Source organism: Papio anubis, chromosome 3, assembly GCF_008728515.1.
Source record: "Papio anubis isolate 15944 chromosome 3, Panubis1.0, whole genome shotgun sequence".
NCBI lineage: Eukaryota > Metazoa > Chordata > Mammalia > Primates > Cercopithecidae > Papio > Papio anubis.
The window spans coordinates 64,822,405-64,966,583 of NC_044978.1; the positions used below are offsets into that span (position 1 = coordinate 64,822,405).

Genomic DNA, 144,179 nt, shown 5'->3' on the forward strand with positions numbered 1-144,179 from the left:
CCTATTTTATTAAGAAAATTGTGTTAAAAGGAAGAAAAGAACCTCTCAATACTTTATAAAAACATAAAGCAATAACCCAGATGTACCTTCTTGTTCAAGTTCACCATGTGGCAAAAATGGCAAAATATGCTTGGTAAGCAACTGGAGTTTTCAGTTTTGTGAGTATTTATCATTTTACAGCTCCCTTTAATGTGGCAGATGCATTTCGTTAAAACCAGTGGATTAGAAAATAAAACAATGAAAATTACTCTTGACGGGGAAGGCTCTGGATAAGAACATTTTATAAAAGCCTGGTTTGCTTTCAGCTACAACCACGTTTTAGAAATAAAAAGTTTGTGGCTAAATACATGTGACCTTTTATTGTCTTTGACTTCTGTGGAAGTTTTCTGCCTTGCCTTGTCTTTTTTTTTTTTTTTTTTTTTTTTTTTTTAGATGGAGTCTCTGTCTCCCTCCCAGGCTGGAGTACAGTGGCAGGATCTTGACTCACTGCAACCTCCACCTCCTGGGTTGAAGGAATTCTCGTGCCTCAGCCTCCTTAGTAGCTGGGATTACAGGCACCCACCACCACGCCTGGCTAATTTTTTGTATTTTTAGTAGAGATGGGGTTTCACTGTGTTAGCTAGGAAGGTCTCGATCTTCTGACCTTGTGATTCGCCCACCTTGACCTGCCAAAGTGCTGGGATTACAGGCTCAGAGCAATTAATCTAGTGATATGTCCAAGAGGTCTCTGCCCTGAGGAATCCAGTGCTGACCTATTATGCATCACTGTCTCCTGTACAGTCTAGCAGGATGGAAACTTTGTGCACTGGAACTTAAAAACTAGTAATCAGAAATTCAGTATTAAATATCACCAAAGACAGCCAAAGGCATTGGCTCATTGTTCCTGCCAAACCTATTATTCCCTGAATAATATTAATTATGAAAAATGATAGAACAAATTTCTATAAGTCATGTCTTTGTGAAATAAATGAATTTCTTTTTATAATATACATTCACATGAATAGGTTCTTCAAAATAGGTACTTTATTGTGATTTCTTTCAAAACCAGTTTATTTGAACATGTTTTTAAAACCACAGTAAGGACCTTGTTGGAATCACCATATAAAATTATAGTTATAGATGAGTTCCACTACTGGTATCTCTTACTCCGCAGATTTTGAAGATACCCTTGATGATTATTAAAACTTCTTGTTCCTTAGCAGAGAGAAGCTGACACACATACAAGTAAAGTAAGAATTGACAGGCTTTTACGGATAAGTAGAGAGGGACTGTTCTGACATCCATGCCTTGTAAGTTTAGAATTCTAAATTATTTCACCAGAAAAACTAAACTATCGTACCTTTTCTATGGCAGTATATTAGACCATTTTTACACTGCTGTAAATACCCAGGACCAAGTAATTTATAAATAAAAGAGGTTTAGTTGACTCACGGTTCCCCATGGCTTGGAAAGCCTCAGGAAACTCACAATTATAGTGGAAGGTGAAGGGGAAGCAAGGCACATCTTACATGGTGGCAGGAGAGAGAGAGAGAGAGAGCACAAAGGGGAAATTGCCATGCTTTTAAACCATCAGATCTCATGAGAACTCATTTACTATCACAAGAACAGCATGGGGCAAACTGCCCTCAATTCGAGATGAGATTTGGGTGGGGAAACAGAGCCAAACCATATCAGACAGGAACCCTCAACTTTGATTTGATTGGTGTTTGAATTAATCTCAAGTAGAACCCAAGAAAAATGTCAGATGATAGGAGTGGCTCAACCTACATGTGCTGAGTATATTGGTAAACCTAAGGTCTCCCCACCCTATGCCTTCTCCATACCTACTATTATCTAGGAGGACTTTAAAAGAGTTTCAGTGTATCTTAGCCTCCTATTTCTGACAGGCTGGAATGTGCTGGAGAGAGAAATGTTGAAGTTACATGACTGAAAGTTTATAAATAATGTAGTAAAGTTCTAGAAAAGATTGTGGAAGTACTGACTTTAGACCACTTCCATTGTATAGTGGGATGAAGATAAACCCTGGCACATTGGTATGTGAATTTGTAGAGGAAGTGGTGGTATAGGGAAGAGTACAAAGAGAGTTGAGTGATGTCTATCTAATGGCTTTTAGTTTTTCTGTGAAGCATAAAACTAGCTCATTAATTTATAAGGAAGGAGCATGAAGTAATAAATTAATAAAAGTGAAAAATATTTTAAGCAAAAAATAGTTTTGGGCATAATTTTGAAGTGTCATGAATAATAGTATAAAAACTTTGAATTTCTATCACTGAGAGTGAGTCATTTTACCTCATTTTAGACTGGAATAGCAACTGTTAAATTTGCAATTAAAAAGTCATTGATAATCTTAATGAGAGCCATTTCAGTAAGGGAGAAAGTCAAATTGAAATAAATGGAGCAATAATAGAGTAGAAGAAATGGGAATACAGAGATGGATTCAAAAGTATGGCTCTAAACGAAGCAAATTCTTTGACCCAGAAATTCTACTCCTGGGAATATATCCTAAAATGTTTAAAGATTTGGCATGTTTTTCATCATGTTCCCTCTTCAAGTTCTGACACATGCAGTATATTCACAAGAATATTCAAATGAAAACTAATTGTATTAATCCACACAAGCATAATATGATAACCAAATTGTGATTGTTTAGGAAAGCCTTAAGAGGAGAACATAACTTGACCTCAGATTGAACTGGGGCCCCCTATCCTTACCCTAATGTGTGTTTTAGGGTGTACATGTTTAGCAGACCATTGGGAAAGTGAGTAGGGTAGAAGTGGTAGCAAGTGTAAGAGAGCATGCAAAAGTGAGAACCAACAAGACACATACCCACGCACACACGGCGGAGGGGGGAGAGAGGGTAAGGGGGGGAGGAGAGACAGGGGGAGAGAGAGAGAGAGAGAGAGAGAGAGAGCGCACCTTGATCTCTAAAACAGAAACTTTTCTGGATGGGCAGAAAGAAAGAATATTGAGCTGGCCTCTAGAATGCCAGGCCTACTCAAGGAGTCATAGAAGTGCCAGTGTACCCAGTGTGCCTGAGTACTGCAAACTCCAGAAAGACAAAAATTATACCTGGTTTTGTTCACCATTGTCACACTAGCACAATACCCGACCTAATGCATATTCACTGAGCATATTAATTAAAGAATACAGATGTCCAAAAAACTATTTCAAGATGTCATATTTTGACCAAGGAGATATGAAATACAGGAAGGACTGATAATCGATGAACACATGTGCATATACTTGAAGCAATTATTTTCAGTTTGCCTTCTTTATGGACATGCCAGCACCAATTGTGATTAGTCAATGTCCGTATTTTATAGGTAGTTTAATTGTTTGAATTTTTCCCCTGGGTTAGGGCTTAAATGAGAAGGTAGTTTAGGGAAAAACATTACTTTTTTATCAAAAATATCTTATTTTTATCAATATGGATTATCAAATTTGTTAGACAAAGGTTTCCATAGTAATGTTTAGTGGTTTTGAATGCTATTGTCACTCTTTCCAAATCTTCTGAAAACATTGTTTTTATACTTGATGGTGAGTATTACATGAAAATAATTTTGAAACATTTTAGAAAATCTAGTTTCATTGTTAAAAATACTGTATATATTCAAGATATGTGTTATTCTAGCCAATTTATCTCTTTTACTACATTTTGTGTTACAGTCTTCTTCAAATGATACTTTGATATGTTCTCTATAACTCATAGAGGAAGGAACAGAAGCTCATGTAATACCTTCATTTAGTCAAGACATTTATTGAGCACCTACTATGTGCTGTACTCCTAGGTATAGTGGATAAAATGATGGCAAATGGCAACATGTTTTCAAGAGTCCAACACAGAATTACGTTAATCACTTAATTAAGGTGGGGTGCGGAGGCTCATGCCTGTAAACCCAGAACTTTGGGAGGCCAAGGTGGGTGGATCACCTGAGGTCAGGAAATCGAGACCATCCTGGCTAACACGGTGAAACCCCATCTGTATTAAAAATACAAAAAATTAGCCAGGTGTGGTGGCACATGCCTGTAATTCTAGCTACCAGGGAGGCTGAGGCAGGAGAATCACTTCAACCCTGAAGGCTGAGGTTGCAGTGAGCCAAGATCACCATTGCACTCCAGCCTGGGTGACAGAGTGAGACTTCATCTAAAAAAATATATATATATATATATATATATATAAATATATAATTAAATTACTGATTCTATAATTACATACTAGAGGAAAGGAACATGTTCTAAACTTCTACCTCAGAGAAGTTTGACCAAACAACTGAGATATGAGGGATGAGCAGGAGTGCAGGAGAAAGTCATCCATGCAAAGAAAAGAAGTTTTGAATAGGTCCTTTGACAGAAGGGAACATGGTGCACCATGAACAACTCCTTTGTAGATGGCATTAATGGAACCTCAGGGGTTACTCTTTGGCTACTTACATGGCCTATGGCTATAGCCCTGCAAGTATTGCTCAAGGAATGACAGTAGTGCAAGGGGAGGATGGAATGACAGACAGGAGCTAGCCTATGCTGGGAATGTAAAGCATTCTAAGTATTATTGCCCATTTCAGATTTTTAAATGGAAAAGTTACACAGATTTGGGAAAATCTCTCTAACTAGGCGCAGAGAATAGAGTGGAAGAAGTACAAGGTGAAATAAGGGAGAGCAGGTAAGCAGTTAGAGTAGTTGTCCAGTTGAGAGAAGATGGTGACAATGAAAGTAGAGATAGCCTCATGGACTGACAAAGATAGTATCACTCTTAAACTTTATTTATTCCTACGTCCAAGCTAATGTATACTCCTCTCTACACAATCACTACCAGGTTATTATATACATATCCTCTTGAGCACCTTCCAATGTTGATATAAACAAAAATCATATATAGGCTAGTTTAACTAAGCAATAAAACACCTAGCCTGGACTCAGAAATTTGGTTTTAAATCTACTACCACCTTGCATGGCTATGGGAAAGTCTCTTAATCAATCCATGTCTCAGTTTTCTCTTTTGTAAAATACTTAAAATAGTATCTACTTTAGAGAGTTATGAGAATTGAATAGAATAATGTACTTTTAGGATCTATAATAATATTTAGCAGTAAAAGCCCAATAATTAGATTTCCATGTTAATAAATGATGAAATTTGATTTGTAAAGCTACAAAACAAACATCTGAATCAATTGAGCATATTATTTTATGATCATTTCAGGATAAAGTGAATATTTTATAGTGTACTATAGTGCAGCCTTTCTTTTCACATATTAAGATCCAAGGTACTTTTTTTCATTAAAAATTCTATTGTTCATTTTATATTGTAGTGATCGTGACATAAAATTTTGGTGTAGGATAAATACTGGGATACCAAATAACCTGTCTTAACTCTGGATAATTAATACTTTAACATATCTCTAAAAGTTAATTTATATTAATTATATTTAAAACTCTGACATCTATGAAATAGAATGTAAAATGAAGTTCAATTCACCTATAATAGAGAAATAAAGCTGATAACTTGAGAATAGTAAGATTTATGGAGCTTTTTAATCCTCTAAAATTACTTTATTGTTTCTCATCTATAAGGTGAGAGCCACAGACAGAATATTGCCCAATTTTATGCCAACTGTTTGGTATAAAATATATTCACTTTTTATTGAAGTATAATATTTCTTATTACTGTGATATATTTTTTGCCAAAGACATAAGAATCTGTGTATCATCCCAAGCAGAGACAATTCTTCATCCTTTCTCTTTAACATAATATAGGTTTTAAGGGCATTAGGATGACCAAAGTAGTGATAATAATAATTTCTGAAAAAGCCAGTTCAATTATCCTCATCATTGAAAAATGCCATAAACATGTTTTACATTGTCACATTTCTAAAATACAGAATGTTGTATGTGTTTTCAAATTTTGTGAAATAGTAAATTTAAGCATAATCTAGCATTCTATTTATAGTGTTGGTTACTCATTTTACTTTTTAATACTAAAGAAAATAAAAATTCTGGCCATGTTATTGCTGCCTCAAGTCCTAAGTTTTATTTACGGCCATTCATTTGCAATGAACAAAGATAATTCTTAATGTCTCTTTTACTCCTTAAAAGATTGATAATTACTGACAATAAAACATAGAATGATTTAAGGTTTAAGAAATATAGGAATTCCCTTTCCTATAATTTATATTTATTTATTTATTAATTTATTAATTGTTTCAAAAGAATTTACCATGTGCCTTTTAAATGATGGTGGAATGCACTCCACCAAATTCTGAGGGTAAAGTGTTTAAAGAAAATAAGCCTTGTACCTACACAGAATGCTTTCCAAAGTATGAAAGTATAATGTGCACAAGTAATTTATTACGCACATAGTGCATATGGGAAAAAGATCAAGAGATAACTTGGACTGGTAGTTAGGTGACACATCACAAAAGGCCATATACAAGATATTAGCTCTAACACAGATTAAAGGCAGTCAATGAGAAAAAAAATTTAACAAAGAAGAATGATGTTCATACTTTTCTGTATTCAAAAGATCATTTTTGCAGTAGCATGGAAGGTAGATTGCTCTGCAATAGTGTAGAAGATGGTGGAAACTGGAGCAGGAGTACCAGAAAAGAGAGATAATGAAAATCCTAACTAAACAGTGATGATGAAAAAGTGAAGTAAGGAGAGATATAAAATATATTTAGTAGGAAAAAATATAGTTTATTATCAAGAGAAAAAGAAAAAATGATGTGTGTAGTGAATCCTAGGTTTTTGACTTGGGCAACCAAGTAGATAATGTAGCCAAACAGTAAGAGGGAACCAGGAGGAGGAACAGATTTGTGTGGGATGGAAAGATATGTTCATTTGAATTAAAATGAAAATATCATGTTGTGGCTATATTAAATGAGGTTGCTTTTTATAAAAGTAGTTCTGTGGTTCCCTGTGTTAGTCATAGTACATTTATTTATTCAACAAGAGTTCCTGAGTAATAGCAATGCCAAAGCAGAGTAATGGATAGGGGGGGGATAATACAATAATGAATATGTATGGTCCCTGCTTTTAAAAAGTTTGAGTATGAGAGTGGAAATAAGCTCCACAAATAATCAGTATTTATCATTAGAGATGTCCAAACCAATTTCTATGAGAATTCAGGTAAGAAAGAATTTATTTGGTGACAAGTTTAAGGAAATACACGTTTTTTTTTAAATGGGATTTAAATTATACCTGAAAGATAGAAAGAAGAAACAGAATTTTGATAGGTTAAAAAAATGTGGGAAGGACATGCTAAAAGAGGGAAGAGAACGGGCACATACAGGGAAGGCGAACCACATAGAAACATCTAGTGGTTACCTAGTTTGACCAAAGTGGAAATTATATTTAGAGTAATGATGAGTATTAGTATTGGAAACCAAACTTGATCTTGAAAGAGGTCAGAGAATCAGGATTCGGCTTGGTAGCAGTGAGAATCTACTGAGAGTTTCTGAGAAGGGGGGATGAATGACCTATCAGAGCTGTTCTTACTAATATTAATTTTGAAGCTGATTTACAAAGAGACCATTTAAGGGACTCCAGCTAGTATAGGAAAGAGGAAAGAGGAAGACCAATTTATGGGTCTTGTTAGATTGTTAGAATTGACAGAAATGAAATTTAAAAAGACACAATGGTGTCAAATCAATATTACTGAATGTATCCTAGTGACATTAACTAAAATTAGGAGGACAGAAAGTATTTTTGTTGAAAATAGTGAGATAAGCCATGGATGAATTTCACTGGTCACCCAAGTGGTGTTGTACAACAACCTTTTGCAAACAAGAAACAAAAGTCAAAAAAGAGTTTAGGCCTAAATTTATATGTTTGTAGGATTATGAAAATCAGAAAAAAAATTATATCCATTGTGGGAATAATGATTCAGTCTTTATGATATATATTCTGAATCATCTATTTATAATGTTTTCCCTATTTCAGGTGACTAAACTCTTTAGGTACAGAGATTCTTTGTTTCCCAAGCACCTAAAATATAATGTTTGATCAGGCTCTTTTGGTTTCAAGGAACAAAGTCATTTAAACAAGCTCAAGTAGCAGAGATTTAACATAAGGCTCAGTGAGAGAGATGAGACATACAGAAATAGATGAGTAAGATCCAGAGTAGAATCAGGACATGTGGGGATTGGAACTAGATTCAAGGCAGCACTAGGAACATCAGAAGTAAAAATTCATGATTCTTCAACGAACATGGTCCCACTAGTTTCATTCCTGTGCCTCCTTTTTGGAGTCTTTATTTTTTTGTTTCTCTTACAAACTGATTTTACAATTTTCTTCTTTTTTATTACCTTAGCTATCCTGCTTATTGATAATTTCTGTGTTCTCATAACTTCTTCTTTAGCATAAGCCATCACGATCCTGGAATTTATGGTATCTGCATCCTTTCATTTCTAGCTCCTTCTGTTACCTGCCTAATTTTCTCTGTGGATACTAATATCTACTCCATAGTGTACAATGTTATTGATCCAAGTCATCTCAGTTTTTGCAGAACTTTTCAGGCCTATTCACCCTATAGACTGCCTGATCAATCAATAAATCCTCTGACTTGAGTCAGCTGCCCACTCTTTGTCCAGTTAAAAGAAGCCATCTAAGCAGGAGGTCTTATAATAGAAAATATACCACTTAGTGTTAAAGTAAAATAGTTCCTCATTATTGTATTTTAAATATTTAAAAAATATATAGCCAGCTGTTTCTTGTTAGTATAATATCTTCTATGATCATGTTGAACTTATAAAGTTAAATTGAATGCAACAGGTGTAACATATTTGGCTTGATGTTAACTTGCAAATCACAGAACAGAGTCTAAAATGTAGAGATTGACTTCACTTTATGGCATGTTCTATAAATATTCTTCAGTTATTTTATCAGTATTGTTTTCGTTTTCCAATTCCAGTATACATACTTCAAGTCAGGGAGTGTGTTTTTAATTCATGTTGTATTCTCTCACAAAGTTTAATAATATTGAGGTAGACAATTACAGGTATGTTGTTGGATACTGGTTGATTTCAGGTTTTATAAATTCATATTTCTCAATTTAAAGTTTAAGAGATTTAATATTTATGTGGATATATATGGGTACAAGTAGGCGCACACATGCAAGCACACATATTATTAAATACCTGTCAATTATAACTAATATCTTTTGCCCCTAAATCTACATAAATGACAAAGGAATTGTTTTAGGGCAATTTTATAATCAAGCACCTATATATAATTGCTCTTTCTTATCTTATACTGTTTGGCATTTGAATTTTTAAATATACCCTATAAAAATATTAAGGTATACATAATGGAATTAGAACAAGATCCTTTGGACCTTTCTGTTGACTCATTCTTATTGCATGAAATGATCTAAATATGTTTATCATTATCTGTTTTATTTTTCATTTAGCTAATGTTAGTTTACATCTAAACTCTCAAAGGCTAATAGTGCACTCATAAAAAGAGCCTGACTCACTGTTTACTTTTAATATGTATATATGGATACTGAAGATTAGAATCCAATTTCTGTGTCATTTAAACATATAATTACTTTTTCCTACTTTTCTTTGTATTACCAATACAGTCAAAAAAGAATAAATAAATTAATTTTAAATGAGAAAAAGTTTATATTTTTAAATCATTACAGTGACTACTCAGAAATAGCTTTTTTATTCATAAAGAATCACAAGGATGTTGTATCAAAGAAACAATGATCAAAGGTGGTAAGTATTTATTATTCAACATGTACTTGGGCACCTTTGTGAACAAGTAGCATGCAGTCATTGGTAATACCAAAACAAGTAAGACCAATTTACTGCCTTTCAAATGTTTACAATCTATGTGAAGAAGATGGAACTGCCAGCAAATAAAGTAAATAAAGTGTTATAAGACCCACATTGGAAGTTCAACATGTAAAAAAAATTAGTCTTCAACTCAATGTACATGAAACATGATTTTGCTTTTTCTGTAATTCAAAGTATTTCTATTTTGGCTCCCCTTTTGCTGAATATTAGAAACTTAATCTCAGAATTTCAGTCAATTTAGGATAATCTCAGAAAAAAATTTGGGTTTCCTCAGTCAATGCCCGGTTTGCTTGGCCAACTCAGAGTCTATCTTCCCAGTGATTCTTGAAATTAGATCTATGTTCCAAGGGATTCCTCTGTGCTCAAACATAGTTAAGAAACAGCAGGAAATGGAAAGAGGATGAACTGATTAATGGTTGTCATCATATAGTCATACTGGTTTCTGCTAAAAATGTCCATATTCTCATTGGTTCTCTGGTTATTAGTCCATGTAAGTTGCTGCTTTTCCTTCCTTAGTCCTACTTAAACCATAATCTAGACGACTAGATCTCAGGTATGTGTGAGATCTTCCAAAGCATATAACAAACACTTGATTTTCACTCATACCATACTGGGTACAAGAGAACACTGGAGCCTGTCTCAGATACCTCTGCTCAGCCACTGCATTTTTTATCATGTGTTACATGGCAATAGAAAACACAGTTAAAAACATTCTGGTCCCAAAATGAGGAAAATGGAAGCAGTTTTAAATCCAGCTGGGAAAACTCCATTAGGTTTCAAGGCCTGGGAACATCCTCTGTAGCTTTCCACTGTATCCTCTGGATCTTGGCTTTGAGACATCCTTTCTTTTTCATAAAAGGTAGCATGTGTTTGTTGATGAGTAGTTTTAATAGTCCCTGCTTCCTGCCTGGATAAATTCAGGGTTAAGAGAGTCTCCTTCTTCTTCATATTGTCTCTGTCCCTTTCACTCTCAGCTGTCAGTTCTTCTCATGAATTATTCCCAATTACCTTGTAGGCTTTTTGTGTATTTCACAGTTCATTCCATTAGACAAAAATAATCCACAGATTTTTCTGAAATAATTCCTTCTCTATTTTTGGCTTCTGCTGACATGGCTGAGGGACGATGTCAATAAGCTTCCTCGAGGCTCTCTGGTTTGATTGAGAAGAGTTACGATAAATATCTTTAATCTCTTGTATTTAACACTCTGCTTTTTTGTTTTTTCTGAGGTTGCAGCAAAAAGTTGTACAGTCACATCCTGAGTTTCTCTCTGTGGTATACATTCAGAAGTAATCTCTTAATTTTTGCACATTTTGCCATCCATATAGGCTGAGAATTTCCCAAATCATCAAGTATGGTTCCTTTTAATTGAACAGTACTTTCCTCAGTTTATCTGCCTTCTCACATTTTACTATAAGCAGAAAAAAGAACCCAGGCTTCACCTTCAACACTTTGCTTAGAAATCTCCTCAACCCAATATCCAAGTTCATTATTTACAAGGTCTGCTTTCTACATTTAGCAATTTTTTTCTAAGCTTTCTGCTACCATACAGCAAGGATCTCCCTTCCTCCAGTTTCCAATAATATATTCCTCATTTCCTTCTGAACACCGACTAGCAGGATTTTTTAAAAATTTTTTTATAGATTCAAGGGGTTACACCTGCAGTTTTTGTTACATGGATATATTGTGTAGTGGTGGCACTGGGCTTCTAGTGTACCCATCGCTGGAATAGTGAACATTATACTTAGTAGGTAATTTTTCAGACCTCATCCGTCTCTGATGCTTTTCCCTTTTGGAATCTCCAGTGTCTATTATTTCCTTCTCTCTGTTCATGCATAACCATTATTTAGCTCCCACTTATAAGTGACAACATGCTGCACTTGATTTTCTGTTTCTGAGTTATTTCAGCTGGTTAAATCAAAGTTTTAAGATCTGGGGTCCTACCACATAGAAGGGCACCATTCCTTTAACATTAACATAGAATTTGTGTTTGTGTGTTTTTTGCTTTTTCTGGTGAAGATTTTATATTGTTTATTACATTATTAAGGGTTTCCATTTGTGGTACTTTACAAGTATGATCATAATGTTTTGTACTTTATCCCATAAAGAGGTGAAATCTATTCCCTCACCTCTTAAATCTAGGCTGTCCTTGTGAGTTTCTCTAGCAGAAGTAACACTGAGTTCCAGAATCTAGGTCTCAAGAGGATGTATGCATCCTTCCTAAACTCTCAGGGAACTCTGAAAGCATCGTGTTGAGAAGAAGCCACAGGTAGAAAGTGCAATCAGTCACTCCATTCTTTCAGTCATTCTAGTTGATGACCCAAACATGTGAGTGATACCAGTTGGCTGCACCTGCATAAAGCCCAGGTGAGATTAGCAGAAGAAACACCCAGTCAACCTACAGACATGTGAGAAATTATAAATCAGTGTTGTTTCAAGCCGCTAAGCTTTAGGTTATAGTATACGATGTTGCAATAGATATAAAAAATCGATTACCCCATAAAAAGCTGACTTGGGGCAAAAAGCAAATTCTCCTCCAAAAACTTTCCCTTTTACTGCTGGGTCTTTTTGACAAAAGTGTTAAGGAGGAGACATTTTTTAATCAACACTTTAATGACATTTTTCTTCCACTCCATGAGTCAAAAGGAGATAATATTCATCCTCCGAAAAATTGTTTTACAATAATGTTATAATTAAAATGTTTTAAATTCATTTATATTATACAAAAATGATATATAGACTTGGTTTTCCTTCGAAGAAGTCAAAATTTCCAGGATCATTTTATCAGTACACAAGCTTACAGGCTTGACTCCATCAATGGAATTTCTTGACCATTGTGTCAGGTCATTCTTGTGTTGCTTTAAAGGAATACCTGAGACTGAGTAACTTATAAAGAAAAGAGGTTTAACTGACTCATGGTTATGCAAGTTGTATAAGTATGGGGCTGGCACCTGCTCAGCTTCTAGAGAGACCTCAAGGAATTGTTATAGCAGGGAGCAAAGCAGGAGCAGGAAGGTCACATGACAAGAGCAAGAGGAAGAGAGAGGGTTGGGGGAGGTGCCATATACTTTTAAACAACCACATCTCATGAGAACTCACTCACTGTAGCAAAAATAGCACAAGCAAGCCAGGAGGCACAAACAAGTCATGAGGAATTCACCCCCATGACCTCCCAACAGGCCCCACCTCCAATACTGGGTATTATATGAGATTTGGGTGGGATAAATATCCCAAATATATCAACCATCTTAATATAAATATATAGAATCTCCAATTTACACTTTTAAATGTTATCATAAGGGAGGATTCTTTCTCTGAGAAATTAATCTGTTTATGTTCACCATGTCCTGACTCAAAAATAATTATGATGTATCTATATCATCTACTCTCCATCTTTTTTTATTTACCCTGTATCATATCCTTAGTATAATAATGATGAAAGAAATAATTAATATTTAGGCTGGGTGTGGTGGCTCACGCCTGTAATCCCAGCATTTTGGGAGGCTGAGGTGGGCAGATCACCTGACATTAGGAATTTGAGAGCGGCCTGGCCAACATAGTGAAACCCCCTCTCTACTAAAAATACAGAAAAAATTAGCCAGGCATGATGGTGTGTGCCCGTAATCCCAGCTACTCAGCAGGCTGAGGCGGAAGAATTGCTTGAACCAAGGAGGTGGAAGTTGCAGTGAGCCAAGATCACACGACTGCACTCCAGTCTGGGTGACAGAGTGAGACTCCATCTCAAAATAATAATAATAATAATTAATACTTAATAGTATTTAATCAAAATGAGGTCCACACCTTAAAATCAAATTTGTTATTTCTTTCCAAAAGGTTGTTTTATATTTCACCATGACATTTGAAAATTCCTACTATCAGCATGTTCACAATCTTAGTCTATCAAGTCTGTCACTTCATTCTCATTTATTTATAGACACAAAGAAAAATTTGAATAATTCCAGACCTATTATATTTTACTAATTCTCTAAAGCATATTTATTTAAATATTGCTGGATTGGATTACACTGTATTTTAATCCCATTAACTATAACTAGGAGAAATTGGAACATTCACATATAAACATTATGTCTTTCACAGGGATTCTTACCGCACTATTTATTCCCACTCAGAATAAATGCATATAAGACTAATTCAAATGTGGTCTAATTTAAGTACAAGGTGATGTTTTCAATTCAGTTGTCACTTATGACTTGCAGATGAACGGCTTTCCTTTTTGATCCATAATCTATTCAAACTGTCATGGGACATTAAAATGCTTAGCTAAACTTTCCACACACATATTCATTGAAATAAATTTTAAAAAATCTTTCAGTTATCAAATCACTACCTCTTTTTCTATTTGATTTTCCTTTTCATTGTTAATTTATTTGTTGATTTGTTATCAGTGTAATAGAAATATCATTTTAATAAAATTTTAAATAAAGTTTCCTCCTTAAAGCTTAGTATGTTACAATGAACAAAAGAGAACTACTTGATAAATATTAAGTTGAAGGCAAACAATCTGTTTGCAATGAAATGAAAGAAATCACTTTCTCATACGGGTATTTTCCCCAGGATCTAAAATAAACCTTGATATTTTCTTCTAAATTCTTATCCTTTCTATCATTTTCTCAATAGGTAACACTATTCCTGGCTTTATCTGATTTCTTGCCAGTATGTAGCGATAATGAATCATTTCAATAATGATATGCATACCCCTAAGTAATGTTTCCTTAGCCTTCTGGTATTCTTTTTTTGACAATCCCCAGCCCCAATTTGCCTTCATTGTTTGCACTGTGTTCCAGAGATGCTGAGAATATTACAGAAAGCCTCAAAGTTATGCAGGCACTTCTAATTTCTTCCTAATATAATTTATCTAATTCTTTCTAATATTAATAGAATTCTGATTTTTTTTTTTAGAGCAGCAATGTGTCTAGCTAATATAATCTACTTCCCTACCTACCTTGTGTAGTTCTGGTAAATTAAACGTAAGTACAAATGTGCTGACAATTATTGAAAAAGTTTATTTTCCTGATATAGGTGCCAGTTACCACTTATTCACTACTACTTCCCTCATCTTCTGTTTCTAACGGATAAAAGGAGATGGAGGTAGAATGACAGTTTGAGACCTTGTGGGGTGACCAACCCTCCTGGTAAAATCAGGGACTGTGGAGTTTTCCTAGACATGTGACTTTTCATTTTAAAATAGAGAAAACCCCAGGCAACATGGAAGAAGTTGGTTATCTTACCAAAGGGTGAAGTGAAAATGAGGATGAAAGTTACTCAAGAGGGTAGAAGAGAAAGAAAGGCAGTTCCTGATGGCATCGTACAGCTACCATATAAGCTATGGGCTTTTTATTAGAGAAGAGAAATAAATTTTTGTGTATCAACTCATGAAATTTGGCTTTTTTACAAATACTCAAACATGCTCTTTAACTGCATTCACAACCTTGATGTACTCTAGTCCATGTGAACCACATCACAGTCCATTTGAATGGTGTCACCTGAAGTTGTGCAGCACACAGCCTGTGCAGCTAGCTGTATGTGGTGGCTCTGACCAAGATTACACTGTCATAAACCATAAAATCTTTAATGCTCAAATGATGGTTCCACCTTACAGACAAGCTGTTTCTCAGATGTATTCTCTCTCTCAAACAACTCCAGACCATATACCCTTTTCTTTCTTCCATGAGGTCTCTTAGAAAAAAAGATTCCCTCTCTCTTTTAAAGTGTATGTCTCTAAGTGTGAGGTTGATTTCTTTGCTTCCCACATCCTTGGGGTCTTAATCCACCTGATTTGGCTGCAAATGATTTACTCTTCTTATTAGCTTTTTGAGATTGTAACAATAAATTTGGTGGGACTCTCACATCAAATTATGATCTCTGAGTTATATTAAACCAGTTTATCTCCATGTTTAAATACTGTAGCACTAAACATGGACTCTTTAGCAAAATATTAATGCATTTGTTCACCTGAATTATTTACATTTTAGCTGGGTACAATTTTCTTAATAATATCCAAATATAGAATATAAATATATAGACAATAATGAGCAAATATAGAATCCTCCATGAAAAAAAAAAGAAATTAAACAAAAGCTTTTCCTTAAGGTAAATGTTGGAAAAACAATGATTTTCCTCCTTTTTAAATTTTGAATCAGTTACAAACTCTAGGTATTCAGAACTTACATAGCATTACTGAGACAATGTGCTTCCGATTTAGATTGCTTTACCCTCCCCTCCCTTCCTCCCTTCCCCCCTTCCCCAGCAATGGAAATTCCATTTTTTTTTTTCTTTTTTTTTTGAGACGGAGTCTCGCTCTGTCACCCAGGCTGGAGTGCAGTGGCACGACCTCCACTCACTGCAAGCTCTGCCTTCTGGGTTCACCCCATTCTCCTACCTCAGCCTCCCGAGTAGCTGGGACAACAGGCGCCCGCCACCATGCCCGGCTAATTTTTTTTGTATTTTTAGTAGAGACAGGGTTTCACCGTGTTAGCCAGGATAGTCTCGATCTCCTTACCTTGTGATCAGCCCGCCTCGGCCTCTCAAAGTGCTGGGATTACAGACGTGAGCCACTGCGCCTGGCCACCATTCCATTTTTATATAAAACTTTGCAGGTGAATTGAGAGGGGAGCTTCTGACTCTGGTAATATGAAGCATTATGCCGGAGCCAGATGCTTTTGCATGTTTGGAAGTAACAAGTGGCTGTCTAATAGGCTAGAATCAGAGGCTTCCTTGTTGATGAAAGGTTTCTAATGAGATAAGGAGTATGTAATAGAGAGAAAAGACATTTGGAAATAAGCATGCATTCTCATTCAGTCTATGTGACTTCAAAAATTCATTTAACCTTTATCTCATTTCTCTAATTATTTTGCAAATGGATAATATATGTATCAAATAAAACCAGGATGGTATAAACAAGGGCATATTGTTTCATTTCTCCAGAGCTATATCATTTGCAGAAGTTGGCTAGATGTTGGCTGGGGCTACAGTCATCAGAAAAGTTCCCCCTATCACCCTGCCCACTGGGATGCTGGGCTGGGCCTCTCCATCTCTCCATGTGATCTCAGGGCCTCTCCTCGTGGCTTCCTTGTGAGGCCCCTCTGCATGGCCTCTTCAGCAGGGTAGCCAAGTTTCTTTAATGGTGGTTCCTACAAGTGAGCATGCCAAAGTAGGATGCAGAAGCTACCAGTCCTCTTCAAAATTAGACTTGGAACTGGCACACTGTTACTTCTGCCACATTCCAATGGTTAATGCAAGACCAGATACAAAATGAAGTGACAGCTTAAGGACATGAATTCCAGGAGGCATGGCTCACTGGGGATACCTTTGGAGTCTGGCTACCACAGTGAGTTGGAAAAAAGGCATAAAATCATGGCTTCCTTTTTCAACAGTGTGGAAATCCACACATTTACATAGAAAATAACTGTAGGTTGGTATTTTCAGTATGTTTGTAAAACAGCAATAATCTCTGACAGGGCCCTGTGTTTCATAGTTAAAACACTTGGGGCCTGGTGCACTGGCTCATGCCTATAATCTCAGCACTTTGGGAGACTGAGGAGGTGGATCCCTTGAGTCCAGGAGTTCAAGACCAGCCTGGGCAACATGGCAAAACACAGTTTCTACTAAAAATATGAAGATCAGCAAGCATGGTGGCACATGCCTATAGTCCCAGCTACTCTGGAGGCTGAGGTGGGAGGTAGCAGTAAATCAAGATTGCCCCACTAGACTCCAGCCTGGGTGACAGAGCAAGAGCCTGTCTCAAAACAAAATAAAAACCACTGGGCATACAGTGTTCCTCAATCAATTTAGTCTAGATTTGTGAATCCAGTTACATTTTTCTGACAGAATAATTTTCAAAAACAGAAGGGGTTTAATCAGTATTAAATGAAAATAAAAATTTAACATTCCAAAGGAATGATCATATATTAAGCTGACTGGAGAGCACTAATAAGAAATATAGGCACCTAGGTAAGATTGACTAGTCAGGATATTATGAATTACCTCTTGGTGGCCATTTACCACCTAACTTAGAAAAAAAACAAAGCAAAACTTTCTGAGAAGTAACCACCAAGACTTAGGCTTCTTGGATCAGCTGTGGTACATGCTGTCCCTGCCCACATCATCAGTACAGTTCCCTGAAAATGTATGTAGATGCTGTCCCTGCCCACATCATCAGTACAGTTCCCTGGAAATGTATGTAGGACGGGAAGTGATATTTACAAGAGCCTCTGTGGCCTTAGAAAAATGTCTTATAAGATGTGTTACTCCCACAGACTCTTTGTTTAATTTATTTTTATGCTTTCTAGTACATAATATTAAACTTCCAAACTAATACAATCTACCTTCCCGAGGTTACCAATGCCAAGGCATGCAAGTTTATCAAGTAATAAGAGACCTGGACAAACAAAAAATAATATGTGTTTCTACAAAACAGAGAGTCTCAGGACAGTAAGTGAAATAGTATCTCTCTTTTACTTGGGAATCTGTCAAATGAATAAATTATTTGCAGCAAAGCAAGTGATTAATTTATCTAATGATTCACCAAAATCTAGTCAAAGGACGCACAGTGGACATAATTGAAAGTTTACCTTCACCTATGACATTGAATTATTTTCAAATTAATGTAATTACATGTAATTATTGCTATTATTGCACGTGACCATATGACTGACACAGGCCTCAGGGATATAACTTACTACTAAGCCACTTTCAGCTGTTCTTGGATATTTAAAATATAGTTCAAAGAACACGTCATGCAGGGTATTTATTGGGATCTGAGATTTGATAAAAGGGTGAGATTTGAAGAAAAGGTGACTTTGTGGTTGGCATAAGGAGGTCATTTAAACTACATATGGACCCATAGAAGAAAAGGTAGGAAAAAGCAGTTCTGAGAATCCAACAGAGGAGCATGTTAGAGAACCCTAATTTGCTTCTTTAAATTTCTTGCTGCACATTTGGGGTGAATGAGAATATGAATTTCAGATCCATGCTGTCATGTGTACTGTTGGTGTAATTTTGGGGTCTACTAAGAGTTTTTGCTTTATCTAGGTACATTGAAAAAAGTGAAGGGTAAAGGTGAATCGTTGTAACTAGTCACCTAGTAACCACAGCCAATGAGTCTTTATTTCTCTTCACTGGTAATTCTGCAAAATAAATCTTATTTGGGGATTTGTTTAATTCTTTGAAGGAAAGACCTATATCTTACACGTTTTATGAGCAACATCTATTTTCAGGCTTGTTTTCAAGGACAGGAATGAACACAGCTGGCAACAATTACTTTTAAAATGTAAGGCTTAAATAAGCATTCTTTTAAAAGAGTATTTAAGAGGGTAGCCACAGTTGGACGTTCCTATCATTATGCCTCCCATGTCAATCAAAGTTTTTCTATAGTCTAGGTCTCCATCAAGTCCAATGAACATAACTAACAAAATGTGAATTTATGTAAACATAACACTGTTATTAATAGTAGCATTACAATAATCTGGTATGGTTTGGTGGACCTTGTTTAATTTTCAGCTTCTGCCATGGTCTCGTTAAATAGTATATGAGATGAAATAAACAGAGTTCTTTAAATTTGTGGGGAAATCTGAAAGGCTGCCAGTAATAACTCTTTTCCAGATTCAAAGTAACTATCCGTTGAAGGACAGTGTGCAGTGTGCTAGCTGAAAAAATAAAATATAGCTTGATATGGGTGGTTGATACATAAACATACACATACACACACACACACACACACACATACACATACACATTCATATAATATATACCAAATCCTGGGCTTGGTAGTAATCAGAGAAAGTCTTAAGGCTGCTGATCCTGCCAGACACGTGGTATAGCAGTTCAGTGTGCCCGGGCTTGCTGCAGCTGCCTTCCACATGCAAGAAGCCACCAGAATGCCACTTTTGAGAATCAGTAGTAAATGGAGAAAATTACATGTGAGGTATATCCGAAATATGTGAAGTGGAGACTGACTTATCCTGTAGTAGAGTGTATAGCAAGTAGGCTGAACGCTTTTTATACAATGCACAGAGTTCTTTAAATTTTAAATTTCAATATGTGGCATAACTTGAAAGACTGCCAAGGATAAAACATCACTTTGTAAATAAACCTGAGTGACTTACACAAGTTAATTTAGAGGACTAAAATGAGTCCTCTAAATTTTCATAGCCTTTCATGTAAAATCATTGGAACTCTAAGATCACAGTATTCAACTTTTGCAGCTTTTAGGTATTGTTATAATTATTACAGAGCTTGCAAATATAAAGAAACTGAAATTTACCTCTACCAAACAAGGAACTGAATGTACTGTATGATGAGAACACAGACATTATAAAAGACTTAATTTTTGAAATTTATAATTGTGATTTGGAAAATCTCAACTTGTGGAATCTTTGGACGGAGCTGTTGCTTTTAACTGGATGAAACTATATTTTGTATCTAAATGGATTAAAATTGAGATGACATAATTTTGTAGTATTTAAACTTGATTGAAACCATCAAAATAAACATACATTTTCAAGACTTATATGATGAGCTTTGTTTTGTAAAAACACTTGTAGCACAATATAACTAAGTGAGCTTTAAAAAAAGACAACAGCTAGGAAAAGATTTGGACTGAAAAATTTGTACATTTCAGTACAGAAAAATTAGAATGAGAATAGATTTTATTTAGCAGTGTGTTTTGAGCTTAATATGTATCTCACCACTTAATTTTCCATTTAAAACATTATAGTCTTCAGAGAAGCATTCGTTAAAGCTGTCAGTAATTTCAAATTCATGTGAAACTGTGATTTCAGGAAATTTTATGAACAAATTAAAAATAAGAAAGGCCACATTGAACAAAATTGCATTCTTTGGAAAAATGTGAGTATATGGTATTGGAGAAAATACAACTAAGAAACTGATTAAAGTATGTAAATATGTACCAAGAGTAAGTATTCTGCTTATGACACGTTTAACATTTAGGCAATTGATAAAAAGAAGTTTCGGCCGGGCGCGGTGGCTCAAGCCTGTAATCCCATCACTTTGAGAGGCCGAGACGGGCGGATCACGAGGTCAGGAGATCGAGACCATCCTGGCTAACACAGTGAAACCCCGTCTCTACTAAAAAAAATACAAAAAACTAGCCGGGCGAGGTGGCGCGCGCCTTTAGTCCCAGCTACTCGGTAGGCTGAGGCAGGAGAATGGCGTAAACCCGGGAGGCGGAGCTTGCCGTGAGCCGAGATCCGGCCACTGCACTCCAGCCTGGGCCACAGAGCGAGACTCCGTCTCCAAAAAAAAATAATAAATAAATAAATTTTAAAAAGCTTCATAAAATTATATATGTGTGTGTGTATATGTCACTGTTAAGGGTTTTCTATTAAAGAAAGCAAAAAGCAATAATAAAATGTGAAATAAATTTTAAAGCAAAAAACATAAAATTCTAACTAAATAGGTCTGAAGACTAATTACAGCTTAGTTACAGCTGATGTTATTTAAAACAGCATTCCATGACAGTGCTTAGTTATCATAAATGAGGCCCACTAAACAAAAAGTTTCGGTAACTTCTCTACTGGGCAGAAATTATTTTAAATATCACGTTAGCAAACGGCTTAATAGAAACGATAACATGATGTACATATTTCTCATTTAAATTTTCCTCTAAATATAAAATTTTACAACCATGAAACTGAAGGAGTCAACCTATTCAATGACAATAAAGCTGCGTGGCAAACAAGCTAAGTGGGAATTAAAACCGCTTAAGTAAAAATAAGTCAAAATTGTAGCTTTTTAAAAATCAATTTTCATCTCCCTAATTCTGGAGAATTTATATTCTGCCTCTTCTGCTTGTGGTTTAGGAAAGAAGCCCCAAATTCAGGGTACATGTATTAAAATTAAATATTAAGATCAGTAAACCTCAATTGGCACGAATAAACAATATGAAAGAGTAAGCACAAATACGATCTATTTGTTTACCCATTTTTCTAAATGTGATAGCTATACTATGAAATTCCTAAAACCAGATGGGAGACTGGCTTAATATTTTGGCAAATAAACACATTCAAGTTAATGAGGAATGGGAGATAGAGCACTCTGGATTTTAGCATAAAAAATTAGAATAGAAAGATGCTACATTTCCTATTCCATCAGTTGACGGTATACTTATTTTCCTGGCAGGAATTTGGAATCTAAGCAACTCAGGTCCAGTGAGTGCAAACAACTGACATGCTTAGTCCAACAGGCCCCTGTGAGCAGGCCCTCTAGGGCATTTCCTGACGCCACAGAACCATGGACCTTTCCCCCTTTAGTGGACGCTGCGGGTGATCAGGTGGCCCTGAGGAGCAGGGGCCTGAGACCCAGTCAAGCCTGCTGTCAACCTCCCTCTGATGGAGGCCACGTCCTTTTCATGAGGCTGTTAGGAACGCCATCCTAAACCCCCACTATTTCTATTTTTGCAACATTCTTCCCAGTCCTTTCCTTCCTTCCCTTCGTCCCAGCCAAAGTAAAAACATCCCTGGAATTTAATGGACTGAAAGGAGACCGGACGACTGAGGGGTAGAACGGGGCCTGAAGTGGCTTTGGAAGCAAGGGGGTTAAGGGAAAGACCAGAGGGTTGAGCAGGGAGAGGCAAGAGGGTTGAGCAGAGAGAGGGAAGAGGCAATCTCCCCCTACACAACTGCCCCTCCCAGGAGCAGATACGGCCCCAACAGCCGGAGAGTCCCTCCGGCCTGGAAGACAAAGGAAGGATCAGGGCCCAGTGGTGACGGGGAGGGTGGGGGCAACGACTCGCGTGAGCTCGGGGACGTGAGAACGCAGCCCCCGCCCCGTTCTCCGCCTCCCCTGAGAAAGGCGGGGCCCCCACGCCGCCCCGAGAGGTCTCCCCGCCGCGCAGGCAGCGGGTCCCTGGCGGCCGCACACGCCCAGGCACGGGCTGCAGAGGGAGGGAGCGGTGGGGGGAGGGGAAGGGTGCGGGGGCGGAGCCGGCGAGCAAAGAAAGGCCGAGCGACGGGGCGGGGGCGGGGGCGGAGGCTTGGGCGGGGCCTGGGCCGGTCGGGCGGGGCCGCGGAGCGGGGCGGGGCGGAGCCGGCAGGCCGGGGGCTGCCTGAGACAGTCACTGCCCTGACGGCGGCGGCGGCGGCGGTTGGCCGGTGGGGGCTGGGACGAGCACGACCGATTCCGCTGGGAAAGCTGGAACTGGCAGCCGCTGGGAGCCAAGAGGAGGATCCGGAGCTGGGAGCGTGCCCCGGGCTCGGCGGAGGAGGCGGCTGCAGTTGGAGTCCCGGGAGCGCTGCTGGCTGCGACTTCTCAGCGAAGCAAGTGTCTGAGACAGAGTCCGCAGCAGCGGCGGCGGCGGCGGCCACGGCGGCGGCTGGGGCCGAGGTAACCGGGGGGCGGCGGCGGCGGTGGAAGCGAGGCCCCTCCCTCGGGTTGGAAGCTGGGAGGCTGAGGCCGGGGTTGAACCTGACCCAACCGCCCACCCTGTCCAGCCTCGAGACCCAGATTTGCCCCCTTCCCTCGCTCCGCCGTCGGCCGGGTGGGAGCGGGAGCGGGAGTGGGGCATGGGGCGGGAGTGCAGAGGCGGAAGCCGACCGGGAGGCGACCCCTCGTCTGGGATTAGCAAGGACCTTGGTCACCCCCTCCCCCTTCAAAAGACACACCCCAGTCTCGGTGCGGGGCGGGGTGCAGAGGCGCTCCCAGCCTCTGGAAGGGCAGACCTCGGTGTGGAGGCTGCACCTTCGCTCGTGGCCTTTCCGAGGTGGCCCCCCTGTGGCTCTTCTGGGCGGTTCAAACCCAAGGTAGTGCCTGGCGCTGGGAATCCCGGAGTTCCTTTTGTCTGTCAGATGAAACTGGAGGCCGGATCTGTGGGCAGACACCCACTAGCACCGAAGCACTCTACTCTTTATCCTTTTTCTGTCTTGGAAGGAATTTCTCCCTAGCAGCGTTTTATCCGGCCAGAGTGGTAGATTTTATCTCTGACCTCCATCCTTGGCCTCTAGAGGAAGGAAGGATTCACATTTTACTTGTGTTTGATTTATCATTCGTATAGGAACAATCATCCTCCATCGTTTTTTGTTTTCTTTTCTTTCTTTTTTTTTTTTTAAAGCCGTTTCCCATCCAGCTGCAACCCTGGTAATCCTCCCCTAGATTTTTGCAAACTATCAACAAAGAAGTGTGGCTGGAGGAGTAGACAGTCCTTGACTGACTGGACTGTGTAAGTTAACAGAGCTTCCTTAGCTGGCGCTGTTCTACCAGTCTACTGTGAATGAGCGTTTTGGCTGGAGTTAAGGGTGTTACTGTATGTGCATAAAGTATCTCCCCCCCTCCCTTGCTATAGTGAAGTTGCAAAAATCTTGGGTAACTTGATTAAAATGTGGCTGTTTGGGAAGCATAACAACAAGGAAGAAAAATGCAGAAAGGAGAATGTGATTATTTCAGGGGTTTTTGTCCAACTTTTTGAAAGTGCCAAAGGTGAAGCAGTGGATTTTTGAGATTACGTTAACTGGTACACTGCAACATTTATTGACCTTAATACGTTTTTAACATATGATATTTTGCACTGAGGTATTTTTGTTTGTTTTATTTTAGTTGCTTGTGGAAATTGTTGATTACCCGGACATCTTAAAACCAAGAAACCTGTGAACAGGTTCATTAAGAATCTGCTGTCTTGAAAAATGCATTTTATGAATGCTTTGAATTAAGAAAGTGTTAACAGTGGTCTGTCATTTCTGCCACATAAGAAACTATAATCTGAAACAGTTCCCTGGCAGTTGCCCAGATGCCTGAAACTGGCAAGATCTAATACTCTGAGTGATCATCCTTCAACGAGAAATACAGAGCTACTTACATACTGTACCTCATACCGTGTAAATGTAATCTCTCTGATGCCATTTAATGCAATGGACCTCTTTTCTGAATCTAATTGTCAGATGCAGAATTAACACTTGGAATCTGGAGAAGTATTTTGTACAAATCGAAAGATTGGGTTTTTTCTTTAGTTTTCCAGATGTATTGTCTCATCTCTGTTCTTGAAACATCCACAATCACATAAACTCCAGTTGTAACCATGGAGTTATGTGATTCATTAAGATATAGGAAAAGTGATGCTGAGCTGTGGAATCAGGCATTTCTCCCTCAGTTCAACTAATGCATAGACTGCTGATCAAGAATAAGGAACCAAATAAAGTCATGCACGTTCTGTTGACAGATGAACTCTGTGGCTGTTGAATTTTACTGTAACTAGTTACTCTGTCATTCCAAGTCAACTTAGTATGCACGTTATGTCATAATGGATGGAAAGACCTGTGTTGATGTTTCCAGACTCTAGCAAATGAAGATAAAAAACCTATTATGACTAATCCTTGGGAAGAGAAAGTCTGCAAAATGGCTCAAACCAGTTTACTGCAAGGGAAGCAGTTTTACTGTAGGGAGTGGGTTTTCCACAAGCTTCAGCATTGCCTCCAGGAAAAAAGTAACTGCTGCAATAGTACTGTCAATGCACCATCACTTGTAATGAATTCTGGGAATAATGCTAGTGGTGTCTCTGGAAAGGGAGCTGCCTGGGGTGTATTGTTGGTAGGAGGGCCTGGCAGTGGCAAGACGGCCCTATGTACTGAACTCTTATGGCCAAGTTCACCTACAAGTTTGCAGAGAGGTTTACATCGCCAAGCTTTGGCCTTTCATTTCTGCAAAGCCCAGGACTCTGATACTTTGTGTGTTGGAGGGTTTATTAGAGGTCTAGTAGCCCAGATCTGCCGCAGTGGACTACTCCAAGGATATGAGGACAAGCTAAGGGATCCAGCAGTCCAAAGCCTTTTACAACCTGGGGAGTGCGAGAGAAACCCAGCCGAAGCATTTAAAAGGTAACAATAAAACTGTCATGGTGTTCAGATGTCTATGCTGAAATTAAATTAATTTTTAGTTGTAGTTTTTTTTGTTTTTTTTTTTTAACTTTGTGGGTTACTTTTACTAGTGCTGTACATTTGGCCTTAATCTGAAGTTATGAATATACCTGTTTACTTTGAATATCAAAGAAAGTAAAATCTGGGTTTTGGTATTGCACAGCATATGGATTAAAAGTGTATCTGAATTTTGCTTAATAACAGAATGTTATTTATATTGCCTATAAATGGTAAGGGAAATTTCTTCTTGTGGTAGAGAAGCACATTTAGCTGTCTGAAAATAGGTTACCTTTTCAGAGGGTGAACTGAACTTAGAGTAGTTATCAGTATAGCATCTAGTACCTTTTTTTTTTTTTTTTCCCTTATAGTAGTAGTATTTCTTTAAATAAGAAAGGGTTTCTTTAAAGGAGATTATTGGCCACTGAGAATCTGAAGAAAATTTGCTGATGAGTTTTGGGATTTATTCTCCTATTAAATAATTGAAAAGCTGAGTGATATTTTGAAATATGTGAATTTATAAAATAGGGAAAATTTGGGATCATCTTACTACTTTTACTTTTAGTGAGTGGTACAAAGAAAGTGGTTTTTTCCTAACTTCAGCTAAGCTTTTTTTCCATAGTAAATGGATTGGTCCAGGAAGTGAGCAAGTTGCTTTCCAGAGTGGTTTCAGATTCAAATCTATTCAAGAAAACATAATTCCTTGAAAACATTTTTTTGTTGTTGTTGTTGTTTTTTTTTTTTTTTTTTTTTGCTTATCATGCCTCTGCTCATTGTAAAAGTAGCAGGCAAATTGTTAGTTTGTGCCTCACTTCGGCTTGAATTACCCATTTTGCCATAAGCTTTTTCTCTACAATAACATTCTTAGTGGGCAAAAGTTTGTTCTCCAGATTCTGGTATACTGTGCACTGGAGGTTTGTGTGTGTGTGTGGGGGGGGCTCACTTCTGCGTGAGTGTGTTTCTAGGAGAGATTTGAATCACTAAAAAGAGTGATGTTTGTTTTTATGATATCCTCAAATCTAATGGGGTGAAATCTATAAGTTTTGGAAGTAATATTGAAAATATTTAATAGTAATTACAGTAAACAGTATGTGTCGGTCATTATTCTAAGTGCTTTACAAATATTAGATCATTTAATCCTCATAATAATCCTGTGAGGTAGTTACTATTCCCATTTTATAGACAAGGAAACTGAGGTACAGAGAGGCTAAGTAAATTGTTCAAGGTTACAGACTAGTAAATGGCAGGGCTGAGATTTTAAATATGTGTGTGTGTGTGTATGTATGTATGTATGTGTGTTAGTAATCTTAGAAATTCTTTGGAGGACTTGATGGGAAGAGGAGGGGTTTAGAAGGTTATGTGTGGCAAAGCTGGAGAACAGGAGTTGTGTCACAGTGTGGTTTGAGTGTGGGTTTTCGGATTACTCATATAGTGATAGAGGGAGTGGTATTCTAGAATGAGAGTTAGGGATGCTACAGAATTCAAATATGGGAGGGATTTATTAAAGTCAGCCAAAGGGATGTATCTTTGAGAGAGATGATATTCTTGTAGACTCTTTAATGTGTAAATTTAGTCCAATAAAACTCAAGGCAAATCTATTTATTATCTTTTGTTGTTAGCCATCAAAGTCAGCATTAAAACTGATAAACGTAAGCAAATAACAGGAAAATATTTATTTTTCGCTTTTGACAAAAACTAAATCCAAAACCAGTTTTTGTATTATTACTTTTAACCTTTAAATTTCTACTAATATTGATGATTTCATATACAGACTTTTCCCAATTTATGATAGTTCAACTTAAGATTCTTTGACTTTAGGATGGTGAGAAAGCAATATGTATTTGGTAGAAACCTTAGAGTACCCATACAACTGTTCTGTTTTTTACTTTCAATTTAGTATTCAATAAATTACATGATATATTCAGCGCTTCATTATAAAATAAACTGTGTTAGATTATTTTGCTCAAGTGTAGACTAATGTAAGTATTCTGAGCATGCTTAAGGTAGGGTTGGCTAAGCTATGATGTTTGGTAGGTTGAGAGTTATTACATGCATTTTTGACTCAAGATATTTTCATCATACAATGGGTTTATCAGGGTGTAATCCCATCATAGGTTAAGGAGCATCTGTATTCATGTGTGGAACTATTTAATAGTTATAGAAAGTTGATAATGAAAAATCTGTTATTCACAGATTCACAAAGCTGGGGAAATTGCAGAGAAGTTATTTACTTGATGCTTTTTAAATCCACTTTTCTTCAGTTTACTTCCTAGCTTTCTTTTAATTTTTTTTTATGCCTAATGATAGTAGATGGAATACATAATACATGAAATTGTATGGCTAAATGGTAATTTGTTAATCACTAGTTCATGATAATTAAGGAAGAGTGAAAAGAACTTCATCTTAGTGAAGCATTGCCGCTTTCTTCCCTTTTGACATGGTATAGTATATTCTATAGTTTCTTAGATTTAGTTGTCACAAAATTTCTTCTGGCATTCATCAATTTGTACGACAAATAATGAGAGTGTTATGTGTTTTAAGCATATTTCATCTGCGTTATTTATTAAGAACCTTCTGTGTGTTAGATAGAATTCAGCTGGAGATAAATCAGGCAATAGAACAAACAGAATTCTGCCTTCATGGAACTCAAATTCTAACATTAATATTTATCTTATTCATATAAAGAGAAATAACCATCAGAGTAAATACTTGTTATAGGGTTCATGAAACATATGAACATTTAAACATTAGTAGAATTTGGTGATCTGCTAAAGGGAATGATGTGAAGACACGTTGATATCTTTTTTCATTTTTATTTTTCGTATCTGGCTAACGTACAATACTATTGTTAATTTGTTTACAATATTTTATTTCCTCATTGCTGAAACTAAGTTGATGTTTATATTTTTACTTATTACTTATTTTGAGAACCAAAGGCTGATTTCTTTAATTCTGCCTCCCCCTTTAGGCCTTTAGTGCAAAACTTTGTATATTTTGCATTGACGGTGTCTTTTCTAGAGTTAGTGTTAGAGGTGGACTCCTAGTAGCCCTATAATTGTAAAACATTCCAATTATTTTTGACAAAAAGCTCAAGCATCTAAGTTAGTGAGGAGTGGAGGGTAGTAGCATTAGGTTTTGTGACTGGTTTAGAAGATAGCTATTTTGTTCAACCAGAAACACCTTTCTGGACTTTGAACAGAAAAGTCATTTTGGAGATTTGAAAGGATGTGGTGCAGGGAAATACAAATTTTTGTTCTTAGTGTATGTCATTACCTCACTTTTATTTCTTGTTAACAGTCTGCAGGACCAGATACGTGATGTCAGTTTTACTGTGTTGGGTAAAAATATTTTGTTCTGTGTAATGTTAACAGGAAAAATTAAACGTCTTCAGGGATACCATGGGTTCAGTGTAAATGGAGTAAAATTTCTATAAAGAATTAAAGATGAGTAGCTCTGTTTTGAGAGTTTAATAGAAAACTTGTGCTAATGGTGAAAGGCAGTATGCCTTGTTAGAAAAAGAATTCAAACTAGGAGACCAAATACTGACATTTGTTTTGTGTGTCAAATGGGAATCTTTGAATGTTTGAATATTCTTTCTAATCTTACCTCCTCCGGGAGCATTTATGAATCTTCACTTATATCTGTTTAGGTTTGTAGCTTGTGTTGCAGTTTTTTTGTTTTTGTTTTTGAGACAGAATCTCACTCTGTCGCCCAGGCTGAAGTGCAGTGGTGCGATTTTGGCTCACTGCAAGCTCCGCCTCTCGAGTTCATGCCATTCTCCTGACTCAACCTCCCGAGTAGCTGGAACTATAGGTGCCCACCACCATGCCCGGCCAATTTTTTGTGTTTTTAGTTGAGATGGGATTTATTTCACCGTGTTAGCCAGGATCTCGATCTCCTGACCTCGTGATTCTCCTGCCTCGACCTCCCAGAGTGCTGGGATTACAGGCGTGAGCCACTGCGCCTGGCCGTGTTGTAGTTATTTATGCATATATCTTTTGTTATCTTCCCTATTAGACATATACTTCTTCATGACATTATTCATGACTGATGAATTTTTTATATTTCCCAAGGTGCTTTGTATATAGCACTTTGCATATAATAATTGTTACATGACTGTCTTTTGAATGAGTGCATAATGCTACTTGCTTATCTAGAATATGTGTGAACCTAATTGAAAGAAGGCTGAAGCTCTTAAATAAGAAAGGAAATTGAAATGCTACATGATTTAGGTCAGTTTTAAATGCAGACCAGACTGGTATAGTGATTATTAATTTATTAACCCACTGTCTGTTCTTTAGCATATATTAATATGTCATTAGTCCAGATAGTTTTAAGTGGCCAGATAGCTATCTCCTGTCTCAACTGGCTCCAAGTATTTTTGGCACACTCAACAAAGGGGCCAAGAACAGAAGGGGGCTGGAATGTGCGCCTCCTTCTTACCCTCACTTGTATGTTTTTAAGGCAAAATATATTACATTCATAATCAATCTTGTATAACTAGTGCTATTTAAGATAACTGTCATTATCTATTCTTAAGTATTGTCAAATTAAAAGATCCTTCTAAAGTGCCATTACTATTCAAATTTTAAATAAAATAAGTTAATCAATATAATTTCATTATCAAAACTTTACATGTTTGTCTTTTAATCTAAAGATCATCACGTTTCACTGAATGGTCTATTGTTTCCAACTTTTAACTATATCCTTTCTACTTCAAGATACAAACTTCCTTTTATTCAAATCTTCTCACTTTTCCTTCTGAAAATCTTTTCTTTTTACTCTAGTTTGTCTGTTCCTTTTATATTTCAATCTAAGTGCTGCTTCCTTTGGTTCCTGGTACTCTTTATCATTTGCTGAACCAGTCCTCAACCTCTAATCACTTCTGCTCTAATGGCATAACATATTGCTCCTGTTTGCATACTTAGAACTTTGAAGTCAGCCACATTCTTCGTTCTGTTCTGCAATCTAATTTATTGTTTGATAACTCAGATTCCTTTTAGACCAGAGAGAGTGAAGTGGTGCTCTACAAGTTGAGTATTTTGTTTTGTTTTGTTTTGTTTTGCTTTTTTTTAATGCAGCAAATTTCGTATACATATCCAGATTTTTGCTTTTTCTTAAAAAAAAAAAACCTGGAAATTTGGACAATACTGGGTTCTCATTCCTTTGAGGCAGTAATCTTACAGACTTAAGTCAACTGCTGTCTTTTATGAGCTCTGCATGCTCTAATTTGGTTCAGTCTCCACCATGCTATATTATTCTATACCAGGACCAGTTCATGTATTTACATGTGCCAGCCTGGCTCCTATAGTCATTTTCAAAGACAAATATGTTTTCTATTCCTCCAAAAAAAATGCTATATTTTTTATCACTTCCAGAATTTGCTCTCATACTGTCTAGAGTTTGTATCTGTAAGTGCTGCTTCCTCTTCCCTATCAGTTTCCCTTCCTCTTCCCCATCAGTTTCTTCCTAGCTTACTGAAATCTAACTTTCATCTCTACACATTTACAAAAAGATGTTTATGCATGATTGCCTGTGAACTTATTGCTCAATTTGCCTTTGTCCTTTAAATGATGTGTTTTAGGTATTGTTTTCATTATTTGCACTTTTTTCTTTCAGAATCTCCCACTCACTCAATTCTTTGGTGGACCTTCCTCTGCATTCTCGCCCCACAAGCTTAGATCTTCTCTCTTTACACATATGCCTTCAGTTATTTTATTTACTTACATGGCTACCAATGCATAGATAAAGCTGTTGATGCAGATTTGATTGCTAATAAGATAGCAATCAAAATTGCTTATCATTCTGATCAATATGTATCCTTTCACTTGGTAGTACCTCACTAACCTATGTTTAAACTAGCTTCTCTTGAAGCATTTCTATTCATTGATGATTTATTTATTTCTTATCAAGTATTCAATGTCAACTGTGTGTTAGATATGTACTAAGCGTTAGGGCTAAAGTGTTGAGCCAAGCAGAACACTAAGTTAAGTGAGGTAAAATATATTGAACAAATAGTCACAAGAATACATGTTATGAACACACCTTTGATAAGTACTAAGAAGGAAGAAACAGGATAAGAGAGCATATAATAGGAAGCTTGATTATTATCTAGAAATACGGGAAAACTGACGCCTTACCTAAGTTCTATAATTATTCTTATTTCCTAGGCAGTTTTCTACTAAACAATGTGATCTTAGGATCATCAGTATTAGCATCACCTGGGAGGTTGTTAGCAATGCAGACTCTCAGGTCTAGGGAATCAGAATCTGCCTTTTAATGAGATCCCTAAGTGAATCCTGTGTGCATTAGAGTGCTTTGAGAAGCACTGTCCTAGGCTGGATTCTGGAGTTTTCTTTGACTGTCTTCTGTCATAATATTCTACTCTAAAATATTTAATCTTTTTCTTGGGATAGTCCTTGAATTCATTTATCCTAATCTACAATTTTTATTCACCCATTCCGGTTGATCTACTTACTTCATTCATTTTTCTCACAGTTGCCTAATTAGCCATACTAAAACAGTGTTTTCTTTAGGATATTTTTCCGAGCCTGTGATAACCCACGTATCAAATTCACATTTCTCTGGTTAGCTTTGGAAACTTTTAATGATTTGGTTATGCCTCATCTAACGTGTATTTCTATAACCTCAACAGAGCACATTATGCTCTTTCATTCTTTCAAGAATTATTTTTAAGTCTATGAGACGTATTAAAGCATCTAGGGAGCATGGACAAGTGAGAACATTCTTATTTTTCTTAGCATTTAGTAAAACCTTTATATGAACAGTAGAGATATGAAGCTTTTGTTTGATATATGTTGAGAATTTGATTTTTTTGCAGTTTGCTTTTAGGTCTCTACTTTGTTTTTAGCAATTTTGCCTTTTTCAATTTTGTGAAGTAAAATAGTTTGATTTTTATGAAATAAGGTAACTAAATATTTATTTTTTGTTTTTAAAAGTCTCTTTGGCTGGGTGTGGTTGCTCACACATGTGGGAGACTGAGGTGGAAGGATCGCTTGAACCTAGGAGTTCGAGACCAGCCTGGCAACACAGTGAGACCCCATCTCTATAAACAAACAAATGAACAAATCACTTTGAAGTGTATTCCAATTGGTTGCCTGTCTTTACCCTCTAGTTGTTTTAGTAGTGTCTTTGACCGTATAATTTTCATTGTTTTAAATTTCAAACCCATATCTATTATGTTAACCTAATCTCAGAAATATTTCTAATGCCTATTTCTTTCTACTATACACGTGTTTAGCTAAGTGTAGTCTTTAATGATGAAGTAGAATTTGAAAATGTTTATGTAATTGCTTACTAGAGCTAAGTATTAAGAAGAATTACATATTCCTCATGGTTATCTTGAAGAATAATTTGGAACTTTCCAGAAACTAGTAGCCTTTTACAGTTCTCTCATTTGTCTCTATTTTTGTCTCTATTCTTTGTACCTCCATCTACTAGCGGTCTTTGCCATAAGAGATTGCAGGTCCTTTCACTAGAGGAAAAGTGTACTTCTTGGTGGGGCGCGGTGGCTCACGCCTATAATCCCAGCACTTTGGGAGGCCAAGGTGGGCAGATCGCCTGAGGTCGGGAGTTCGAGACCAGCCTGACCAACATGGAGAAACCCCGTCTCTACTAACAGTACAAAATTAGCTGGGCATGGTGGTGCATGCCTGTCATCCCACCTACTCGGGAGGCTGAAGCAGGAGAATCACTTAAACCGGGAAGCGGAGGTTGCAGTGAGCTGAAATCACACCACTGCACTCCAGCATGGGCAATAAGAGCAACACTCCGTCTCAAAAAACAAACAAAAAAAAAGGTGTATTTCTCTATCTTTTCCTTCTGGCTCAGCCGTTAAGGTTTGCTTTGGCCAGTGGATTAACAGACATGACCCAAACAGAAGCTTAAAGTTGAGCTTGTCTTCTCGTGCTTCTGCCACCACAGTGAGAAGGACAAGATCGTTCTAGGCTGCTGATCCAAGGAACAGGAGAGAGCTTTGGAGCAGATGAGACCCAACCTGCAACTTGTCTCCAACCCTAGAGTAAATCACGAAGAGCAGAGATGCAGCAGAAAGCTAAAATGATTGTTACTTTAAGCCACAGAGTTTTGGGGTGTTTATGATATACCACTATTGTGAAAATAGCTAACGATACAAAAATTAAATATTTAAAATGGGAAGTCATTAATTTTTATCATAAATATAGGAGTCACCATTGATTCCTCGATTTCATTCATCATCTACATTCAATCCACTAAATACTTTGGTTCTGTCTCCAAGATAAAACAAATACCTCCACTTCTCTCTATCTCCAACACTACTACTCCCATTTTCTGTTGCCTGGTGTATTACTGCACTAAACTCCTAACTGCTCATCTTGTTATTATTGTTGTTTCTCTTATTTTCACAAAGCAAAGTTATCAGATCTTGTTACTTCCCTGCTTAAAACCTGACACTGGCTTCTTAGTATGTTTAGAATAAATCCTAAGCTGTATGTACATGGTCTACCCTTGCCTAGCCTTTGACTTTAACCTGTACTGCTTTATTCTTGCACATTGCTCTTCATTGACATTGCCCTTATTATGTTCTGAAATAGGCCATGTTCCAGCCAGCACATTTTTATATGGCTATTTGCCCTATTGTCATTTAGGTACCATCTTTAACATTGTCTCCTCAGAGAGCTTTCCTTAATCACTGAGTCTTTAGAAGTCCCCTAGCCGGTCATTGTCTTAAATCACATCACCCCATTTAGCTGTCTTTGTTCTTAATTTTCAGTATCTGTCATGATCTGGAACTCTTTTGTGCATTTGTTTCTTTTGACTTTCTGCCCATCTATTGGCATCAACAGAGTTTTTGCTTTTCTTGTCCTCTTTGTATCCAGGGCTTATAATACAGTTGGAACTTAGTAATTATTTCTTGAATTAATGAATAACTTTATATTTTAATTTAAAACATTATAATTTTGTTCACACTGATAATTGTTACTGCTTTAGCCATGTTCAGTTTTTAAGTAGTCCATGGTTGTTTTTTGTGGAACAATTTATACATGTAGATTATATAGTTATAGATGAAAAGGATTTATTTTAAACCCTATTTTGGTTATTGTATTTGTATCTTTTGAAATTTATGTTGAAATTAATTTTTATCAAGTGGAAAATCTTTTGAATAGCATTAGATTTATGTTATTTGATGAGAGTCGTATGAGGTCACCTTTTGCCTCTCTTCCATAAATCCATAGTTTCGTCTGTGGAACAGCTGTCATTCTTTCTGAGACTATCACTTAAAATTAATATTTATTTGGAAAGGAGAAAAAACTTGAATTCAATCTCAATTGATATGTTGGTTCAGTTGCTGCTTAGAGGGACACAGATCACAAACAATGAAAGTCACAGGAATTGAAAGGGAAAAATTAATGGCCCCAGAGGAGAAGAAATCCTTATAAGCAATTTGTTGGGGAAATGATAGATTGTTTTCATCCCCTAAAGCATTTCAGTGATACAGGAAAGTAAACAGGAAAGCAAACATACATACCTACTCTTTTTTTTTTTCTTTTTTTTTTTTTTTTTTTTGTCATATCTGCTTCTAATCTGAGTTTTCTGTCTTGTTTTAAAGAACAAATAATCCACACTTAAAGTCCCTGGGTATCCTTTCTAATTCAGATCTACTCTACTCACACACACCCCATAGATGACCTTTCTTATGAATTTACTTTTTATAAAATCTATGTAGTTTGACCATAAGGGGAGATATATAGGTATACACACATACTTGTTACAAACTCTAGTTTTGTACATTTTTTATTCTATAGCAACAGTTTTCAAACTTCTTTAATACATTTACAGACAATTTTCCTTTACAATAACACAAAACAAGTCAAATGCTTGGTGATTAATCACAGATGTGTTCAGTCTGTACACTGGAAACGAAAACATTAAGAAAACCGAAGAAAAGTAAATGGAGGAGTATATCATTTTTATGGATTAGAGGATTGAATATTGTAAACAGGCTAATTCCCACAAAATAACCTATAGATTCAATACAATCCTAACAAAAATCCCAGTTGGACTGTTTGGACATTCAGTCTCTTACAATACCTTACATGATATAGTCCCTGGAAGCTCCACCATACCTTCAGAAGAAAATGAGAGTGAAACAAGCAAATATGATATTAATATTTCTTTGAAAATAATTTTGACCTCACAGACCCCTTGGAAAGTTCTCAGAGTCTTCTAGGGTCCCCATACCACACTCTGAGAAACCCTTTCCATTCCCTTGCTCGCCTACTTCACCATTTCTCACTTCTGTCTTCTCAACCTCTATTTCCCTGCCCACCTCCCAACCCTTACTCTTAGCTGTCAACTTATCTTCCTATATAATAAAAAGTAAATAAAATAAAATAGCATATATATACATATAATAAAGTAAATAAAAGTAAATAGCATATATACACACACATATATATATTTAGAAGAGAGCATCTACACATTTACTGGAACATCTACTGTACTAACCCTCCTGCATTTATATCTACATAGTCTGCCTTACATTAATTATGGTTGTAGAGTATGGATCTACACTCTAACTATGGTTAAACCATCCATGCTCCTTTTCCATTCACTTATTTACCAGATCCCATCCCATCTCACTTACTCAATGACATATTTAAGCACTTCACCTTTTCCCATCATTATTCAAATATCCTGTACTAGTAGCCTTTTTAAAACACTCCCCCAACCTATATCATTGTTCAACTACTACTCAACTTCACTGTTCCCTTTTATAGCAAATGCTTCAAAAAATTCTGTCTATATTTACTATTGTTTCTTTCATACATTCATGATCCCATTAGAGTATAATCAAGCTTTATTTTCCACTCTGTAAGTATTCCAAGACCTCCATGTTGCTAAATCCAATGCTCAATACTCAATGCAGCAGAAATATCTTACGTAACTTATCTCCTGCTACCCACCCCCCACCACACCCCACTTCTAGCAACACTTTCTTCACTTTCTCACTTGGTTCTTTCCTCTTACACCAGCAACTTTTTCTTCATATGTTACCAACCGTATTAGTCTATTTAGTGTTTCTATAACAGAATACCTAAGGCTGGGTAATTTTTAAAGAAAAGAGGTTTGTTTGGCTCATAACTCTGGTTGCTGGAAAATCCAGGAGCATGGTGCTGGTATCTGCCTGGCTTCTGATGAGGGCCTTGTGCTATATGACAGCATGGCAGAGAAGTGGAAGGGGAAGCAGGTGCATGCAAAGAGAACTCACACTAGAGGCAACCTCACTTTATAACTTACCTGCTTTCTTGGGAACTAATCAATTCCCTGGAGATCGAATCTAAAGAGAAACGTATTAATCTACCTTAATAACCTATTCACCTCTTAAAGCAACCACCTCCCAACATTGCTATACTGAGAATTTAGCTTCCAACATGAGTTTTGGCAGGAACACTCAACCATAGCACCAACCTTTGATTTTGAAATACATCAGGGTTAAAATCTTGGCTTTTCTTTGTTTTCATTTGCTTCTTACATAAAGCTCATTGATGGCCTTAATTATCAACTGTCTCTCAGTGGACCCAATTTTATTTATGCAACCATGACCTCTTCTCTGAATCTAGACCTATAAATCTAACTGCTTACTCAACTTCTTTGCTTAGATTTCTAATGTTGAACATGTTCAAAATTAGACTTCTGACTTCCATCCCACATCTTACTGCTCCCTTAGTCTTTTCGTTTTTAGTAAATAGCTATTTTATCCTTCTGAGGAAACCAGTAAGCACCAGTGCAGTAATTGAAGGGAGAGACAGTGGTGCTTGGATTTGATTTGGTGAAGTATCAGTGCAAGTGAAAAGTGTACCCTAATTTATGTTTCAAGATTGATATGACATATTGGATGTGGGGTGTGAAAAAGTATTGAGATCCTCAAATAACTTTTATGCCAGTTATGTCTATCAATATGTATTTGCTATATTTGAAATTTAAACTGATAAAATTTAAATACATTCATATATTTAATAATCATTACATGTTAATATAAATAACATTTAAATAAAAGGATAACTATATTCTCCAAGACAAAAAATACTTAAAAGAATGGCATTGTTTTTCATGTTTTGCAAATCTTTTTAATTTTAGTTTCTGTTGAAAAGTTTCTTAAAGTGTTATTTTTTCTCCTTTGGAGATAATGCCTTTTTTCTCTGGCTCCTTTTAAGGGTTTCGGTCTTTGGATTTCTGGCATGAGATGCCAAAATGTGGTTTCTTCATGTTTTTTCTATTTTATATTTATTGAATTTCTTAAATCTGTGCATTGATGCTTTTCATAAGTTTGGAAAAGCCTTAATCTATTACTTCTTCAGATCGTATAGTGTCTCTAGTTTATTCATTCTTTTTCTTTGGGGACCACAGTTGCATATATGTTGTACCTTTTAACTGTGTTCCACACATCTTTTTCATTTTTCTGTTTTCTCTTTCTTTTATCTGTGCTTCAGTTTGGGTATTTTCTATCAACTTGTTTTGAATTTCTAATCCTGTCTTCTGTTCTAATGAGAGTGGTGTTGAATACATTCAGGGTTCCTAATGTCAAATATTATATATTTTTTAGTTCTAGAATGGAATTTTATTTCATTATTTTTATAGGTTACATTTTTAAATTATAATTCTTTCAGTTATCTATTTTGATCCATCTACTCAACTTTCTTGAACATATTATTCATGGTTATTTTAGTTTATACTAACTAAAGTATTTGGATTATTCCTCTGCATCTATTATCTCTTTTTTCTCTAGATTATCAATCTATAATCCTGACTTTTTTCTGTTTAATAACTTTTTATTTTATGTCTGATAGTGTGTTAAATGATTGTAGATTTCCAGGTGATGTCTTTTATCAGAAAAGGCTAATTAAAACAAAGGAACAACAACAAGAAAACCTTGGGCAGAGAGGGTGAGGGGCTGATGCAGTCAGGCATTAAGCTGGGCTGGTACTTTTTTATAATGTTACTAAGATCCTTGGTTTATTTCTATTATTTTTATGTGGTTCACTTAAGCTTTTGGTTGGAGAGTCAGAAGAACCTTTTCAGCTCTGAAAGACCCTTGGTAATTCAGTTCTTCCCCGCAACATAAGAAATTATGTTTAGCTCTTTAGCTTCCTGCCCCTTATACCTTCAAATTCTTGCAAATCTCCTGAGTTACGTGCTTAAAGTAAGCACCTTCCCTTTAGCAGAATTTTGTTTCCAAGATACTACGAGAGATTTCATATTGGGTTTTAGATGCAGTTGGCCAAGTTGCCCAACTTTTTAAGCATAGCCCAGAATTTAAGTAAACATGCGTTGAAGAAGTTCAGTCTAGTGTTCAGGACACCATACGTTTGCACTATAAAAGGAATTTAACTGACTTCTTGAAAGCTTTGCTGGTTTGGTTCTCCTGTAGAGTCCCTCAGGGTGAGCCAAATCTGATTCTTAGTCTGTAACTAGAATCTGTATAGGCCTCCCAAATTAGCAAATAACCCCTGAGAATAAATTAGCAGGTCATTCTTTTGCTCACTTTGGAAGAGCTCCTATCTTCTGAAATTCTAATTCATCTTATCTTCTTGCTTCAACAAGCCCTCTCATATCTTGAAAAATATAAATTTTGTAATTTATTCATTTTTTTTCTAGTTCTTGCAATGGAAATTTTGGGCTGCTGCCACCTACTACATTTTGTCTGGCAGTAGAAGTTCCTATAAACAAGATTTCTCTGGCTCTTTCCAATTTTATTGGATTTGTACCTTTGTAAAATAATTTTTTTTAAAAAATAATTTTATTCTTATTACAAATACATTTTCTTTTAAATCTTTAGGAGTTTTATAAATTAATTTGGATATAAATTCATATTCTGATCGTTGATTTTGTTGCTCTCTTTCTGGGCATTATAAGTTTTGTAATTTTTTTCTCTCTCTTTTGGATTTCCTCTCTATTACCATTTCTACCTCTTTGCTCTTCCTGCTCTGTCTAATTGTTATTGATTGCCTCCACCATTCCCCATCCCCGGTATGATCCTGAATGAGGGCTAAAAATTGAGATATGAAGTTCTTACTCCAAGCCGATACTAATGATTTTGTAAATTCAGTCACTGACCCATGATCTTTTTAGGTTCAGTTCCTGTCTCCATTGAGACTAACTTTATGTGCTCCCTGCTGCTTCTTAAAAGCCATAGCCCTGGGTGGTAGTCAGCAGTGCTTTTTGTTTCATCTTTCTGTCATTATTAATAGGACATGCCCTAGCTCCAGCTCCTAGTTCCAAACTGAGCCTGAGTCCTGTTGCTAGAAGTGGGAGAACTTGTATTCCCTTTACTTCCATCAGCAAATCTCTAGGTTGCCTTGCATACTTTCTTGGCAAGCTAGAGATTTTGTCTTGTTATGCTTCTTTTTCATTTCTGATACTTTGAAATGTTTATCTTATTCTTGACTGGCTATATTTTTCTTTTTATTTTCAATTCCATATTTTCCTGCTGTGTTTTAACAAAGGGGAGACAGTTCATAAAAGCATGAAATTACTATGCCTTAGTCCAAAATTCAGAGACAAATTGTGTTCTACATTTGGGCCAAACTCCTGGACTAATTTTAATTATCAATTTTACTTACTAGTTTTTTATCCTGGTAAATGCGTAGATAATATTTGTTCCCCGATTGAAAGTATTAATTGTATTGCCTGATTTTTTTTTTTTTTTTTTCCTGTTCCACTTGCTTTACTTTATTGGTTGGGTAATTTTGCTCCTAAGAAAAGAAGGTCTAGGTTTGTTTTCCCAAAATAAGACAAGATATATTGAGTAAGAATTGTTAGTGCTCTACTTTTTCTACTTCTCATCTTATATAAAAACATATTTTTAATACCTGGCTTTTTGCAAGAATTTAATCATTTGGTTAACAAAGTGATAGGCAGATGTGTCAGCATATACTCCCCAACTCTTTTAGAAAGTTTAGTTTCTAGATGAAATTTAACATCAAGACAAATCTCATTACTATTTATTTAAATTTAGCATCAAAACGTGCGTTTAGAGTTTACCTTCTAGGTAGTAATGAGATTTCAGGCTTCAGAATTCAGAATGGATAAACTGCTAATGTTGTATATAATTTAATTTTTTAAATCCCATAAATATCAAGGTAACTGGTAAAAAATGTAGAAAAAAATATGGATATTTACAATTGAAAACCATTAAATTAGAGGATATTTTTTGTTAAAAATCATGATTCTGCATTTAGCATAGTATAAGGGATAACTGAATAAAATGAAACGTATCAGAGCAGTCTTCAGATATACAGAAAAAGTATTCTGATATATCACAAGTAATTACAGATTCAGATTTAGTGAATTCAGGAGCTGTAGGTAATTAGAGCCTTGATACTAATTATATAATAATTTCAGCAAAATTATTTCAAACACCTGCCATCTATTGATTTTTCTGGAATTTCAGTATTGAGATAAGTGATTTTTAGTAAAGAATTTGCAGCAAACAAACAGGAATGTTTAATACCCTCAGGAAAGTGAAATTTGAAAAGTAGCATATTCAGTTAGAAGACCTTAAACATTACAATATTATTTCTTCCGCAAAAATATTTTCAGCTAATTTAATTGCTAAAAAATTAGCATCACTTTCCTGGTTTAGCCAGGTTTTAAGAACTTCCTTGTTTAATATTGGACCACGCTCTTATCTTATACTCTTTGATATTTGCAGAAGCAATTTAACACAATAATTAAGAAGAGGAACTTTGAAATGAAGAGAATTCTATTTCTTCTTCTGCCATTTACTACTTATCTCACTTAGCAAGCTACTTACCCTCAAAACCTTTGTTTCTTCATCTGTGAAATGAAAGTGATACTAGTATCTAATTTACAGGATTTGGGTGAGGAATAAATGGGTAAATTCATAAAGATCGTGCTTCTACATATTCTAGGCATAAATGTCAGTTTGTGTCTTAGTCCATACAGGCTGCTAAAACAAAATGCAATAGTCTAGGCAGCTTATAAGCAGCAATGTTTATTTCTTTAGGTTCTGGATGCTGGAAAGTCCAAGCTGAAGATATGGGCAGATTTGAAGTCTGGTCAGGTCCTGTTTCTTTGTTCATAGATGGCTCCTTCTTGCAGTGTTGTGCCATCACATGGTATAAAAGGGATGAGCTAGCCCTCTGGGGTCTCTTTTAGAACATTAATACCATACATGAAGTTTCTGCCCTCATGACTTAATTGCCTCCTACAGGCCCTGCCTCTTATACCATCACATTGGGGGTTAGGATTTTAACGTGAATTTTGGGAGGGGCTCAATTTAAACATAGCAGGATGATTGTGTTTATTTTCCATTTTTATATTTATCTTGACTTCCTGAAGAAGAAAATTAATCAACATACATTACACATATATTTAATTTAAAAGACAAATGCATTATATCCCCCCAACCATTACCTCCCTCCAGAAAGCCAAATTGCTTTAAAATATTTACCAGTTAAGTCACTTTGCAAACATGTATTTCAGTATCTATATACTGACTGTTTAGTACTTGAGAGTTTTGGTTTATTATCCATTTCCGAATGCAAAGCAACTTTAATTAATACAAGTTGAGTATACCTTATCCAAAATATATGGCATCAGAATGTTTCAGATTTTGGATATATGTTTTGTTTGATTTTGGAATATTATCATATACATAATGAGAAATCTTGGGGATGGGACCTAAGTCTAAACATGAAATTCATTTATGTGTCATCTACCCTTTATACATATAGCCTGAAGGTAATTTTTTTTATTTTTCCCTTGGGAACACAAATAAACTGTGTGTGGTATGCCTGCATTTTGACTTCGGCTTGTCCCATGACGTCAGGTGTGGAATTTTCCACTTGTGTTACCATGTCAGTGCTCAAAAAGTTTAAGACTTTGGAGCATTTTGGATTTGTATTTCAGATTTTTGGAACAGGAATGCTCAACTTGTGTACTGCTTTCAAGTAGAAATCAGTGATAAGTAATTTGGGATTGCTGTTGCATTAATTTTCTCTTCTGCCCTAATTTTAGGACCTTTCATTAGAGGCACACAGTTTTTCCCAGATAAAAGTACATTTTTCATCCATATTGCACTGTTTGTAGGAGACTTTTTTTTAGTACTTTGGAGTATGGTAAGAATAGACTAATACTGCAAAAATAGATGGGAAGATATAAATGTTTTGTAGGTATAAGTGTAAGATACAGAATACACATTTTAAAAAACACAAATTATGTAAGAATAAATTTAAGAAAGTAACCTATATGAAGTAACCTATATGAAGGGAAATTTTTGCAGTAAGCCCTGTATTATGATTCTCCAGAGAAACAGAGCCATATATGTATTTAAGGAGATTTATTGTAAGGAATTGACTTTCACAATTTTGGGGCTAAGAAATCTTAAGACCTGTAGTCAACAAGCTGCAAACCCAGGAGAGCCACTAGTTTCATTTCAGTGGAGTCCGGAGGCCTGAGAATCAGGAGAGCTAATGGTGTAAATTCCATTGTGAAAGCCAGCAGTCTCAAGACCCAAGAAGAGCTGATTTTTCAGGACCAAAGGCAGAAAAGGACTGATGTCCCACCTCGTGGAGTCAGGTGGAAGGGTTAGCCTTTTGTTGTATTCAATCCTTGATTGGATGAAGGCCACCACCCACATTAGGAAAGACAATCTGCTTTACTCAGTCTACCCATTCAAATGTCAATTTCATGCAGAAACACCCTCACAGACATACCTGGATTAATATATGACCAAATGTCTGGGCACCGTGTGGCCCAGTCAAGTTGACACTTACTCATTATAAAATGAACCATCACAAGCACCTAGGAGCTGAATGCAAGCCAACAGTGGACTGTTGTTTTTGTTTAATCTTAAAGGCATGACACTGGAATGAATAAGCACTGTTCTGTATATCAATAATGAAATAAACCCATTCATTCATTCATTCCATAAATATTTATAAATCATCCACTTTGTGTGAAGTTCTGTGCTAGCTGCTGGAAATGCAGTGGTGAATAATATGTAGGTGGTTCCTTCTCTTCCAAAGTTTTTGAAAGTGGATGCTAAACTGCCAATTCTTTAGTTACTTGATTAATTACACTTGTTATAAGGGCTTTCATGGATGTTGTAAGAGTGTATACATAGAGAACTTTACCTAGTTTGGGTTGTCGGGTGAGAAATGTCAGGAAAGACCTTTCTGAATGAGTGATATTTGAGCTGATCTCTAAAGAATAATAAAAACCTTGAAGTAAGGTGGAGTGGAAATTATAATAGGTAAGGGACCAGCATGTGTGAAGGTTCTAAGAACCAAGCGCAGGGCTGATGAGGTTAGAGAAATTGATAAGGCACCAGTTGTTGATCAGATCCTGGAAAACAGAATCCTATAGTTTGATTCAGCATCCTGGTAGGTCTAGATGGGCTTCACTGACTTCAGTGTTAATGATCTGATCTAAGAGCATTGGTCTGTTCAGAACTTCGGAGTACCAACTGGAAAGAGGGCAACTCATTGACAATGACTTACTCCATATTACACATATGAAGGACATAGTCGTCTGAGTTCTGAATATCCTGACTCCCTGGTAGTACCAAGCTGTGTCTTTTGTGTTTCAGTGAAACATTAACAAGTAATACTTTTGCGTTATTTTCAGTTTTCATAAGTAAAATTTACTGTTTGTAGAGTACAGTTTTATAATTTTGATACATGCATGGAGTCATGGATCCACCTAGTTGTGATACAGAGCAGTTCCATCACCCCAACAATTCCTACTTGCTGAACTTTTTAGTAAACTCCTTCCCCCACTCCAACCTATGGCAAACACTGACGTAAATTTTATTTCTATAATAGTTTTACTTTTTCCATGTGTCATATAAGTGCAATAGTATGTGCATCCTTTTGGAACTGGGTTCTTCAACTTAGAAAATTCATTTAGGATTCACCCATGCTGTTGTGTGAATCAACCGTAGTTTTTTTTTTCTTTTTTGTTTTTTCTCTTATGACTGAGTGATACTCTGTTGTATGAATATGCCACAGTTAGTTTATCCCTTCGCCAGTAGAAGATCCTGTATGCTGTTTCTAATTGGGGGATTATAAATAAAGCTGCTGTAAACATTTATGTCATTTATGTACAGATTTTCATGTGGCCATATATTTTCAGTTCATTTTGATAAATACTTAGAAGTAGGATTGCTGGGTCATGCAGTAGGTGTAGCTTTAACTTTTTGGGAAACCTGCCAGACTTTTCCAAAGTTATTGTACCGTTGGAAATGGCTGTCATTGCTCTGCACCAGCACTTGATGTTGTCCGGGGTTTTACTTATTTGCACAATTCTAATAGGTGTCTAATGGTATCACACTGTGGTTTTAATTTGAACTTCTCTAATGACTGATGATGCTGAGCATGTTTTTGTGTTTATTTGACACCCCTGTCTTCCTCTCTAAATTGTCTATTTTAATCTTCTGCCCATTTAAAAACAATTTTTGTTTTCTTAGTGTTTTGAGAGTTATGTATTCTGAATATGAGCCTTAGTCAGAAATTTGCTTTACAAATATTTTCTGCCAGTCTTCAGCTTTTCTGTTCATTATCTTAACAGTGTCTAACAGCTGTAGCTAATTTTGATAAAGTCAGGTTTTCAATTTGTTTTTCCTTTATGGATCCCGCTTTTGGTGAAGTGTCTAAAAACTCTTTACCTAACTCAATATTACAAAGATTTTCTCCTAAAAGTTTTATAGTTTTATGTTTTACACTTAAGTTTATGATCTGTGTTGAGTAAATTTTTGTGTGACGGCGTGAGAGATATGTAGTGAAGTTCATCTTTTTTGCATTTGGGCATCCAGCTTGTCATTGTTTGTTCAGAAAAAAAAAAAAAGAAAAAAGAAAAAACCTGCCTTTCTCAATTGAATTACCTCTTCAACTTTGTGAAAAATCATGTTCCTTTATTTATGTTGCTGTTTCCAGAATTTTTATGTATTTGTCTTTAACAAATACTTAACAGACTGCCTTGATTGCACTAGCTTTAATAGTAAATCTTAAAATTGGGTAGTGTGAGTCCTTCAACTTTGTTTTTCTCTTTCAGAAGTATTTTCGTTATTTTAGTATTTTATAATTAATTTTTGAAGCCCCATACCGTATGTCAAACAACTGGAAAATAGTTGTAAATAGTCTTTACCTGGAAATGGGCCTACTTTTTGTTTTCTGCAGGAGGCTTTAATGTGGAGGAGAGGTGAGTTAAGCTAGTCAGGAGTCACGAAATTTGATATTTGTTGTTGCTGTGGGTACCCTCAGTGTACCTCTCACCTCAAATCTTCTAATAATATGTTGTATTTAGAGCAGGGGCTGATTTTCCGGGTGGATTTTTTCAGTATCTACTCTACCTTCAGCTCTCAAATTCTTCTCTTCTGCAACTCTCTCAGCTGTGAGGGCAGAGAATGGGGACATTTTCTGTTTTTCTGATAAAGATTATGTTATACCCCTTGATCTGGGGTGAGGTCTTCTGATCCTGCCCATCCCCTTGCTGTAGGCTGCAGTGGGTTTCACTTGTTCCTCAAGGACAAGTAATGCTTATTCTATTCTTCCCCACCCACTCCTCCTTAAGGCTTTTCCATAGGGGTCATATGGGAGAAGAGCCTAGACTAGGGGTGGGGCTTTATTCCATACTTTTCCCAGCCAGGGTGATTGCTGTATTTTTTAAAGCCCTAAGGGGTCAGTAGAGAAAAGGCAGCGAGAGAGTGTGAACGCTGTTTATCAGTGGCCCCAGGGGCTCCACAGTCTGTCTGTAATTCACAATTTTTCTCCTTCCAGCTTGTCTGAGGTGTTTTGTTAAAAGGCTAGGAGGGACACTCTTCCTATTACTTTATGTCTGAATAAGTGAGGAAGAAAGTGAGCTGAAACCTGATGTTTCACAGAAACAATTTTAAGTCTGAAGACACTTTTTACATGTTCAATCTGTTCATCTATCTATCTAATAGTATGTTCCTTATAATTTATTTATAGGAGCTTTAAAAGGTCATTAATCTCCTAAGAAAAAGGCAGTAAGTAAATTCATTGTATCAAAGGAAAAGAACAATGGATGTCTTTCATTTCAGAATTTCGGCAGCCTTTCTGCCAGGAAATCAAGAGTGTCACCCCAAAAACTATAACTATGTGAAGTACTATATATGTTAATTAGTTAGAATTAGGCCTTCCTCAACGTATATCTACTTCAAAACATCATGTTATACATGGTAAATACATATAATTTTATCTGTCATTTAAAAAAAAAAATTGAGTAAATCAATAAAAGGCTAGCTACAGAAGGATGATCTTGTCATTCCTCATTTTCAAGGCAATTGAAAATGGGGGAAAAACTAACTCAAGGATTTTAAATTGAATTAACAAAAAATTAAGAATGTAATAAATATTGGCTCAATATTAATGAAGGTAAGAAATGTAAAACATTTAGTTAAGGTACACATGCAAAGTCAAACCCTGTATCATACCGTTGCTTTTAAAGATGGTGTTATCTTTGTATGATTGTGATAACCAACTGTCATTACATTATCTCTTTTGGAATAATAATATACATGTATGTAATTATTCACAAATACAGAAAAGTCTGTTTTAGACTGTCTAAATTTTTGTTTTGTGTATACATACTTTGGTGGGATTTTCATTTTACAAGTGATAAAATGTTACCTAACAGAAAAATGTAAATCTATGTGTCACTTGATATAGATATCCCCAAATAGGTGCTTTTGAAATTATTGAAAGGGAACTTAATATGGGAATTCTGAGTTTATTAAATTTTTAATCCTTTGTTTTAAAGTAACAAAACTTTTTCCATCAAGTATCATTCATTCGTGAAGCAAATTTATTGAGTGTTTATCATGTGCTAAGAGTGGTTTTAAGTGCTGGGAAACTTAACAGTGCACAAGATAGGCATAATTCCTGCCCTCCTGGAGCCTACATAATAGGGCAAGGAGATGTGGAGGTGTGCAGGAGCTTCACTCTCAGCCTTATAACAAAAGCAGTACAGAAGTAACCCAACAAGTTAATCTAAGAATGTGATAAATGCTACAAAGAAACAATTGCAGGAACAGTAATGGTGATGAGGGCTGCTTTAGATATGGTGGTCAGAGAAGGCTTATTTCAGGAATGAAACTTCTGCTGAAATAAGAAATACTGCCCGGGGGAGGGAGCTTTCTTGACAGAGAGAAAAAAATCTCAGTGTTAGAAATAGGTGCTGAATGGAAAAAAAAAAAGCTTGGTGTTAAAACAGAAAGGAAGACAATGTGCTAAAACAAAAAGGAGGACTTAGGAATGAATCCTATCTGCTTTTAACATGATGAAGACCATTTTAAATAGTACTGGAAAATAGCTTCAAGGCAAGAAAGTGAATGAAAAGCTCTGTGTGTTTTGAAACTATGAGAGACCTATAATCCCAAACCTCAATATAATGTGAGAGTGAATATCAAATTGAGATGCAAAGCTGGCAGACCATTATTCATTGAAATAAGTGCATATTCTGATGAATATCAAGAGGACAAAAGCTCTCATTTGATCCCAGGGAGATAAGTTATAGACTTATGCTAGAAGTTTCCTGGACCCAGATAAGCATATAGAAAGAATGAAGAGGGCAGGGCAGAAGGAGTCACACAGATGAACCATGTATGTGCAGGAGGAAGGTATTACGTGTAGTATTTGGTGTAGTAAAAGGTATTGGGTGTAGTAAACTCTACGGGTTGTGTACGTCCCTACAGCTTTTGATCTTAATTGACTGGGGAGAAGTCCAAGCTCAAATAAATTGTTTATACCTATAACTTATGATGCATAAGGAGACTTCTTGCCAGCCTGGACACTGTATACACTTAACTTGTAATTGCTGATCCGGAAAGAATGTACTCAAAAAGAGCTATCACAGGATACATAAAATACATCTCAAGAACAAATGGGGAAGGAATGTGAAAAACGGGGCACAAGAAACACCATAAAAAAATGTTTCCATCGAACAAATGGAATCTGTGACCAAATATATTGCCTTAAATGAAAACAATGAGTGATTGCATGAGTTAAACAGTTGCATGAAGCAGAGATGTAAGTGCTTGGAAAAGAGTTGGTGAAACAACAGAATGAGATGGAACATAGCAAAAGTCTTTTCTCACTATCACTGAACTGGGGAATCCCCTCAGAAATGTGACATAAAACTTAGAAGCTATAAATGGAAAACAGTAAAGACTGATGTGTTATCTATATAAAAGTAAAAAAAAAGAAAAAAGAAATTGTACATGTCCAAGAAAAACCTTTCAAAAAGTCAAAAGAAAAATGACAAATGGTGGAAAAAAATTGTATTACATACAACAAACAATTTCTTTTTTTCTTTTTTTTTTTGAGACGGAATCTCACTCTGTCACCCAGGCTGGAGTGGAGTGGCACTATCTCAATTTCTTAACACTTAAAGAGTGCCAATAAGAGAAAAATTAGCAGTCTTTGAGGAAATGGGTAAAGTGTATGAAAACACAATTTAAAGAAAAAGAAATATGATTCCTAGGCACATGTGAATATGATTGCCCTTATGGTAAGGAATTATAAATTTAAAACATAAAGGGGTACATAAATAGAAGGGATATGTTCTAATATTCAGTAATACAATAGAGAAAGTTAATAATTTATTACATTTCAAAATAGCTAGAAAAGAAGAATTGTAATGTTCTTAATACACAGAAAATATAAATGTTTGAGGTAATAGGTACCATGATTACCCTGATTTGATCATTACACATTGCATGTAAGTATCAAAATATCACATGTTCCCCCAAAATATGTACAACCATTATATATTATAATATATAGTATATAATAATATATATAATATAGTTTTTTTCACTATAATGAGGATGCCATTTTTCACCTAGCTGTAGAAAAAGTAAATAACATTAATCACTATTATGGAGGGGCTAGGAAAATACCTAGTGTTACACAGCTGTTGCCTATGTGTGTATAAATATATACATTACATATATGTGCATGATAAATGTGTACACACACATTACATATATGAGTATACACATTACGTATGTGTGTGTATATGTGTGTGTGTGTGTGTGTATGTGTATAATTTATAAGGGGAGCATCACTTTGGCAGTATCTATCAAAATATACATGAAGGTGCCTCTTAATCTGACAATTCTATTCCTAGTAATATATCCTACTGACATACATGTACATTACAAAATAATGTGGGCAAAAACATGATAAATTTAAACTGTACTCTATCAGCAACTACATTAAGTGTAAATGATAAATGTCTTAATTAAATGATAGAATTTGGGTAAAAATACAAGATTTAATTATATGTTACCTATAACAATTACACTTCACATATAAAGAGGCAAATAGCTTAAATATAAAAGAATAGAAAAGTATATACCATGCTAACCCTAATTAAAAGAAAGGTGGTGTGCCTACGTTAATATCAAAGTAGATTTTGGAGAAAAGAATATTACCAGGTATAAAGAGAGTCATTTCCTAATGATACAGAGGCCAGTTTCTTAAGAGGATATAACAGTCATAACATTTGTACACCTTATAACAGAACTTCAAAATATAGGAAGCAAAACTAACTATTTTAAGAAGTAGACACTTATATTCAAATATTTTAACTCTCTCTTTTTAACAATTGATAGAGTAAATAAACCAAAACTCAATAAGTACATAGGACACTTGGACAATACTGTTACCAAATGAACCTAATTGTCAATTGCAGAACAGTCTGCCCAGCAACAACAGTGTATACATTCTTTTTAAGTGCATACACAGCATTTGCTAGGATAGATATACTGTGGGCCATAAAATAAGTCACAATAAATTTGAAGCTATGGAAGTTATACGAAACATGTTATCTGATACAATTGTATTAAACTGTGATAATACAGATAAAAGTAACTGGGACATTCTCAATTATTTGAAAGCTATATAGCTTACTTCTAAATAATGGATGTTTTAAAGAAGAAATCAAAGGGAAATTATTTTTAAGTGGATGATACTGAAAATGCTTAGAGGGAAATTAACAGCATTAAAGGATTATATTAGAGGAGAAAGAAAGTATGAAAAATGACTTCAATTTCCACTATAAGAAACTAGGTAAAGAAGAGCAGATATCCTGGAATAGGCGAAAGAAAGGAGATAATCACTAAATCCTACTAATATTACTCACCAAATTTCTTTCAAATCTGTCTACTTTTTGCTATCCCCACTTCTACTAATGAATAATTTACTTTCTCACCGTTGGTTATGGCTAGTCAGTGGACCATGGTGGGTAAGAGTGGAGACTAGGGTGACCCCCACTATGATGTGCCCAGGACTAGGGGAGAAGATTGGGAAGAGGCAGGGCTGGGTCCTGAGATAGTGCTTGAAACTGGGAATGTCCCAGGCAAACCAGGATGGATGGTCATAGGTTTTGGAACCAGACCTTGGACTTGAATCCCTTTCTTACCACTTATAAAGTAACAAGTGACTGATCCTCTTGTGGCTTGATTACCTCTCCTGGAAATGAGTATTATAATAGTACCTACCTTAAATAATTAATGTGAGAATCAGATGAGTTAATGGATGTGTGAAGTACTTAAAGCATATAGAGCACTGAATTTAAGTTGGCAGTGATGGCCTTGGTGATAGTGGTAGTTCTGGATGGAGATTTTTTTTTCTAAGTTCTAAGCATTGGCCTCATATGTCACTCTTTCCTTCTGGACTTACCTACATCAAATTTTCCTTCACATACACCAGAGTTGTCTTTCTAAACTCCAATATAAACTTACCAATTTTCTGCTTAAAATATTTCAGTGGCTCCTTAATACCCTTAGGGCAAAGCCCACAATTTATAATACCCAGCATTACTCATTTTCATGATTCTCATAATTCTTTCTTCCATACTTCACTGGTTTTTCTCTTCTTTAAGCCTTTGCATGTGCTGTTGCCTCAACTAGATTTTCTTTCCTGTGTCCTCCAGCTGTTTCTCCTGACTAAACAACTCCTGGCTCATTACCTTACTAACCTCAATTCCCAATTTCCCCGACCTGTCCTCCACACTTTCCCTATCAAAAGTAACTTAAGATGGCTTCCTGTGTGCTATATCTGAAGTGGTACTTATTATGTACATTATTCTAGTATATTGTGCTCTATATGTATTGTACTATATGACTAGGTTACTGATTTTTCATCAGCCATCTTTGTGCTCATAATGGACAAAATATATGTGTAAGATACAATAGAGTAAGTTTTCCCAAACTCAGCACGTTCCTTGCCAGGATTACCCCACCTTCCCTTTACCCTCCTGTATCAGTGTGATTGGTTCCTCAAAACTTAGTTCATCTTGAGCACCTAATATATGAATATTATTCTGACATTCTCTTCCTTCCCTACCTAATGCACTTCAGTTAGTCATTTCTTCTTATCTTGTTAGCAGTTTTGCTGCTTTTTCTCTTAGCACTGAGACCACTGCATTGCAGTTCATTGATTTTCCATTCTAGCTTGCAACAATGTCAAGTCTGTAGGTTCTACTGTGGGCACTATGCTAGGTTGTGGGGCTACACTGATGAGCAAAACCAATTTAGTCTCTCTTCTCTTGATGCTTACAGCTAAAGAGAAATAAAAAAAAGACATTAAATAATTAAATATAAAATTGAAAATTTGATAGTGGAGTGGAAAAGAACTGTATTTGACATTATGAAAGCATGTAATAGGGATTTGACCTTGAGAAGGTTACTTTCAAAATTGAAGATAAACTATATGAAGAGAGACAGGAAGTGCATGTCAGGCAGAGGAAACTGCAAATGAAAAGGCCCACGTGTGATCGTGTCTCATGAAGTCATTGAAAGAAGGCTAGTCTGGCTGGAATAACATTTGAAGTGACCCTGGCTGCAGTAGAAACTCACAAGAGGGGAGCTATTGGAGGCATGTAGATTGTTAGGGTAGCCCAGGTAAAAGAGATGAAGAATTGAGGTAGTTTGGCCTACAGTGATGATGATACTGGATATTTGAGATTTTTTTTAAAAGAAATATTGATTCTTACATGGTGATAAATTAGATATTGGTGGCTATTACATTGAAAGACTAAGAAAACAGTTTTAGAAAACATTATTTGTAAGTTTCTGGTGTGCATAACTGGATGGATTATTTCCTCTTCACTGTTGTATCTGCTCAGCACCTTGTTGACCCCACAGCACACATCAAGTAAATATTTGTTGAAAATGAATGAGCATTGTTGTATTTATGAAAACGTTATATTCAACTACAATATAAGTTACACGCATAGGAAATGCATTAATTAATGGAGTAAAGCATAATACTTTGTTATTTACTTTGCAATTTGAAAATACGTCAAATGGGATCTAGAATATAGTTGATCTTTGTAGTCTTTTAAAATAAAATTTGTGAAAGACGACCTTGTATAAATTGCAGTAATTTTGTGAGAAAAATGGTGATAAAATACTTCTAAATTCTACAGAACTCTTGATATTTTTCTTTTTATTAAGGTGATCCCCAGAGTTTGTTTTGTTTTCCACTCTGCAACACATTTTAGCTTTGTCATAAGGAAATCACACTTTTTATCACTGACTGAAAAGAATCAGAAAGGGAATTTTGAAATACAGTTTTCTTCAGTTCTGAATGCCTTTGTTAATTATGCTGAATTACACACATGCACCCACACACACTCTTTATTGTTCAAAATGCTGTAATTGGAAATACAAACTGTTTGGGACCAGTATTGTACTTAAAGTAAGGAATTGAAACTTGTATAATATTTTTTTTCTAATACCTTATTTTATTCTTAAAGAATTTATAATTAATACTCTAATGGTTGAATAATAAATCTTATAGCCACGTAACATTCAAAATGCTCATGTGTATGTGTTTTACAGATGTGTTCTACTCCCTCTACTGGGAATGAAGCCTCCCCAGCAAAGCCTATACCTGCTTGTTGATTCTGTTGATGAAGGGTGTAACATTACTGAAGGTGAACAAACGTCTACCAGCTTATCTGGGACTGTTGCAGAACTTTTAGCTGGTCACCATGAGTTCTTTCCACCATGGCTATTGCTTCTCTGTTCTGCCCGAAAGCAGAGTAAGGCTGTTACTAAAATGTTTACTGGTAAGCATACTGCCATCCTCAAATGCTTTTCATTAATGCACTAGTTTCTTAGAGGGAAAGGAATGCAGTTGAAAATCTGCATGTTGCATTTGCTCCTTCTATCAGCTATTCTCTACTGTGCCTTTTGAAATTTATATAAAAAAGCCTTAGCGTGTTTTTAAGATCATTTAAACATTACCTTTTTTTCAAGATTCTTTTCCTAAGTTCTTTAGTAAAGGTTAGGAGTATCTCATGCCATTATTTGCTGCTATACATCTTGGGGCTCTGTTTATTATGCTGTTGTATCATGATCAGTTTAAACCTTTTTCTGATGTTTCAGATTACAGTCTATATAATACATAAAAGTACACTATCAGAGTTTCTTTTTTTATTTTTTTATTTTCTCTTACTTTTTCTTACTTTTCTTTATTTACTACCATAATAAAGTTGTGGTTACTCCTATTAGATTATGTAACACACTCCTCTTTGTCTTGTGGGAAAAAAAAAGGAGTGTAAAACAAGGACCTGTCACAGGATATATAGTGTAATTGGAGAGACATTAATTAAGTTAATGGTTAATTGGTCATATAACTTTTGAGTAGTTCTATACATTTTACAGTATGTTGAAATCTTACTAGTTTGTTAAAATAATTTTCTATAATCTGCTTTATTCCTTCTTTCAGGTTGTCCCTCTTCAATTCCTTTGCTACTAATGGCAGCACTTTTGGTTTCCACATATGGCATTCTTTTTTGTTGTTATTGATAAAAATGTAGTTGGTAAAAGTTTAGTAATTTAAATGACAATAGCTAACACTTATATAGCACTTAGTATGTCAGGCGTGGGTAAAGTAGAAGCCCCTTTTGGCCTGTGTCACCATTCCTTTCTTTTCCTCATTAGAGAAAACCAGTATTATTAACTTATTTTATATGCTTTCAGCTCATATTTTATATTATGTATGTTTATAGTTTACATAAATGAAACACTGCATACACCACCTTAGCTTTTACCACTCACTAGCCATGTGACTTTACACAATTTATATTCTCTGTGCCTCTGTTTCGTTATCTATAAAATGAGGATTTTAATATTACTTTTCTTATAGGATTTTTGTAAGGTTAAATGACAAATTACATATGAAGCACTTACAACAATGCCTAATACATAGTAAGTGCTTCAGAAATATATCGTTGCTATTATTATTTCTCTTTTTTTTAGCAAACATTATTTTTGAGCCATATTCATTATAAATTCGTTTCATTGGGTTTAATTGGTAGATAGTACTCCTTCCCATCAATAAACCTTCTATTATTTTTCCATTATCCTTTTCATGGACATTTACATCATTTTCAGTTTTTTGCTGTTTCAAAAATGCTTCATGAACATATTTGTTCATGTATTCTTGTCCACGTGTACTGAAAGTTTATGTTATAAATATAGACTTGTAATTGTTGGATTATAGAGTATGTATATTTTGAACTCCAGTTAATTTTCTTTTTTTTTGAAACATTCATTATTTAAAATGTTGGGCTGTATATAAACATGACCACTTCTCTGTTCATGGTAGATGTGGAATTTTGAGGTAAAAATATAAGGATATTGCTAAAGGTATTAATACATATTGTCAAATTGCCTTCCAAAAGGATATATATCATCATATTCCTGCCTGAAAATGTTGAGTGGTTTCTTTTTACTTGCGCCAGTATTGAATTATGTCTTTTTTAAATTTGTCAATGTGATATGTGGAAAATACGCTATCATTTTTATTTGTACTTCTTGTTTACTGTTGAACCCTTTCTCCCTTATGCCTGTTTCATCAATTTGCCTTTTTTCCATGAAGTTCTACTATCTGACCTTTGTGTTTTTATTGGGAAGTCAAAGTTATTTTCTTACTGATTTTCAGGGCTTTTATTTGATATTTTTTCAATTCTTTGCAACTGTTTTCTTCAGCTTTTTAAAATTGTAATGATTATTTTGAAGTATATTATACGTAAACTAATGTATTGTCCTTTACTACTCTGTATTCTTACTTTACCTTTAATGATTTTGCCCGTATAGAATATTTTTTACTAAAAGGTATGAAATAAAGCTCTAACTTAAATAATTTGTAAAACCATAAATTTTCTCAGCAATTTATTGACTTCCTTTACAATTACTTGGTGATATTTTTTTCATCATACATTAAGTTTGGGTGTGTGTAGATATAGATATGTCTGTGTGCTATTACTGTATTTCTAAACTATTCATCTGCTCTTCTAAACTATCTGTCAGCATCATTTTGCAAATAAAATATTGGCTTAATGTTTGTAATTTTCTTGTACAATTACTTCCCAGCCCTCTTTGCCACCAATATTATTATTTTAAATTATATATTTTTACTTGTATTCTTCTAGGTTGTAATATCATATTTTAAATTATAACTGTCAGTAATATAAGCCAAAAAAATTAAGATTTTGATAAAATTGCAATTTAAATAAGAAATAATTTGCTGTTTAAAATATGCTTTCTTTCTACTCATAAACATAGCATATCTGTGCATTTATTCAAGTTTCTCCTTAGATTTTCCAGTTTTCCTTCTATGTGTCCTACACATATCTTTCTGGTTTTTGCTTATGCTTTAAGTTGAAATGTATGAGTTTCAAGCTGTATGCATTCGAAATTATCATCATAGCCATAAGATCTTTACTGTGTCTAAATTGGCTTCATCTACTCATATCTGAGGATTAAGCCTTTGGAAAGAGAGTTTTTACAACGTTTCTGATGTATTCACCATACTGATCATTAGCATTTTCATTAATGGCTTCAGATTAATCTAGTGAAAATCACTTTGGCACTAAGCAGAATTTTGACTACAACTAGGGTATCATCATAGGCTGATAGTTGTTAGGCCTTGTTATGGGACTTAAATAACAGCCTATTTCAAAACATTTTGTGCACAAAAAATTAACCTTCCAATATTTTTTAAAGATTATTTATGTATTTATTTTATCTGATTATAAAAGTAATACAGGCTCTATTTAGAACATATTTTAAATGAGAACATACACAAATATTACACCAGAGGTAAAATAATAATTAAGCATTCTTAACACATTGTATTAAATTCTGTATATGTTTCCCTTCCTAGTTGAGATCATGCTATATATCAATTTGATTTTCTGCTTTTTAAATTTAACATTGACAGACCTTTCAGTGTCACCATATTGTCTTTTTAATGACTATTTAATGCCTACATATTTTATTTGTATATTAATATGCTGGCATTTGCTTAAATTTCTTGTTAGGTTTTATTTTCATATTGCTTATCCTCACAGGTTCTTCATGATGATAAGTAATTTCAGTAAGCATCAATTTATAAATATTGGCACAGATCTTCTTTTTCACTCTGTTTTCACCAGTACTACGTGATGCCATACCCTGACAAATAATTGAAGCAAGAATAGAAAATAATAGAAATGTTTCAAGTAAGAATAGAAAAGTTCAAGTAAGAATGAAATAGAAAAATACTTCTATTCAAGTAAGAATAGAAAAGCAATAGGGAGGTAGGTGGTCCATCATTTCAGTAAGTCATGTTTTTATTCCCCTAGAAGGTTTGATTATTTTTCAACCCTATCTTATGTTTAAAAGTGCTTTGATGGCAATATATTGTGTGTGTTCATAATAGGAGGATTACATGTGTATTAGTCAGAAGTTATAATTTTAAAAAGTAATTATTTTCAGTACCTTAATTCAAGATATTTAAGTTGTTGATTAATAGATATTCTTAATCCTGTTTTAATGAACAGATAACTATTGATAATGAACATAATAATTTCTTCTGTCTAAATTTCATATTATTAAGTATTTAGATTGGGGGAGATTTATTCTCTAAATTATAAATTCTTTGTAAGTTTTCTTTATGAAATTCTATACTTTCTTATAGAATTAATCCTGTGTCCCTAGTCCCTCCTCTTTATTCCCCTATCAAACACTTGAGTTTTCTTTCACAGCTTTCTATTCTTGTTCCTATCTTAATGAAAAGAGCAAACTTGAAGTCAAACAAAACAATCAAAATTCTGATTTATCACTTTCTAGCTGTGTTACTGTGAGCAATTTATTTAGCCTTTCTGAGCTTTAGGTTCCTCATTTTTTTAAATAGAAATACTTATCTCACAGGCTTAACAGACAAGTTTATATAATGAGTACTTAAAGTGCTGCGTTAGAAATAGTTGACTCTCAGTAAAGGTTGCTCTCTTTTATTCTTTTCTGTAGAACCATTCCTGTTACTGTGGAGTTTCCGTCTTAATAATCTCAAGTTCCAATCATGACATCTTAGTTAATTAGATTTAAATTTTAGATATTTATTCATAATGTTTTATATGATCTTTCATGTAAATAAGTAATGTAATATAAAGTATTACATAACTTCAGAAACTTTAAAACACTATATAATGTAAGATAATATTATTTCTTAAGTAACTTATTTTATTAGCAATGTACTAGGTATTTCCCTTATCTAACTTAAATTTTTAAGTGAATTGATAAAGCCAAAAACAAATGGACACACAGAAAAAGATTTGGAGGCAAATCATCTCACGTCATTGGTAAATGTAGATTGCTGTAAATTTCTAGGTATGTTTTTAAACCCTTCTTTGGTGAGGAGTGACTTTCATAATTGAAATTTATCTTCTGAAATTATTTCTGTTAAGGATTTAATAATCAATTGTGCATGTATACATATATATGTAAAATTAGATTCTATTTTTATATAGATTTAGGGCTATATAAATCGATATACAAAAGGCTGTATTAGGACAACTTTGTTATTCATATTTCATTCTTGGTAGGTTGTTTTTTTCAATAACTGTCCATTTTATCTACATACTTAAAGCTTAGTATTACAAAATTGAATTCATCAACTTTTTCTCCAGACCTATTATTTGTCCTTCAGTGGTCTCTTTTTCACTCCTGTTGGCAGAACCGCAAGTTAATGTCAGCTTCAACTCCTCCTTCTCTCTTTAATTCTCCACATTCACCAAATACTATAGAATCTAGCTCTGATTAAAAATTCCCAAGTCCATCATGTTATTTTTGCTGCTGCTGCTACAACTGCTGCCACACCATGGGTGTTCAGGCTCATAGTGCTTTTCATCTAGAGTTTATCACCGCCTCTTCAAAAAAGGTTTTTCCTTTAGTTTTGACTTGCTCCAGTTCTTCTTTAGATGTTAGAATATTCCTTCAAAATGCAAATCTGGTCATGTTAGAGACTTGGTAAGTTCATTCACTCAGCAGTTTTTTGTTCTGTAAGATGAATACACAATTATCTAATAAATTCATATCTGTACATCATAATGTCATCTCCCTTTAGACAGTGAAATTATGGCTTCCTTTAAAGAATTTAAAATGAGTTTAAAATAGCTATAGCTAGCATATTTTTAGGTTGGTTTAAGTTTTATTATTTATTTTACAGTGCTGAAGTTTTTTTACCATAATTTGGCCAAAAGGTTGGATCTTAATTGGTTCAAGCTATTTATTGATGGTCTGAGATTTAGTTATTTTAATTTGATAAAATGTACAGTAATGTAGTTTAAAGGCAATGACTAGATATTCTAATTGTATGTAAATACTGAGTTACATAATTAAGACTAGTGTACATTCAAGTGTATAGGTGAAAATATAAATTATTTATATGGAAAAGATTTCATAAAAAGAAACCTTACTTGTTATATCCCCTGCAACCTTTTTTCCTAATCACTTGGGAGTTCAGATAATGTTAACTGGGTACTTTTATGGTTATGTAAGACTGTCTGCGTCTTAATTAGTATCTATTACAATGGAGTTGAGAGAGGCACCAAGCTACTAAAGGAATAAGTAGTTTGATTTGTAGGTAGGAAAATGAAATTTTTCTGCCATCGGTGTGCTTTTACAGAAAGAAAAGAAAACTGTTTACATACTAATAGGTATTAATTGATCTGCTTATTAGTATTAATTTATTAATTGATTTATTTGTTAGTTTATTATATGTTGAAGACATTATCTTTGAAGATATGGTAACTTCTATAATCCTTTTCAACTGACGACATCTACTTTTTTATCTCTTCTTTAGGTTTTCGAAAAATAAGTTTAGATGACCTTCGGAAGGCATATATTGTCAAGGATGTTCAGCAGTACATTCTTCATCGTTTAGATCAAGAAGAAGCTTTGCGACAACACCTAACAAAAGAAACTGCAGAGATGTTAAATCAACTGCACATTAAAAGCAGCGGATGCTTTCTTTACCTAGAACGAGTTTTAGATGGAGTTGTAGAAAATTTTATTATGTTAAGAGAAATTCGTGACATCCCAGGAACTCTAAATGGCTTATATCTCTGGCTATGCCAAAGACTTTTTGTAAGAAAACAATTTGCAAAGGTTCAGCCTATTTTGAATGTGATTCTTGCAGCCTGCCGACCTTTGACCATAACGGAATTATATCATGCAGTATGGACCAAAAACATGTCGTTAACTTTGGAAGATTTTCAACGCAAGTTAGATGTCCTCTCCAAACTTCTTGTTGATGGACTAGGAAATACAAAAATACTGTTTCACTATAGTTTTGCAGAGTGGCTTCTGGATGTGAAACACTGTACTCAGAAGTATTTATGTAATGCAGCAGAAGGACACAGAATGTTGGCCATGAGTTATACCTGTCAAGCCAAGAATTTAACACCACTGGAAGCACAAGAATTTGCCTTGCACTTAATTAACTCAAACTTACAATTAGAGACAGCAGAGTTAGCTCTGTGGATGATATGGAATGGTACACCTGTTAGAGATTCCCTTTCTACTTTAATACCCAAGGAACAAGAAGTACTGCAGCTGTTGGTTAAAGCTGGGGCTCATGTCAACAGTGAAGATGATCGCACATCATGCATAGTTCGACAAGCCTTAGAAAGAGAGGATTCCATTCGGACATTATTAGATAATGGAGCTTCAGTAAATCAGTGTGATTCAAATGGGAGAACATTATTGGCTAATGCCGCATATAGTGGCAGTCTTGATGTAGTCAATTTACTTGTCTCTAGGGGAGCAAATTTAGAGATAGAAGATGCTCATGGACATACACCACTCACCCTAGCGGCTAGACAAGGACATACTAAGGTGGTTAATTGTTTGATTGGGTGTGGAGCAAATATTAATCATACTGATCAAGATGGTTGGACAGCATTAAGATCTGCTGCTTGGGGTGGCCATACTGAGGTAGTTTCTGCACTACTTTATGCTGGCGTAAAAGTGGATTGTGCAGATGCTGATAGCCGAACAGCTTTGAGAGCAGCAGCATGGGGAGGACATGAGGATATTGTACTGAATTTGCTACAACATGGTGCTGAAGTGAACAAAGCTGATAATGAAGGTAGAACTGCTTTGATAGCAGCAGCATACATGGGACACAGGGAGATTGTGGAACACCTCCTGGACCATGGAGCAGAAGTAAATCATGAGGACGTTGATGGCAGGACTGCACTCTCTGTAGCTGCACTTTGTGTGCCTGCAAGTAAAGGACACGCATCAGTTGTTAGCCTTTTAATCGATCGAGGTGCTGAAGTAGATCATTGTGATAAAGATGGCATGACTCCACTGCTGGTAGCTGCCTATGAAGGACATGTTGATGTGGTTGACTTACTTCTAGAAGGGGGAGCAGATGTAGATCACACCGATAACAATGGTCGTACACCCCTCTTAGCAGCAGCTTCTATGGGTCATGCATCAGTTGTAAATACACTTTTGTTTTGGGGTGCAGCTGTGGATAGTATTGATAGTGAAGGTAGGACAGTCCTCAGTATAGCTTCAGCACAAGGAAATGTTGAGGTGGTACGTACTCTACTGGATAGAGGGTTAGATGAAAATCACAGAGATGATGCTGGATGGACACCTTTGCACATGGCAGCTTTCGAAGGGCACAGATTAATATGTGAAGCACTTATTGAACAAGGTGCTAGAACAAATGAGATTGACAATGATGGACGAATCCCTTTCATATTAGCTTCACAAGAGGGTCATTATGATTGTGTTCAAGTATTATTGGAAAACAAATCTAACATTGATCAAAGAGGTTATGATGGAAGAAACGCACTGCGAGTTGCTGCATTAGAAGGGCACAGGGACATTGTTGAATTGCTTTTTAGCCATGGAGCTGATGTTAACTGCAAAGATGCCGATGGTAGGCCCACACTTTATATCTTGGCTTTAGAAAATCAACTTACAATGGCCGAATATTTTTTAGAAAATGGTGCAAACGTAGAAGCAAGTGATGCTGAAGGAAGGACAGCACTTCATGTCTCTTGCTGGCAAGGCCATATGGAAATGGTGCAGGTTCTGATAGCATACCATGCTGATGTCAATGCTGCAGACAATGAAAAGCGCTCTGCTTTGCAGTCTGCAGCCTGGCAGGGCCATGTAAAAGTGGTTCAGCTTCTAATTGAGCATGGTGCTATAGTTGACCATACATGTAACCAAGGTGCAACTGCACTCTGTATTGCAGCCCAGGAAGGGCACATTGATGTTGTGCAGGTCTTATTAGAGCATGGTGCTGATCCAAACCATGCTGATCAATTTGGACGCACTGCTATGCGTGTTGCAGCCAAAAATGGACATTCTCAAATAATTAAATTATTAGAAAAATACGGTGCATCTAGTTTGAATGGCTGTTCCCCATCACCTGTTCACACAATGGAGCAAAAACCTCTGCAGTCAGTGTCTTCAAAAATGCAGTCATTAACAATTAAATCAAATAGCTCTGGTAGTACTGGTGGAGGGGATATGCAGCCTTCGTTACGTGGTTTACCTAATGGGCCAGCTCATGCATTTAGTTCTCCTTCAGAATCTCCAGATTCTACAGTTGACCGGCAGAAGTCATCACTGTCAAATAATTCCCTAAAAAGCTCAAAAAATTCATCTTTGAGAACTACTTCATCTACAGCAACAGCTCAAACAGTGCCAATTGATAGCTTTCACAACTTGTCATTTACAGAGCAAATTCAGCAGCATTCATTGCCACGAAGTAGAAGTCGACAGTCAATTGTTTCCCCATCTTCCACAACACAGTCCTTAGGACAGAGTCATAATTCACCAAGTAGTGAATTTGAGTGGAGTCAAGTAAAGCCCAGTTTGAAGTCAACTAAAGCAAATAAAGGGGGGAAATCAGAAAATTCTGCCAAGTCTGGATCAGCTGGGAAAAAAGCAAAACAAAGTAATTCTTCACAGCCAAAGGTTTTAGAATATGAAATGACTCAGTTTGATAAAAGAGGACCTATAGCCAAACCCGGGACTGCTGCACCACCTAAACAAATGCCAGCAGAATCTCAGTGCAAAATTACGATACCGTCAGCTCAGCAGGAAATTGGTCGATCTCAACAGCAGTTTCTTATTCACCAACAAAGTGGGGAACAGAAGAAGAGAAATGGAATAATGACAAATCCAAATTACCATCTTCAGAGCAACCAGGTTTTTCTTGGTAGGGTTTCAGTCCCACGAACAATGCAAGATAGAGGGCATCAGGAAGTGTTGGAGGGATACCCTTCCTCAGAGACAGAATTAAGCCTTAAACAAGCTCTGAAGATTCAGATTGAAGGTTCTGACCCTAGCTTCAACTATAAAAAGGAAACACCATTATAGAAGGTAATATTTTGTCAACATAAAGAGTAAAAAACAAAAGTATAGTTCCCTCTACTTGGAATGCTCTTTTCCCCGATCACAAGGCCAATTCCCTCAGTTAATCTCTCCTCGGATGTCATCTGGGCCAGACCTTCCTCATCACCCCTTTACATCAGAATTCTCCTGCCTGTAGCAGTCCTTTCCCCCTTTCCTGCATTATGTTATCCAAAGCACTTACTATTTAAAATACTTGAGATGTTTTGTTTATTATATTTATTTTTCTCCTCTGTACTAAAAATACAACCTGTGTGAGGTTAGGGATTTTTATCTGTTCACTACCGTATTTCATGTACTTGGAATAGTACTTGGACCTATGGTAGTTTCCCAGTAAAAATTTGTTGAATAAGTGAACAAACGAATGAATGAATGAATATACTACTTATAGATCCCAGATTAAGAAGTCTTTCCTATTCAGTTATTTCCTCCTCTTAAAAGAATTTTGATGGTGGCAGAGGGAGGGGCTGTTTCACACTCATCTTTCTGGTTTGAGTACAACAATGTCTGTAGCACTTAGTAGATAGTAAATATTAATTTCATTCCTTTTCACCCAGAAAGAAGTAAAAAACTTAGTAGAAGGTATTTTTTATGATCTCTTGATAATCTTCCAAGTAATGTTTTCACACCTAAGGCATAGATGTGAAGAATGGTAAATGGATGTTTTTGCAATATTGGTATTTAAGGAACTTTATACCTAGATAAAATAGTCATATTTATTAAATAAAAATATTTTTTTTCCTCCCCATGACAAAGGATGCTTCGTTAATAATACAGGGGACGTTAGTAGGAAAATAGATATGAAAGTTTTATATTTTAGATGCTTTTTCAGAAGCACATTTCCTATGTTGGAGATAAATCTGAAGATTTTATTAGGGATCTTTCCTAGCTTACACTGCAGCTATATTTATCCCACTTTGCTTAATGACTTTTCTTCCTCTTAACAAAATTATAGTCTTTCCTTTTTGCTGCTTCTGTCTTTGTAAATATATTTTAGGAATATAATAGGTGAAATACTATTAAAGATAAATTCCCCATATCTTCTAATAATAAACAGCCTTCAGTGTGAATCTAGGGGTGATGAGTCAAATGTCATTCAAAAATAATTTGAATAAAGTAGTTAATTCAGTCCCCAAATGCAATTTGTTTTTAAAATAATTAGTTCTGATGGTGCATCGTTTCAACTTTCATGATATCTGTTGTAAAGGCAAAGTATAAATACATATTAAAAATGAAACACCTGAATTAAGGTAAACATTTTGTGGAATTTAAAAAGTGCCTTATAAGTTAAATAATAGTTAAGTCTACTGTGCGCTTTGCATGGTAAATATATAGATAAAGATAAGTAGAGGTAAATGTATTATATAAAGTTTTAAAATGATATGTAGCTCTATAATACAATGTAGAAATTAATTATTTTTTTTTAACTTTTACATTAGTTTCCTATTCTGTGAAACAGAAGACATTGTGATGGAGTGGTTCTTCAGCTACTGGATGAAAACATGCCTGTTGTTTTGCTGGAAAAAAAAAAAAAAATGAAGAATGTGATCTCTGCAGTACAGTTACCTTAATTACTGTAATGTGCCTAAATAGTAAGGCTGCCTTCTCAATGTAACCCTCTGTGCTTAAAAAATTTCATTTTGTGTGCTTTGTATTCACTACACAGGAATAAGCACTTTTTTAAAATGCAGATACATACTGCAGTTCCCTGATAAAAGCAGAAAAGAAAAATTGAGTATTTTAAGTTAAGATTTGATTTTAAAATGTGCATGTGCCATGATCAAATATATATGAAAAGGCAGTGTTCCTTGTATTTATTTTTCTTTTTCTTTTTGTTTTTGTGGCAAAAGAAACTTAAACATACTGTTTTAGTCACATTGCATTGTAGTGTATGGCCTGTTTCTTGTATCTTTAAAAATGTTACTCAATAAAACAAATCTTGCAACTGTTCTATGTTCACTACACCTTCAGCATTGGATGAAAATCAGTTTCTATATAAATATCACATTGAAAAGAAAAAATGATTTCTTGGCAGATTAAAAAAATACTTTGTAGTAGTTTAGGGAGCTGCTTTAAGTAGTTTAAATCTGGATTTTCCCAGTAGAATTCTTCTCATCTGTGGCTAAACATGTCAGAACAAACAACCAACCAGTCTGTAGGCAGAACAAAGTCCGATTTCATCCACTGGGATACAATTTCACCTTCCATTCACTTTGTCATTCCACCTCTAAGAAGACAGACTATCATTCCTGAGGCATGAAAATTCTCAGGGACAAAGCCATGCCTCAGTCGCATGTGTGTGCAGAGAAATGCACCTGTCTATGTAAGGGTAGATTTTTGATCCCTGAATAATTCATTGACTAAACTGACCTCTTCCTCCTGACTAAATAAATTAATTTTGCTGGCTTCTGTCTCAGCTGTTTCTATTTTGTAAATTGCTGCATGACCAAAATAGCCCCACTCAAAATCAATTGGATTAATTTTAATGGTTTGGTTGGATGAATGAGTATTCTTGATGAATATAAAATGTGCTGTCCTTCACAGATGACTCCGCTCACCTGTCAATCATAGCACGTGTACTTTTTATTGTGACTTAATAGTGATGGATTTGCACTTTTCTATCCTCATACTCTTTCCTGTTTTCTTCTTTGTACATTTGCATGCAGGAGGGCTGGATGCCAGGGTTAAGAGAGAAATTCATGACAAGCAAGGTAAAATAGGTTCAAATGAGCATGTGACCCACAGCCTTAGTCTCCTTACTCTTAAATCAGTGGAGCTATAGCTTAGATAGGTCGTTTATATGTCTGGAAAAGTAGTCATAACAGTTCAGAAGCCAAGGTTGTGAATTTGATCTTAGAATGGGCCTGTTAATCTTATAGAACCCAGAAATTCTGTTCTTTTCATGTACTGTTGATAAGGAGGAATGAGGAAAGAGAATGTGGAGATTCAGCACAAAACCATTGCTACTTCTAGAACAAAATCTTTAGAATATGTCCTAGTAACAAAGGTCAGTAATGTCATCTTCATATATGAAGGACACGTGATACATTGTTCGTGGAAATAGAAATGTGTTATGATAAATGTTTCACTTGAATCTTATTGTAAGGCTTTTCTTGCTTTTATTTTTTAAAGTCAGCAAAACTCATTTTGTCTGTCTATGAGTCATAGTGAGGACTACGAGATAAGATGATAAGTTCAATTGATATTAAGGTGACACGGCAATATTAATAACTCAAATGTGAATGTTTCAAGTATTGAATTCTTGTCCCTATGGGACATTTATTAAATACACTTAATAGGACTCTTGCAAAGTAGCCTTAAAAGTGTTAATGAGTCTATTAATAAATATGAACACATACTATTATTAGAACCAACTTTACTCATAAATACAGTACATTTACATTACTGTAGAGGATGAAGCTCTAATTTCTATTACATGTATTTTTCTTTAGAAAGAGAACCCTGAAAGCTGCCAGTTTTTCTATTAACTTTGAATTATTGAAATTGTATTTATTTAATTTTATTGTTTTTACAAAATTGCACCTTGTGTCCAAAGGGCAAAGATATGACATTGCATAAGGGATTTATGTTTTTCAAAGAGCTAAATGTTTTCATATCCATACTATATACACTTGAAGCAGTTGGTAGGAAGAGAACCTATTGGAAAAATACGATTTTCAAAAGTACTCCTCGGGATGTTTTTATATAAATTATGTTTGAGTATAGAACATAAATGACTTTGAGTTAGGATAAGGATGATAGGATGGGTGCTAGAGATGCCCTGCTTTGCTTATTTGTTTCTGTGGGGGATTTAATACTATAAATGAAAATGGCTTCTGCTCTATTAAAAAGTAAAAATTGTCCTCCAAATATAAAACTCCTTAATAGATATTTTTGAAATTAGAATCTTTAAATTTTATAAATCAGCTGTTGCCACTACACAACTATGATGGCATGTAGTTATAACATTTTTATAACATTCCGTCTGTGTCTATTCCCTAAATATCATGAGTTTATAATAAGGAAAGTGATAAAAATACAGTAATGAAATAAAAATCTGAATGTTTCTAAGAAAGGTTTTGGAAGGAAAAATGACCTGAAATCAGTGCGTACTGCGAAGTACAGCGAATATTTTTTGTTCTTTGTCTTCACCCTCACCCTCACTGGAATTCTCACCAAAAAATAGTTTGATACTTAAAAAAAAGAAGTAAATACTTTTCTCAATATTGTTTTGGCTATGCAAATATTTGTTTTGCTTAATGTCCTCCATTTACACTTCTCAGCAAATGTAGTTGCAAACAAATGCTTTCTTTTTATTTTTCCTTTGGTTTGGGGTATGTAAATAGCCTAAAGTGTACATTGAATTTCACAGTGTAAAAGTTTTATTTTATCCCTTGTATGATATTACTCAAAAAAATCCCTATGTATATGAAAGTGCATAATAAATATATTTGCTTTACAGAGAAAATCTTGTTTTAATTTTGTCCTTGAACCAGTAGAACATGCATGATATGCATAGAGTATAAACAACTATTGTTTTAAGTTATTATCTTAAATACATCCTGAGCAAATGAATTTGGAACCATTTTGCAAAGAAGAAAGTGAAATGTAACACTGTCCAAAGGAAGGTAGAAAAACAAAAAAATCTAGTGTTTCTTTTCCTAAGCCTTCTTAAGGACTTAATGTTCTTTCCCCCCGCCCCCTACGACTGATTATATACTACATCACACCATGTCAGGTTTTGTGCCTCTGAGAATTTCAGTAATCCAATAAATTTTGTATGTGTGTACTCCTTGATCATCAGAATATTATGGCCATCTTATGGTGGATATTTTGGGAGTTTGTTGCAAACATGGTCATTCATTTTCTAAATAAAATTTGTGTGTTTCTTCACTCAGTAAACTTGAGTCACTTCTTCATGACCTCTTTCCCCTACCAGAACACAGCATACACACACTGTATGTATACACACACACAAATGGCTTTTTGAATCTGTGGGTTCCACATCCCTGGATGCAACCAATCTCAGATAAAATATTCGGAAAAAAAAAAAATTCTAAAGTTCTGAAAAGCAAATTTGCTGTGTGCTAAATACTACCTTGAGTCCACCTGAATGAAGTGATGTGTAGGCATTGTGTTAGGTATTGTAAGTAATCTAGAGATGATCTAAAGCATACAGGAGCATATGCGTAGATTATATATAAACGCTGTGCCATTTCATATAAGGGACAGGAGTGTCTGAGGATTTTGGTATCCAACAGGAGTCCTGGAAACAATCTCTCCATGTTTACTGATGAATGACTATCCTATTACTCCAAGAGAGGTTTCTAAAAAGGCCAACAAGGTATCTTCTGTTCAATAATTTCATGAATATTGTAGTGTTCTGCAGTTTTTTTATGTTTGTTGAATTAATATAAATCTTATTCTAAAAAATAATATGACAAAATGTGTTTAAACACAAATATATGGTATACATAGAAGAATTTAAAAACAGACCGGTAGCTAAATAAACTTACATGGAGTTTTCTAGCTAATGGTCCAAGGAAATACACTATGAGAACTTGGTGATGACTAATGTTTTCACCTCTTTGCTGTAGCAGTTGGAAGGATTCCAACTACAATCATCCCACCATATCCTGGGTGGATTGGTTCCAGGAACCCAGGTGGATACTAAAATCTGTGTATGCTCAAGTCTCACAGTTGGCCTCCTGTATTTGCATATTCTGCATCTCTCCAATATTGTATTTTCCATCCACAATTGGGAGAATCTGTAGATGCGGAATCCGCAGATAGGAAGGGCTGAATGTAATAGTGGTGAGATACACCCTGAGGATTATGTTGTGGAATTTCTGGGAAAAAATCATTTATTGTGCAAATATTTGAGCTAATCTTAATTCCTAGAGATAGCCTCTGCTTGCCAGTCTTGCTGTTACAGTAAAATTGTAATTATCCAATTTTAAAATAAAATTATTTGAAATTTACTGCATGTTTACATTTCCACTCTTAAATTCACACTATTATTACCACACTGGCAAAAGTTAGCTAAGTTTTGAGGGCTGGATTCTTAGAAGAATATATTTGTAATGTTTAGAAGACCCCTGTATGTGTATATTTTTTACTTATTATTGGTCTGGATGTGTGAACACTGATAATGGTATATATCCTGATAGAATTGATGCCACATTTTAATGGCATCAATTAAATGGTCTGTTACTCCCATTTCATTTGTAAACTTACATTGAATTCTAACATAGATATTTAGGAAAAACATACAAATCCTAAGTTGCTATGCTATAAAGTTTTACAAATTGAACAAACCTATTTATCACCTGGATCAAGTTGTTGGCTATAACTATAATCTGAGAGACCTACCTTGCCACTTCCAGACATTACCCCCAAGAAAGAAAACCACTCTTCTGACTTTCATTACCATTAGTATTAACTGGTTTTGTTTTGTTTTGTTTTTTAACTTTACATAAATTGAATCAAACAATATGTCCTTTTTGTGCTGGTTTCTTTCCCTTAACATTATGTTTGTGAAATTCATTTACACAGTTTTGTTTGTCCTTTTTGAATTGTTGCACAGTATTCCATTGTGTGAATATACCATACTTTTTAAAATATATTTTACTGCTAATGGACATTTGGATTCTTTCCAGTTTGGGAGTCTTAAGAATACTGCAGGTAATAATAGTCTTGTACATATATTTGGTATCCATGTGCATACATTTCTTTTTAATAATATGAATGAAATTACTGGATTTTAGGGTATGTGTATGATGAGCTTTAATAGCTAGTGCCCAGCAGTCTCCTCAAATGGTTTTATTAATTTTTACTCTCTATCTTTTACACTCTACATCTTTACCAACATTTGATATTTCATTTTCTTCTTTTACTTTTCTTAATTCTGTTTGGTTCTGTACTAGCATTACATTGAGGTTTTAGTTTGCATTTCCCAGATGACTAATGAATCAGCCACTTTTACATACGATTTTTGTCCATTTGGATATCCTATCTTATTGAGAAATTTGCACATTTTTTTCCCCTTGAGTTTCTTGGCTTGTAGAAATTCTTTTTTATTTTGGATTTAAGTCTTTTTTATAGCATATGCAATGCAAATATCTTCTTAGATTCTGTGCTTTGCCGTTTCACTCTCATAATGACATTTTTATAAACAAAGATTCTTATTTAATCTGATATTTTTAGTAGTTATGCTTTTGTGTCCTATTGTATAAAAATTGCCTATCGCAAGGTCATGATGATATTCTTTTATGTTCTCTTCAAATAGCTTTTACTTTTCTTAATTATCAAATTAATCCAGCATTACTTATTGAATAGTTTTCTGTCACTGCATTTTAGTGGTAGCTTTGTTATGAATCAGGTACTCTTTATAAGTTGATCTTTTTGTCCATCCTTGAGCCAATATTATATCCACTTAATCACTGTAGCTTTATAATAAGTTTAATATCCGATAGTATAAATTCTCCCACTTTTTCCCTCAAGATTGCCTTGGCTTTTTTTTTTCTTTTGGCCTTCTGCTTTCCATAAAACTTTATAATAGGCTTCTCAATTATTTTTTTAACCTGAAATTTTAATTAGGATTGCAGTGAATCTACAGATAAATATGGTGTTGGGTGAATTGATTTGTTTATATTAATATCTTTACTCTTCCAATCAATGAAGCTTTTATATCCGTCACTGATTTAGATCCTCTTTACCTTAAATAATATTTCTTATTAGGTTGGTGTGAAAGTAATTGCAGTTCTTGCCATTAAAAGTAATAAAAAAACGCAGTTACTTTTTGTGCCACCCTAATAGTTTTCTGTTGTAGAGATATGTGTTTCTATTAGCTGCATTCCTAGCGAATTTGTTGCTTACTGATGCTGTTGTAAATAGTATTTTATTTAATTTCCTATTCATTGCTGATATATAGAAATATAGTTTATTTAAATATTGATCAAGTTTATTCAAAAGTCTTGAAAATTTTATTTTTTTAACCAAGATATAACTTGCATACACAAAAATTCATCCCTTGAAAGTATAATTTAATAAGTTTTGACAAGTTGTACAATGTAATCATCACCACAGCTGAGATAGAGAATATTTCCATCACCTCAAAAAGGTTTTTTGTGCACCTTTGGAATCAATTTTCTCCTCTTACCCCCAACCTTTGGCAACCATTGGTTTCATTTCTTAATAGTTTTAGCTTTTTAGAGATGTCATCTAAGTGAAATGATATAATAAATAGTTGATTGTGCCTGACTTATTTTACTTAGCATAATGCTTTTGGAATGCATCCATGTTTTAGCATGTATGAGTAGCATAGCTTTTTAATCCTGAGTAGTATTCTGTATTCCACTGTAGGCTTATGCCACAATTTGTTTGTCTATTCACAAGGTTGAGTTGTTTCTAGTTGTTGGCTAGTATGAAAGATTCCTCTGTAAGCGTTTGTGTTTAGATATTTTTTATCAATATGTGATTTCATTTGTCTTGAGTAATACTTACGAGTGGGATTCCTGGGTTGCTAGGTGTATAGTTAAAATTTATAAGAAACTAACAAAACCTTTTCAAAAATGGGTGTACCCTTTTGCATTCTCACCAGGAATGGATGAGATTTTTTTGTTTCTCCACATTTTCACACAAACTTGGTATTGTCAGTCTTTTTAGTTGAAATTTTAATTTAGATGATTGTAGATTCACATGCAACTATAAGAAATAATGGAACAGGATACTGACTATTTAAGAAAACAAGAAATGTGGCCGGGCACGGTGGCTCACACCTGTAATCCCAACACTTTGGGAGGCCAAGGCGGGTAGATGACTTGAGGTCAGGAGTTTGACACCAGCCTGGCCAACATGGTGAAAATATAAATACAAAAATTAGCCGGGCTTGGTGGCACATGCCTGTAATCCCAGCTACTCAGGAGGCTGAGGCAGGACAAATGCTTGAACCCGGGAGGCAGAGGTTGCAGTGAGCCGAGATTGCACCATTGCACTCCAGCCTGGGTGACAGAAGAAGACCCTGTCTCAAAAAAAAAAAAAAAAGAAAAGAAAAGAGAAAGAAAATAAGAAATGAACTTTTCACGAGTGACTGTATCACTTTATATTTTCACTGGCAGTGTGTAAGTGCTCCAATTTCTTCATATCCTTGCCAGCATTTAGTGCTGTCATTATTTTCTATTTCTGCCATTCTCGTAAGTGTATAGTGATATCCTGTTATAGTTTTAATTTGTATTTTTCTAATGATTAATGGTGTTGAACATTTCTTCCTGGGTCTATTTGCCATCTATGTATCCTCCTCAGTGAAATGTTTGTATCTTTTTCACTTTGCAATTGTGTTGGTTTTTTTGGTTTGTTTATACTGTAAAGTTTTGAAAGTTCTTTGTATAGTATAGATACTAGTTGTTCATCAGATGCATAGTTTGCAAATATTTTCTCAGTTTTGTCTTTTTATTTTGTCTCACGTCTTTTTATTTTTCTTCACCTAGTCTTTCACAGAGCAAAAAGATGTGGTTCAATTTATCAATTTTTCTATAATGGCTTATGTTTTTTGCGTCATATATAAGAACTCTTTACCTAGCCTAGAACTCCAACGATTTTTACCCTTTTTTTCCAAATATTTTACAGTTTTTATACCTTACATTTAAGTCCATGATCTATTCTGAATTACTTTTTCTATAAGGTATGAGGTTTAGGTTGAGTTCATATTTTTGCTAAAATATGAAATATAATGGGTGTCCAATTGCTCTAGCCCCATTTGGTGAAAAGTCAGTCCTTCCCTCACTAATTTGTTTTTGCACCTTTGCCAAAAATCAGTTGAGTGTATTTTTGTGGGTCTATTTCTGAGTTCTCTATTTTGTTCCATTGATCTGTGCGTCTATCCCTCTATCAGTACCACCCTGTCTTGATAGAGTAGCTATGCAGTATGCTTTAATATGGAGCAGGGTGAAGCTTTCCATTTTGTTTCCAAGATTGTTTCAGCTATTCTAGGTCATGTGCCTTCAAAATAGGCTTTTCTAAGTTTGTTCAAAACTTTTCTGAGATTTTGATAGAAATTGCATAAACATGTAGATCAATTTAAAGAGAACTAACATAGTAAAGATTTTGTTGATGTTCTCAACCCAGGAATATAATATGTATCTCCATTTATTTAGGTCTTTGATTCCTTTTATCACCATTTTGTAATTTTTTATATATGGATCCTGTAATGTTATATGTATATCTAAACATTTAACTTTTGTTGTAGCAATTTTAAGTTTGTTTTAAATTTTCACGTAGTCATTTTTAGTATTTTTGTTTTAATTTTAAAAATTAAATGTTTCCATATTTTTTGTGTGTGCAGATTTTGGGGGATTTTCTGTGTAGACAATCATTCCATCTGAAAATAGGAGTCATATTGTTTATTCATTTTCTCTCTGTATGCCTTTTATCTTTTTTTCTTACCTCATTGCAGTGGCTAATTGTTCCAGTGCCACATTAAATAAGAGCAAGGAAAATGGATATTCTTGTCTAAAAATTCTCAATTTTAAGGGAAAAATATTTAGTCTCTTTCACCATTAAGTATGATGTTCATGGTAGATTTTCTGTTGATGTTCTTTATCAGGTTGAGGTAATATCCCTTTCCTTCTAATTTACTGACGAGTTTTTATTATTAATGGGTGTTGGGTTTTGTCCAGTGCTTTGTATATCTGGAATGAATCCCACCTTGTCATGATGTACATTTTTCAATACATTGTTAGACTTGGTTTGCTAAACTTTTGTTAAGGAATTTCATGTAAGTTCGTGAGATATATTGTTATGTAGTTTTCTTTATTTGTACTGTCTTTGGTTTTGGTATCAAGGTACTAATGTCCTTATGAAATGAGTTGAGCTGTGTTCCCTCCACTCATATTTTCTGCAAGAGATCATACAAAATTGATGTTAACTCTTCTCTGAATGATTGATAGCATTCTTCGGCTAAACCATATGGGCTTGACAATTTTTTCTTTAGGAGGTTTTTAATCGTGAATTCAAAATTTTAATGATTATAATAGGACTCTTCAGATTATCTGATTCAGCATTATTTTATTGACTTCCTCATTTGTTATTTTCAACTTTATTGATTTCTGTTTTTATATTTACTATTTATTATTTTCATTATTTTCTTCCTTCTGCTTGCTTTGCTTTGTGTTTGGAGAGCTCTTCCTCAAATTGCTTCTTGTTAGTGGAGCTGGTGATGAATCTCCCTTGCTGGTGGTGCCCATCTGCTGTCTCTTACTAGGTTGGGGTTGATAAAAGCGAAACCTGGGTCACCTCCACCAGTTGGGTGGGGGTCATAAGACATCCTGCTCCTGTGTTGTTTCTGTAGTCATAGACTGCAAAACTAGTTTGCCTTCCTCTTACCATATTTCAAAGTTTTACTTTGACTGCATCTTACCCAATGTGCATAGTTTACAGTCATTTTTAGTGGAGAGGAGGCTGGAGAAATGAGTCTACACCACTTTGTTTGGTTCAAAAGTTCCTTCTCAGTCTTTTTTCGACTTTAACCATTCTAGTGAATATGTAGTTGAATCATATTGTGATTTTTAATTATTTTTCTTCCTACTTTGTAATGATGCTGAGCCTCTTTTCACATACCTACTTGCCATCTGTACAGTTGATAAAAAGTCTGTTTGAACATTTTGTCCATTTTTCAATTAGGTCAAAATTCTATTTTATTAGTAAATAAAACAAATTCTTTATACATTTTAGATATAATGATCATTTGATAAAAAGACTGTGCTTTTCCATTGAATTACTTTGGCATTTTTGTTGGAAATCAGTTGAACGCATACATGTAAATCTGTTTATTGACAATATTCTGTTTCATTAATCTATCTGTCTACCCTATGTCAATACCACACTACCTCGATTATATTTACAGTAAATTTTTATATCAAGTAGATCAGCCTTCAACTTTTTTTTCAAAGCAGTTTTGGTTTTCCTATTCATTACATTTCTTTGTAAATTGTCAAGGCACTTTGTTAATATCCGCAAAAAAATAGCCTCCTTGGATCTTGATTGAGATTTCACTGAATCTACAGATAAACTGGGGAGACTCGACTTCTTAAGAATGTTGTATCTTCTGAACCATGAAAACAATGTATCTCTATTTCTTTCAGCAATGTTTTATAGTTTTCAGTGTACAGTTCTTGAACATATTTGTTAAATTTATCCCTAAGTATTTCAAGTTTTTATCTGATGCTTTTGCAAATGGTATATTTAATTTTATTTTCCAATTTTTGTTGCTATTATACAGAAATAAAATTTGTGTATATGTGTATTTTGACCGTGTTAAATACACTTAATATTTCAAGCAGATATTCAGTAATTTCTTAGAGATTTTTTGCATAGGTGATTATATCATCAGTGAATTAAAGCAGTTGTATGTTTTCTTTTCCAATCTACATGCCTTTTACTCCTTTTCATAGCCTTACTACATTGTCTAGAGCCCTGAGTGAAATGGTGAATATGTTTTGGGAATGGATATTTTTGTTGGAAAAATAGTCTTTCACCATTAACTATAATATTAGTTGTAGGTCTTTTATAGATACCCTTAATTATGTACAGTGTATTTCTATTTCTAATTTGTGAAGAATTTTTAATAATGAATGAATTTTGAATGGGCATAGAGAGTTGAGTGAACTAATTCACGTTTAAAAGGCAAATGGTGAAGTGGAGATTGAATTGAATCAGTCTGATTCTAGAACCTGCACTCTTTTAGCATATCTACTGCCAAAAGGAGCACCAGAACGTATACTCTTAAATTCTATACTCTATTGCCTTTCAAGATGGTGTTGTATAGTTTAATTTAGAGACAATTTGGATGGAGTAAACACATTTTTTATTTCAAAATTAGTCTAGCTTTAATCTTGTATCTGGGAGGCAATATCCATTCAACTTCACCTTCCATACAGTAATTGGCATTTGGTCTTTCATCTGTTAAATAATAGTGTGTTAAATAAACATATGACATAATCATCTATATAGAAAGTCTTTGTATGCATAATATATAACTCCATTAAGTTTTTTAAACTGTTATAATTAAGAATGTGTTACGTATCTTAAATGGACTTAAGACTGTGTAGTCAAAAGTTCAGTTTAATATCAACATTTTAAAAGATAGTTATTGTGGTAGAGAAGAACAAAATTGGTACTCATAGTTATTTTGGATGGGTCTTCAAATCTCAAAAGGCCATGATTAACAAAAAATAAAATTTTAGCTATTTCAGCAGATGGAGCTCACTCAAATGCTTTTATTCTTTCAAACTTTTCTACACAGTTTGTTGTGACTTAGAATGCCATCTTCATCTTCTTAATATGTCAAAATCCAATTCATCCTTAAAAACTAACCACTGTTCTATGAAGATGATAAGTAATTATTGAGCCGCTATTTTTCACTATGGGCTGAGAAGACAGCAATTCATAATATAAATAATGTCCTACCCATATGGAGCTTACCTTTTAGTGGTAATAGTAGGCAGGGATTAGGGATAGAAAATGAACAAATACACAAATGCAATGGGCCGAGTAGAAAACCAAAACATGGTGTATTCATCCATTTTCACATTGCTATAAAGAACTACCTGAGACTGGGCAATTTATAAAGGAAAGAGGTTTAATTGACTCATAGTTCCATATGGCTGGGGAAACCTCAGGAAACTTACAATCATGGTGGAAAGCGAAAAGGAAGCAAGGACCTTCTTTTCATGGCAGTAGGAGAGAACAGAAGACAGCGAAGGGGAAAGCTTATAAAACCATCAGATCTCATGAGAACTTACTATCATGAGAACAGCATGGAAGAAACCACGCGCATGATTCAAACATTTCCTACTATGTCCCTCCCTTGACATATAGGGATTACAATTTGAGATGAGATTTGGGTGGGGACACAGAGCCAAACTATATCACATGGTAACTTCTTGGAAAGGGAGGAGTTAGGCAGCAGAATCATCCCAGGAAAGAAAGAAGGCACAGGGAATCAGTCTAATCTTGAACATATGCTAATGATAGACCACCAGGTAAATAAACCAGTAGTATTTTCTAGCTAGAGAGTCTTCTGTAGAATACTTTCAGCAGGATGTCCCTGAGCAAGGATTTCTTGAGGTAAGCAAACTTGATATTAATGGATTTAAGGTGCATAGCTCCCTGGAAAATGTCACATAAGTACTAAGTTTGTGTTAGTATACAATAAAGCTCTCTTGCAACTTAGATGATCATACCCCTCACTTAAAAAACTCACCTGTTATCCTGGACCAGAATGTGTACAATGCAGAAAGAAAGGGCCTGAGGAGTTGTTTTAAGATCCTCTCCTTGCTTGCTGCTTCCTGATCCTTCTTGATTATTTTCATCTTTGGGATTTTTTTAACTTGATACTGGGTAAGATCTCTGATTTATGTGCCTAATTTGATAACCTGACCTGTCATGATATCTTACTGCTTTAGATTGGTGGTTAGGAAAAAATCTCCCTGAGAAAGAAGATTCACACTGCATCTTGCATGACAATAATTTACCTTATGAACTTTTTTCTTTCACTTTTTCTCCTGGTTACTCTGATATGACTCTTGGAGTCCCATGAATCTTACAATTATTTTTTTTCACCAAGAGCATCATAATTTTCATCTGATTTTGAATCTATTACTTATCTAAATGTCTAATCTTCCTTGATACCTACTTGCCTGATTGCTTCTGTCTCACTGATTCACAGGGTTGTCCATCTGTATGAGGCCTTGTTAACTGACAGCTGGGATGTCACTGCCTGGCCATACTCCTCACCCCCAGATGGGGATTACACTCTCTTGAATTTCTGCTTTCCTGATTCTGTTTTCTCCTGCTTATAAACTACTTCTAATGAGCAGAAAAGGATTTAATTGCCTGTGTTTCTGCTTCTGGGAGAATTTCGTATGTTTTACATATTAAAATTATAATTTTTGTTTTACTTGTAACTTGGCCTGAAAGTTTATCTACTCATTTAAGCTTCATAGTAGCCCCGTAGGGTAAACATTATTATCCTCATCATTTTACAGATGAGACACCCCATGTCTGTACTGAGGTTTAAGTGATTTGCCCAAGTGCACATAGTGGATGAGCCCAAAAGCCAAGATTGAACCAGCAGTCTAGCTTTAGAACCTGTGTCACAAATCCCTATGTTATACTATCTTGCTATAAAAGAAAAGTAGCTCTGTCCTTATGTATCATAAAATTCCCAATACTAAGTCAAAGAATTCTCCAGGCCAAAGATTCTACTAACTACAAAAATGCTTTATGTTTGGTGAATACGCTATTTTGACAAATGGAATATTGTGTTAGGCTTTCTTGTTGTATTAGGTTAAAATTCTTAATAATTAATTCCTTAATAACTTGTTTGCTGCAACCTAATTAAAAATTTCCTAAAGATCCCATTCAGTTATCTTTACTCACCACTACGAACCTAATTGTTGTAACCACTATAAAAATGCCTATATTTAAATGTGCTCTTTAACAATGTACCATGTGTAAAACAGTAATATCTATATTTTTAGGAAAAAAAAAAACTTGAAGGATAATTTGTGAGCTTACCCAAAATAGTTAAAGTAATGTGCAAATAGATGAAATGCTACAAGTCCTAAGCTATTGAACTAGACTAGGTCACAAAGGCTAATTGTGACCAAAAGAGTGACAAGCATTACTTTCACTTAGCTTTGTTATTAAATCAACTGATAAGTAGCACATGAATGTACCCAAGATCAAGGACATGAATGGGACACAGCACCCCAGCATATCCTTCTCTTCATAAGAGGCATGTACACGGTGGTTTGTGGGGCACACAGGGAGCAGGGCGTTGCATCACTAAAAGAGCTCAGAGCTCTTTCCTTACATTAGTCTGGGGCAAAACCACCTCCACACTTAGGGGTCTCCCCTGTTATTAAGAATTTCATGCTATGCCACTTACTTCCATGTTGTAATTCTTATTGTGTCTGCCTGTGACCTACCTTAATATTTTAAAAAATAATTCAAGGGAAGCGTGTTAATAAATAAAATGTTCTCTTTTTTTTTCCTATTTATTTTTTTAGAGATAAGTTCTCTCTGTGTTGCCCAGGCTGGAGTGCACTGGTGTGATCATAGCTCACTATAAACTCAAACTCCTAGTCTCAAGTGATCCTCCCACCTCAGCCTCCTGAGTAGCTGGAACTAACGCACATTCAATCATGCCTGGCTAATTTCTTTTTATTTTATTTTTAGTAGAGATGGGATCCGCTATGTTGCCCAGTCTGGCCTTGAAAAACCTAGCCTCAAGTGATTCTCCTGCTTCAGCCTCACAAAATGCTGGGATTATAGATTTGAGCCACTGCTCACTGTCAAAATTTTAAAATCTGTGAATATTATGGACACATCTACACATCTAACCCCTCATAACTGTGGTTTTCAACAAGAAGTATGTGTTGTCATTAGTGCAGTACTTGTTCGGGTTTCCCTGTGATTCTTGGATACAAGAACCAACACATCTGTGTAATTTGTTGTCTAAATGTAAACTTCATGTCTGAAGAAAGTAATGTTTATTGCGATGATAGGGGTTACAATAAATTAAACCATGCAATTTTATTAGATTTGATGAGTAATAACTTTATTAATATACTTCTGTAGAGAGATAAAGAAAAAACGGACACTCTTATACACATACATACATACAGTTAAAGTAAGTATTATAATTGTCATTAATTCTTATAGGGAAAGGTAATTTATGCATTTCCAAATACTAGCTAAAAATCTCTACAAGCATATTCTGAAAACTCTAAAATTCAGTATATCCAAATTGAAAACCATCAATTTCCCCATCCAACAGTGAGTTATCTCCTGGACTCCTCTGAGAATTAACAGAGTGTTTCATTCTACTTTAAAGAAACTGAAATGGAATATTGTAGATGATGCTGTATGAGGGAGGCATATTCATGAAAGAGGACAAGGAACTCCATCTGGGAACTCTTCTTGGTAGAAAAGCTTTGTTCTTCCTCATGAAATTGGTGAAGAGATGCACATTTTTGCTTTGTGACTAAAATTTTAAGTAATTAACCAACCAAACATTTTGATTAGAAAACCACATATACATCCTAGTTGAGTCAATAAAAGAGCTTCCACTGTACACTTTACTCTCCCAGGCACTTAGGCTTAAAACTCCAAAGTAACGTTTACTGAACTTTGTTTCCAAATTGTGTTAATAAATCTAAAATAAATGTTTATGTTACACTAGGCTTAGTAATTGCTGCAAGCTATTCCTCTCTCTTAGAAAATTATAATGCATGTTGTCATATTAAAGGCTCTGAGAGGTCCTTCAGGAAAAATATTAACTATTTAACTTTACAAAAACTAGTGTTTCTTTCAAAAAATTTTTGACAAAACTACCTGTCTCCACATTCTTTTTCAAATTTTTGCTGTTCAAAACTAGGTAAGGAATGCATTCCAGAATTGCTTTGCTTCTCTTCACCTCTCACATCTAGGTACAGTCACACTCCGCATCATGATGCTTCAGTCAACTACGGATTGCATATACGATGGTGGTCCCAAATCATTTAATGGAGCTGAAAATTTTCTGTCACCTAGTGACATTGTAACATCAAGAGCAAAGCATTTGCTCACATGTTTGTGTGATGTTTTGTGGTAAATAAACCTACTGCACTGCCAGTCATATAAAAGTAAATACATACAATTATGTACAGTGAATAATATTTGATAGTAAATGACTATATTTCTGGTTATTTACTACACTGTACTTTTATCATTATTTTCTAGTGTATACCTTACACTTAACTTTTTAAAATGTTAGCTGTAAAACGGCCTCAGGCAGATCTTAAAGGAGGTGTTCTAGAAGGCATCATTATCATAGACAACGACAGACCTTACAGTGGGGCAAGATGTTGGGGTGGAAGGTAATGATATTGGTGATCCTCATCCAGTGTAGGCCAAGGTTAGTTATATGTGTTTGTGACTTAGTTTGTAACAAACAAAGTCTAATAAGTTTAAAAAAATTAAAAATAGAAAAATAGCTTACAGCATAAGGATATAAAGAAAATATTTTTACAGCCCTACATTTGTGTTTTAAGCTGTGTTATTACAAAAGAGTCAAAATCCTTAAAAATTTAAAAATAAACTTTAAAAAATTACAGTATGGTAATGTTAATTTATGATTGAAGAAAGACCAATTTTTAAAATAAATTGAGTGTAGGCTCAGTGAACAGTGTTTACAAAGTCTACAGTCGTATACAGTAATGTCCTAGGCCTTGCCGTTCACTCACCACTCACTCATTGACTCACCCAGAACAACTTCCACTGCTGCAAAGTATATTCACGACCTATATAGGGATCAGGGATCTGCTTTATGATCTTTTACACTGTATTTTTTACTGTACATTTTCTATGTTAGATACACAAATACTTGCCATTCTTTCACAATTGCCGATGGTATTCTTTACAATAACATGCTGTACAGGTTTGGAGCCTAGGAGCCTATGGGTTCTATCCGTACCCGATTTCTCACCTTTCTGTTCTGTACTTCCGCCCATTTCCCCCATCCTTGTTTAGAGCCTCTCCTGGTCTCCTGGGACTCCCCCTTAACCCATACTCCTCTCTAGTGCTCGGACTTCTCCGACTCTACAAGCTGATGGCACCTATCTTCTAGCAGAGCTCTGACCATGTCACAGCCTCTTCTGTGCTCTCCAGTCCAGTGCGTCTGCTCTGCAGTTTTTCCTTCATGTGGCCACCAGTTATCTTTTCAAAACATCACTCTATTACAGCATAATCCTACCTCTAAACTTGTAGGATCTCTCACTTCTGACAGAATGCCAGCTCATGCTTGGCACACAAAGCTTTTTACAGGCTATCTTTCACCTAACTTCCCAGTTAGTTGCTTCTTCCTCCATTTTTCTCTGTCACTTCACTACCACTGGACAGGAATCAAACCCTCCGCTCATATCCCCATCGAAGTGTTTGCTAATGCTGGAAGTCTCTATGCTCTTTCACGGCTATATTTCTCTGCCCACTTTGACCTTGGTTCTCATCTCCCAGACATAGATTATTTATTTTTAATGACTGTCGTAATTTATTTTTATATTTCATGATTTTTTTTTTCTGTTTTATGCTAAACAGATTGTCTCATTTTTCTCCCACTGTAATCATCATTTAGATAGAAAATAAGTCTTACTTATCTTGGTATCTTTTGGATTGTCTTGTACATAGTATGTGTTCAATTACTAATCTTTGAATTCCACTTTCTTCTCATTCAAAAACAGCTGTGTGGTAGTGAGAAACATTTAAATCCTGCTATTTTAGGCCACTTGTTAAAACATACTCTTGGCTTAATCATTCTCAAACAGGATCCCAACTCTTAGTACAAAATAGTATACATTTTCTTATCCCTGCTTTCCCATCTGTTCTACTCACTCAATTTGTATTGAATATAATAGGAAACCAACCAATTATTCATCACTTATTCATTTGAACATTTGTGGGTTGACTGCTTAATTGCTTTTAGCTGATACTCTGCCATGACCTCTTTCTATCGGAGATAATTAAGTTGAATTCAGTTGATTCTTTTAAGAAGAATTTAGTAACTGTCACTGAAGTCAAAAAAGACCTACCCATTTGTCCTCTAATTATCCAACAAGCATAGAGAAAAAGAAGGTTTCAGGTATGCAAAAAGAACAAGTGTGGGCTGTCAGCTGCACTCCATATCACAACTCTTCCTCTGAGCATTCACCATACATGCTACTGGTGTGATAATAATAATCAGAGGCATTTGAACCATGCTTTATGAAAAGGCAGGTGGCCACAACACAAAAACACATGTGACCTTGCGGGTTTCACCATGTTAGCCAGGAGTGAGATGCAGACTGCCCAGAATGCTGGCTGACTATGTTAGAGTTCTTTGGTGGAAAGAAACAAAAGCCAACTTCAACCAAAAGAAATGTATTTTGGGGATATTTGAATCTCACACAATTCATGGAAAATGTGAGGAAACTGACCTGGACATAGGCAGAGTTCAAGTTATCTATAGATTCTAGGAAAAGGATGTACAGAAATAGCAGATAATGTTTGTTTAGGGAGTCACTGCTGGGGATGAATCAATGTCAATTGTTTTCATTGTCTTTGTTTAAGTTCCAATGAGTTCAACCTGCATCATGCCTCCATGTCATAACTAGGAGAGGACAGAACACCTAATTACATTCCTGAAGATAGTATCCAATGGGGAACATGTAATTCTCAAGAGGGAAACAGAGTACCATCAGGAAAGGGAAATAAATTCTACGAAAACCCCAAAGAAACAATGCCAGCTATACTAGTTCTATGAACTGAGGCATGTCAAGCGCTGCACATGGCATGGGATTTTATTCTACTTAGAAGCTCACAAGTTAGCCAGCTACCATCTCATAGATGCCAGCAGAAGACATAAGACTTTTGAGTTAGAGAAAAAGGACTTTATTACTCATAACACAGCAGGCAGCATGAGCTCCATCTTTGCATTGGCTTTTGTTTCACACCAAGCCCCACTCGAATGACTTAGAGGCAGGCACAGGAGAATGCTGCATCCACAGAGGTTGTGCTGAGGAACCCAGAGACTAAGAAATCCTCAATCTTATAAAGGTACTGCTAACAGACTTGCTCAAATTTTGCCCTGGAGAGAGCTATTGTCTTTATTAACTTAGACAATAAAGAAATCGTCCTCTGAACTGGAAGTAGGTATTATACCTGCAAGGCTATTTACTACACAATATCTTTGGGGTTTTAAGTATTATATGTTTATATTTTATATTAATTTTTATTTATTATATATTTTATATATATATATATATTTTGAGATGTAGTCTCGCTCTGTCAGCCAGGCTGGAGTGCAGGGGAGCAATCTCGGCTCACTGCAAGCTCCGCCTCCCAGGTTCACGCCATTCTCCTACCTCAGCCTCCTGAGTAGCTGAGACTACAGGTGCCTGCCACCACGCCTGGCTAATTTTTTTTTTCCTTGGCATTTTTAGTAGAGACAGGGTTTCACCGTGTTAGCCAGGATGGTCTCGATCTCCTGACCTTGTGATCTGACCACCTTGGCCTCCCAAAGTCCTAGGATTATAGGCATGAGCCACCACTCCCAGACTATATTTTTATATTTACTAATTTTTTTTACTTTTAGGGTTGGTGGTCCATATGATGATTTGTACATAGGTAAACACATGCCATGGGGGGTTGTTGTACAGATTATTTCATCACCCAGGTATTAGACCAAGTACCCAATAGTTATCTTTTCTGCTCCTCTCCCTTCTCCTATCCTCCACCCTCAAGTAGACCCCAATGTCTGTTGTTTCCTTCTTACACAATTATCTTTGAAAATGTAGTAGAGAATGGAAGGTTTCACAGGATGGGCAGAAACATGAGACCCCTGGAGAACTGTCTCCCAACAAAGTAAGAGTGTGGTTTCAGATGAGCAAAGGAATACTAACAGATGAATGTCTGATTTAAGTCAAAAATGGAAGAGAAAGCCAACGTCCAAAACATTAGAACTAAAGGTCAAAAGAACTAGAAGATGAAGATAATATTAGGGTCACAGAGCTAAGAAATTTTGGTTTTGTAGATTCAGAGAAAGCCAGGTGAAGGTACTGGTACCAGCAATGGAATTATCCTAAAACCCTGATTGTTATTTGTTGCTGGTGTGCATCAGGCTGGCGTATAACATCAAGAACAGCATGTACATTTTGTGCCTCCATCTATTGGGTAGAACTTGAAAAATTATATGCATTTATTTGTGAAGAAGGTGTGGGAGCATGTAGAGATCAGGCAGAGCTCAATTTGGGATTCAACCAAGAGTTCAACGTCACTCCATTGCCTTAGTTATGAAGGACTTAACCTCTGACATTGCCTTAGTGAGAGAACATTTATCTATGACACCGCCTTCAAGGAGCTCTTCTTTGGTGTTTATTACTAGCATAGCAGCAGGGCCTTTCATAGACTTCTAAGAGGGAAGAAGACTGGTCATCAGGCTTTAAAATATTTTCCCCATCAAGACTTACTATGTATGATATAGATAAATTCTCCGCCTGTGCTCACAGGTACTTCCTTGGAGAATAGAAGCCAAATTTTGTCATTGTTGGTCTCAGCCCTCCCCACAGGGCAGTGATGAGAGTGCAAATGTGGGACCTGAACCAAGAGTGACACCCTAGAACCTTAATGAGGGAAGATAGGCAAGTATGGGCAAGGTCCCTTATTTGCCCTGCCTACACCTATTTCTCATAAAAGGTGCCTTTTAGGAAGAGTTGAAGGAGCAGTTCTTGGTTTCTATTTTAAAAATACATCAATCTGTTATGGGTAAATATTGGTATTAAAGATAAAAAGTCTGAAGGTAAAGCACGAAGTTATAGTGGTTGAAGTGAGAGTTGAGACTTACAGCAGTTAACCCCATGTAGGCAATAGAGTTTACCTAAGCAATTGTGAAAATATTTTTTAAGAGAAAGAAAACTTGCTAAGTCATTTTTGAAATTTAAGCAATGAAGAGCTAGAGATAATTAAAATAAAACATCAACTATTAAGAATTGTATGATCATTTATAAAGTCAGATACCGCCTTTTTCTGAAGTATTTCCCCCTTTTTTATGGTGATCCTATTCAAATGTTAAATAATTACAGTAGCTCATAACATATGAAAGAAACGTTTGGCTCATTTCACTTACAGCTGTTATTTAGGATGTATTTAAGTCAAATACATTATCAATGGAGTGCTTAATAATGAAGACTTGAAGGTTATCCAAAATTTCCAATGGGTGAAAAGTAATTTTTAAACAAGAATAACTATTCTTCTAAGGTCCGAAATACATATTTGGGTTGTTTTAAGAGTTCTCACTTTTTAAGTCAATTGGTTATCTGTTGGGAATAACAGTTATTTCTGCAATGGATGATGTTCTGGTCCTATTTAAAATAATAATTTAGACATAAAATTTATCTTGAATCAGTGGGGTTTCACACCTGGCTTGTCATCTGAATCACCTTAGCAGCTTCCCAGCATTTCTGAAAATCAGCGATGCTTATGAAATACTGCATTGGGTCATCTAGTTCAACTTCCTCCTTCAAGAGAATGACTCAGAAAACTTAGTCTCATTCATATGACAGATCTTCTTAATCCATGTTGAATGATTTTCCATCCCCACCTCAACCCCTAAGATTTTATGTTTCTACTTTCACATTGATTTTTCTAACATTCTTTCTTCCACTATAATCCACAGTGAAGATGCATTATTTCAGAGGAGACTGGATCATATTTCCTTCTTCAACCTGTCACACAGAGAACAGAGGAGCTTCTGTTTTCCCATCAGGGATCAGCACAGGAAACAGCAGCATATTTCCCAGTTGTGAGTGATTTTTCATCTAATTTTTCAAGTGGAGAAAGATCACCATGCTGTATGAAATACAACCACAACACGTAAGACATGTTATAAACTTGAATGTGTGTAGACTAAACACTATTATTGGGTTTTCTACTATTACCCTCTATAATTATATCTAAATATCTAAAAAGTCTAAGTTTCTATAAAGAAATAAGTATAAGAATTAGAGCAAAAAAGTCTATCAAATGCAAGGAAACCTTTTATTTTACTTGTGTAAATGGTTCAGAGTTCCTGTGTATATTCTTTACCGGATTCTTCCAATGATAACATGTTAAGTTACTGCAGTACATTTACTAAAACTTGGAAATTGACATTGGAGCAATACTATAACAAAATCATAGACTTGTGTTGCACAAGTTTTTATACGTACTCTTTTTCTTTTATTTTTTACAGTTACATGAAATTTTATTATATATATTCTGAATTAGTAGTCGATATAGTTAGAAACAACAACAACAAAAAACTAGCAGAGTTTGCAATGAAGAAGGTTAAGTTATTACGGTGTGCAGACAATGTCATTGTATAGTAAGAAGAGCCCAAGTGAATCACCTGAAAAACTACTCGATAAGTAATGAGAGGTTTCAATAAAGCAGTAAAGTATATAATATATATTTTCAATCATTCTTACATACACAAATGAAAACCGAGTACAACATGTAGTGTAATAAATATACTAAAATAGCATTTTTAATCTATTAGAATGGCAAAAATCTCAAAACTTGATTTTTAAAAAAATCTCTCTTTTAAATAAAGTCTATGAGAAATAGGTGTGCTCACACATTGCAGATAGGAGTAGAAACTGCCACAATCCCCATGAAAAGTGATTTACTTATGATATTAGAAAATTCTCAGTTCCACATGAAAAAATGCTCATCATCACTGGCCATCAGAGAAATGCAAATCAAAACCACAATGAGATATCATCTCACACCAGTTAGAATGGCAATCATTAAAAAGTCAGGAAACAACAGGTGCTGGAGAGGATGTGGAGAAATAGGAACACTTTTACACTGTTGGTGGGACTGTAAACTAGTTCAACCATTATGGAAAACAGTATGGCGATTCCTCAAGGATCTAGAACTAGATGTACCATATGACCCAGCCATCCCATTAGTGGGTATATACCCAAAGATTATAAATTATGCTGCTATAAAGACACATGCACACGTATGTTTATTGCAGCACTATTCACAATAGCAAAGACTTGGAATCAACCCAAATGTCCATCAGTGACAGATTGGATTAAGAAAATGTGGCACATATACACCATGGAATACTATGCAGCCATAAAAAAGGATGAGTTTGTGTCCTTTGTAGGGACATGGATGCAGCTGGAAACCATCATTCTTAGCAAACTATCACAAGAACAGAAAACCAAACACCGCATGTTCTCAGTCATAGGTGGGAACTGAACAATGAGATCACTTGGACTCAGGAAGGGGAACATCACACACCGGGGCCTATCATGGGGAGGGGAGAGGGGGGAGGGATTGCATTGGGAGTTATACCTGATGTAAATGACGAGTTGATGGGTGCAGCACACCAACATGGCACAAGTATACATATGTAACAAACCCGCACGTTATGCACATGTACCCTACAACTTAAAGTATAATAATAAATTAAAAAAAAAAAAAAAAAAGAAAAGAAACTTGTCAGTTCATTTACTCTTTGACCCAGCAATCCCATTTTGGTAGTTTACCCACAGATATGACTATACCTGTTTGAAATTATGTATATACAACTTTATTCTTTGAAGCATTATTTGAATAATTAAAAGATAATTGGCCAACAAGGATGAAAGTATAGCACAAAAATGAAAATGATAATGGCAAGAAATTTGAAAATGATGCCCATTAGTAGGAGACTGATTAAATAAATTATTGTCTATTTAATGAAACACTCTGCAACTGTAAAAAAAAAAAAAAAAAAAAAAAAAGAACGAGGTAGCTATCTATGTACCAATCTTTAGTAAAGATTAGTAAAACTCTCCAAGATATTCTGTTATGTGAGAAAAAAAAAAAAAAACTTGCTGCAGAACAGAGAACAGTATGTATCTTATGCTTCCTTTTTCATTAGAAAGGTGACAAAATGTCTTCACAGAACAATCACTGGAAGGGCACATATAAAGCTAATCACATGATTCACAAATGGAAAGAGGAGAATAGAAACTCTCGGCTCACAGGGCAAAGATGGAGGTAGACTTTTCACTGGATGCCCTCTATTTATTTACCAAGTGAATGTATTCTCAATTTAAAATAAGTCAATGAAACTGACAAATTTATTTTTTTGAACTTTGTTTCCAGCTCAAATTTTGAAATATTATTTATTTGTTAGGGGCCCTTTTAGTCATTTTTTTTCTGAATGCAAGTAGGTCCCATGTGCCAATTTGTACATTGGCTGGAATCATGCCATGATGACTCATTACAGCGTCACCTTAGAATGCCATGGTTGCAATCCCATGAACTAGCTAAGGATGCAAAACTTATTTCCTGCCTGAACTGCAGGACTTAGCAAAGCCTTCGTGAACTTTTTTAGTCAGGCTTAATTTCAAATCTGGTATTTACCATTTCCTAGCACTTTGACCTTAGGCGAATTACGTAACCTCTCACATCTTGTTTCCTTTATTTAAAATTAAGATAATACACTCACTACAAGGTTGTGAAGATTAAAGGAGTTAACATTATGAAACACCTGTTGAAGAATTAAGTAAATATTAGTTGCCCTTTTATTTTTCTCTCTGATTTCCACACGGCTTGCTAAATTAGGCAAACTATTTCAAATTAACTGACTTGAATCAAATGTGTCTCTTATTTATTCATTAATAACTTTTATAGTTATTTGAGGAGTTGATTATTATTATTAAGAGTAGTTCTGATTTAACTCTTTACTCATGAAAATTCTGCTTTTTCTGATATTGTGATAAGACTATAACTGGCCATCTGTATGTTCAAATTAGGTAAATAGTTTTAATGCATAGCATATTCCTTCATAACATACTAATTGGTGGCTTATGGATTTTTTGGAAAAAGTTTATTTCATCAAAACTCTAAATAGACTTTTGAGGCAGACATCCTTATCTTTTTTTTTTTTTTTTTAAATTCTTTTTTTTGAGACAAAGTCTCGCTCTGTCACCCAGGCTGGAGTGCAGTGGCCGGATCTCGGCTCACAGCAAGCTCCGCCTCCCGGGTTCACGCCATTCTCCTGCCTCAGCCTCCCGAGTAGCTGGGACTACAGGCGCCTGCCACCTCGCTCGGCTAGTTTTTTGTATTTTTTAGTAGAGACGGGGTTTCACCGTGTTAGCCAGGATGGTCTCGATCTCCTGACCTCGTGATCCGCCCGTCTCGGCCTCCCAAAGTGCTGGGATTACAGGCTTGAGCCACCGCGCCCGGCCCAGACATCCTTATCTTTTTCCCTGACTAGTCAGAACTGATTTTATTGTGTGAAACTGCATGCTTTGATTTAGAGGCTAGAAGTAGAACATTTATTCCTGAAGAATATCATGTTAGTAATAGAGGTGAGGCAGAGATAAATAAGAAAAAGAGAAAAGCAGATTAAAAGTCAGATTAGCATCTGCAATAAACTTTCTCTTCAAAGATTAGTAAAGACTCTGAAATGTTCTCCTTAGAAAAATGAAGCTACAAGTTAGCTCATCCAGTAGGTATCTGTGATTTATTTGAGAATTCCCATTCATGCAAATACTGAGACTTAGTAAAACTAGTGAACTGTCAAAAACAAAAACAAGCAAACAAACAAAACAGCTTGTTCTGAGAGTTCTGACAAGGTGGTAAGGAAGACTTTATTACAGAACCATTGCAATAGGTATAAAAGCTATCAAAATACAGGAAAGAAATCAGGCTCAATTTTGAATACAGCAAAAACTAGTAGGAGATTTATAACAAAGGAGCAGGTTGGAGAGTGAGGTTGATAGATTAGAAACTGCTAAAAGTAGACATCAAGGGTAGCAGGGGTTCTGGTGAAACTGACATAACAGGACTCTTGCTGAAGGTAGGCCAGAATGATCAGGTATTGAGGGTAGGGCATGAGGAATCTGATTATTAATAGATACTAAGAGTGATCAAATATGAAGGGTGGAGAGATTCTCTCCAAACTAACTTAGCAGGATTCTTGCTATAACTGGAACCTGAAGGATAGGACAGGGAAACCTGGGGTTGAAGCCTAGTTGAGAAGAGGGCTCAGAGGAGCCTGACTACAGTTTGGTCAAAGAGAGAGTCTTTGTCAGAAACTTGTAGCTGAAAGTCAAGATTAAAAAATGAAACCCATTTACACACTTCTTCAAAGGGCTAGCATTTGGTCCCCCAAATACATTTCTGAAAAATTACCCTGAAATTTTATGTTATAAGTGAAATAGTTATCCTTGAGGACAATCTATAATAGAAATCATATTGCAAGATTTGTAGCTGTGTTTGATTCATCACAGCATTACAATATGAAAAAGAACCAAAGGACAACAAAAATTGCATATTGACAAAATGAACAAAGCCAGTTTTCTCTTCATCATCTCTTGCTTTTATTAGATGAAAGCACTTTTCACCAAGTTCTGAGAAAAAAAATATGTCCTTAGGACCATGTTGACCAATAACATCACAAATGGCCCCTGTAGTTGTCTCTAAACAGTATTTTTTTAAAAACAGAATGCATAGAAAAAAAAAGGACCAAAGCTTTAGTGTTTTTGTTTTGTTTTAATGGGAAAAGCCCTTCCTTGATGTGCATGCATATGCAGTTCCTATTAGCCTTTATGTGGGACATATGCCTGCACCGACGGTGATTTATTTCAGTCAAGTTATAGGTGGAAAGGTCATAAGAAAGAGAGAAACATTGGTATGGAGCTTCTTACAGAGCGTGTTGTTGAAAATGTAACCAAATCCATCACCTCAAGCATTGATCCTTTGTGTTACGAACATTCTACTTTTTAATAGTCTTAGTTATTATAAAATGTACAATAAATTATTGTTGACAGTAGTCACTGTTGTGCTATCAAATAATAGATCTTATTCATTGTAATTATACTTTTCGTTCCCATTAACCATCCTCATTCTCTTCCTCGCTCACTATCCTTCCCAGGCTTTGATAACCGTTCTTCTACTGTCTATCTGCATGAGTTCAATTGTTTTAATTTTTAGCTCCCCAAAATGAGTTAGCACATGCAAAGTTTGTCTTTCTGTGCCTGGCTTATTTCGCTTAGTATAATGATCTCCAGTTCCATCCATGCTGTTGCAAATGACAGGATCTCATGCTTTTTTATGGCTGAATAGTACTCCATTGTGTGTATGTACCACGTTTTCTGTATCTATTCATCTGTAGGTGGACACTTAGGTTGCTTCCAAATGTTGGCTATTGTGAAAGTGCTGCAACAACATGGGAGTGCTGATATACTGATTTCCTTTCTTTTGGGTATATACATAGCAATGAGATTGCTGGATCATATGGTAGTTCTATTTTTAGTTTGAGGAATGTTCATACTGTTCTCCATAATGATTGTACTAATTTACATTCCCATCAACGGTGAATGAGAGTTCCTTTTTCTCCACATCCTTGCCAGCATTCTTTTCTACTTCTCTCTTGAATAAAGTCCATTTTAACTGGGTATATTCTCTTTAATACACAGGCAAAAACTTTCGTCTACCTTCCCAGATTAAAATATCAACTCTTAGAATTACTGGGAGAAAAATTAAATAGTGTCTGTCAGTTTTCTACAACAAGAAATTGAGAATTTCACTGTTTCTTGATCGTCTTGACAAATTTTAATATTTTTTCCCCAAAAAGGAAACAGAGTTAGTTATCCTGGGGATTTGGAGAGACAATCAGCAGGAGTTGGTACCCTTGCGGATCCCAGGCAAGAGGAAAGTTAACCCTGTAATAGCTTTGGGAGACTGAGCCATCTGGTTTTACAGTTCATTACCCTTCCACTCTCAGGAGCAACACATTCTGTGAGGAGTTGCTCTTTGCCTGCTGAGTAGTTTAGAATGGAACCTAACAATGGGATTAAATTCATTCTGCTGCCCTGCAGGTTTCTATCCTCAGGGTGCCCTCAATTTGAAGAATAGTAACATCAGCTCAGGAGTTGGGGAAATGAGAACAGCAGGCAGAACACATGGGCGTAAAGCAATCAAGGGATGTGTTTGTAAAGAAATAGCCTATTTAGGATGAAGCCAACAGGCAAAGCCAGAAACAGAGCCGGCCCCTGCAAACCCAGCCATAGTGGATGGTCAAAAGACAGGCAGCACTGTGAACTGACCAGAGTGTAAGAAATGCCTTTCCTGGGGAATCCATGAATTTTGGTAAAGGCTAATTTAGGTATTTTGTTATTTTGTCTTTTCTTTTTTAAGGAGAAATATCTTGCAAATTACAGATCCTCCTCTCTGCCCTCATCCTCCTCAGCCTAGGGATCTGTGAAGAGGATGCAGTTTACCAGAAGTTTAGATTCCAGACATTGTGTAAAGACCATTTTATAAAATTATTTTGCATTTAAAATGTACATTTTATAAAATAAGTTTTATTACCTATATTTTATGAATTACGAAAATAGTTTTAGAGAGGTTAAATAACTTATTGTCAACAAAGTAAAAAGACAGAGCCAAGATTTTTTTATTTGTCATTTTTTAATGCTAAGTTGAAGGAAAAGCTGAAGAATCAGGTGACAATTTAGGTATCTATGGATGAGTCCAGTAAACTGAGATTGCAAAATGTAGAGAACAAAATAATAAAATATAAAGGGTGACAATATTGCCTGTGAATTCATACAATCAATAAGGAAAATGTTACACAGTTGTTTTGTACCTTACATATAAAAAAGAATAGGCACAACTTAAATTTATAATTGTTTAGTAACAATGAATGATTTGTGATAGGAAGAATTTAAGGGTGACAATCCTCAGAAAATTAAAAAAATTAAAATATATGTGATTTTGATGAAAAGGGTCTACCCATAGGGAGGATTCAGAATGAAATGACCTCTTAATTCTTATGTATTAATTGTTGCCTTTTAATTACAAGATAGGGAAAAGTTATCAAACCTGAAGATACATCAGTGGATGTAGGAAAAAAAAAAAAAAAAGACCAGATGATCAGGGTCACCTGAGATTCTTCTTGTTTTCTGAGCTTTTTAAGCAGAGAGCTTCAATAGTCCGAGAAACCTCCAGGAGGATTTTTCAACAGTTTCAGAAAATGAGATTCTGGCATGTTGTTGACATGGTTTTGAATGTATGGGGAGTGGAAGAGTTGCCACAGGAATTTGGTTATCTTTGAAAATTTATTAGTCTGTTCTCACACTGCTATAAAGACATCCCTGAGTCTGGGTAATTTATAAAGAAAAGAGGTTTAACTGGCTCATCATTTGGCAGGCTGTGCAGGAAGCATAGCTTGGGGGTGGTCCTCAGGAAACTTACAATTATGTGACGGAAGGCAAAGGGGAAGCAGGCTGTCTTCACACGGTACTACACATTTTTAGACAACCAGATCTCATGAGAACTCACTTGCTATCAGGAGAACAGCAAGAGGGAAATACACCACCACAATCTAATCACCTCCCACCAGGCTCCTTCTCCAACACTGCAGATTACAATTCAACAAGAGATTTGGGCAAGGACAAAAATCCAAATCATATCAGAATATTAGGAAAGATATAAGATGAAAATATGATAAGCTATTATATATAAACAGATTTTGGAGTAAGGCTTTGATACAAATTCAATATCCTTACAGAAGAAAAACAATCTAAACACAAAACTGACTACCAAACCAATCCACAGCAGAAGGTGTTTTCATTCATTAAAACCACAACAATAAACTGTGTTCATATCTTTTCACAGGATCCATCAATTAGCAAAGATAAATAAGGTTTAGTTAGCTGTCTTTCAGTGAATCTTGAGGATTAATGGTGCTGTGTTTTCTGTTAGTATGAAACTTAAATTCCATTCACTAATGATTCAAATGTTAAGCTGGAAAATCTCTCACACCTACATGTGTGGTTTATTCCTGGCAAATTATCTTTGCATCATTGTTAATTTTTGCAGTACATGTATAAGAGCAAAGCAAAGAAAAATCTAATTTCATAGATTTCTATAGGGGCCATTCCTTTGTAATAAACTTTGGAGACATTTTTTAAAAAATAGCATGTGATGTGTTAGAAAGATCACTGAATTAGCACCCAGGAGACCTAGAACGTAATCTACACTTTGCTGTTCTTTCTTCTACATTTCTTCCTGGGCTACTGTTCTATTCACCTGTAAAGGAGAAATAATAATTCCTATTCTTCCAGCTGTTTATATGATTATATGAAAATATCTTCCCAAGCATAAAATGAGAGATGCTATATCTAGATTTTAAATACTGGTGATTGTTAATACTGGAGACTTGATTGAAAATTATTTCTAGATTTTAATAAAATAAAAATGTTCCAAAGTAAATTTGAATAGTCATACATTCCAGCATCTTCTCAATACCCGGGAGACATGAAATCTCAAACATTTACAAAGAAGAAAACAAGAAGGCTACAATGAGGAGAGAAAACTTAAAAATCATATTCAAATGTTAAAAGTGAATATGATTAATGACGGTATTTGCTAATCTGTATTTGGTCAGATTAGCCTCCCTATGTCCCTGGACTATGGCAATATGGCTTTGTGTTTCCAGAGTCCTATTTTTGTTCTACAATTCAGTATTTTATTGGCCTTTTGGAGAACTATAGTCGATCATTTGGATTCCTACAGTTTACCTGTCACCTCTATCTTTTCTTCCAGGTTAAACTTGAGGTCCAAGCCTACTCTTCACACGACAGAACGCACTACAAACATTTTCAAAACTCTAATTTTAATGTGCCTGAAAAAGGCCAATGTTCCCTGAAGAAAATAAGTTGAAATAGTAACAGCCAAGATCTTTAAACCTACTCTTTTTTTTCCAAAATAGCCATGCATCTCCTTTACTGTGGGAGTTTTCATTGATAACTGACACAAGTTTCGAGAACATGTATTCTCCCAAAAGAAGTTTCCAGTATCATTTCCCATTCATGAATAGAAGAGTGGCAGGAAAGTTTAATTTCTAGAACCATAAAGCCTTGTTTCTAATCCCCCAAATATGCCTTTTCACACCCATAAGTTTCTTTTATGTATTTACTTTAAATACATTGCAGAGAAGTAAGAGAGAAAAGTACAGTAAAGAGAGAAACATGCATTTTGCCTAGGGCAATTTAATTGATCTAAACAAAGGCTGAGTTCCAAGCAAATGTAGCTTTGGAGATCAGAAGATTGCAGCTGCTGGCAAATAAGCAGGTTTTGGTAATTCACACTTGGGAGGGCTTGCTATGGCTGCTCAAGAGACCCCCTTGCTTTTGCCAGTGGTTTTTGAGCAATCAAAACATTTAGAATTCTCATGGAGATTTGCCTGAAGCAGGTATGAACATACTGAGGTGTAAAGTAATGATTAGTTCATGACTAGAGGTGTTACCCTGGTTTTTTTCTTGGTCTGTTTTGGATTATTCTTAATGGGAGCAAAGAACACAAAGGGTTTTCTAACATGTACAGAGCTGTATTTCTCACGGAACATTTGAGTATCTCCTTACATCAGAATCAGGTCATGGGCTAGGCAGTCAGGTTATGGTCTGTAAAATAAGCTCCTGAAAGTACCTGATTGTAGATTTATTATAAACTCCATATTCTAATTTACTTTTATATATTACTTGTTTACAGAACTCTGCTGTACTCTGTTCTACCACTCATAGATATGTGTTCACCCTAAAATAAATAATGAAGCCAAAATGGCTCTTGTGCCCAAACCCACTGCAATCCTACAGTGCTGAAAGCACCACATTAAGACTGCTATCTTATCTTTATCCTTAATGCCCCAAGGTAATCTGAATATAAGTTCTTTTTGATGGAGAGTGTAAATTCAAAATCAACTCTTCAGGGCCTGGAAGAAGAGGAGAGACAGGCCCATTTACATAGAATCTAAAATAAACTTGCTTTTTGACTGACAGAGCAGGTTGATATGGTAGATCCTTCATCAGAAGATGTTAGTACATATAGGTATTAAACCTTTAAAGCTGGATGATACAGGTCCAGTTTAGTTAAAAATATCTCTGGGAAAAAATGTTATTCAATCTTGAAATAACTTTGAAACTCTGCTTCCTATGAAGCATTTCTGTAGGACAACAGTAAAGAGTTTGCTTCAGATGATTTTAGTAAAGCCTCATCAAAAGGTCATGCTAACCAGCCAAAGAGAAGCAAAGGCCTCACCAGGTCAGATCTAAGATCGCATAAAAGGAGAGTTTTTCAATGGCAGAGGGAAATAAATATATTAGTCATGAGTCTTTGGTTTCCAGATGACAGAAATCCATTCAACTTATTCCCGAGAGAGGAGGCTTTATGGAAAGGCTGGATTGCCTAAACCTGGAACCACAGAAAGCAGCATAGCCCGAGGGGCAACTGAAGCCAGGAACTGGACATCCTCCTGACTGTCTCTCTTCTGTTCTCTCTAGATGTAAGGTTATTGTTTAATTGAAGATTCTTTCATAGGTTAGGGTCTTCAAGTCTCACACTATTACCACTACAGAGGGATTTTCAGTCTTTTCACTCGTCACAGGGGAGAATTTAGATTGGCCCACCCTTGAAGAAGTCAACTCTATTAAGGCAGGTAAAGTATTATCATAGTCAGCTCCCATTAGAACTTCAAGGTCGAAGAGGAAGAGAACAGCATCGTAATGCAAAAGGGGTGCAGTTCCCAGGGAAAGGGTAAAACAACACTGGAGGAAGTCAATACACCTTAGAATGGAAGAGATAAATGATTACTTGTGCTTAAATTGAGATATCTTGGTAAGAGAAACTGAGGGCAGAGGAATACAGGGATTAGAATGTGGGAGGAGGATTGGGACTAATTTTTCTGGTAAATGGAGAAGGATCAGGCAGTATCTTGTTCAAGTGACTGTGACAAAAGCCTAGGAAATTAGCAGGCTGATGAGATAAAGAGCAACATGGAGATTACTCTGCAGAAAGAATTAAGGCCAATGAGCCATTCAAGCCTTGAGACTGTGATGACTCATGACTTCCTGCAACTTCTGCTGGTCTTCAAAGAACCACAGCCTCAGGGTTAGTGGGGCCCTCTGCCAAGTTTCAAAAGTATCCCGGACTGTGGTATCACTACTTCTGCCTACTCACCTCTGTAAGTCATTCCCAGCTGAGGAAATCAGAATTCCCTCATTTCCTCAACTCTAGGACACGCTTTACTTTCAGCAAAATGTAATTGAAAGAAAAATGCACGATTCTTTTTCTTTTCTCTTTTTAACCTGTTAGGCTTCAAGACAAACAAAAGGCAAAGCAAAACAAAAATTTTTGAATACTATTTTGCAAATTACTTCTATTCTGATATGGAACTTTATAAATCCTGACTTTTTTTTTTTTTTTTTTAAGAATTTCTTCTGTCTTTTGTTTAGAAAAATCAGTGAATATATTTAGAACTAAATGTCTATTCAGGTCCTTTGTCTAGAGACAGATATTTTGTCTCTAATTATCATTCTGTCTTCATATCTCTAATTTTTATTCTGTGACAATATATCAAAGAAGTCTTTTAATTTTTTTGAACTCCAGTCTTTCAAGCATTTAGTGGAGCCAACACCTGCTCTTTATGCTCTCCTTAGTACACTTAGGTAATACAATAAAACAATATCACAACAAAATGAACAAAACCCTTCTGTGTATCTCCTTAGAAGAAAAATAAGTTATTTCAGGATTTTTAAAAGAAATTTATTTAGGATTCCTTTTTAGCATTCCTTTTGTCAAAATATCTGTCTCTAGACAAAGAATCTGAGTAGACAGTTCTCCAAAGATTATATACAACCGGTCAAAAAATATATTAAAAGATGCTCAACATTGCTAATCATTAGGGAAATGCAAATCAAAACCACAATGAAGTGTCACCTCACACCCATTAGAATGGCTACCAGCAAAAAAAATAAAAACGGAAAATAAATGTTGGCAAGGATATGGAGAAATTGGAACTCTTGTGCATTTTTGGTAGGAATGTAAGACGGTACAGCTGCTATGGAAAACAGTATGTCAGTTTCTCGGAAGATTAAAACTAAAATTACCATATGACTAGTAATTTTACTTCTGGGTATATATCCAAAAGAATTGAAAGTAGGATCTCAAATAGATAATTTGTGCACCCAAATTCATATCAGGAATATTTACAATAGCTAAAAGTGGAATCAACCAAGTGCCTATTGATGGATGAATGGATAAACAAAATGTGGTGGATACATACAAGACATATTCAGACTTAAAAAGGAAGAAAATTCTGATACATGCTACAACATGGATGAACCTCGAGGGCAATATGCTAAGTGAAATAAACTAGTCACAAAAAGACAAAAACTTTACAATTTCATTTATATGAGGTACCTAGAATAGTTAGATTCATAGAAACGGAAAGTAGAATTGGTGTTTGACAGGGATTGGGAGAAAGAATGGGGAGTTTTTGTTTAGTAGGTACAAAGTTTAGGTTCTACAAGATGAAAAGATTCTTGAGATTAGTTGCACAACACTGTGCATATACTTAACACTACTGGAATGTGTATTTAGACATTGTTAATATGGTAAATTTTATGTTGTGTGTTTTTAACTACCATAAAAAATAATTTAAAAAGATAGCTCTAGGGATAGATTTATAGTTTTTTCATATTCCTCGGATTATAAATATTATTAGGATGTGTTGTTCTAAAAATGTTTTGATTATTTAAGTAGTAACAGTTCTATTATTAGTTGATTTGACATAAAACAGATTTTTAAATTTCTTGTAATTTATACTAATTTATGTTGTATAATGTTTTCATCTAAAAATTACACTTAGCCAATTGCAGCTAACTTTACTACATTAACTTTTTAAAAAACTCAATAGTGTTTATAAACACTACTAATTTCAAAATTGAATTTTTCCCTACCTAATTCAGCTTTTAGAACATAAAAATATGCATTTTAAACAGTGTTTAAATCAATCATAATTAATTACATTTCCAAACACATCTACTAAGCTGGGCCTTACAATTACAGAGCTAATTATGTTGAAAATGAAATTTCACTATCCCCCAGGCTTGCTCAGTTATTTCTGTGCTCTGATTTAGATATGCAAGGGTTTATTTGCTGCTAGGCAACACCTGATAAAAATAAGTATATGCACGAACAATTATATACCTATGAAGACATGCAAAAATAAGTTTTATGTGAGAAAAATTATTATCTGCTTACCATTTTGAGTATTTTCTTGATTTTCATGTGTTTCTAGTACAACCAGGCAATATAGCCCTTGCCACAAATACAGACTGCAAAAGATTCTGGGTTTTCAAAAACTTTAATGTATAACAAGGCACAAATTTCTCTATATTAAGGCATGAGAGGTGTCACCTAAGTAGGTGTCATTTTGTAGGTTGGTAAGTTAAGACATTCTGATAGAATTCTTAACATAGTATGGCAGAATATTAGTATCTTAAGAGGTGGTCAACTACTAATCCTTCTAGAGAGGTGAAGTTTAATACTAGGTGTGGTACAGAACAACCAGAAGCTGGCTTCATGTCTCTAATTTTTATTCTGTGACAACATATCAAAGAAGTGCTTTAACTTTTTTGAATTCCAGTTCTTTTAAGCATTTAGTAGAGCCAACACCTGCTATTAATGCTCCTCCTAGGACACTTAGTTAATACAATAAAACAATACAATAACAAAAGAAACAAAACCCTTTTGTGTCTCTCCTTAGAAGAAAAAGAAGTTATTTCAGAATGTTTAAAAGAAATTAATTTAGGATAAAAAAAAAAAAAAAACATTAGCTCTAAGGTAGTGATCTACTATACAGAATCAGCACTTTCAATGCAATGGAAGAAATTGTTTCTTTTATGGTATATTACTGTAAAAGGCAGGCTGTTAAAAAGTTCCAAACAGAAATAACACTTTATCACACTTGGTTAAACTGAATTTTTGTATTTGGTTTCTGAAAATCAAAACCTCTCATGATTGTATTTGAACATCTTTAATAAAAGTGGGCTTATATGAAGTGAAGCAGTATGAAGAAATATGATAAAAACAAAACGTGTGGGCATATAATCTCTAAAGAGATTAGAGATGAAGTTAAGATCGGAGTCGTCTTTTTATTAAATATAAAACCATAGAATCAAACAATAATTGAATTTCTGGAATAAATGTTTCATATATCAAAGCGTTATAACTTTTGGGGCTCAAATGTCTTCTACTTCTGGCATGTTCTGTTATGGAATTATTAATTTGAAACAGGAAGATAATCTTGAATGTCATACTTTAGAAAAATACAAATATGGCCAGGCATGGTGGCTCATTCCTGTAACCCCAATCTTTGGGAGGCCGAGGCGGGCAGATCACTTGGGGTCAGGAGTAAGACTAGCCTGGCCAACATGGTGAAACCCTGTGTGTACTAAAAATGCTAAAAATAGCAGGTGCCTGTAATCCCAGCTACTTGAGAGGCTGAGGCAGGAGAATCGCTTGAACCTGGGAGGTGGAGGTTGCACTGAGTTCAGATCCCACCACTGCACTCTAGCCTGGGCAACAGAGTGAGACTCCATCTCAGAAAAAAAGAAAAAAAACAAAAACAAATATTAGGTCAACAAAATAATCTGTATTTTAAAATTTCTTTGGAATTATAACCAAGTTGAGCAAAAGATATAGATATTGAAAATGTGTCAATATATTATATTATAAATGTTAGATAAACCACTCATTATTTAGACTCCTAATAAAACTGAAAATGCTTAGTTACAATTTCATTGATTTACTCACATTCATTGATTATTTCCACTCTCTTAATACTGGGAAGGCTGGAATGATCTTTTGTTAGCATATACTAGCAATTAGGTTATTTGTAAAACTAGTTCTTTTTCAGTTATGTAGGTTTGTATGTGGAAAGTAAATTTTCAGATTCAAGTGTGTTGGTGACAGAAATGTCACTTACTTGGATGTTTATGGATTTCTTGTTAAAAACTGTTGACAATCTTTTTTTTTTTTTTTTTTTCCTCTCTTTAAATTGATTCTGATGAATCCAGTTCTATTTTCTTTACCTCTGAAGTGTCTTGCTAGGTATATGGAGAAGATAAAAGGAACAATGGAACTCAAGCTCTTCACTGGTCATCATGGGTTCAATTCTGCCATGAGTTATTATCTATGATAGCAGGATGAGAAATAAAGAGCAAGGTGTAGTAAAGGACACAAGAGTCTAGTCACAGAGGAAGAACCGAAAGATAAATACTTTTGTGTTAACTATTTCAATTCCTGGTAACTGGCTTATTGTAACCAATGCTTCATTCTCCATCCCCACCATCTGACTCCTCAGAACTGAGGAAGATCTGATGTTCTCTATGCACAATTAATAGTTTTATTTTTTAAATGTCATCAAAGTAGACATGTTCGATAAAAGTTGGTTACAATATTCTGAGAAATTACAAAGATTGAGTCTTCACATTGTGGCAGAACCACGGTGATTTAAAGGCTTACTTACTAATTCACCACAATTGATTAAAACTGCCAAATGAATATCTTGGTCAGTTCATTTAGGCACCCCACTAACTAGAAACATAGTAGAAAGTTCATAAATGAGGAAAGTTTTGAATAGCTTTGCTATAGTGCAAAGAGATTTAGCCCTTGAAGGACAAATAATATGCTTCATATTTGGAAAACATCTCTCATTTAATTGATATCTATAAAATATAAATAAAATTCATCAGACATATATTTATTGAGCATCTAGCATACCCACAACACCATTACACATATTGTTATATGTACCATTTGCTATATAAGGAAATATGATTTACAGTTTATAATTTGATGTGATATACACACACATATATTGTATTCTGTAATTAAGTAAAAATACATGACTACAAAACAATCACATATCATCTCTTATGGTTCTACAGTTTGCCTGGACTCAATGGGGCGGTTCTCTCTTTGGACCTCTCATACCATCTTAACGATTTGATAGGAAGATACTCAAGATAAGTATTTTGCTCACGTGTCTGGAGCCTCAGTCCTCCTTAGCCTCTTGGTTACCCTTCGTGATGTTTTGTCCTCCATGGCTTGCCCACGTAGCTAGGACTATTGCAGAATGACAGTCTCACTTCTTGTGGGAGTTAGCTTCTAAAGAGCAAAAATCAGAAGTTACCATGTCAGTAAAGGACTGACCCCAGAACTGGAGTTCTCTCACTTCTGTGATTAGTTAAAATAAGTTCAGGATTTAGGGAGTACACAGACATACACTCTACCACTTGATAAGTATGTGGAAAAGTTGCATTACAAAGAAGTGAGTAGAATGGAAAGTATTGTTTAGGAAATATAATATGATATATATTTAAAGTAAAACTGTTAACAGGTAAATATGATATTCAGTGCTAGCATACATGAGCATGTTGTTTGGGGGAAAAGGGGTTGATGAAAGATTGAGAGGAGCTCTGGTGAAAATGTGAGGGGAAATGAATTTTATCTATTGGTTATAACACAAGAGGAAATCAGGACAAACAGAGTCAAGAATGAGTTACAGGCTAATCAAAATACTTTGAGAAAAGTCAGAAAATAAGAGTAGAAAAGGAGGGTAAAAATCAGGAATCTTGAGTGACAGTACTTTATGGTACTTACCAAAGTAGTGAGGGATGAAGTGTGCTTATCAAAAGCCAAACACGGAACCTATTTCACTAGCTTCTAATGTGGCTAAGACTGGAAGATGGGCTGTGAAATAAATTTTTTTACTCAAAGAGAGAGCTAGAATGGCTTATTGTTTTTAATGCAGGGTTTGCAAAGGGATGGCTAAATGATTTAATCCTCTCTCGGTTTGAAATGTACTTCTGCTGCATATAGTTTTTATTTTTGTCATAACTTTTCCAGTTTAGCCTCAAAACTCATAGGTCCAAAAAATAGATTTTTCTTTATTTTCTCCAACTGGTATTTCTAACATTAACTCTAATTTCACTTGGTGACTGTTCCTCTACCCACTCCAAAAATACTCACTCCCCTTTCTCTGGGATTGTCTCTGTGTTTCAAGGAGCTTACAGAGTGCCAAGTAGTTAAGAATGGCTTCTGTCTTGGGTGGCCACTCTGCATCTCCTGCAGCAGCCTTCTGTGTTACAGCCTTTTCTGGCATTTGTGTGTTGACCTATGCTGATAGCTGTTGTGACATTTTAAAATCTTGACTACAAGGCTCCATGGGTCATGTTATGACCCAGTTAATGCCTGGGCCCTTCTTCCATGCACAAGTATCACTTTATTATTCTTGTCCATCCTGAAACTACAGAAACCCAATGGGGTCTTATTTTAGTCTATTTTGTGTTGTTATAAAAGGATACTTGATGCTGAGTAATTTATAAAGAACAGAGGTTTATTCCACTTATGATTCTACAGGCTGTACAAGAAGCATGGAGGTGGCATCTGCTCACTTTCTGGTGAGGGCCTCAACTGCATCCTCTCATGGTGGAAAGCAAAGGAGAGTCACCATAAGTAGAGATCCCATGGCAAGAGAGGAGGCAAGAGAGGAAGCAAGAGAGAAAGTGGGGAGGTGTCAGGCTCTTTTTTAACAACCAGCTTTTATGGGAACTGATAGAGTGAGAATTCACTTGACCCCAAGGGAAGACACTAATCTATTCAGGAAGATTTCACTCTCATGACCCATACACTTCCCACTAGGCCTCTGATCCCAACAGTGCCATACTGGAGAATAAATTTTAGCATGAAATTTCGTAGGGGCAAACATCCAAACCACAGCACGCTTCATATAGCTCAGCTCTTTACCTCTTCCTATTTACTCAGGAAAGGGGGAATTATCTATTCCTGGTATAAGAAAGTTCTATTTTGAAGCCATTGCTACCCTGAGGAACTTTCCCTTTCTTCATCTCTATTAGGAAGAATGAGGCAAGTGTTTTCTCTACTCTTGTTTTCCACAACAGATCGAGAGTCCTTCTGTCATCCTCCCTCAAGACTTCTCTCAGCAGTGTGGATGCCCCATCTCAAAAGCTTACAATATGTATTTACTCATAGATTGTCTTCCCGCTGTCTTCTTCTCCTAACTTTTGGGGTTGCTTTTTATGTTGGGATAAGAAAAGAGAAGGGAGGAGGGGGCAGAAACAGGAAAATTTCACTTGAGTCATAAAATATCTGTGCCTTGAGTTTCTTTGCGGGCTACATTTTCCTAAAAAGAAATAGAGACTTTTGATCCTCAAAAGACTGTTTTCTTTTTCTGTGAGTACGTTTTTTTTTCTTTTTCTAGGAGTCAATGGATGCTGAAAGATTTAGCTGCCTGCAATGGTTTGAATGTTCCGTCCAAAATTTGTAATGAAATTTAATTGCTATTGTAACAGTGTTGAGTGGTGGGACATTTACAAGGTGATTAGATTATGAGAGTTCCACCTTCATGTATAGATTAATGTCCTTATTATAGAAGTAGGTTAGTTATCATGGAAGTGAGCTCCTAATAAAAAGATGATTATGGCCTGATTTCCTCTTTCTCTCTCATATGCTTGTTTCTGCTTTCCACCCTTGGCCCATGTGATGGTCCTTGTCAGATGCTGGTATAATGCTCTTGGTCTTCTCAGCCTCAACAACTGTGAGAGATAATTTCTTTCCTTTGTAAATTATCAAGTCTGTAGTATTCTGATACAGCAGCAGAAAACAAACTAAGATAGAAAATTGATATTGGGAGGTATTTGTTTCTACAACAAATATCTAAAAATGTGGAATGGCTTTGGAACTGGGTAATGGCTAGAAGCTGGAAGAATTTAGAGGAGCAGTTTAAAAAAAAAAAAAAAAAGCCATATTGCTGTGAATGGAACATTAAGGGTGATTCTGGTGAGGGCTCAGAAGAGAGAGGTATGAAAAATCTGAATCTTCTTAGAGATTGCTTAAATGATTGTGACCAGAATGTTAACAGAAATATGAACAGAAAAGATTCATGCTGATGAAGTCTTAGACAGAAATGAGGAACAAGGTTTTGGAAACTAGAGTAAAGGTCACTCTTGTTATAAAGTGGCAAAGACCTTAGTGGAACTGCTTCCGTGCCTGAGGGCTTTAAGGAATACAGAACTCAAGGGCAAAGAATTACATATAGGGCAGAAGTAATGCCTAAGCAACAAAGCATTCAGACTGATTTCGGGATACCTTCAATTGTATTCAGTGAGATGGAGATAAAAGAAACGACTTAAAGGAAGAATTTATCATTAAAAGGGAAGTAGAATAAACAGATTTGGAAAATTCACAACCCGGCCACATAAGCAGTAAAAAGGTATATTAGGGAGTGAATACCAAGTGCCCCATTGCTAAAGATATTAATATGGATAGAAGACAGCCAGATCCTACTCATCAGAACAATGAGAGAAATACCCTAAAGGCATTTCAGAGGTCTTCAAGACTGCCCCTCCCATCACAGTCTCAGAGCACTAGGAAGGCAGAATTATTTTGGGAGATGGGCCAGGGCACCCTCCACAGGCTCACTTCCCAGTGCTGCCTTAGGTCACTGTTCCCCACGTTTCCACTCAGTGTCTTTTCTCTATGCCATCCGTGGCTCGAGTGGACTCAGGTGTGACTTGATCCACTGCTCTGGAAGGTATAAGTGACAAGCCTTGCCAGCATCTATGTGGTGCTAATTCTGCAGGCATACAGAATGCATGAGCTGTGGGGGCATGGCTATCTCCATCTAGATTTCAAAGAATGTTAAGAATTGCCTGGGGGTCTGAGCAGAAACTTGCCATAGGGAAAGAGCCACTGCAGAGAGCTACCACTAGGGCAATGCCTGGTAGGGCCGTGGAAATTGGGCTGCCCGTAAGAACCCAGAACTATAGAAGATACCAGCATACAATGCTAGTCTGGAGAAGCTGCAGGCAGGGGACTCCAGCCGAGGAGAGGTGCTGGGTGGGCTAAGCCCAGCAAAGCCATAGGGGTAGGACTGCCTGAGACCTTGGGGACGCAACCCTAGCCCCAGTGTGAACAGGATGTGGGAGATGGAGTCAAAAAGATTATTCCTCAGCTTTAATACCTAATGTTGTTTTTCCCGTTGGGTTTGGGACTTTCTTGGGACCAGTTACCCCTGTATTCTTATCGGTTTTTCCATTTTTAAATGAGAATGTCTTTCCTATACCTGCTCCACCGTTGTATTTTGGAAGTAAATTACTTGTTTTAATTTCACAGGCTCACAGCTGGAGGAATTTGCCTCAAGATGAATTGTGCCTTGAGTCTCATCCATATTTGAATTACATAAGAATTTGGACTTTAGAGTTGATTCTTAAATTAGTTAAGATTTTGGGGGCTATTGATATAGATAAAAAGTATTTTGTAAATGAGAAGGCATAAATGTGAGGGAGTCAGGGACATAATGCTATGGTTTAAATGTCCCCACCAAAGTACATCTTGAGATTTAATTGCCATTGTAACAGTGTTAGAGGTGGAACCTTTAAGAAGTGATTAGATAAGGAGGGCTCTGCCTTTGTGAATATATTAATGCTATTATTGTGGGAAATGGTTAATAATCATGGGAGTGGACTCTTGATAAAAGGGTAAGTTCAGCCTGATTTCCTCTCCCTGTCTCATGTGCTGGCTTTTGCCATCTGCCCTTGTATCATGCCAGATGTCAGACCCATGCTCTTGGATTTCCAAGCCTCCAGAACTGTGAAAAATAAATTTATTTTCTTTATAAATTACCCAGTCTGTGGTATTCTGTCATAGTGGCAGAAACGTGCTCAGACATTGCCCTAATGTCAAAGGGTCACAGGGTAACATAAAATATAGAAAATGACAAGTTAGCTAAACTTCAAAATATTATTTCACCACAACACTGAATTCTGCAACCCATGGAAAAGCCAGCTTTATGTTAATATGACAAGAGGGGAAAATACTAGGTTGGGTCATAGGAAATTGCTGTTAGTTGACCATTTTTCACTAGAAGAGCAGATTTCAATATAGCAGTGTGGTTTCTAATGCACTTTTTCATATGATGTGGTTCAAGTAACTGTGCTTCATAATTACATATGACAGGTGTAGTTCTGGGGGATAAGGAGAATAACAAGGTTACAAAATTGGCACTAATTTCAACCATTTTCCAAACTTTTTAACAGTAACTCTAGAGGTGAGGTGCATTAATTTGTATTGATAACTAGCATATCAGATGATTAATTATTCAGCATATCAGATGATTGATTTTATGTATATATATAAGCCTCTGTTTATGTATTTTCTATCTTTCAATGATGGTAATGAGTAATCAATCTGAATCAGCAGCAAATGAGAAAATATATTTTATTCAGAAAGTCATCATTCTCTCTCATTGGCCTCAGCCATTGCAGACTTAAGACATTTTATCACATATGCTAACAAAAACTTAAACTATATTTTTTCATCATTTTGTGACAAGTGATTTGTTTTACTTGCAAAGGCGGTGGCGGGAAGTATTCCTCCTTAGTAAAGGATATTTACACCAAAAAAATACACAGTGGGATCAAGAAAAGAGAAACTCAAGGCTGTAATCAGTGTTTGTATAAATAAATAGAAATGTGTCTACATTTGGCAAATAGAGGCAAAAAAAATTGGAAAATGTAAGTTGTATTTATGTAAAATAATACTAGGATTGGAATTCCTGTTCCTAAAACTGACATTATTTTATAGGGACAAAGAGAAAGATATACATAACTACTTATAAAAATATTTGAGTTTATATTAAGTATCATCTGATAAATTAGACTTTTACAAAATGGGTATGCTAACCCAACTTTTTATATTAAAATTTTAAAAATATAGATACAAGGCTAATGAAAAAATTCATGCAGTTAACTACTAATTATGAGTTGTACATTGGGGAAAACATTTACTTGAATTTAATTATAGGAAAGAAGAAAAACCAATACATTACTTGGATCAGCAAACCAAGGTGCTGTGTAAGCTAGTCATGTATCAGCAAACAAAATGCTGAAGAAACTGGAACTTATAATTAAAATAATGTTGGCCAAAGAAAATTGTCATTTTTGTGTGTGTGGATTGGTTATTTAACCACTGACTTTAAAGTCTGTGGCCTCAAAAGAAAGACGTTGACTGAGTTTATGTGTACCGTTTCAAGAGTTTTTCTTTCAGCATGGCAAAATTCTGATTAAATTTAATCCATATGACTGGAACATTGAATTAACTATGTTTTTCCTCAAAAAGCTGAAAAAAATGAAGTCGCACACAAAAAAATAGGCTTATGTCAAAATTTTATTTTACAAAATTCCACCAAAATTTCTAGAAACACAGTTTGGTGTCAGTACCTATTCAATAGGAAAAAAATAAAACAAAACAGGCCTCAAAAACGGTGTTTCCATTCCACTATTCTCTTTATTATATGACGATTATATGTATCCTCTAATTGTTGATCCTAGGCTGTGTTTAATCTTCATTAAAAAAGAATCTGTTATTTTCAATATATTCTACTTTCTAAGGCAACAAAGTAGGCCAATGCATTCTTCATTATAAAAATAGAAACATATAGAGAATGCCAAGAATTCTTTTATTTGCAGTTAATCAGAACTTTTTGATTGATTAAATTTAAACTTTAATAGCTGAGACAACTTATTGAAAACTCACAGGAAGTTACCAAGAAGAATGAATGATGATTCTGACAATGGCACCTTCTAAACTGGAGCCAGTGACATCTCTCTCCAAACACGCTGAGGGGAAATTGAAGTTGTCCATATGTATTCCTGCTCAATCCAAGCTTTAGGATGGAAAAGAAATAAGGGGTGCAAGAATAAGAAAATAAATAGAAGGAAGGATAACTAAAAGAAAATGAACAAATTAGATGAGAAAATGAAGGAATGTTCCCAGAAATTTCCTTGGGTCACATTCAGTGGTATCTCTCTACTGATGGGTACATACATATATTACAAAAATTATTACTTCATGTAAGAGGTTGTGATTTCAGTGATGTCTATAATATTTATCTTTATGATATAGTGACTTCTCAGACCAGGTATTTTATTGACTCGTTTAATATACCCTCATTTATGTTATAAACATACTAGGAAATAAATCTGTTGTTTTCATGGTGCCCACTACACGATGATGTACCAATGGTGATACTAACTGAGAGAGGATGGGAAACTAACAGAATTTTAAACATAGCTTATGCTGTGAGCTACTAAAATAATGTTAAACAATACAGCTATCTCCTGTCTGTTAGAAACAGATGATTCACACAGCTTTTAGGTAGGTCACAGAGAAGTATAAACAAAATAACTTTGTTCTAAATGACCTTGCATTTGTCATTTATATAAATAAGACAAGGATTTCTGCATTATCAATAAAAAACTTAAAATAATTTAATTGCAATTTATTGAGCAACTGCTACTTTCAAAACCCTGAGCTAGCTATGTTGAAGACATAGAAGAAACATTCTTCCCACGTTCTGCAAGAGCTCACAAACCATTTCATCAAAACAGAGCAATTATATTTAAGATAGAATATGGTAAGGAAGAAATTCAAATTAAGTGATGTTAGAGTTCAAGGAAAGGAAAGACTAATAAGAAGAAAAGACTTTTTTTATAAAAAGCATTGTGTAAAATCAAGATATAGAGTTCAAAAGGTAGATTAGACTTCAACAGATAAAAATGGTGGAGTGGATGACATTTTAGGAAGAAAGAATATATTAAGCCAAGGTTGAATATATTAGAATACACACAGAAAATGTTTGGGGGATGGCTGTGGCTGGGATTGCAGAGAGCTAAGCCTGGTAAGGGAAGTAGGATTCAAGAAATGGAAGATTTGATTGTTGAGATCAAAAAGCTGGAGGACTCAATTTACATTCATGCTCATAGTAGACATGGTTGAACAAGCAAGTAGAAGACGATGATGTGAATTGGGATTGGGTTGTTTGAATGAGGGATTTGGGGAGTGGAGCAATTAGAGATGATGGCAATATCTAAGGTGGAATAATATGTACCTTTGGAATCTGGAAAAAATGAAGAAGATGAATGAAAATACTTCAAAGCCAACTTACATTAATTTTCTTAAGATTCCTAAGAAGTGTTTTTTGGCGGTGGGCTTATGAGGCTCATCCTGCAAGGAAGGGGCTTATGTGCAGTAAAAATAAGAGAAACATGAGGCATAACTTGTGAAGGCTCCAGAGAAAGTGAGAAATCTGGGATCATGCTAGGGATCCTCTCTGCCATCTCTTCAGGGAACACAAAGAATGTAAATTTGCCAAAAGGTACTTCATCAGCCATCAGTCTTCAAGGGCCTCAAACTGAAGCAGTGTGGATCAAGGGTGATATAACTGAAATGGGTGTCTGGCAGCAATGGGTGGAGTATGGTTGGAAAGAAGCATTATTATTTTTAATTCTTTTTCCTTCTTATTTGTTGAAAGAGTCAAATAGCTTCACCTATTAGACTGCATTAGTCTGTTCTCACGCTGCTATTAAGAACTGCCAGAGACTGGGCAATTTTTAAAGGAAACAGGTCTAACTGACTCACAGTTCTACAGGGTTGTGGAAGCCTCAGGAAACTTACAATCATGGCAGAAGGGGGAGAAATCATATCCTTCTTCATATGGCAGCAGGAAGGAGAACTGCCGAGTAAAGGGGGAAAAGTCCCTTATAAAACCATGAGATCTCATGAGAACTCACTCACTATCATAAAAATGGCATGAGGGTAGCCACCCCCATGATTCAATTACCTCCCACTGGGTCCCTCCCATGACACATGGGGATTATGAGAATTACAATCGAGTTGATATTTGGGTAGTGACACAGCCAAACCATATAATAGACTGATGTGAAGCACCATTTAAATTTCTTTTTCATGTTTAGGTCTTTCTCACATTCTTTTGAGTTTTTTTATATTGGCGTCCTTTATGTTTCTGCACTTTTTTATTTTTTTTATGTCAGCCTACCTATATAGGACTCTTATCTAATCATTTTACCATATCTTTGTTAAATCAACAAAATCTAAAGCATATAGTTTGTCTAAGCTGTCCAATTAAATATATGTATTTGTTTTATTTTGAGGTAGTTGTGACTGTTGTGGAGAGACTGGGCTTGGAGTTAAAAGATCAGGTTTCAATCTGAACCCTATACTTATCATCTGTATGAATGTGGACATTTTCTCAACCTGTTTTAGACCCTGTTTTATTACTTTGAAAAGAAAGGTGGTAAAATGATTTTGACAGCTATTGAAGAATCTAACCATTTCAAAGTGCCTAGGGCTTAGATATGCTCCTTAGATGAATCTTTATTTTTTTCATTTTTGACTGTAAGTTTAGAGGAAACTTGCCTATTTGCCCACTTTATGTGATATTAATCACAGTATGTGCCTATAATGGTTAGCATCTCTCATCCATTAATAGATTGAGATGACATGATCAGCTGGAGAGAGTTCTCATCAGGAATTTCGGAGAGAAGATAGAAATACTTCTTTTGCTGTCTCTGTGAGGTGTATGATCTTCTTACTGTTTTATACAAGAAATCCAGCTTCCTAAGAATTAAGCAAAGCAGTAGCCCTTATTTTTCCAATATGATTTTTTTTTTTTTTTCCTGAGGAGCTGTGCCATCAGAAAAATATCCTTCCATGTCTTCTGATAGTAGAGTAATTCTATATGGAGGTGAATGTAATCTAAGTTATGGAAGATAATTTGAGAAATAGTGATAATCTAGTATATATATTTAGTCATTCTCGCTGAGTAAAATTACTAACCTAAGTAGATGTGTGTGTGTATATGTGTGTTGAGATAAGTAAAGAAAAATAAGTGATCAAAAAGAGATCATAGCTACTCCTCTTTCAGAAATAATGCCTGAGAAAATAGCATAGAGATAAGAACAATACACTACAGCATATATGAAATGACAATATACCTTTATTCAGTGTACTGCAGCAGTGCACACATCATAAGTGATCATGGTCCTATGGAACCAGTGAGACAACTCTTTTAGAGAAAATATGTCTTGAATGAACTTTTAAAAGGGGAATGATATGGGTTGAGAAAGACAAGAGAAAGTTTTCCAGACAGAAGTCTTCAAAAAAGATTGAGTGTGTGGGAATTTAAGCAGATTTGCTTTCAGGAAAAGAGAGGTGGGAGAGAGAGGAGTGATGTGATTGGAGAGCTGGAGAAGGCACAGTCAGTGGAGGGGTAGAGGGCCTTGCAAGGTTTATTTTTGACACAGGGAGGGGCAATACTGTTTTGGAGTTCCTGCTGAATTCTTTCCAGAGAACATCATATCATTTAGGCTCAACCTTGGGGTAACTATGCTGCGACACTACCCACTCTTTTGCAAGTGCTAACAAATGCCAAGTGGTTGCACCGGTCAGACCACTCAAGTTAGCATGACTTGTATCACTGTTGTTTTCTCAAAAGGCAGGGAGAGAAATTCAGGAAATCTTACATCTCTTATTCCAGTGGAGTCCTGGAAATATATTTAAATAAGAGTGGGCAACCTTGTATCTTTTTCTATCTCTTGCACATAGAATATTGTTTTTTCCCGGCTATTAGCAAAACATGTCTATAACCTATATGTCATGGAAAGATTTAGAATAATCTGTATTGACATTTACAAATGTTTTTCTCCCTCAGAGGATCTGCCTTCACTCAGTATTACTCTGCAGACAAGGTGTTCCACTTGCAAATATTCTTTCCATAGCCAAAGTGTACTATAGTTTCAAAGCTATCTGCCAAACCCATTACTTTTTTTTTTCATACAGTTAATTTATTCCCCAGGCAATTTCTTCTTTATTGTTCAGTTTAGCTTCCCATTTATTTCTCTTTCTCCTCTTCTCCTTACCTCTCTTCCTAACTTCCTTCTTCCTTTTCATTTTGAATGACTGAGTCTTGTATTTGTGCCCACTTTCCTGCCCCAGGTGTAGCTCCGGTGGGGAGACACAGAAGGCTGACTTTGGGTTTGTAAAGCCTTTGTATTCTTGGATACAACCTTTTATGGATTTGTTCTTCGATCTGCAGTTTCCACTTTACCTGACACCTTTCCAGTTCTTGACCAGTCCCACCTGAATCCCATGTCCTGATCTGAATCCTGAAATTCCAACTTAACACATTTGTGTGTTACCTGTTTGTCTAGGTCCAGAATTGAATGAACACTGCAAATGCTATCTGAGCCATTAACAACTCAGTGGGGCTATCACTTCCTGTGTTCTGGACACACCCGAATATTGATGAATTCTGAAGGTTCGCTAATTTTGAACAAGCAGATTATATAATTGACTCATTGAACTTGTGATTATGTAAAAAATAGATTTTTAAAATCAATGTAAGTCATCTAAGCATTTACTACACATAACTTAAAAAGTATAATTTGTAAATAATTATCGGTCCAGGGAATATTCAAGAGTATCTAATTGAAATTATGTAATACTGTCATCTTACTTTATTAGAACTGGAACCCTAAGTGATCTAAGAGAATACTTTGTTACTGGTGGAGCCAGGGCTAAACCCAAGTTTTTAACACAGTACTCTACAGTTTATGGAACATGTTTTGAAACTTGCTTCTGCTTTCTTTCTCAGTCTCTAGTTTCAGGGAGAACTACTACCTTTCATAAAAAGCACTCTGGACTCTGGTTAAATCCATGGTCCTTGGGGTCTAATCAAGTAGGGGTCTACCACTTGCCGGTTGTATAACTTTGGGTAACCCAGTTAACTTAGCTGAGTTTCAGTTTTCATATATTTAATAAAAAATACTAGTATTTCTCTTACAGAATGTTTGTAGGGATCAACTGAAATGTAGTACCTACCATAGAGGGAACAATAAAACTGTCAGCCATTATTATATACATCTCTCAATTTAGTAAGCATTTCAACTACATACTCATATAAATTCTGGAGGATAAGGTAAACATTTTAAATCTAGAGATCCATCTCTATATTTTACTTAACTTCAATAAGAGAAAGAGTGAATTTCCCAAGTGTTAGGTAATCGTACGAACAATTCTTTAGGAAGCTTTGAAAATTTTTTATTTCTGAATTTTGATTCCCTATTATACAATTTGATAGAATGTATAACAAGATGTAAGATCACTGGTTATTTAAGCAAATATGTAACTAATCACAAGGAAATCATCAACGGAACATGGTGGAAGCATGTGCACACTCATTTACCTAGACAAACGATCGTTACTCAGGGACACACTTTCATGCTCTTCATTCATAACATTGCAGTTATGTGACAGCACTGTTTATAGATAAACTCAATATAGCTACTGTAAGGGAAAAAATTATCACCATTTCATCAACTGGACCTATTTTAGAAAGGATAAATGTTAAGCGATTAACATTTGCTTCTGAATAAATGAATTACCATTGAGACGGAGGAGGAAGAGTTTACCATAGATAAGCAACAGATTTAAACAAAAAGTAATATGGCTGATATTGCTGGCTGTCACTAACATTTATTCTCTTCTTACATGATTACAGTGAACTTGATTTTTAGCTGACTACATGGTTGCCTGAGACAAGTAATACATTTTTCACCCTCATCTGTACTTAAATATCAACATGTGACTTAATTTTTCGGTAATAGAAGGGAAACAAAGGCTATATGCAACTTCTGGGAAGTGCCCTTGAATGAAAGAGGCATGCCTTTCTTTGTCTCTTCTTATATCCTGTCCACCAAAATGAGAGAGATTGCTGTGCTTGAACAGCTGTTTTGGACCATAATAGAGAAGCCATGCATTGAAAATAGGAAGAACAGGAAAATATAAAGTGTCTTAGGTCCTTATGGGCCAGGACTGCTCATATCCAGAAATTAACATTTATCTTATTTAAGCCACTGCTAATTAGAGATTTCTGTCCTCTCAACTTGAATTTAATCTTAACTTGATACAGGTTGAAATAAATAGGCTACTTTGATAAATAAAATCTGCCAGGGATAGGTCCTAAGATTACTCTTTGTAAATTTTAAATTGACTTTGATCTACTCAGTAAAATCTCAACATAGCTCACTTATATGTAGCTTCCTTAGGATATAAAGATATCAACTTAACAATAGTTTATGTAAAAATATTCTAATATTTGAAAAGAATTTAATCAAATGTTGAAGGAAAAAAGTGAAACAAGTTTTGGTGGCTGTTACTGGACTATTTATAAATAAATCTGGAAGGATTTACTGTTGAATAATCTATCCCTACAGTTTTCATCTGTATTTCCAGATGAAAGGACTTGACGTAGTTAAATAACCAGTAAGTTTTGCATCCTTATCCTTAGCAACTGTTTGAGGTTATTCCCAAATGCCATTTATAATACCATAATTAAAAATCAAGATGAAGAGAAAAACTTCACTATAAATATCCTAATTTCTCTCTGTATGTCTCAGCTTGCAATATTTCCATTAAATGATGTAGAGGATTTGAGCTAGAGGGCATAAAAGCCACATTACTTTTAAATTACTGTAAGTATTACAACTGGTAACTATAATTACAAGGCAAATTCAAGGTAATAAAAATGTAAACATAGGACATTTTCTGCTTTTAAATTAGAATTTGAGTTATACTATAATTGCTTTTGGATTGACTGTCTAAAACTGTATTAGCCAAGTATTCTGAGAAAACATTATTATTCTGTCTAGTGTGTACCCCACAATCACAAACTATCAGCTTCAACTAAGGGACCAAACCAATTGCAGCATAGAGTGCAGTAGTAATAAAAAGTCAAAATAACTGTTTATGATTATAACGAAATTCACTGCACTAAATAGGAAATGCGTTACACCTAAAGGAAAGGATTTGACTTACATTATGCCTCAGAATTATATTAATTATTGCAGTTAAGTAGAAATTATTGAAGCATACAGGTGCATAATAAATGTAGGCTGTGCTGACATGGGAATTAGCCTCCAAAAACCATTGGGAAAAATTAGAATATGAAAGTTCTCTCTCCCAATGGATGTATATATATGCATATGTCTCCTACATATGTATGTAGGTATATACAAAATCAGCTTATTACAAATACATCAATTAAATCCTACATTTTATAATTAGTATTCAACTGAAGAAGATAGGTGAAAGCATGTTGAAGGGCAAAGGGGAACAACAAAATGCTTTCTGTTCAGTTCCAGGAAGTTTTAAGGGAAATTGGTAATATAGTGTTAAGATATATTCACAATCAACTGGAAATTTGATAGCAGAAAGTATGCATTAAGTTTTTCTAATTCTTTATAATTACAAATGTCTCTGTAATGATTTTAGTCACTTAAATGGTTTAGATAGCATGAAGGCTAAGAACATAGACTCATTAGGAGGACCTGGCTCAATTATAGGCTTTCATACTTATTAATTGGATAATCTTGGGTATACAACTTAACTTTTCTAAGCTTCAGTTTCTCATATGTAAAATTGGAGTAATCACATGATCTACTTCATAAAGTTTTGTTTAGAATTAGATGAGCTAATACATCTAATAAACACTGAGTATGGTGTCTAAGGATTGACAAATACTAGCTACTATAATTGCCCCAGAGATAATCCTCAAGATTTTTTTGCTTCAAGTATGCCATTAATTCGTTAGCCTAACCTTAATTTTAACCTATGCTTTAACCTTAGTTTAAGGTTCACCATCGATTTGAAAATAGTGTTTGCTGGAAAATTGAAAGCATTATTACATTATACACATCAATTATAAGACACTGATTTTGGAAAGTTGAAATTGTAAAAAAAAAAAAAAACTCGAAGAAATTACATATAAAATTTGTATAAGTTCTATCTTTAAATTTAATAAAAACTTAGAATTGAATGAAGGAAAGTGGACTATAGAGTTGTTTACATTAAAAAAAATTAAAAAGCAAAACCTGAATGCTTTAGCTGACCCCAAGAGCAGTAAGAGCCAGAGATGTGACTTAATTACTAAAGTTGTCAACTCAATCAAGCCACATAGTAGATGGGATTGACTGGCAGTGACCAAATCAAGGACTCAAATTCACCCCTCCTTTTCACACTTAGTTCCCTTGGCTTCTGTGACTCCACACGCCCTTTGTTTACCTTCTACCTCACTGGCTGCCTGTCCTCGGTCTCCTCTGTTGACTCCTCTTGTACCTAATGTGTGATGTTGCATCGTGCTAAGGCTCCATCCTTGGTCCTCCTTTCTTCTCTATCTACATTATTCCTTTGATAATGACTTTTAATGCCATCTATAAGTTAATGACTGCAGAATACACATCTCAGGTTCAGACTGCTATTTTGTATTTCAAACTCATATATCCAGTTGCTTATTTGACATATCCAAATGTCAACTTTACAAGTCTGGGGGGAATTCCTGATCTTCTCATTCAAATCTGTTCTGTCTGGAGCTTTTGCCATCTCATTTGATGGCCACTCTATTCTTCATGTCACTAGTCCAATGCCTCTTCGGTCATCCTTCATCTCTTAATTTCTCTTGCATTCTAAATATAAGAAATTCTATTGGCTTTGACTTCTGTGCCAGAATCTTGCCACTTACCACCATCTTTGTTGCTATTAACTCTACTCTAGTACAAGCCACCATCATCTCTCACCAGATTACTAAAACAGACCTTACCAATTACAATCTATTCTCATGATCCAAAGTGCAACTTGTGCAGCCAGGGTCAAATCGTGTCACTCTTCTGCTCATTTAGAGGAAAAGTCAAGGTCTCTGCAATGGCCTAAAAAGCTTTTCATCCTTTGACCCCCATTCACCCTCTGACTTTTTCTATTCCTACTCTTCTTGCTACTTACTCCTCTTCTCTCCTACACTGGGCCTTTGTTATTTCTAACACACAGAGTCATCGTCTAATTTTTCCATTTGACTGGAATGCTTGTGTTTCTGCATTTCTTCTTGGATACTTCTCTCATATCCTTCAATCTTTGTTAGCATCTCACTTTTCAATAAGGCCTAAGCTGGCCACTAAATTTGATGCTGCAACTAATCTCATCCTTCATACATCTGACCCCCTTCCTCTGCTCTCATTTTTCTTTCGGTGATAAAGCTTATCAATTTCTAAGATATGAGAAAGTTAGCTATATATTATGCATATTGGTTGTTTCTGTCTTTCCTCAACAGAATATAATCTCCACATGGGGAGCAATATTTGACTGATCTGTTTAATGATATATCCCAGCTGCCGAGAACAGTGTTTTGTTAAAAATAAGTGCTTAATAAATATTTGCTGGATGAGTAAAGAGACTACCAGCACCCCCAATCATAGAGTGGCATTAGTTTCAAGAAAAGACTGGTCAATACTGCCAAATGTTACTTAGAGATAAATATGAACAATGCTTTGGATTTAACTCTTAAGATGTCATTTGTGAACTTGATCAAGGCCATTTCAGTGGAATGGTGGGGGTAAAAGAATAACCATCCCATGATTAAATTGGAGACACCAAGTATAAAATGTTTCTTAAGATAGGAACTATCAGATTGCATTTATATGTGTGGAAGAAAGAAATTCTCTTAATGGGAGAGGTTGAGATCCTAGAGGGAGAGGAGGTACTTGTCAGGTCTCTGAGGTAGAAACTAGGAGGGATCCCAGTAACTATCAATGGATGACATTATCTTTCTTTCTTTGAGATTGGGGTAACTAGGTTAAGAATTGTATGGATTAAAATATTGTTTTTAGATAAGGGACAAGGACTTTATACCTTAGCATCAATTGCATCAATTTTCTCAAGGAAGAACAAACTGCAGTTTTCTCTGTTTAATGATTAAGAAAAAATTTGGTAGGGAGCTTGAGTAAAGACTTTAAATTTGGGAATAACTTCAGTGAACAATAGAACTTCCATCCAGGAGTGTTTAGGAGGTTATTGGAACAGGGTTGTAAAGCCCAGCTGAGGTTGAAATCAAGTATTGGCTTTATTCTTTACATCTCTCATCAGCCTTGGTATAAAATTGAAGGTGTTGAGATGTGTGGCAGAAAATATGAAAATAAGTAAAAAGTTTTGGAATTGAGACATCCTTTTCACCCCCTTCCTCCATTTAAATAACTGTTATCACTTTAAAAAAAAAAAAGAAAAGAAAAGTAAGTCTTCTAGCTCAAGTCACTTGCTCAGCAGTAGCCTGACTGTCTGAACAATGTGTATTCTACCTACTGGTTGCAAAAACCTGTTTGTACCAGTGCAGCTACAAATCCCAAACAACTCTAACTTAATCAACGCAACACAATCCCTCTTCTTTTTAAAAATTTTGATCAAAATGTAAATTGTACATATATGTGAACATCCAACTATATCATATGATATATAATATAATAAAACCAAAAGTTTTTGCTTTGTCTTTATAAAAATGATCTCATTAACTTTCTTAAGAGCTTACTTCATCTTTGCCATGCTCAAGAAGTTCTGCTGTAGTTCTATAGTAACAAACTGTCTCCAGGCTGCATTACATTGTATATAGCTCAATTTAAAGAATCCCACAAGATGTTAGGATTGATTGAAGCTGAAGGTTTGCACAGGAAATGTGGAAGAAAGACAAGGGGGAAAGAAATTTAATGTTCGCAAACATATGACTGAAGTAATGTATTATGGGGACAAGCTTTAGAGGGTGAAGTCAAAAATAGGAATTTAGACAGAAAAGAGAGGGTCAGAGAATTAGTGAAATAACATCAAAGAATATTGATGCTGGTGTAGTTTTTACAGCTAGGATGATTAAAGAAAGGGGTGGGTTACCTAGGAAGCAATGTGTTTATAGTTACTAACCTGAGAAATACGAAGCATAGGCTGTCTCAAATAGCTATTGTCAAAAGATGACATAGAAATAGGGATAGATGAGGCTATCTTATCTCTCATGCTTCTTCCCAAGCCAAGATTCCATGATTATTCCCCAGTGTTTTATTCTCTGAGATATCATTAATCAGTCTCTTCTTGTATTTCAAATTAGAATACACTTGCATTTTTCCCAAATCATTCAGAAACATTGTTCTTTTTGTGATATATGATCATAGCTATTATATCTCTTTATGAAGAGAGTGGAAATACAAATGAGAATACTTATATTCAGAGACACCTAGTGAAGACTGCAGAGTCAGGTAGTGAAACTAAACCATCATGGGAAGTTGCCATTTACCTAGTATAAACGCCAAAAATCTGAGACAAATCTCGGTCAATTTAGGAAGTTTATCTTGCCAAAATTAGGACACCAGCCCATGACACAGTCTCAGAAGGTCCTGACATCATGTGCCCAAGGTGGTCAGAGCACAGCTTGGTTTTATACATTTTAAGGAGACATGAGACATTAATCAACATATGCAAGATGAACATTGGTTTGGTCAGAAAGTCGGGACAACCCAAAGTGGGGATGGGGCTTCCAGGTCATAGGTAGATAAAAGACAAATGGTTGCATTCTTTTGCATTTCTGATTAGCTTTTCCAAAGGAGGCAATCAGATATACATTTATTTCAGTGAACAGAGGAATGACTTTGAATAGAATGGGAGGCAGGTTTCACCTAAGCAGTCCCTGACTTGACTTTTCCCTTTAGTTTAGTGATCTGGGGGCTCCAAGATGTATTTTTCTTTCACACTAGAATATCTCTGAATATAATGAGTGTAAATAAGACTTATTTCTTATGACTTGCTTTGATTTATAGAATATGAAAGAAGTGATAACAGACCAATTCTAAGTGTAGGTATTAGGAAGCATGTGTGTTTCTTTTTTTCTCTTCCGTATCTCTGCCACCACCATGTGAAAAAGTCCAAGCTGGCTTGCGGGAGGATGAGAGATCACAGGTTACAGAGAAAAGAGCTTGCAACAAGTCTCCTCAGCAGAGTTCATCCTGGACCAGTTCACCCCTAGCCAATCCACCAGCTGACTGCAGCTTCAAGATTGAACCCAGCTGAGAAGAGCAGAAGAACTACTCGGCTGATCCACAAACTCATATATAACACATGCTTATAGTATCAGGTTGGTGCAAAAGTAATTGTGGTTTTGCAACTAAAAGTAATTGCAAAAACCGCAATTACTTTTGCAGCAACCTGATATTGAGCCACTACATCTTGAGTTCTTTTTAATGCAGCAATGGCTAAATAGCGCACACCAAGATGCTCAGTCAGTGTCCCTAGCATCTCTGAGCAACTGAACCCTCTTCCAAACCTGTATAACTCCAACTTTCCTACTACATAAAATAATTACATGTCCACATCATCTAAGAATTGTTAGTAGGCTAGTGTGGCATCAGGAGAAGAAGGTATCCTAACAAATAAGATGGCTCATTCTGGCCAGGCACTTTGCTAGATTCTAAGAACACAACAGTGAGCAAAACATGGTCTCTCTCTTCATGGTACTTTCAGAGCAGCAGGGGAGACTAGAACGTAAACAATAAAAATAGAATTTTAAAATGTGAAAAGTGTGATTAGGGAAAACATTAGGTGCTATAAGATTGAATAGCACAGAGACCTTATTTAGCATTGCATTACTAAACCCCCTTTTATTAGTAATCGAAAAGACAAAAACTCTTTGGCTGTGATCTGTGTAATTCTGAAGGTTCAGACATGTCGAGGACCTCTTTATAAGTTTTTTATTTAAAAGAATTATCCATTTTATTCAAAATTTTTTTTTTTTTTTTTTTTTGAGACGGAGTCTTGCTCTGTCACCCAGGCTGGAGTGCAGTGGCCGGATCTCGGCTCACTGCAAGCTCCGCCTCCCGGGTTCATGCCATTCTCCTGCCTCAGCCTCCCGAGTAGCTGGGACTACAGGCGCCCGCCACCTCGCCCAGCTAGTTTTTTGTAATTTTTAGTAGAGATGGGGTTTCACCGTGTTAGCCAGGATGGTCTCGATCTCCTGACCTCGTGATCCGCCCGTCTCGGCCTCCCAAAGTGCTGGGATTACAGGCTTGAGCCACCGCGCCCGGCCTCAAAATTTTGAATTTGATGAAGTGGTTAATTGTAAGCTCTGAAGTTCCATAATCTGTTATAAAATCACTTCTCTTGTAATTACTACCTGGGCAAAATACTTAGCCCCTCTTTGCATAAGTTTTATCATTTGTAAAATGATGTTATCAATATAGTACTGAGGTTATTGTTGTATGGTTTCAAAGGATAATATAACTGTTTAAAAACTCTTATCAGAGAGTCTGATGCACAATATTACAATGATTTTTTTATGTGTGAATTCTGCAAAATTACAGGATTATATGAAAATATCTTTGTCTAATAGCAGCATAGCATTTTATGATATTGATAAAATAAAAACTTCAGCCAAATTAAATTTAAAGGAGTTTAATTGAGCAACGAATGATTTAAAAATAGGTCAGCCCCCAGAATCATAACAGATTCACAGAGACTCCAGGAGTGCCTCCTGGTCAGAATAAATTTATAGACAAAGAAGGTAAAGTGATGTACAGGAATCGGAAGTGAGGTACAGAAGCAGTGAGACTGGTTACAATTCAGTGTTTGCCTTATTTGAACACACTTTGAACATTCATTAGTCTATATGAGTGGCTGAAGTAGGGCCACTGGGATTGGCCAACACTCGGCTATTGTTACAGGTGCATACTACTAAGTTAGGTTTTCAGTTTTGTCTGACTACTAAGCTAGGTTACAGTCCATCCACAAGGACTCAAATATAGAAGTACGGAATCCTTCTCAGGCCATATTTGGTTTGCTTTAACAATACATTATGAAAGTTTTAAGAGTCACACATTCTTCTTTTTATATTCTAAAAGTATTCACTATTAGATGATTTAAAAGCCATATTTAAAAAAAATTAAATTTGTTTTAAGTTCTGGGGTACAGGTGCAGGATGTGCAGGTAGGTTACACAGGTAAACGTGTCATGGTGTTTTACTGCACCTATCAACCCATCACCTAGGTATTAAGCCCAGCATGCATTAGCTCTTTTCCCTAATGGTCTCACCGCCCCCTACCCTCCCCTGACAGGCCCCAGTGTGTGTTAATCCTCTCCCTGTGTCCATGCATTCTCGTTGTTCAGCTCCCACTTATAAGCGAGAACATGTGGTGTTTGGTTTTCTGTTCCTGTGTTACTTTGGTGAAGATAATGGCTTCCAGCTTCATACATGTCCCTGCAAAGGACATGATCTCATTTCTTTTTATGGCTGCATAGTATTCCATGGTGTATATGTACCACATTTTCTTTATCCAGTCTATCATTGATGGGCATTTGGGTTGATTCTATGTCTTGCTATTGTGAATAGTGCTGCAATGAACATACATGTGCATGTATCTTTATAATAGAATGAATAATAGAATATTCCTTTGGGTATACACCTAGTAATGGGATTGCTGGGTCAAATAGCATTTCTGGTTATAAATCTTTGAGGAATTCCCATACTGCCTTTCACAATGGTTGAATTAATTTACATTCACATCAATAGTGTAAAAGCATTCCCATTTCTCTGCAACCTTGCCAGTATCTGTTGTTTCTTGACATTTTAATAATCGCCATTCTGACTGGCATGAGATGGTATCTCACTGTGGTTTTAATTTGCATTTCTCTAATGAGCAGTCATGTTGAGCTTTTTTTCATGTTTGCTGGCTGCATGTATGTCTTTTTTAGCGAAGTGTCTGTTTATGTCCTTTGCCTGCTTATTAATGGTTTTTCTTTGTTTTTTTCTTGTAAATTTGCATAAGTCACTTATAGATTCTGGACATTAGATCTTTTTCAGATGGATAAATTGCAAAAATTCTCTCCTATTCTGTAGGTTGTCTGTTCTGCTCTGATGATAGTTTCTTTTGCGGTACAGAAGCTCTTCAGTTTAATTAGATCCCATTTGTCAATTTTTGCTTGTGTTGCAATTACTTTTGGCAATTTCATCATAAAATCTTTGCACATGCCTATGTCCTGAATGATATTGCCTAGATTTTCTTCTAGGGTTTTTATAATTTTAGGTTTTACATTTAAGTCTTTAATCCATCTTGAGTTAATTTTTATATAAGGTGTGAGGAAGGGGTCTAGTTTCAATTTTCTGCACATGGCTAGCCAGTTCTCCCAGCACCATTTGTTAAATAGGGTATCCTTTCCCAATTGCTTGCTTTTGTCAGGTTTGTCAAAGATCAGATCATTGTAGATGAAAGCCACATTTTAAACTATGCCTTGCAATGAAGATCTGCAAGACAATTTGGTTTGTATATTGAAATAAACATACATCATACATCTTGATAAAGATGTTTTGATTTTTGGTATATAAATAGAATAATAAAACCAATGGAAACAGATTAATAATTGAAATATAACATGAAATCACAACTAAAATATGTACACAAGGCTGCATCTTTGAAATCAGAAAATATTAATAGATTTCCAATGATTAAAAAAGGCAGAGATTTGAGGATGTATTTTTGACTTGGTTTAATATTTTATCTGTTTTATTCATTTCATTTGTTCACTAAAAATATTTCCATGTATATAATGAATAAAATAAAACTATTAGTGTTTCTGAATTTGTTTTAACTCTTAGTTCTTTATACAATAATGTAGTTTAACTCAAGTGAAAAATAAAACAAAAAAAATTCTAGGAACTCAAGTCATCCTTATTCTCAAAAGTCATATAAAAGAAAATTCACTTGTGAATAATACTTTCAGTTCATTTTATTTCTATTAAGTTTTCAAAAACAATTTGCTTTTTATGTGAACCAGAATGATTTTATCAAGTCAATTTATAATTATAAGGGACAAATAGCAACATAGAAATGCATAATGTAAATGAACTAGCCAAACATTTTCAAACGTAAGACAACCTTGTGAATATATGCATGTAAGCAGACTGAAGCAAACAGGGAAAAGCAATATCAGGAAAAGTATTAAGGAGGGATATTTAATCTATTCCATTTAAAATGACCTTTAATGTCATTATGTTATGATCTTGTAACAAATAAAACATACATTCAAAAAGATTTTTTAAAAGTCATTCTGTAACTAGGAGACAATATGATTTTCAAGTAGTTTGTCATCTAATTACAGTTTTACTTCACCATGGAGTACTCTGACCTCTTCCCCAGAGGTTATTTTGTTGGTTTCACTCTGCTAAACACAGTTGGGTGACCCATTTTTTTTAATTATTAGATTTTATTTTTAGAACTGTTATAGATTTCAATAACAATTGGGAAAATAGTATGAAAGTTCCAATATACACAGCTCCATCTATTATTAAACTTTCACATTAGTATGATACATTTGTTACAATTAATTAACAGATATTGATACATCATTGTTAACTAAATTTTGTACTCTATTTTGATTTCCTTAGTATTGACCTAATGTCTTTTTCTGTTGGAGGATCCCATCTAGGAAACCACATTATATTTAGTTATCATATCTCCTTAAGATGTGTTTTGACTGTAATATTTCTTAGATTTTTCTTTTATTTAATGACCTTAATAGTTTGCAGGAATACTGGTCAGGTATATTTTAGGATTCTCTTCTATTGGAATTTGCCCAGTGTTTTTCCCAGGGTGATACTGGGATTATGGATTTTGGAAGGAAGATCACAGACATAAACTGCCATTTTCATCATTTCAAATCAAGGGTACATACTATCAACACATTTATGGCTGTTAATATTAATCTCTCTCTTTTTTTTTTTTTTTTTTTTTTTTTTTTTGAGATAGAGTGTCGCTCTGTCACCCAGGCTGGAGTGCAGTGGCCGGATCTCAGCTCACTGCAAGCTCCACCTCCCGGGTTTACGCCATTCTCCTGCCTCAGCCTCCCGAGTAGCTGGGACTACAGGCGCCCGCCACCTCGCCCGGCTAGTTTTTTGTATTTTTTAGTAGAGACGGGGTTTCACCGTGTTAGCCAGGATGGTCTCGATCTCCTGACCTCGTGATCCGCCCGTCTCGGCCTTCCAAAGTGCTGGGATTACAGGCTTGAGCCACCGCGCCCGGCCAATATTAATCTTAATCACTACTTTTGGCTTAAGTAGTGTTTATCAAGCTTGTGGATTGTAAGGTTAGTCTATTCCTACCCCACACCCCTCAGTCTTCTCTTTCAATGAAAGTCACTACATGCAGACCATGTTTAGAAAGTGGAAGTTTTGCCTTCCCTCCTTAAAGGTGAAGTATCTAGATAGTTTATTTGGAATTTTGCACAGGAGATTTGCCTCTTTTCACCTCACTTATTAATTTATTCAATCATTTGTTTATAGCAGTGTGAACAAATAGATATTTGTTTTATACCTTGCATTATCATCCAATACTACTTCTTCATTTTGTTGCTTAAACTATTTCAACTTTGGCTATTGGGAGCTCTTTCTGTTGCTTTTTATGCCTTTTGGACATACTGTATCACTAAGTTTTTAGAGGACCCATTTTTAAATGTAAACTCCATTCTAATGCTAAAGCATGCCTAATTTTTTCTAGGCATGAAAAGACACTATAAAAAAAAAAAAAAAACTATCAAAATGTCGCAATGTTAGAAAGAAGAAGTGATCATTGTCATAATAACCAGACCTGAAAATTTGGGGGCTGTATAAGAAGGCTAGAAGAAGTGACAAAATTGGGGTCCTCAGCATTATGAACACAGTAAAAGTCTTTCACTGACAAGGAACCTGACAGTAATGTTACATTTTCTCTGAATATTTTCTCCATTGTGCTTTCCATATTTAGCAAAATAAGAAGCTAAGACTAATAAGTCTTAGCTTTTGCCTAATGTGTGAGTTAAAAATAGTGTAAACTACACTCAGCTATTTTTTGAATAAGACTTAACTGGAAGCCATCTGTATCACTCTTTAGAAATCACAGAAGTTTCAGTTTTTTTAATTAGTCTTAGATTCAGAAATGCTTCCTCTCTTAGGGAAATGGAATACCCCAAATTTTCAAAACCCTATTAAGTAAAATTCTTCACAAGTTTATAGGTGACATTTGTAAAGAAATAGTTGGCCTGGCTTTTACACTATTGGAGGTGAGTAGTGATAAGCTGTTTCTTGAAAATTCCCAGGTTTTCAGAAAAAATAGGTCAAAAGTCAAGTGAGGGAAAACCTTATAAAAAAGAATATAATTTCCTGCACTGTACAAGCTCAGAAACAATGGAAATCTTCCACATTTCATTCTTAATCAATACAACTCTAACCATAAAAGCATGCTGTTGCTAGAAAAAAAAAAATGGATCTAAGGATAGTCTTACATGCATTATTTGTAAAGTGAACTACTGCTCCACTCTAAGCACTAATCACCATGCCACTTCTTGGGAACAAAAATACCACATGAAAGCCCACAAATGTTAAAACTTGGATTATACTGATAAATCTATCGATTCACTATTTTCCAAGGTGGATACACTTGGAGGAAACAGTTTCAATTGGTTAGGATAGTAGGGCCTATGGTAAAAATTACCTGAATGCACATTCCACCCTCTACCTACCATGCGCAGGTTGTGTGAAATGAGCAATCTTTATTAAAAGAAAAACTTCAGCCAAATTAAATTTAAGGGAGGTTAATTGAGCAATGAACGATTCTCAAACCTGGTAGCCTCCTGAGCCAGAGTAGGCTCTGCAATGCCAGCACAGCCACGTGGTAGAAGAAGATTTACAGACAGGAAAAGTAAAGTAACATACAGAAAACGGAAGTGAGCTACAGAAACAGCTGTATTGGTTACAGGTCAGCATTTGCCTTATTTGAACATGGTCCAAACAATTGGCTACATTTGATTGACCAAAACTCAGTGATTGGCACAAGTGTAGGCTATGGTCTGTTTGCACCTCCGCTTGTTATAGTTCAGAATGTACAGAGAAACCTTTAGGCCAAACTTAAAATATGTAAGGAAACAGCTTTTGGCTAAACTCGATTTAACACTTTTTAGTCTGTGAACCTCACTGTTTTTTTAAAAAAAGGCCTACTATTTACTTCCATTAGTTGTTATGAAAACCTGAACATAAAAAATATGCAAAAAGTTTAAAGTTAAAAATGCCAATATAATGTAACCCATATTTAAAAATGTCAACTGTGTCAATTGACTAGCATCTAATCAAAACTTAAGGTATTTGAACACCAAGTCTCCTAAATAGTATGCATAACAATTCCCTCTTCTGTATGACCCTTCAATAAGTTCATTTTTTGTTCATTTTTCATTAAATCTTTTTGATAGTTCTGTGAAGTAAGTATTTTACAAAGCTTATCATCATTTGCTTTCCAGTGGAAGGAAATTGAACAGAAGGATTGTGAGTCTTCTATGATGCATCATTAAGTGAATGAGATACTACCAAATTTCTTAAATTGTATTACGGGATTCTCTCTGCACCATCTTTATGAAATTAGTACAACTAGAAAATCACAAAATTAAAATTCTCCAATTCACTACTATCGTAGTCATCACATTTCTAACCTCTTATTTTTCGATAATGGATACTACAAACACTATTTTGGGAAGTTCTAACCTAATGTAGTTTTAGCTGATTTCAAAGGGAGTTCATGTAGCCTGGCATGTATTTCTATTGCTTGTTTCAAGCAGACATTGCCTTTATTTCAGTTCATGATTTGTGCTTTAATGCTAAAGTAATAAAGGCAAAACTCTGATAAGGAGGTATATGAAACGCCTTTTGGTCAGTATTTCCAAATACATCTGTTCTGTTATAATCCAAAATTGTCTTCTTGATAAATGAAGTGGAAACTCTAAGTTGGTGAATTAGTACAAAGGAGACATTTTGCTTTCTATTTTAAAGCTGTAAGAATGAAAGTGTTACATGCAAACAGTGGATATAATCTCTAGTTAATCCCCCCAAAAGTAAGGTTTTTATTTTTTTCTTTTCCCTGGTTTATAAAAATAAAATGCAAGACCGGCCTATGGGCTCATAAAAGTATGAGTCTTCTTACTGAAACGTTGTTTGAGGAGAATATATTTACGGGAGAGAATGACAAAGAGAAATACGGAGAAGGAGAGTATCAGAGAAGAGTTCCTAAGGGACAGAACTACCTAGAATTTTGGAAACTAAAAACAGGAGAAGCTAATGAATCATGCCCACAGCAAATCCACGTGTAAATGATGGGGATTAGTGAAGAGCAGGTTTGAATTCTGAAACGCTACTCCATAGAAGTTAATCATCTTTACCATTAATCTCCTAGCTTCTACTTTTTCAGCACCCAATGACACAAATTAAGCCCTGTTCATTTATTCATTCACATGTTGATTCGCTCATTCATCCATTTATTTATTCAACAAATAATTTATTACATGTCTACCAAGCAGAATCCCCCTCCCAACCCCCAATCTGTGGTTCCAGAGAGACACTTACTAATGTGCTTCACACTGACTCAATTGACTCCCAGCTCTCTCATTTCTGTCAGCAAATGAAGCTGGAAAACTGCACATGTTCTTGAAGCTCTCGGCTCCAGGCACAACCCCGTACATCAAACACATCATGAAGAAAGAGAACAGCTGGTGCAGTGAGAATCTCACAGGACTCCACTGCCGTTAAGCTGGTTCAAATAAAAATCCTTTCACGATCCCGTCATCAAGCTTCAGGTCGGCTTGAGCTTTCTCAGCTCTTTCTTATCACCTTCCCAGGAGAACTGCTTCTCCTTAATGTGTTTGAGTGATTATTTCCTTTCTAGCTACAAGATAGACTCTTTTGGACCCCCTAGGACCTGGATAATTTATGTTAAGATATACAATTTCATTTCTCCCAGATCCAAACTTGCGTTGCTGCCATTTAAATTTTCTTACTGTTAATCACATCAATCCTGTGTGACAGATCCAGAATTTTCTTAAAATAGATGCTCTAGGCAAGTAATAAACCTCTTATCAAGGGCCATTTGGGACTCTTCAATTTAGCTCCTCTCTCGTCCACATGTCAGGTGTTTTTCTAAAAGTTCTGTGTCATATTGACTTTTTTCTGATATTTATTATGTAGAATCCTTCAATCAGATCTATTGGCTAAGCTTTAAAACTCTCAAATAATTCACTTAACTAGTACACATGACAAACTTTTATTAAGAACTTTCTTTTTGCCAGACATCATAGTGGATGCTGGGGTATGGAAACCAATGAAGCAAAATACTGTCCAGAAGCTTAATGATTAGTAAACAGCAGAAAAACCAAGTGAGCAAAGTATCTATGCACTGGGACACTTCTTCAGGGACAAGACTAATTTGGCTCCCCTTCTTATATGTTTTATGTTTCAATAGTTTAGTTTTAATTTTAAAAATTAAGATGTAATTTAAACACTGTAAAGTTCTTTTTTAGCGTACACTTCCTGAAAGTTTGGCAAATATATACATTTGTGTAACCACCACCACCACAATGAAGATACTTAGAAAAGTACCATCACCCCCAATTCTCTTATTTATTTTTGGTCAAACTATGCACGTCCTGCTCCCTCCAATCCCCACAGTCCCTGGCAACAACTGTATAATTTCTGCCCTTATAGCGTCACCTTTTTCAGACTGTCATATAGTATGGAATCATATAGTATGTTGCCTCTTGCTTCTGGACATTTTCCACTTAGCAAAATGCATAGTTATTTTTCCATATTGCTGAGTATACCAGTGGTTCTTCTTTTTTTATTGTTAACTAGTACTCAGTTATATAGACACCACAGGTTCTTTATTTTCCAGTTGAGACACATTTGAGTTGTTTTAAATTTTGAGATACTAGGAATAAAACTGCTACAAATATCCAAGTATAAACTTTGGTGTGGGGCATAGGATTTCAATTTACAGGGAAAACACTTAAGAATAAGATTACTGAGTTACTTAATTAGTGTATGTTTAACTTTATAAGAAATTGTCTAACTGTTTTCCAGAGTAGCTAGGCCATTTTGCAATAATCTCAGCAATATATGAGAGTTCCAGTTGCTTTACATGCTAGTGAGCAGTTGATATTGACACTTTCTTTTTTAAACTTTAGTAATTCTCATAGGTGCATAATAGTATTTCTTAGTGGTTTAAACTTCTTTTTTTTTGGTATTGTCCTAAAAACTAATACACTTTAAAAAATTCATATATCTTCTTTGAGGAAGTACCTATTCAAATCTCTTGCTATTTATTGTTTTAAGTTTTGATAATTCTGTATAATATAATTATATACATATATATCTCCACACAGACAAACATATATCTAAATCCATTTGTGTCACTATAAAAGAATATCTGAGACTGCATAATTTAGAAAGAAAATAGGTTTATTTGCCTCACTTTTCTGCAGGTTGTACAAGAAACATAGCTCTAGCATCTATTTGGCCTCTGGTGCAGTCCTGGTGGAAAGTGAAGGGGAGATGTGTGTCCTGATATCACTTAGTGAAAGAGAAAACAAGAGAGACTGGGGAGGTGCCAGGCTCCTTTTAACAACCAGCTCTTGAGAGAATAGAGTGAGAACTCTCTACTGCAGGAATGGCACCTAGTAATTCATAAGAAAATCGTCCCCATGGCCCAATTACCTCCTACTAGGCCCCACCTCCCAACTCCAATATTGACGATCAGTTTCAACATGAGGTTTGGAAAGGACAAACATCCAAACTATAACAATATATATTTCTGTATAAACACACACATTTTCTGAGTGGACTTGTCATTAAGGGATGTTGAATTTTGTAAGAGACAATTTCTGAATCGAGAATTAGGTATATCTTGTCTTAATTAGTATCTATATGGTGAATTATATCAACTGATTTTAGAATGGTAAGCTCTGAGTTCCTAAAATAATCCCCATTTGGACATGATATATTATTTTTTAAAATATATTACTGAATTTGTTTGCTAGCAGTTTTTGAAAAATTTTGCATTAATACCCCTGAGGGATAATTGCCTGCAGTTTTCTTTTCTTGCAATGTCTGTGCCTGGTTTTGGCATCAGGGTAGTCCTCATTCAAATGTGCTATTTTATTTCCAAATATTTGGAAATTTTCAGTTATCTGATTTCTTGTTTAATTGAGTTTCATTTCAAAATATACTTTGTTTGCTTTTAATTAGGTTAGAGAATGTAGTCTCTCTTCCTGAATATTAATTTACATGTTCATTTTAAACAAATTTTCACTCTGATAATACTGGGTGGAGTGTTCTATAATTGTCAGCTATTTCTCTGTTGGTGATAGTGTTGTTGAGGTGATATACATTGCAGCAGAATTTGTATTTGGCTATTCTACTGATTCTGAGAAAAAAGTGCAGAAAGTCCAATTAGAACTGTGGCAATGCCAATTTCTCCTTTTAATTCTTTAAATTGTTGCTTTATGTTTTTGGAAACTCTGTAGTGGAGTGCATGAACATTTAGCATGTTTATATGTTTAGATAATTGACTGCTTTTTCATTATCTAATATTCTTCTTTATACCTAGTGACTTACCTTGTTGAGAAGGTTATTTTAATATTATTGTTTCTGCTTCAGTTTTCTTTTAGTGTATCTTTTTCTATAATTTTAACTTCTTTTTATTTTATATTTGACTTGGGTAAACTGTAAAAGGCCTATATTAAGGTCTTGCTTTTAAAAATCCAATCTAACAATATGTCTCTTTTAATTTATGTCTTTAGATCACTAACGTTTAATATGGTCATAAATATGTTTTGGTTAAACCCCGCCTACTTGCTAGATGTTTTCTATTTGTTCCATTCGTTCTTTACTTCTTTCCCCTCTTTCCTTCTTTCTCTTGGGCTAATTGATGAATGTTTATTTATCATTAGTTGAGAATATTATTTGTACCTTTTTTTAGTTGTTCTTTGTGTATTATTAGGGTGAGGGAAACTGGGGAAACTGTCCTGGTAGATCATTCTATACTCCACTGGGTCCATCACGTTATCTACCACAGTGTGTGAAGTTAACCTGACTCTTGCTCCTCACTGGGCTCTATTTAAGTCAGAACAATTGGGGCTCTTTTTCTCACCTTTTTTTTCTAAAGAAAAAAGTGAGAGGTGAGGCCCTCACCATCATGGGTGAGGCCCTCTTTTCTCAGAGATTCATAGTCTCTACCTGCTCCTAGCTTCCTCCCAGGAAACTTGATCTAACTTGGGAGAAATGGGAAATTCTCTCACGTCTTTGAAGTTATCTATGTCCTAACTCTTCTCAAAGACTACATACTTGACATTTAAATCATTTTCTCTGATTCTGCTGTAACATCATTTCATTAAGGTAATAGATAATGTCTGGATTATGGAAAATATATAGATGAAGGGGGAAAATACTGTCATTGATATAACAAAATATTATCCTGCCAACTCTTTAGGAACTACACTAGTGTGTAAATAAAATGGTAGGGACTATGTCTTCTCTTTTTTTTTCTTACTAAACCTACTGTATTAGTCCATTCTCACACTGCTATGAAAAAAACCTGAGACTGAGAAATTTATAAAGGACAGAGGTTGAACTGACTCACAGTTCCACATCACTGGGGAGGCATCAAGAAACTTCGCAGAAGGCACCTTTTCACAGGGAAGCAAGAGAGAGAGTGAGTGCCAGCAGGGGAAATGTCAGATGCTTATAAAACCATCATATCTCATGAGAGCTCACTATCATGAGAACAACATGGGGGAATCTACCCCCATGATCCAATTACCTCCCACCAGGTCCCTCTCATGACACGTGAGGATTACAATTCAAGGTAAGATTTGGGTGGGGACACAGAGACAAACCAAATCATTCCTCCCCTGGCCCTCCCAAATCTCATGTCCTCACATTTCAAAACACAATGATGCCCTTCTAGCAGTTCTCCAAAGTCTTAACTCTTTCCAGCATTAACCCAAAAGTCCAAGTCCAAAGCCTCATCTGAGACAAGGCAAGTGCCTTCCATCTATGAGCCTGTAAAATCAAAAGCAAGTTAGTTACTTCCTGGATACAATGGAGGTACAGGCATTGGTTAAATACATCCATTCAAAATGGGAGAAATTGGTCAAAACAAAGGGGCTATAAGCCCCATGCAAGTCCGAAATCCAATAGGGCAGTCATTAAACCTAAATTTCCAAAATGATTTCCTTTGACTCCATGTCTCATATCTAGGTCATGCAAGAGGTGAGTTCCCATGGCCTTGGGCAAATTTGCCCCTGTGGTTTTGCAGGGTACAGCCCCCCTCCTGGCTGCTTTCATGGGCTGGTATTGAGTGGCTTTGGCTTTTCCAGGTGCATGGTGCAAACTGTCAATGGATCTACCATTCTGGGGTCTGGAGGACAGTGGCCCTCTTCTCACAGTTCCACTAGGCAGTACCCCAGTGGGAACTCTCTGTGGGGGCTCCAAGCCAACATTTCCCTTCTCCACTATCCTAGCAGAGGTTCTCCAGGAGGGCTCTGACCCTGCAGCAAACTTCTGCCTGGATACCCAGGCAGTTACATACATCCTCTAAAATCTAGGCAAAGGTTCCCAAACCCCAATTCTTGTTTTCTGTGCACCCACAAACTTAACCCACATGCAAATGGCCCAAGCTGTACCTTGACCTCTTTTAGCCACTGTTGTAGCTGAAGCAGCTGGGACTCAGGAAACTCGGTTCTGAGGCTGCACAGATCAGCAGGGCCCTGGGCCTAGCCCAGGAAACCATTTTTCCCTTCTAGATTTTCTGGTTGGTGTTGGGATGGGCTGTTGTGAATGTCTCTGATGCTCCCTGGAGACACTTTCCCCATTGTCTTGGTGATTAACATTCTGTTCTTCATTACTTATGCAAATTTCTGCAGGGGCTTGGATTTCTCCCCAGAAAATGGGGTTTTCTTTTCTATTGCATCATCAGCTTGAAAATTTTCTAAACTTTTATACTTTGCTTCCTCTTGAATGCTTTGCCACTTAGAATTTTCTTCTGCCAGATACCCTGAATCATATCTCTCAGGTTCAAAGTTCCACAGATCTCTAGGTCAGGAGCAAAATTGTGCCAATCTCTTTGCTAAAGCATAGCAAGAGTCACCTTTGCTCTAGTTCCAAAGAATTTTCTCATCTCCACCTGAGATTGTCTCAGCCTGGACTTCATTGTCCATATCACTGTCAGCATTTTGGTCAAATGCGTTCAACAAGTCTCTAGGGGGTTCCAAACTTTACCATGTCTTCTTGTCTTCTGAGTCTTCCAAGTCTATAGGAAGTTCCAAACTGTCCCACATTTTCCTGTCTTCTTCTGAGCCCTCCAAAGTGTTCAAACCTCTTTCTGTTACTCGGTTCCAAAGTTGCTTCTACATTTTTGAGTATGTTTATAGCAATACCACATTCTCTGCAGTAGTATCAATTTACTGTATTAGTCTGTTCTCACACTGCTATAAAGAAATACCTCAGACTGGATAATTTATAAAGGAAAGAGGTTTAACTGACCCACAGTTCAGCATTGCTGTGGAGGCCTCAGGAAACTTACAATCGTGGTAGAAGGCACCTCTACTCAGGTCGGCAGCAGAGAATAAGTGCCAGCAGGGGAAATGCCAGATGCTTATAAAACCATCGGCTCTCATGAGAACTCACTCTCATGAGAACAGCATGGGGGAATCCACCCACATGATTCAATGACCTTCCCCAGGTCCCTCCCACAACATGTGGGGATTATTACAATTCAAGTTGAGATTTGGGTGGGGACACAAAGCCAAACCATATCACCCAGGAACCGAGCTAGTTAACAGCAGAAATGTAGTAAATATTTGTTGAATGAATAAAAACACAGAAAAGAGAAAGCCTCATTGACAGAGCAGGAAGAAATGATTTATAGAGGATATATCATAAAGCATATTTTCCAAAAATACAAAGAATAGAGGATAATCTTTAGACTAGAGCTAATTGATGTTTTTACAATTTCATTTATTAAGGGTCAAGAAACTGTTTATGATACTATTAGTAGAGATTTCATCTTATGGTGTTTCTATTTCATTCATACAAGCAGAGTCTGTAAGAACTACAACATGCTTTTAGCAGCTAACATATTAGTAGGATGCAGGGTCAAAATATATATGTAGATTTCAATATGCCACAGCTCTTTCTCTGTGTTAAGCTTAAAATGCATACACTCTGGGGTCAGCTGGAGCAAACCCAAGAACAGCAGTTGGCACTGCTGGTCCATGGTATGAGTATTATAAGACATGTACAACAGACTCATGAATATGAATGGAAGCTCTTTCAGGCTGAGAAACATACACTATTTCAGAAAATGGATTGCTTTAGGTCAGAGTATTTGTTCTGTTTTACGTGATATAAAAGGAAAAACATTTCTTCATTTCACATGGGATATAGTATCCTGCAATTTTATCCTCATTATAAAGCTTCAGCAAACTGTAATTCACAGGTTGGCATGACTTCAGTGGGTACTGACTTACTGAAGAAGAGACTTTTTAAAAAAGTTTTATTTATGTTTTATGCACCACACTGTGAAGTGCCCCTGATACTTTCTTTCTCAAAGGCAGGATTAGAGCACAGATGGGAGAAGAAAGGCATGAAATTCTGTACTTCGAAACATTCAGTCAAGATTTATATTGTATCTCTAGTTACCTGGCGCCTCTATAATACCCTTCATTGGAGAATTTCAAAGCCCATAAAGCCTCACAGTTCTATAAATAGGTCAAATTTAAAAACAATTATCTGAGGAAGATTAATCAAGCTGCATTGAAGGTGAAATTATAATAAACAAATAAAAAGAAGAGACTCTTTTTGCTTGTTTGTTTGTTTTGTCAATAAGATCTAATGTCAAATAGAACTAATCCAGTTTCGAAAGCATCAAAGCCTTAGTTTTTTGTTTACTTCTTCTCGGCTCTAGTTCAGTTAGGCCATTGACAATTAAGGGAAAATACCAGTTTCTCTCTCATGTGTCCTGCATATGTATCCATAGTACAAAATAATCTCTACCACAACCACATCAAATACGTTTATTTTTAGTTGGCCTTTTTATACTTAACATTTTGGTAAATTATAATCTAACTCTTGCATAAACATATTCTAAAAATGTAAGACAGTAGCTATCTCTCCAGAAATAACCTTGCAAAATAGGTCATATTTTTCTTCAAAATGCAATAGATTGAAGAATATGGATATCTCTAAATATTAAACTAATATTCTCTTAACAATCAGGATGCTATTATATTGAAAAATTGTGGAAAATAAGCAGGTTATATCATGTTATAAACCATGTGAATACTTAACTTTTTCAACTAAGTATTTTATGCGACCAAATTAAATACATTTTGGATTACTCATGTGCAAAAAACAATGTATTATTTATGTAACACTCTCAGTCAGGTTAGGCTAGTAAACTAAAAGCTATTCTGTATAAGCCAGAAATGAAAAATTTAATTCAGAATTAAGTGCTTATAACTACTGTTGGAGGGACAAGGGTAAGGATGTTAGGAAAATAGTTATTGAAGGTTAGGAGTTGACAGTGAATATTTTAGACCAGAAGTTCCCACATGGGACAATTTTGTCCCCTATGGAACATTCAGCAAGGTCAGGACACAGTTTTGATTATCATGACTGGGGTGGAGAAGTTTGCTACTGGTTTCCAATGGGTGAGGCCAGATGCTTTAGCCACATTACTTTGGGTGAGGTTTGGTGAGGTCAGAGACAGGTTAAGAAAGAGGAACTCGGCCGGGCGCGGTGGCTCAAGCCTGTAATCCCAGCACTTTGGGAGGCCGAGACGGGCAGATCACGAGGTCAGAAGATCGAGACCATCCTGGCTGATACAGTGAAACCCCGTCTCTACTAAAAAATACAAAAAAACTAGCCGGGCGAGGTGGCAGGCGCCTGTAGTCCCAGCCACTCGGGAGGCTGAGGCAGGAGAATGGCGTAAACCCGGGAGGCGGAGCTTGCAGTGAGCTGAGATTCGGCCACTGCACTCCAGCCTGGGCGACAGAGAGAGACTCCGTCTCAAAAAAAAAAAAAAGAAGAAGAAAGAGGAACCAGGAGGAGTTTTACAGATTTGTTATACTTAGCAGTTCCTTGAGGAGAGCATAGCATGCAATGCAGAGCCACTGAGAGGAAGCATGGGAGGCTTCTCTGTTGTGATTTCCAGGAGAAGGAGCAGGTGAGGCAGGGCAGCAGGCTTAGGGTTGGCTAACTATGTTTGAAGGTGGCTCTCCTGCTAAATTCAGGTTCACTGTGACTGTCAGAGCCTATAGTTTAGGACTGACTGAAATCTCCAGATGTTTTTAGATGAGCCAGGGTTTACTTGGGAATAGCTAGTGGCCATTTTGTAGGCATAAAAGCATTAATTTACAGCAATTGGAAGTATGGTTAATACCCCAGGATGCTACCAAACATTCCACAATGCACAGCACAGCTTTTCCCTTCCACCAACAACAAATTATGTGGTCCAAAGTGTCAATGACGCTGAGGCAGAGAAACCTTGTTTGAAATTCTACAGCCCCAAGGCAGGAAATAGGAGCTGCTGCCAATGTTGACAGTAAATGTCTCAGTGTGAAACATTGGTGAGGGGTGATGGTAAAGACATTGGAGATCACAAGTAAGTGTGCGAAACCAGCCGTGGCTGCTCGTGGAGCTTTTGACACGGTCTTCAAAGTCTATAAGAGTGAAGCAGGACGTTGTGGAGAGATCTGCAAAGCTGTTGCCTCTAATAAAGCCTTCTTGTTTGACCCCATAAGACCTTGATCTCTACTTCATTTCCTCTTTGAACTCCCCTACATGTTCTTCTCATTTACTGCGCAGGGGATTCTGAGAGGTATGGTCTTAGCCTTTGTTGTGGTGGTGTCAAAGTGCCCACAAATGTTATGGCACAAGTATCAGTCATTTTTGAATCAAGATGGGTGATATGGTTTGACTCTGTGTCCCCATCCAATTCTCATGTTGAATTTAATCCCCACTGTTGAAGTAGAGACCTGGTGTGAGGTGATTGGATCATGGAGGCAGATTTCTCCCTTGCTGTTCTCATGATAGTGAGTGAGTTCTCACAATATCTGATTGTTTAAAAGTGTATAGCACTTCCCTGTTCTCTCTCTCTCCACTTCACCATGGTGAGACATGCTTGTTTCTTCTTTGCCTTCTGCCAAGATTGTAAGTTTCTTTTTTTATTTTTTTAAACTCTTCCAAAAAAAAAGGAGGGGATACATGTGCAGAACGTGCAGGTTTGTTACATAGGTACACGTGTGCCATGGTTGTTTGCTACATCTATTGACATGTCCTCTAAGTTCTCTCTATGCACCCCTCACCCCCAACAGGCCCTGGTGTGTGTTTTTCCCCCTCTCTGCATCCATGTGTTCTCACTGTCCAACTCCCATTTATGAGTAAGAACATGCAGTGCTTGGTTTTCTGTTCCTGTGTTAGTTTGCTGAAGATGATGGCTTCCAGCTTCATCTAAGTCCCTACAAAGGATGTGATCTCATTCCTTTTTACGGCTGCATAGTATTCTGTGGTGTATATATGACATTTTTTCTTTATCCAGTCTATCATTGATGGGCATTTGGGTTGGTTCCATATCTTTGTTATTGTAAATAGTGCTGCAATAAACATTTGTGTGCATGTGTCTTTATAGTAGAATTGTTTATATTCCTTTGGGTATGTGTATTACTGGATAGATACTCAGTAATGGGATTGCTGGGTCAAATGGTATTTCTGGTTCGAGATCCTTGAGGAATTGCCATACTGTCTTCACAATGGTTGAACTAATTTACATTCCCACCAACAGTGTAAAAGGGTTCCTATTTCTCCACAACCTTGTCAGCATCTATCGTTTCCTGACTTTTTAATAATCACCATTCTGACGGATGTGAGATGGTATCTCATTGTGGTTTTGATTTGCATTCTCTGATGATCAGTGATGTAGAGCTTTTTTTCATGTTTGTTGGTCACATAAATGTCTTCCTTTGAGAAGTATCTATATCCTTTGCCAACTTTTTAATTTTTTTTTCTTGTAAATTTGTTTAAGTTCCTTGTAAATTCTCCATATTGGACCTTTGTCAGATGGGTAGATTGCAAAAATTTTCTCCCATTCTGTAGGTTGCCTTTTTACTCTGATGATGTGTTCTTTTGCTGTGCAGACACTCTTTAGCTTAATTAGATCCTATTTGTCAATTTCAGCTTTTGTTGCAATTGCTTTTGGCGTTTTTGTCTTGAAGTCTTTGCCCATACATATGTCCTGAATGGTATTGCCTAGATTTTCTTCTAGGGTTTTTATGGTTTGGGGGTTTACATTTAAGTCTTTATTCCATCCTGAGTTAATTTTTGTATAAGGTGTAAGGAAGGGGTCCAGTTCCTGTTTTCTGCATATGTCTAGCCAGTTTCTCCCAGCACCATTTGTGAATAGGAGACTCTTTCTCCATTGCTTGTTTTTGTCAAGTTTGTTGAAGATAAGATTGTTGTAGATGTGTGATGTCTTTTTTTTTTTTTTTTTTTTTTTTTTTTTTTGATAGAGATTCTCACTTTGTTGCCTAAGCTGGAGTGCAATGGCATGATCTTGGCTCACCACAGCCTCCGCCTCCCAAGTTCAAGTGATTCTCCTGCCTCAGCCTCCCGAGTACATGGGATTATAGGCATGCACCACCTTGCCTGGATAATTTTGTATTTTTATTAGAGACAGGGTTTCTCCATGTTGGCCAGGCTGGTCTCGAACTCCTAACCTCAGGTGATCCACCCACCTCAGTCCCCCAAACTACTGGGATTACAGGTGTGAGCCACTGCAACTGGCCTTATTTCTGAGATCTCTGTTCTGCTCCATTGGTCTATATGTCTCTTTTGGTACCAGTACCATGCTGTGTTGGTTACTGTAGACTTGTAGTACAGTTTGACATCAGGTAGCATGATGCTTCCAACTTTGTTCTTTTTGCTTAGGATTATCTTGGCTGTACAGGGTCTTCTTTGATTCCTCATGAAAACTAAAATAGATTTTTATTCTAATTCTGTGAAGACTGCCAATGGTAGCTTGATGGGAATAGCATAGAGTCTATAAATTACTTTAAGGCAGTATGGCCATTTTCATGATATTGATTCTTCCCACCCATGAGGATGGAATGTTTTTGCATTTGTTTATGTCCTCTCTCATTTCCTTGGGCAGTGATTTGTAGTTCTCCTTGAAGAGGTCCCTCCCATGCCTTGTTAGCTGTATTACTAGGTATTTTATTCTCTTTGTGGCTATTGTGAATGAGAGTTCATTTATGATTTGACTTTCATTTGTCTATTGCTGATGTATAGGAATGCTTGAGATTTTTGTACTTCAATTTTGTACTCTGAGACTTTGCTGAAGTTGTTTATCAGATTAAAGAGTTTTTGGGCTGAGATGATGGATGGGGTTTTCTAAATATAAAATCATGTTGTCTGCAAACAGAGACAATTTTATTTCCTCTCTTCCTATTTTAATACTCTTTATTTTTTTTTTTCTCTTGCCTGATTGCCCTGGCCAGAACTTCCAATACTATATTGAATAAGAGTGGTGAGAGAGGGCATTCTTGTCTTGTACCAGTTTTTAAAGGGAATGCTTCCAGCTTTTGCCCATTCAATATGATATTGGCTGTGGGTTTGTCATAAAAAACTCTTAATATTTTGAGATATATTCCATTAATGCCTAGTTCATTGAGAGCTTTTAACATGAAGGGACGTTTAATTTTATCAAAAGACTTTTCTGCATCTCTTGAGATCATCATGTGGTGTTTGTCTTTGCTTCTGTTTATGTGATGGATTACATTTATTGATTGGCATATGTTGAACCAGCCTTGCATCCCAGGGATGAAGCCGACTTGATCGTGGTGGATAAGCTTTTTGATGTTTTGCTGGATTCAGTTTGCCAGTATTTTATTGAGAATTTTCGCATCAATGTTCATCAGGGACAGTGACCTGAAGTTTTCTTTTTTTTGTTGTGTCTCTTCCCGGTTTTGGCATCAGGATGATGCCAGCTTCACAAAGTGAGCTATGGAAAAGTCCTTGCTTCTCAATTGTTTGGAATGGTTTTAGAAAGAATATAGTACCAGCTCCTCTTTGTATTTCTGTTAGAATCCAGCTGTGAATTTGTCTGTTCCTGGGCTTTTTTTGGTTGGTAGGCTATTAATCACTGTCTCAATTTCAGAACTTATTATTGGTCTATTCTCGGATTCGACTTCTTCCTGGTTTAGTCTTGGGAGGGTATATGTGTCCAGGAATGTATCCATTTCTTCTAGATTTTCTAGTTTATTTGTGTAGAGGCATTTACAGTATCCTCTGATGGTAGTTTGTATTTCTATGAGATCAGTGGTAATATCTCCTTTATGATTTTTTATTGTGTCTATTTGATTCTTCTTTCTTTTCTTCTTTATTAGTCTGGCTAGCAGTCTATCTAGTTTGTTAATTTTTTCAAAAAAACAGCCCCTGAATTCATTGATATTTTGGAGAGTGTTTCATGTCTCTATCTCCTTCAGTTCTTCTCTGTTCTTAATTATTTCTTGTCGTCTGCTAGCATTTGGATTAGTTTGCTCTTGCCTCTCTCACTCTTTTAATTGTGATGTTAGGGTGTTCATTTAAGATCTTTCAAACTTTCTGTTGTAGGCATTTAGTGCTATAAATATCCCTCTTAACATTGCTTTAGCTGTGTCCCAGAGATTCCAGTATATTGTCCCTTTGTTCTCATTGGTTTCAAAGAACTTCTTGATTTCTGCCTTAATTTCATTATTTACCCAGGAGTCATTCAGGAGCAGGTTGTTCCATTCCATATAATTGTATGGTTTTGAGTGAGTTTCTTGATCTTGAGTTCTAATTTGATTGCACTGTGGTCTGAGAGACTGTTTGTTATTATTTCTGTTCTTTTGCATTTGCTAAGGAGTGTTTTACGTCCAATTATGTGATCAATTTTAGAATAAGTGCCACGTGGCACTGAGAAGAATGTATATTCTGTTGATTTGAGGAAGAGTATTCTGTGGACATCTACTAGGTCCACTTGATCAAAAGCTGAGTTCAAGTTCTGAATATCCTTGTTATTTCTCTGTCTCATTGATTTGTCTAATACTGACATTAGGGTGTTGAACTCCCCCACTATTGTTGTATGGGAGTCTAAGTCTCTTTGTAAGTAACTAAGAACTTGTGTTATGAGTCTGGGTGCTCCTGTATTGGGCGCATATCTATTTAGAATAGTCTGCTCCTCTTGTTGAATTGTTCCCTTTACCATTATGTAATGCCCTTCTTTGTATATTTTTATCTTTGTTGGTTTAAAGTCTGTTTTGCCAGAAACTAAGATTGCAACCCTTGCTTTTTTTTTTTTTTTTTTTTTTTTTCCATTTGCATAGTAATTTTTCCTCCATTTCTTTATTTTGAGCCTATGTGTGTCTTTGCACATGAGATGGGTCTCCTGAATACAGCACACCAATGTGTCTTGACTGTGTTCAATTCACCAGTCTGTGTCTTTTAATTGGAACATTTAACCCATTTACATTTAAAGTTAGTAGTGTCATGTGTGAATTTGACGCTGTCATCATGCTTCTATTTGGTTATTTTACACACGAGTTGATGCAGTTTCTTCACAGTGTCATTGGTCTTTATATTCTTCTGGGTTTTTGCAGTGGCTGGTAATGGCTCCCCGCCTCGCCCTCACCCCCCCACCCCGCCCACCCTATTTAGTGCTCTCTCAGGAGCTCTT

The 144,179-nt window shown here is 35.7% G+C and overlaps 1 protein-coding gene across 2 annotated transcripts; it reads left to right on the forward strand.

Moving 5' to 3' along the window:
• Positions 1-22,886: 22,886 nt before the first annotated feature.
• ANKRD50 (ankyrin repeat domain 50) lies at positions 22,887-68,346 on the forward strand. 2 transcript variants are annotated; one of them, XM_021938780.2, is made up of 5 exons: positions 22,887-23,157; positions 24,364-25,637; positions 53,572-53,801; positions 59,864-63,414; positions 64,884-68,346. In XM_021938780.2, the coding sequence occupies exons 2-4, from the start codon at positions 25,126-25,128 to the stop codon at positions 63,409-63,411; spliced, it is 4,290 nt and encodes a 1,429-aa protein (XP_021794472.1). In that variant the 5' UTR covers positions 22,887-23,157; positions 24,364-25,125; the 3' UTR covers positions 63,412-63,414; positions 64,884-68,346. The 2 variants fall into 2 exon arrangements, with proteins under 2 accessions (XP_021794472.1, XP_009205794.2); XM_009207530.3 differs by lacking the exon at positions 22,887-23,157 and having other exon boundaries at positions 23,356-25,637; positions 64,884-67,912.
• Positions 68,347-144,179: the final 75,833 nt, after the last annotated feature.

What these genes read in the sequence shown, in the direction of transcription:
- ANKRD50 (XM_021938780.2), top strand. Translation starts at nt 25,126, where the DNA reads ATGACTAATCCTTGGGAAGAGAAAGTCTGCAAAATGGCTCAAACCAGT. An exon ending in CCAGCCGAAGCATTTAAAAG is followed by an intron (nt 25,638 to 53,571) that starts GTAACAATAAAA and finishes TGTGTTTTACAG; the next exon opens with ATGTGTTCTACTCCCTCTAC. An exon ending in TGTTACTAAAATGTTTACTG is followed by an intron (nt 53,802 to 59,863) that starts GTAAGCATACTG and finishes TCTCTTCTTTAG; the next exon opens with GTTTTCGAAAAATAAGTTTA.